General features: G+C 38.8%; 16 protein-coding genes and 2 non-coding genes across 32 annotated transcripts; 11 read left to right on the plus strand and 7 right to left on the minus strand.

The window, feature by feature from the left end:
- The first annotated feature begins 301 nt into the window (after positions 1-301).
- LOC135608428 (ribosome quality control complex subunit 2-like) lies at positions 302-5017 on the plus strand. The gene is made up of 6 exons (XM_065101301.1): positions 302-604; positions 1110-1166; positions 3741-3997; positions 4272-4400; positions 4521-4583; positions 4714-5017. The coding sequence occupies exons 1-6, from the start codon at positions 379-381 to the stop codon at positions 4783-4785; spliced, it is 804 nt and encodes a 267-aa protein (XP_064957373.1). The 5' UTR covers positions 302-378; the 3' UTR covers positions 4786-5017.
- Positions 5018-5635: 618 nt separating this feature from the next.
- Positions 5636-9995, plus strand: LOC135608429 (ATP synthase subunit beta, mitochondrial). Its single transcript, XM_065101302.1, has 9 exons — positions 5636-6215; positions 6627-6702; positions 6795-6883; positions 6988-7105; positions 7184-7287; positions 7405-7563; positions 7659-7883; positions 7986-8297; positions 9674-9995. The coding sequence occupies exons 1-9, from the start codon at positions 5745-5747 to the stop codon at positions 9785-9787; spliced, it is 1668 nt and encodes a 555-aa protein (XP_064957374.1). The 5' UTR covers positions 5636-5744; the 3' UTR covers positions 9788-9995.
- Positions 9996-14220: 4225 nt separating this feature from the next.
- On the minus strand, positions 14221-14865 carry LOC103980088 (uncharacterized). The gene has a single exon (XM_065101303.1). The coding sequence runs from the start codon at positions 14767-14769 to the stop codon at positions 14236-14238; it is 534 nt and encodes a 177-aa protein (XP_064957375.1). The 5' UTR covers positions 14770-14865; the 3' UTR covers positions 14221-14235.
- Positions 14866-15421: 556 nt separating this feature from the next.
- On the minus strand, positions 15422-20013 carry LOC135608430 (probable ribose-5-phosphate isomerase 2). 3 transcript variants are annotated; one of them, XM_065101304.1, is made up of 2 exons: positions 19202-20013; positions 15422-15820 (listed from the first exon to the last, which is right to left on the minus strand). In XM_065101304.1, exons 1-2 carry the CDS (start codon positions 19986-19988, stop codon positions 15801-15803), a joined length of 807 nt encoding a protein of 268 aa, XP_064957376.1. In that variant the 5' UTR covers positions 19989-20013; the 3' UTR covers positions 15422-15800. The 3 variants fall into 3 exon arrangements, with proteins under 3 accessions (XP_064957376.1, XP_064957377.1, XP_064957378.1); XM_065101305.1 differs by lacking the exon at positions 15422-15820 and adding an exon at positions 17077-17332; XM_065101306.1 differs by lacking the exon at positions 15422-15820 and adding an exon at positions 17077-17337.
- A 2402-nt stretch (positions 20014-22415) lies between these two features.
- Positions 22416-22488, minus strand: TRNAA-UGC (transfer RNA alanine (anticodon UGC)). Its single transcript has one exon. It is a non-coding gene; the product is annotated as a tRNA-Ala (tRNA).
- A 772-nt stretch (positions 22489-23260) lies between these two features.
- TRNAA-UGC (transfer RNA alanine (anticodon UGC)) lies at positions 23261-23333 on the minus strand. Its single transcript has one exon. It is a non-coding gene; the product is annotated as a tRNA-Ala (tRNA).
- Positions 23334-23438: 105 nt separating this feature from the next.
- On the plus strand, positions 23439-31048 carry LOC103979931 (uncharacterized). 3 transcript variants are annotated; one of them, XM_018822750.2, is made up of 14 exons: positions 23439-23652; positions 24315-25041; positions 25120-25154; positions 25253-25331; positions 25455-25533; positions 26354-26446; positions 26532-26692; positions 26796-26852; positions 27620-27779; positions 28036-28249; positions 28366-28479; positions 28607-28729; positions 29618-29669; positions 30604-31048. In XM_018822750.2, exons 2-14 carry the CDS (start codon positions 24454-24456, stop codon positions 30760-30762), a joined length of 1914 nt encoding a protein of 637 aa, XP_018678295.2. In that variant the 5' UTR covers positions 23439-23652; positions 24315-24453; the 3' UTR covers positions 30763-31048. The 3 variants fall into 3 exon arrangements, with proteins under 3 accessions (XP_018678295.2, XP_064957379.1, XP_018678297.2); XM_065101307.1 differs by having other exon boundaries at positions 26366-26446; XM_018822752.2 differs by having other exon boundaries at positions 23439-23648.
- Positions 31049-32483: 1435 nt separating this feature from the next.
- Positions 32484-40659, minus strand: LOC135581220 (AUGMIN subunit 2-like). 2 transcript variants are annotated; one of them, XM_065101309.1, is made up of 7 exons: positions 40052-40659; positions 39918-39953; positions 39698-39826; positions 37823-37927; positions 36938-37006; positions 33897-34010; positions 32484-33104 (listed from the first exon to the last, which is right to left on the minus strand). In XM_065101309.1, the coding sequence occupies exons 1-7, from the start codon at positions 40166-40168 to the stop codon at positions 32784-32786; spliced, it is 891 nt and encodes a 296-aa protein (XP_064957381.1). In that variant the 5' UTR covers positions 40169-40659; the 3' UTR covers positions 32484-32783. The 2 variants fall into 2 exon arrangements, with proteins under 2 accessions (XP_064957381.1, XP_064957382.1); XM_065101310.1 differs by lacking the exon at positions 39918-39953.
- A 4838-nt stretch (positions 40660-45497) lies between these two features.
- On the plus strand, positions 45498-48471 carry LOC135608432 (IQ domain-containing protein IQM2-like). Its single transcript, XM_065101311.1, has 10 exons — positions 45498-45622; positions 45813-46319; positions 46384-46498; positions 46570-46635; positions 46713-46801; positions 46881-46971; positions 47051-47200; positions 47284-47376; positions 47451-47552; positions 47629-48471. The coding sequence occupies exons 1-10, from the start codon at positions 45615-45617 to the stop codon at positions 48229-48231; spliced, it is 1824 nt and encodes a 607-aa protein (XP_064957383.1). The 5' UTR covers positions 45498-45614; the 3' UTR covers positions 48232-48471.
- Positions 48472-48869: 398 nt separating this feature from the next.
- Positions 48870-50153, plus strand: LOC135607639 (pentatricopeptide repeat-containing protein At3g12770-like). Its single transcript, XM_065099594.1, has one exon. The coding sequence runs from the start codon at positions 48870-48872 to the stop codon at positions 50151-50153; it is 1284 nt and encodes a 427-aa protein (XP_064955666.1).
- A 2283-nt stretch (positions 50154-52436) lies between these two features.
- Positions 52437-55507, plus strand: LOC103979928 (vacuolar cation/proton exchanger 1a). The gene is made up of 12 exons (XM_018823833.2): positions 52437-53099; positions 53245-53312; positions 53424-53452; positions 53530-53726; positions 53815-54033; positions 54119-54253; positions 54342-54458; positions 54538-54591; positions 54669-54785; positions 54851-54941; positions 55023-55091; positions 55176-55507. The coding sequence occupies exons 1-11, from the start codon at positions 52806-52808 to the stop codon at positions 55061-55063; spliced, it is 1362 nt and encodes a 453-aa protein (XP_018679378.2). The 5' UTR covers positions 52437-52805; the 3' UTR covers positions 55064-55091; positions 55176-55507.
- A 2954-nt stretch (positions 55508-58461) lies between these two features.
- Positions 58462-66597, plus strand: LOC135608433 (serine/threonine-protein kinase/endoribonuclease IRE1-like). 3 transcript variants are annotated; one of them, XM_065101313.1, is made up of 8 exons: positions 58462-59004; positions 59847-60048; positions 60245-61827; positions 62634-62806; positions 62914-63160; positions 63262-63565; positions 64128-64224; positions 65023-66597. In XM_065101313.1, exons 1-8 carry the CDS (start codon positions 58682-58684, stop codon positions 65046-65048), a joined length of 2955 nt encoding a protein of 984 aa, XP_064957385.1. In that variant the 5' UTR covers positions 58462-58681; the 3' UTR covers positions 65049-66597. The 3 variants fall into 3 exon arrangements, with proteins under 3 accessions (XP_064957385.1, XP_064957384.1, XP_064957386.1); XM_065101314.1 differs by lacking the exon at positions 65023-66597 and having other exon boundaries at positions 58464-58796; positions 58882-59004; positions 64128-64411; XM_065101312.1 differs by lacking the exon at positions 65023-66597 and having other exon boundaries at positions 58463-59004; positions 64128-64411.
- LOC135608435 (BEL1-like homeodomain protein 7) lies at positions 64632-68403 on the minus strand. Of its 2 annotated transcripts, XM_065101318.1 has the most exons (5): positions 68044-68172; positions 67492-67741; positions 66174-66550; positions 66022-66082; positions 64632-65499 (listed from the first exon to the last, which is right to left on the minus strand). In XM_065101318.1, the coding sequence occupies exons 1-5, from the start codon at positions 68052-68054 to the stop codon at positions 65335-65337; spliced, it is 864 nt and encodes a 287-aa protein (XP_064957390.1). In that variant the 5' UTR covers positions 68055-68172; the 3' UTR covers positions 64632-65334. The 2 variants fall into 2 exon arrangements, with proteins under 2 accessions (XP_064957390.1, XP_064957389.1); XM_065101317.1 differs by having other exon boundaries at positions 67492-68403.
- A 2929-nt stretch (positions 68404-71332) lies between these two features.
- LOC103979925 (uncharacterized) lies at positions 71333-79522 on the plus strand. Of its 6 annotated transcripts, none has more exons than XM_009396184.3 (10): positions 71333-71562; positions 71941-72006; positions 72090-72477; positions 72644-72807; positions 74427-74627; positions 74708-75292; positions 75733-75812; positions 76493-76838; positions 77125-77337; positions 79017-79522. In XM_009396184.3, exons 2-10 carry the CDS (start codon positions 71953-71955, stop codon positions 79341-79343), a joined length of 2358 nt encoding a protein of 785 aa, XP_009394459.2. In that variant the 5' UTR covers positions 71333-71562; positions 71941-71952; the 3' UTR covers positions 79344-79522. The 6 variants fall into 6 exon arrangements, with proteins under 6 accessions (XP_009394459.2, XP_018679102.2, XP_018679099.2 ...); XM_018823557.2 differs by having other exon boundaries at positions 72093-72477; XM_018823554.2 differs by having other exon boundaries at positions 71333-71534.
- Positions 79523-84451: 4929 nt separating this feature from the next.
- LOC135608436 (pentatricopeptide repeat-containing protein At5g65560-like) lies at positions 84452-88612 on the plus strand. Its single transcript, XM_065101319.1, has 3 exons — positions 84452-86390; positions 87879-87975; positions 88082-88612. Exon 1 carries the CDS (start codon positions 84582-84584, stop codon positions 86328-86330), a length of 1749 nt encoding a protein of 582 aa, XP_064957391.1. The 5' UTR covers positions 84452-84581; the 3' UTR covers positions 86331-86390; positions 87879-87975; positions 88082-88612.
- Positions 88613-89249: 637 nt separating this feature from the next.
- Positions 89250-99392, plus strand: LOC103979924 (protein NAR1). 2 transcript variants are annotated; one of them, XM_009396183.3, is made up of 11 exons: positions 89251-89499; positions 90797-90879; positions 91879-92032; positions 95469-95631; positions 96118-96244; positions 96806-96983; positions 97081-97130; positions 97367-97538; positions 97626-97752; positions 97841-97932; positions 99014-99392. In XM_009396183.3, the coding sequence occupies exons 1-11, from the start codon at positions 89383-89385 to the stop codon at positions 99164-99166; spliced, it is 1416 nt and encodes a 471-aa protein (XP_009394458.2). In that variant the 5' UTR covers positions 89251-89382; the 3' UTR covers positions 99167-99392. The 2 variants fall into 2 exon arrangements, with proteins under 2 accessions (XP_009394457.2, XP_009394458.2); XM_009396182.3 differs by having other exon boundaries at positions 89250-89499; positions 97367-97752.
- A 1678-nt stretch (positions 99393-101070) lies between these two features.
- Positions 101071-101819, plus strand: LOC103979922 (ethylene-responsive transcription factor 9). Its single transcript, XM_009396180.3, has one exon. The coding sequence runs from the start codon at positions 101181-101183 to the stop codon at positions 101658-101660; it is 480 nt and encodes a 159-aa protein (XP_009394455.2). The 5' UTR covers positions 101071-101180; the 3' UTR covers positions 101661-101819.
- A 1263-nt stretch (positions 101820-103082) lies between these two features.
- LOC103979921 (uncharacterized) lies at positions 103083-116506 on the minus strand. Its single transcript, XM_009396178.3, has 21 exons — positions 116232-116506; positions 116058-116140; positions 114806-114883; positions 113847-113978; positions 113603-113653; positions 113369-113512; positions 113152-113274; positions 112935-113012; positions 111473-111565; positions 111277-111399; positions 109329-109412; positions 107626-107724; positions 107331-107519; positions 106271-106346; positions 105671-105774; positions 105330-105589; positions 104597-104683; positions 104252-104479; positions 103825-103903; positions 103667-103730; positions 103083-103509 (listed from the first exon to the last, which is right to left on the minus strand). The coding sequence occupies exons 1-21, from the start codon at positions 116320-116322 to the stop codon at positions 103364-103366; spliced, it is 2412 nt and encodes an 803-aa protein (XP_009394453.2). The 5' UTR covers positions 116323-116506; the 3' UTR covers positions 103083-103363.
- Positions 116507-122114: the final 5608 nt, after the last annotated feature.

Consider the following 122114-nt stretch of genomic DNA (forward strand, 5'->3'; position numbering starts at 1 on the left):
ATTAAACAAAAATAAAATCGTTCGATAAAAACTCTTAAGATATTTTCGGTAGTGACACACATGATCGAGAGATTCACTTCCATGGCGAGCTGATATTTTATTCCTATTTATATTGACACGATGCGTTTTATCGTTAGTCAACTGTAGGGGATCGAGAGCCACGTGCTAGCGAGATTCGTAGTACACGTGGCAGCCTAGCAAGGTGTGTATGGGCTAACTTGGGTTGGGACGGTGAACGCGATGAAACGGCCTGCTTCCCTTTCCTTGGGGTTCGGCCCAAAACAGATGCAAAGCCGACGAGCTCTATTTCCTCCGCCGACAGACCCGGCGCCTAACCACAGGGCTCTGTTGCTCCTCTTTGTCTCCCCTTCGCGAGCGATGATAAAGCGGCGTTTCTACAGGCAAGAGCGCGGCGACGGGGGCGCCGCCTCCTCCGATTCATCCTCCTCTTCTGATTCCGACGAAGAGTTAGAAGCACAGGAAGAAGATGCGGAGGCCACTGGGGGATCAAAGGACGATGACGACGACTATGAAGAAGAAGAAAAAGAAGAAGAAGAAGCAAGGGAGGAGCGGCAGGAGCATCCGCGTAACTCGCCTTCTTCTGGTTCGAATCTTGTCCCGTGCCCATCTTGTAACCTTTATCCCTTGAAGTAGGGTTTGGAGCTCGCCCGTATTTTGCGAGCTTCGAGATCGTTGCATTTTGTTTTTGCGAATGTATTGTGCTTCTAGTGCATGCAACCTTTGTTCTGTCGTGTCCGGAGATGACGATGTTAATGTGATATCCAACATTTTGTATACGATGCTCCATTGTAGATTTCTTGGAACTCATTTTAACCTGTTTATTCTGGTTATTTACCTTGTGATTTCTTTGGCTTTTTGCAATTGAACCTCTGTCATTTGAAGATCTTGAGCGGCCACCGATTTAGGGTTTCGTCATTAATTAATGTTTTCTGTATTCCTTTTGGTTTTTCTACTAAAATCTCTCTGCTTGTATAACAATTCTACCTTTTGTTATTGTGATCAGCTACTGCTTTTACTTATTTGGAATAATGACTACAAGTATGCCTCACTCTTGTATGTTCTTTTGTCTGCCCTGGGTGTTTGTACAGGTTCTGGATATGAAAGCGAAGAAAGCTCTGGGAATGTGGTAGAAGGAGATTCTTCAGGTATCATTTTATCTTACTTATGATTGCAAGTGTTCTTTTCTGGTGGTGTTCTATGGCTGTGGTGTGTGAATGCAGATCTATACCATACTGCACTATTCTAAATTTTCATTCGTTTTTTTGTTTGTTTGTTGGGATTATTGAATATAACACTTGATTGGTCTTTGAAAAATCACTTCCATTTACATCTTTTCTGTTGGCAAATTACATCCCTGGGAATCAAGTATCATGACCTTGATTAGGAGAGTACGTGATAATGGGGAAAACAACATCTATGTAAATGGAAAAATTAGCTTCCCTGCCGCTAGCAATATAAAGGGTGAGTTTCAGGGGTAAACAAACACTTACAATGACTGGTGTCCATCTATATCTTTCTAAATGCATATTCCAAAAGTTAGGCTTTAGGGACGTCATTTATTTTCCTTCAGTTATCAGTGACCAAGTAACACAAGGTGTCACACCAACATGTCGCACTGCACCAGAAGAATTGTGAGGTTGTCAATGACTGCTTCTCTTTTCAGTTATAGGTCTTGAACATTCCTTTTTTGCTTTTGGTGTCTGAGACCACCTTTCTCCTGATTTACTTGGTGAAATGGTAGATGACGACGATAAGGTATCTCCATTGCCTGGTTTTTGGTGAGAATGGGCCATAGATGTTCATGTCACATCATGTGAAGGGCCATGGGTGAGGGTTATTCATGGGCATCAGTCCGGTGGCCAGCAGGTGCTGGAAGTTGGCCTGGTGTTGGCAATAGTAGAAAAGTTGTATTATGTACTCAACATCACCCTGCATATTCAGCTAATAGAATCCTTCCTAGAACTTTATATGCAAGGGCTTGCATTTGAGATGGTCGATATATGTCTTAGATCACCTCATAGAAGCTTCGGGTAAAGGCACTTAGGTTATTTCTGGTTGTTGGATCTCTTGTACAATGTCCCAGTCATCGAAGCAAATAGTGAGGTCCTATGTATGAGCTTCATGAATTTGTTTTGGTTGCCAGGGATGCTGCTTAACCACTAGGGTCCACCTAGCTTGATGCTCAGTCAGCAATGTTACCTTGCTGTTGTCAATAGATATCAACCAGTAGAAGTCTCAAAACAATTTTATTGATCCTGGCCAGATACTTGGCTATACAAGGATCTCGGTTCTCATATTCTTCTGGGACTTGATTGATGACCGTTGAGAGTTGTTGTGCACTTCAATATTTCAAATCTCAATTTCTTTGGCCGAGCATAGTTTGGTCAAAAAAGCTTTATGCTTGGGCAAGTTCTTAGAGGATTTGTAATTGACGTAAAGGGTGTTCACAAAGTTGTCTGCCTAAAAAGGGAAACATGATGTTCCTACAGATGGCAGGTAATATTATTACGTGGATTGTGGTGATTGTGGCTCTGCAAGAATGAGGATATTACATGGGACGCTAGGTGCATCCTGAGAGAGAGCTACAATACTGCCTCCTTGAGGTCTCAGTTGCCTCTTCATTTATGGCCAATAACGATTGATGCTTTGGATTGGTTGGTCCAGCTGAGCCTAAGGACCGCCAATAATGGTTGATTAATGGCCAAGCTAAGCCTAAGGACTGTGTCATTTTGTATGAGGCTAAGGCCAAATGCTTGGCATAGAAATCCTGGCCAAGGACAGGGTTAGCTATCACAGATGCCCCAAATTGATTTGTTTAGTGTGTGATAACTGTCTATATGCTTAGTGCTAGTTGTCTTGGCACTTGGCCTTGAAGGTCACATCAGTATTCTTTCTTGTTTTTCACTCCAGAAGATAAGTTTTGGGGTGAAAATTTCCCTTGTCTAGTTTATGGTTTACCCAAAGGGTCACCTTTCACGGTACAAGTTATATGGCGGGTAGTATCATTCGTATCTGAACAGTTTATCAGTTACCTTTTAGCGCCAATACTGCAGAAAGTAACACTAAAGTGCATGTCCACTTTGTCTTCATTCTTTATTTTAGTAGGGCATATAGTTGGACTATACTTCATGGTTAGGTGATATTGTTTGTTGTCATAATTGTAAAGACAAGTCTCAGCTATGCATACAGCCTATTCTTGAATAGCTAAGCAATTCAAAGTTGTTCGAAGTTCTAAAAATTGACATATTTTTGAACAAGCTATTCTTTTGTCTGCTGAAATTTTCTTGATTTGTTTTTGTTTTGACGAAATCTTCAGTGTTGTTGGTGGGATTTTTTTAAATAATGGTAATTCTTACTTGGTGATAAGATCTGAGCATGCATAGAACCTATTTTTGAATGTCTAATATACTTGGTGATAAGTGTTGAACTCTCCCAAGCATTCTTAATATACATTTCTATAACTAAGTTCCAGTCGAGAAATTTCATGTGTAGCAGGTGTATTACAAATCGAGTTAAACGCGCCATACACCTCTTCTTCACTTTAAATAATTTTGAGCAGAAATGAATTGTCAACTTATGTTGTTAATGTATATATATATATATATATATATATATATATATATATATTAGTTGCTGACTGCCTCTTCTGCGAAGATTCTGTGCACTCTAATTTTTTATCCTAGTTTTGAAGATGTGTAACTGCTTTTATCTGTGGTTAGGCTTGCTCACCAATGAGGAAAACGATGTCTCTGAAAATGTTGGTGGAAACCCTAAGGATAGTCAGCTAAATGCTGGAGTTAAAGCTAAAGATAGCATGAAGGTCAAAACTGGGAGCAGTTCTATTGATATGAATGATCCTATTCAAGCTGATTTTGCAAATTATATCTTGAAACACAAGTCAGTTTTTAAGTGCCGACTTTGCCCAAGAATTGTCTGCTTAAGTGAAGATACAGTGAAGACACACCTTAAGTCAAAGGTGAGCAAAGTAGAATATTTGTTAGGTGTTGTACAATTGTTCAGTTGAACTCCTTTCATTTTATGCTTAGGGACCTTAAATGTTGAGGCAAGTCATATGGTAGCAAAGTTTTATAGTTTATGTTAGTATCGGATGCTTCTATTGCAATGTTAAACTGTATTTTCAAATTCATTTAATAAAACAAACCTGTCACGCTTTTAGAAACAAACTTGTTTGGATCATGTTTAATATCTTTTTCGGTATATTTTGCATTCGATCTTCTCCTTGTTTGTAGAGGCATGCTCGTTCAAGGAAACTGTTAGGAGAGGGGAGGCTCAGGCTAATGCTTAATAGTGATGGTGAGATCGAAGAAGACCAAGAAACACACTCAGAAAGGCATGCACGAACCATAGCTCTTGCAGAGGTAGTTGAATCTCCAGAAGACCTGTTTTTTGCTGTTTCAACCTTTGGTAGAATAGGACTTTTTCTATAAGGTCTATTTTGTCAGTTGATACAAGTCTCTCATCTGTCTTAAAATATCCAGGAGCTGAATGGTGCCAAAAAGAGGGATTCAGGGCGCCAGCGACAGAGCCGCAGAAGGAAAATGGTAATGTTCTATTTTTATTTATTGCAGGAGTCTTTGATCGGTGCCATACAGACCAAATGATCGAGAGGGACTGTGTTCAATGAATCAGGGCAATTTTGTTGAGTGCTTTGTTTTCGCGCATGTTTTGCAGAGGTTGCGGAACAAGGGGGAAACAGAAAAGCGAATGGATAAGCCAAAGAAACGAAGCAAAACTGAGGATTGAGGAATGTGGCAGACTCCTTGTTGCTGGAGAAGGCTCCTGCCATTTTCCAAGAAGTGAATGCACAGGAACCCAAAGGAATTTTTGTAGCTTATGTTTGTTAAACTTCCTTGAATTTTCCCCTGCCACTTTGCTTATCAAATATTTAGGGTTCGAGGCTTTCAGTTGGTTGGATTTGATACTTTCAGAGATACCCATAAAAAGTAAATGAAAATTTCTCATCATTTGTTTCTCACGCAAATTAGCTAATAATGAGTTGATCCTCATCGACGCCTCGGCTAGCTGCATTGTCATGTAATTTGATGGATTCTTGTCGGACATCAGAGAAATTAAGAATTTTGAATCCATGATAAGAATGTTATGACTTGGTTATAGATAACTTGCACGCAGATGTTTGCACTTTGTTTACTCTCACGAAGAAATTGCTGCATCGATGGTCTGATTTCTCTTAGTTTTTGATACTGAGGGTAGCATTATGAGCTCTGGAGATCCGATTATGATCCTTTCCCATCTCCAAATCTCAGTCGTTCATCTGATAGATTGATTCTTTTTGTCTTGATTTCTCTTTTGGACTACATCCATGTGATTATTTCATCTTAAGCATCCATCTGGGGCAACCAAGGAGATTTGGGCGCGTATGGATGGGTGGTTAAGATGTAGGGAAGCGATGAACGGACGGGTGAGATTTGAGGATGGGAAACCCAATTGGAGGGAATCTTCTCAGTCTAGCCATGTGTGAAATAAAAGATAGGTCTTCACAAAATCAAGAGCCCAAACCCGAACTGAGCGGCCCAATTTTATCGGACTCCGATCCGCATTAGTTACACTTTGGTCAACCTCTTAAGGGTTCAACGTCACTCTCACGCCTGAACTCGTCTTGAGCCCTAGATCGGGGAAAGAGAAAGAGAAATAGCAAGAGCCGCCTCAGATTCTCTCCGTCGTCTCCTCTTCCATTGGCCAGCATGGCCTCCCGACGTCTCCTCTCTTCCCTCCTCCGCTCTTCGGCTCGCCGCTCCCCCGCTCCCAGATCCCCCGCCGCCGCCTGCTCCGCCCCACGGGCCCCCATGCGCCCTTCCCCGGCTGGTTTCCTCCTCTCCCGCGCCGTTGAGTACGCTACCTCCGCGGCCGCCCCACAGTCCACTCCACCCCCGAGCAAGGCCCCCGCCGGGCCCAGCGGCAAGATCACGGACGAGTTCACCGGCGCCGGCGCGATCGGGAAGGTCTGCCAGGTGATCGGCGCCGTCGTCGACGTCAGGTTCGACGAGGGCCTGCCGCCGATCCTGACGGCTCTGGAGGTGCTCGACAACCAGATCCGTCTGGTCCTCGAGGTGGCGCAGCATCTGGGGGAGAACATGGTGCGGACCATCGCCATGGACGGCACTGAGGGGCTCGTCCGTGGCCAGAGGGTTCTCAACACCGGATCTCCGATCACGGTTTGCCTTCTCCGCGATTATTATCTTTTTGATTGGAATTCTCCTATTCAATAGTAAAGAAAAAAAAAGTCTCTTTTGATGTGTCCACGACGTCTTCTCATGATCGAGAAAGTTGATGGTAATGTTTAACATATGTTATTATTTCGTCGCTAATAGTTCTTAGTTGAAGTTGGAAACTTATACGTAGATAATTTGGAAGGGGATGTGACAGTCAGAGCTGTAAATTGTAATCATGGTTGACTTTTTTTTGCTAGACTTTCTTGAACCTCTCTATTAATTGTTCTCAAGAGATTTTGGAATAAAAAATTCGCTTGTAAAATTTGTACCAAAAAGATTTTGATTGTCGTTTGACAGAATACATATATGATTATTGACTTCTTACACTTTTTTGTGTTTCATTAAATTTTTTAGGTTCCAGTTGGTAGGGCGACTCTTGGGCGCATCATGAACGTCATCGGGGAACCGATTGATGAGAAGGGTGACATAAGTAAGACTGTTATAGTTTGATTTGTGAATCTATAATATTTTTGGATTGTATCACTATTTTATATGATGCTTAATCCTCTCTTTTATAAACAGAAACCAATCACTTTCTTCCCATCCACCGTGAAGCGCCAGCATTTGTTGAACAGGCAACAGAACAGCAGATTCTTGTTACTGGAATTAAGGCACTTATATGCTTTTCTTCTCCATTTAGTTGTAGTGTTCAGTGCATTTTTTATTCGATTCAGGAGATGCCAAAATTCATTGTATATTCTTCTGAAATGAACAGGTTGTAGATCTTCTGGCACCTTATCAGAGGGGTGGGAAGATTGGGCTGTTTGGTGGTGCTGGTGTGGGAAAGACTGTACTCATCATGGAACTGATCAATAATGTTGCAAAGGCTCATGGTTAGACCTATTAAGATCTTACTCGTTTAAGTTTGTACATGTATTGTTTATTGGATTTTGTTATTTTTTGGTCTGCAGGTGGTTTTTCTGTGTTTGCTGGTGTGGGTGAACGTACTCGTGAGGGTAATGACTTGTACAGGGAAATGATTGAGAGTGGTGTCATCAAGCTTGGAGACAAACAGGTACATGCTTGAGGGTTTCTTTTATGTCTTTTTATGTAAATTTTATTTCACAATCTTTTTCTGCCCTTACTCAAGTTACTCAAGCATGTAGTTTTTGATCAATGGCTTGCACTTCAGGGTGAGAGCAAATGTGCTCTTGTTTATGGTCAAATGAATGAGCCCCCTGGTGCCCGTGCACGTGTTGGGTTGACTGGCCTAACAGTTGCTGAACACTTTCGAGATGCTGAAGGACAAGATGTGCTTCTCTTTATTGATAACATTTTTCGGTTCACCCAAGTAAGCTTGTGGGAAAATCAATTCAGCATTGTATTTCCTTGCAATATAACTGTTTGTTAGCTGAATAGTTTTCTCATATATGGTAAATTACTCAGGCTAACTCGGAAGTGTCTGCCTTACTTGGTCGTATTCCATCTGCTGTTGGTTATCAACCAACTCTTGCTACTGATCTTGGAGGACTGCAAGAGCGTATTACAACCACAAAGAAGGGTTCCATCACCTCTGTGCAAGCTATCTATGTGCCTGCTGATGATTTGACAGATCCTGCACCTGCAACTACTTTTGCTCATCTTGATGCTACAACTGTGTTGTCACGACAGGTTTGTGTACAAAGTTGTCTTCTATTATTTATTTGTTGGAGTTATTTATGACATTGATAAAACTAAATGTGATTTTCTCAACCTTTGTTTGTTTTTCACTAGATTTCCGAGCTCGGTATATATCCTGCCGTTGACCCTCTTGATTCCACGTCAAGAATGCTTTCTCCACATGTGCTAGGGGAGGAACACTACAACACTGCTCGTGGTGTTCAGAAAGTTCTTCAAAATTATAAGAATCTTCAAGATATTATTGCAATTCTAGGAATGGATGAGCTCAGTGAAGATGATAAGTTGACTGTAGCTCGTGCTCGAAAGATCCAACGATTTTTGAGCCAGCCTTTCCATGTTGCCGAAGTTTTCACTGGTGCACCTGGAAAATATGTTGAATTAAAGGAGAGTGTTAACAGCTTTCAGGTCAGGAATATTCTTCGCCCACAATTTTACGGATTTAAGATATGATCTTATTTTATTAAAATTATGTTGAATGATGTTATATTATATATATGGTCTTTAAAGTTATAAAATGCACACACTGAATTTATCTACCCATTTTATTGTGCAATTTCTCATTAGGTGAGTACAAAACTGTGGAGTAAAAGAAGATGAATGGTGAAAGAGTAAAATTATAGATAACTTGTAGAACAATTTTAGATTTATGTGGGCTTTTGCTAGTTCACAATTTGTGGATTTAGACCGATTTGAAAATTATCATAATTTTTGTAATAATATCTAATCTAGATAGTGCTCTTTTGTTGCCTATGGTGTGTCGACTCAACAATTTGACCCACCGAACTAATCATCACATGACATGACATGAGTTCCAGCATATGGGTTATGAATTTGATGGTTTTCTTGGTTGACTGACTGGTAGAGGAAGAAGAATGTTGAACAATAAGACATATAGAGGAGTAGCGGCAAGAGGATGTTATTGCCTTTTGTCGCCCTTTTGCTGTTGGATGAGAAGGAGGGGTGGGTGGGTGGTGGGGGGTTGGGGGCAGAGGAGGAGAGCTTAGCTGGTGGATACTTGTTCACTGAGCTGTTGCACATGAGGGTGGAGAGGCTGTAGGGGGGTCAAGTGATGACTTCTGGGACTTGGACTGAGATCACATGACTCTTGTATCAGGGGAATTGGACACTACAGAGATCTTTCTTAGACTCCAAGTTAAGACATCCAAATCTCAACTGTCTAATGAAGGAAATAGAGAGAGTAGTAGTAGAAAACAGATGTTATCAGAACTAGTTTAATATGCAATTAAACCTCTTCTTTGTTTCAGAAAGTTAGTCGTCAAGTTTGTGTAACAGGTTATCTAAAATAGTATTAGAACTGAAAATAAATTGTATGTTTCATTACTTGCGGAAGAATCATGATGCCTTCTTAAATATGTAATGGACCTATAGGGAGCTGATGCTTCAATCATATTGAACTTAGTTTTACTGTTGCATATCTCTATCTAAAGTAGTGCTCTTTTTCGTCGCTCTCTTTTTTTTCTGGTTGGAATGGTTAATTTAGAATACACAACTGATCTACAAGTTATAAGCGAAAAATGATTTAGATCATAAAATGTGGCGCATAATCTGGCAGTTCTACAGTCATAGATCTGTTTCTTTTTAAATATGGTGCTCTTCTATTTACAACCTCTAATTTTTTACTTCTGGTTGTGATGGTCAAATTTGATCTCTTGGACTTCCTTGATGTTATGGAAAACACACAAAACTGTAGAATTTGTGTATGCACCATAGATTGTTTGAGTTGTTTGTCATTAATGTGCATTTTGTATCATGATTCCCAGGGAGTTTTGGATGGAAAATATGATGACCTACCTGAGCAGTCATTTTACATGGTTGGAGGCATCGAGGAAGTCATTGCTAAAGCTGAGAAGATTGCAAAGGAGTCTGCTGCTTGATTCAAACTCATCTCCTGCTTTAATAATGAGAGGGATGCTACCAATGCTACCTGCATCCAATTAAAGTTCCATTTTCTTACATCATTAGTTTCTCTGTTCATGATTTGTTACTGCTGACTGGGGTTGGTTTTGTAGAAGAGCTGGAATTCTCTGAGGATGTTTTTGGCCCAATAAGTTAATGTGTTGATCCCTATCTTTCTTGCCTTAAGCTACATGCATTTCAACCTGTAGCCAAATTGTGTTCTTGGCTTTATTTTTTTCTTGCTTTCTTTTTCTTGACAGTGCGAACAATGTTTCTCTTTTCATGGAGGCATTATTTTTAATCGAGGAAGAGAGTTTTAAAAGGTAGAAAAAAAATTATTATCATTGTTATTTTTAACTATCTTTCTTGTTAAAAATTAGATAAATGCATCACAAGATTTTGTCATCGAAATGATATATGTGAAAAATAACCTGGTTGAAATATTAATAAAAAAAATCATATTATAATATAATATATTATCAAATCATATTAATGCCATAGATAAAGTTTATCAGATGAAGCATTCGGTCCCCTTAATGTGATCAATAAAATATTGATGATAAAAGGTTCAATGTATCGGTAGAAAGACTGTGAATTTGAACGCCTTTATTGAGGGCTTAGGGCGAAACCGTAATAATAGCGAACGGTCCGGGCTGATACCAAACACCGCTCCCTACAAGTACTTGCCCCATTCTCGAACCCATATCGAGAAGCAGATCTTCCCCTATCAACCGTGCCGTCCATCTCATCGAAGGTGAGGGGAATACATTTCGTGGTTTAACTCGATCTTGTGTTCTTCCGATGGCGTTGTTCTCTGCAATTTTCTTGTTTTCGGTGAGATTGGATCATTAACCAACTGCATCAATTCGCCATCGTCATCTGTTTGTTTGAGCCTCCTGAAGCTTGAATATGGATAAGATCGGTTGGCTAGCATGGATTTTTGTTCATATGTTCGGATCGGCATATTACCATTGCTTTATGTTTAGATATATGTTCTTGCATTATAGATATCCTAGGCCGGGGATAATGGTATCTTATGTTTGGATACCTTTGGCGTGATGCGTGACGATCATATCTGTGGTGTCATTTCTTGTGTGTCTAATGGGCGCTCTGGAAAACGGAGTTCAATCTAGCAATATCTTGATTCGTTGGTTTGATTTCATTCGCAGAACTTGATATGTTGGATATATTTTTATTGGTTAGTTTATTTGTGATTATAGTTGGTTTGATACTCATGTTGAGGGAAGAAGGCGTTGACATCGTCGTTAGCCCAATGTGGTCCTGACCCATATGTATGGGATTGTCTAAGTACCTCCGAGGTGAAAACATTGAGCTTTCGAGATGTCATCAACATGAAAATCGAAGTCGGGAGAGATTTCTCGATCTAGTTTTTCTGATGCCCAAATTAGTAACCCGAAATATATGAATGTGAACGTAAGTGGTCGAAAAAGGTAAGCCCCTTTTCATTATTCATTATGTTGAAGACGAGCTTTTATACCTAATCGTAAAGGGACAAAATATTCCATGAAATATTTACAGGAAGGTAGCCTCTAATCGTCTCTCCTTGGCCTCTTGTCGATGTGGGCGATAAAAAGAGGGGGGGGGGCAGCCCATAACTGTCTATTTTGGACCCTTGCCCATGTGTAGATGGATGGAGGGTGACTCTCGTCTTCTCCTTTCACCTTGGACTCTACGTGGTAGTTACGTGTCGGATGACGATTAACTGATGGTATAATCTCTATCATTTGTCCTCCCCCCGCAAGGGGTTAAAAGTGCAGCGTTTAGTTCATCCGGTATGTTAAACTTATACCTATTTGATCCATTGTCGACCTGATGATATGTTTAGTTCGTCCAGCACGTCTAGTCCATCGTGCTCCTCAAGTTCGTCTGGGATCGCCTTCCCCAACGTTGTTAGTGGTAATCTATTGTTGACCTGTCCCTCGTATCATCAGGGGATGCACATTGGTCTGACAGGGCAAGGTTTTTGGACTTCCATGCCTCAAGTGGGGGCTAGGGGTCGGACTTCCCGACCTCCTCGCTTCGAGCATGAAAGGGAGTACTCCGTTAGCTAATCTTCATCCGACATGTAATTGCCACATGATGTCCAGGGTGGAAGGAGAAGACGAAGGTCACCCTCCACCCGTCTACTCACATGAGCAAGGGTCTAAGGTAGGTGGTTATGAGCTGCCCCTCCCCACTCCCAAATTGTTGCCCACATGAACAAGAGGCCAAGGGGAGGTTGTTAGAGGTTGTCTTCCTGTAAAATATTTCATGAAATATTTTGTCCCTTTATGATTAGGTATACAAGCTCATCTTCAACACAATGAAAGGGGGCTTATCTTTTTTTATCGCTCGCATCCGTACTCATGCATCTTGAGTCACTAACTTGGGTATCGGAGAGACCAGATCAGGAAATCTCTTCCAACCTCGTTCTTCGTGTAGGTGGTATCTCGGGAGCTTGACATTTCCACTTCGAAGACATCTCGGACAACCATGCACATATGGGTCCGAACTATGTCGAGCTGACGAGGACAATGACTTCTTCCCTCAATAACTCTTATAGAAAGTAAATTTAACCTATCCATTTTTGACTTACCCAATTGAATCATGGAGTCCTTTGAGGAAAAATGTCTGCTTGAAAAGTTGATCCACAATATGAATATTCGCTTTTAATATTTATCCTTTGAAAACAGAAAAAAGGAAAACAAAAATCATGCTAGTTAGGTTAGCTTGTTGATTCCATACTATGGATTTGCATTGAGCACCATATGCTCCTCATGGACATTTCTTTTGCTACATCTGTTCAAATGTTTTTTTTCTTTACTAATTGACTCTTAGTTGACTGTGACTTAGTAAGTTGAAAACGCTGAAGCGTCTTTAATGTCTGAGCAAGATTCTCTCTATTTGGGATCAGTCGGACTTGCTGGAGAATATTCTCCTCCGACAAGAAAAAGAGACAGCCTCTATCAAGGAAGGTTTGGCTGCATGCATTACAGGCCTCCTCAGCATCCCACACCAACTCTGGGTTGCTACTTTATGCAGCCTCTTTTAATTGATGAGGCTTCTGTTGGTGTTTGCAAAGCAAAGGATAAGATTGTTGTTTCTGGTGCTTCCTTCCATTGAATAGGCTTAATATCTGTCTTTGCCAATGAATCATCTGACAAAGATGGCTTTGCTGAATATTGGTGCTTCAAACAGTGATGATGCCTTTTATAGGCACAACCTGCTGAAGATGATAACCAACATTGAAGGCCATGGCAATGCCTAAGATGATAACCCACCTGAGCAGAAGAAGGGGGAGCAAAAGACAAGAAGGGAATGAGGACGGCAGAAAAGAATTGATTGAAAGAAGGGGAAGCAGCAGATGAGGAACAGAAGAAGCTGAAGAAGGAATCAGAGAGGAAAGTAGCTGCCTCCACCAAAGATGGAGCCTCAAAGGCCACTGCTGCCAAGAAGAAGGTCGGTTGTGTCTCGGATGAGGATCGATCAACCTCTCCTATTGGCAGTCGAGATGGTGATGCCAGTGCTGCCGCTGATGATGACAACGATGATGTTCAATGGAGGCAGCTCAACAGTGTATCCAGGAACAGCTGAGATGGTTATGCTCTCAAACCAATGAGCCCACCCAGTAAAAGAGAACAGAAAAGGCAAGCAAAGGACTTTAACATCGGCAGTCTGAAACATGATGAGAAAACTGGTACAGGCCAAAATGGTTCTCGAATCAGCAAGCATGACACATTGCTTGCGGAAATTAAGAGCAATCTGAGCAACGTGTCCACTCCCAACCAGCTTCAGACTTTTTTGGGTTCTCTCACTGGGTCTCCACAGGGGGTTATGACCGTCCTCTTTGAAGCACTCTTTGAGGGAGCGGGGAAAGGCTTTGTTGCTGCTGCTGCTGTGCAAAGTGAATAGTCCCAAGCTCCATCTGCTTCATGCTGTAGAAGGTGGATGTTCTGACCAAAGAGACGATAATGAAGTGGTATGAGGAAGGTGCCGCAAGTGGCAAGAGCTCTCAGGTATTCACATATGTGAAGCCATTCGTGGATTGGCTTTATTACTACCATCGTAGCTCATAAGTAGCTCCGTTGGAATCTGAATGTTTCCGAATTCTGTGATTGTTGCTTGTAATTTTATTCCTCTGAACAAATCACATGAAATTAATTTGAACTTGAAAAGACCAAACATCATAGATCACAAATCCATTTACAATTAGGTCTACCAACAAAGAATTCTTTTTGCTTTCATCTTTGATTTTATAGTGATTACTCACCATCACATTACATTACAAAGACTATATAAGACTAAGTTCTTAACATTCTCCCCCTTCTATCACTCAAAACACATGAAAAAGAGGCATATATATATATATATATATATATATATATATATATATATATATATATATATATATATATATATATATATATTATCTGGAGCAAATGGGCTCCTCGGCGATGGTCTCCAGAGTTGGTCTCCTTGACCTGCACATGCTCAACCTATATCTGAACTCCCTCATCTCCGCCGCCTCCTCCAACGATGTCCGGGCGGCGTTCTGCTCCGACTCCGGAGGATAACCCTCCGCCACCTCCGTCGATACGTGGGTGGCATCCGGCAAGACCCTGGCGCCGCCGCCCAACTCCCGGCGGACCTCCTTCCGCGCTGCCATCAGCAGCGCCGCCATGTCGGCCGCGGCCACCACCGCGTTCACCCGCTTCATGGGGAACATGGCGTAGACGTGGCCCATCTCCAAGTCCTCGTCCGCCACGAGCGGCGCGAACCGCCGGCCGACGTGCATCGACCGCGAGTCCACGAGGAAGTGCCCCGGCGCGTCAAGCATGAGCTCCGCCGCGTTGGCCGGCCCGTCGATGCGCTGGACCCGGCCGCCGGGGAGGATCACCTTGACCGATCTCGCGTGGCCCCCTGCCGGCCCGGCGAGGGTGCAGGAGACGTAGTTTCCCATTGAAGCCTTGACCCGAAGAGGTCTCAACGATCGCTGCGTGCTGTTAATGGGATGGGAAGAATGAGTTGGTCGCTGGCTCTCGATGAGAGACGGTGACGAAGGGTAGAGGGGGGAGTTTATAGGAACGGCAGATAAAAGCCGAGGAAGATTCCAGTCGGGTGGGCTGAGATGAGTTGCATGGTTAGCTGTCTCCGCGTCGAAGACGGAGATAGAGAGAGAGAGACGTTTACGTGGAAGTTTGAGAGCACGCAGAGAGCAACTTTAGTGCGTGTCCCACACGCAGTCGAAGTTTCTGGTCATTGCCAGCAGAGAACGGTAAGTATTACAATATAATATAATATATTATTATTACAAAAGATTAATAATATTATAATAATGTACTATAAGAAGATAATAAAAAATAAAATGTATATAATCAAAAAGAGAATTTGACAGCTGGAAATGAGTAATATATGGGAAATTTCTAACTCTTTGTGGATATTTTCCATTTTGTAGTGTACATCATAATTAGCATTCACAAATTGGACATTTTGGTTTTATGATAAAATATATATAAAGAAATTTGATGATCACAACAACAAAAAGGAACGAAAGAGATGACTGTAATGGAAAGGAATAATCAGCAAAAGAGAAAGAAAAATGATAGTAAAGATTAATAAAGAAAGGATGGAAATCATTCAATGTTCAAAGAAGAAATTTTGATCATGTCAAATGGGATGAGTATTACCTGATCAAAATGCTCAATATATCACAGCAGAACATCTCTCTCTCTCTCTCTCTCTCTCTCTCTCTCTCTTGTGTTGTATTCAGAGAAGAATGACTTGTGAGGAAGTGACCCAAAGAAAAAGAAAACACAAAGGGAGTTGACTTTGGAAAACCATGGCCTTTAAATGCTAAGAAAAGTCAGCAGGTACACACTTGACTTGCATTGGCCACGAATCACTTCATTGCTTTGGCTTGCACGGAATTGCCAGTTTTGAGGTGTAAGATAAAGTCTCAGACATCGAGCACAATGAACACAAGGCTTTAATTTAAGGAGAATAGTTGACATCTGCATCAGCCAATGAAGTGATACAGCTAAGAAAATGTTGATCTTTGAGTAACCCTCAAAATGAGTTGACATTACAGAAATTTATTGTATATGTCAGTCAAAATCATTCTCCCAAATGATGTATTAGTATCATATTGCAGTTTTATACTGGAAAGCCTCTAAGCTACAACATTTACATATATTTTTGTATCACTAAATTTAACATGTCAACATCAAAATATGCTTTAGGAAAAATTTAGATACCACAAAATAACATATTCCAATGAATCAGATCAAATGCAGATGTTTCTGAAGCCCTCATACAACTAATCATGTTAGATACAACAACTGCCCACCCCCCCCCCCCACCTTCCTTTTTTTTATCTTCAAGATTTGAAGCAACTAGTAATCACTAGGTAAAAGTATAATAATCAAAAGTTGAATCAGTCATTTATAAGAAAAACTCAGTTCATTGGGTTATTGTGTGTGTTTATATATAATATAGATAGGGTGATTGTATGGAAAAATACTCTTTTTTGAGTTTTTTTTTTTGCAGATGGTACCCCTTTTCAAGATTTCCAAACCATCACCCCATTTTTCTAAAATCCCAAAAAGTACCTCTCAAAAGCTGTTCAAAGTATTTTTCCATTCAAATCCATAAAATTTTGCCTTCAACTGTTTACAGTATTTTATAAATTATTTTTTTAATTCATAACAAACATTGTATAGTGTTTTTATTTCAAAAACACTGTATAGTGTTTTAAAAATAAAACACTATATAATATTTTGTGGATAAAAACTAACCCACAAAACACTGTAAATAGTTGACAAAAAAAATGGATTTGGATGAAAAAATAATAACTTTTTAAAGGATATTTTTGGAATATTAGAAATAAGGGGGTGATGATTTAAGAATTTTGAAAAGGGATACTATCAGAGAAAAACCCAAAAAGAAGATATTTTAGCAAACAATCACCTTATAATATTCTCTTCTCCTTTCTCTTTCCTCTCTTCTTTCTTCCTTGGAACATATTCTTTCTTCTCCTTCCAGTTCTCTTTTCCCTTCCTCATCTCTTCTCCTCTGCCATCTCTTCTTTTTTTTCTCTGTTTCTTCTTCACTCCCTTGCTATAATTCAGAAATGCCAGTTTCAAAAGAAACAAGAAACTGTAGTGCATGCAAAAGCACATAACTTCAGTACAACATAAATCTGGGCACCATAAAAGTGGAAGTTGTTCATATCAGAGGTGAAAAGAAATATCAAAAGAACATACTGAACTTCATACAAACCATGAAAGTGGAAGTTGTTATCTTTCAAATCTTCACAAATTCCATCCGAAGAATGAAGAAGAAAAGTACATAAAAGCATTTAGAGCAAGTATAAAACAACACCAGTCATATCCATACATGATTAGCCACAAGTAACACTGTATCATAGATGATCTACCAGGGCAAAACCCAGTGTCGATGTCAGGCACACTACGCTGGAGGAGAACTCCAAACAACCCATTAGAGGAAGAAGATTTAGTAACAGTCTATTCTAGCAAAAAAAAGTAGTTGCTGGTCAGGACACTGTGGAATTGATATTGAATTGTTTATAACCATCATGAGCACATCCTTAATAGGTCTGAAACTTATTGCTAATGTAACAAAATACCTAAATGCACATTGAACTTAATGGCACTCTAAATCCAAGATTTAAATCAGACATTATAATTTAAGAAGCTTTTAGATGGAATGACATTAATGAAAAACTTAGGAGGATATAGAGGTGAAACCAAACAGATTCAAATCAGACATAAGCTTAAGCTTTGCAACTATAAGAAGAAAAGAAGAATTTTGCAGCTATATCATCTATATAAGCTTAGGCTTTTAGATGGAATGATATTGATGGAAAACTTAGGAGGATATAGAGGTGAAACCAAACAGATTCAAATCAGACATAGGCTTAAGCTTTGCAACTATAAGAAGAAAAGAAGAATTTTGCAGCTATATCATATATACAAGCTTAGGCTTTTAGATGGAATGGCATTGATGGAAAACTGAGGAGGATATAGAGGTGAAACCAAACAGATTCAAATCGCACATAGGCTTAAGCTCTGCAACTATAAGAAGAAAAGAAGAATTTTGCAGCTATATCATCTATACAGGCTTAAGCTTTTAGATGGAATGATATTGATGGAAAATTTACAGAGATATAGAGATGAAAATAAACAGATTCAAGCAGACAATTTAATTACTTCATACATAACAAAAGAAGAATTTTGCAGCTATATCATCTATCCAGGCTTAAGCTTTTAGATGGAATGATATTGATGGAAAATTGAAGGAGATATAGAGATGAAACTAAACAGATTCAAGCAGACAATTTAATTACTTCATACATAACAAAAGAATTTTGGAGATATATCAACTATACAGGCTTAAGCTTTTAGATGGAATGATATTGATGGAAGATTTAAGGAGACACAGAGATGAAACTAAACAGATTCAAGCAGACAATTTAATTACTTCAAACATAACAAAGAAGAATTTTGCAGCTATATCATCTATCCAGGCTTAAGCTTTTAGATGGAATGATATTGATGGAAAATTTAAGGAGATATAGAGATGAAACTAAACAGATTCAAGCAGACAATTTAATTAATTCATACATATCAAAAGAAGAATTTTGCAGCTATATCATCTATATGGGCTTAAGCTTTTAGATGGAATGATATTGATGGAGAATTTAAGGAAATATAGAGATGAAACTAAACAGATTCAAGCAGACAATTTAATTACTTCAAACATAACAAAAGAAGAATTTTGCAGATATATCATCTATACAGGCTTAAGCCTTTAGATGGATTGATATTGATGGAAAATTGAAGGAGATATAGAGATGAAACTAAACAGATTCAAACAGACAATTTAATTACTTCATACATAACAAAAGAAGAATTTTGCAGATATATCATCTATACAGGCTCAAGCATTTAGATGGACTGATATCGATGGAAAATTTAAGGAGATATAGAGATGAAACTAAACAGATTCAAGCAGACAATTTAATTACTTCATACATAACAAAAGAAGAATTTTGCAGCTATATCATTTATACAGGCTTAAGCTTTTAGATGGAATGATATTGATGGAAATTTTAAGGAGATATAGAGATGAAACTAAACAGATTCAAGCAGACAATTTAATTACTGCATACATAACAAAAGAAGAATTTTGCGACAAGATCTTATCAATTTTGACCATGTAACTCATGGAGAGAATTCATATGTCTAATATCTGCCCTGCAGAAACTTACATAGTAGTAGTAGGACTCATGATGGGAGGAAGAAAAAAATGTAGATATAAAGTCAACATATATAATTAGACTACCCAAAAATCATTTACTTGTTCTCACATACCATTAACCTTCGCAGCCTTGTCGACCACCACCACCCCATCCTTCCTGGCTATGATCACGGACGATGCCAATCCGAGGAACATCCCGTGCTCGATCACCCCGGTGATCCTAAGGATCTCGTCACTGATCAGATTTAGATCCCCATGGATCCCATCCTCGAAGAACAGATCCACGATATAGTTCTTGTTATCCGTCACGAAAGGTTCCGATTTGGACTCGCTTTCGTCGAACGCGCTGGCTTTGGCGTTCGTGGCGGCGGTCCTGAGCTTGATGTTGAAGCCGGGCACGCCATCGAAGAGGGTCCGGAGGCGGCGGAGGGTGAGGGACCAGCCGAAGGGGATGACCTCAACGGGAACGGCGAGGCCGCTGGCTCCGAGGCGGGGGACGAGCTTGGACTCGTCGACGATGACGACGAAGCGGCGGCTGGCGCCCTCAACCATCTTCTCGCGGAGGAGGGACCCGCCGCGGCCCTTGACGAGGTTGAGGGCCGGATCGACCTCGTCGGCGCCGTCGATGGATAGGTCGACGACCGGGTGGGTGTTGAGGTCGGTGAGGGGGATGCCGGCGGCCGCGGCGCTGGCGGCGGCCCACTCGGAGGTGGGGATGCCCACGACGTCGCGGAGGTGGCCAGTACGGAGGAGGGCGCCGATGCGGTCGAGGGCGTGCACGGCGGTGGATCCGGTGCCGAGGCCGAGAACCATGCCGGAGCGCACCAGTTCCACGGCGCGGTGGGCGGCGACTCGCTTCAGCTCGTCCTGGGACGGGCCGCCGCCTTGGGGTGCCAACATGAATGATCGGTTGCACAATTGAGGTTTAGGCGTTTCTTTTGCAATTAAAGAAAGAATTTGGAATAAATTGATTTTCAAAAATTATAAAAGAATTTTTATTAATTATTATTATTATTTATTTAAAATAATAACACAAAATATGCTACTCTAACCAATTCGTTCATAAATTTTTAGGTAATTTATCCCCAAAAAAAACTTTTTGATAGAGTTTTATCACACCCCATATTTAATTTTTATTGAGAGTACTTTAAAAAAAAATCATACTAATACTTTAAAAAAAAATCACACTAGTAGTCGGATCGAACGACGGACCGGTTCGATTCAATTGAGTTCTTGATCCAGATCAAATTGATTTTAGTTGGATCCTTGTGATTATGTCTGTTTGATTATTGATCGAATGAATTAAGGATTTTTTAAGGACTTACACTCACAAGCTACATTGAACTGGTGTAACCTTAGTGTAGGCGACGATGAACTCCTTTCCTCTCTAGCGATTGCACTCGACTCTGCTCTTCGGCTTTATCATCGACGAAAGTACTCGACTCCTATTTTCTCTCACTTTGTCAATGTCAATTATAGGCGACAAAATCCTCTCTCCTATGCTTCAACTTATCTTCTTTTCCACTTGGATTCTTTCCCCTTTCGATTCATTGGTGTCGATTTCTCTTCATCAAGAGCCTTGATGACTATGCTCCGGCATTGTCCCTCTCTATGATTTAATGATTAAATTGTGAAGATGCAAATCAATATGCTATTTTTAGGGTATTTCAATTGATATGATATTGATTCAATTATAAAGATGCAAATTGTGGATTCATAAATCACGAACACTTCATGTTTGTTATATATCTTCCCCTCTTATTGATATAATTTTAATTCAATTGTTAAGATACAATTGTGGATATCAAATTGAGTAATTTTTAAAGCATTTCAAATATGTAATGGGGTTGTATTTTTTAGGGCTTAAGGTGATGAGAAGACCTATAATAAGAGCACTTCAATTTTGTTGTTTGTCACCTTGTTATTGTCTTTTTACATGATATTTTGAAGTAATTATGATTTCTACTCTTAGAATTGAAGTGCTCATGATGTTTGATAAAAATTATAATGCATTAATCTAATTATTACATAAGATGGAAGAAGCTTTTAGGTTATCTTTTAGGTTATCTTTACCATATTCCTGAAATAGATTTGATTTTATTTTTTTTTTAGTTTGGCATATTGCTTGATTGGAAAATAATGGCGCTGAACTCACATGTTAGGTTTTGTGATATATTTATGGTTGAATTCATCTTTCCTTTTTATCCTCTAAACTTGAGATTTAATACTCTTTATTTATAATATTTAATTTTATATATAAATAGAATGATGTCATTAAGTAGATCTCTTCATCAATGAAATGCTTTCTATATATAAAGTCACCTATTCCTCATTCATCACCCCATCCTTTGTCAACCCTTCTTTATTATCCCGTCCTTCCTTGGCTATGACGTCACCATCATCACAATATAAAATTAATGATCATAGTTATATTCATCATTTTTAAGTATTTTGTTTGTGGACCATTAAGAGCATGACTATGATATCTATTTCTTTTAGATTGTGTCATCCATATATTCTTTAAGATGATATTATTTTATCACATAGTAAATATTCTTAACATCATCACAATAACAACCATCAATGAAAAGGTAGCGATGATCTTCTACCCCATTAGCGATGGTGACTATGATCACCGAGGCTCAACAGTAAAGCGAGGTCAACCTCCTACCTAACAACGTTGATTACGACCACCGATACTTAATGCGAAGACGATAGTGACCCTTAGTCGTTAGTGATGATCATCATGATCACTGCAACTGAATGGGAAGGCAACGATTATGGTTCGTTCTAATACTAGGTTATGTCGACAAATGCTAATAAAGTTCCTGTTAATGATGGCAATGACGATGGCCACCACGATGGCGATCGTGACCAATAATAAGAAGGTCGACGATGACCTACTTCTTTGACGTTCTTATTGCGAATGAGATATGACCAGATAATTTGGAAGAAAAATAGACACAATCTAAGCTTCAATTAGATCAAATCAAATATTTATATATATTTTTAATCGATTTCAATCGATTCATATTAAACAAATTGATTTAGACAAAAAAAAACCCTCCAATCAAATAGGATAAACAGTATTTAACTATCATTTTTATATTTTATAGAGGGTCTTTGAAAAAAAAAAAACCATGCTAAAGACCAAATAAGAGATCACCATTTGATAAAATCTCATTGTTGATTTTTTCTTTTTAGTAAAATGCCTTCGATTTTTTATTATGTGATTGTTCGTGTTTTTCGAATACCAAATATAATTTGTTTTTCAACAAAATAGAAAAGGAAAAATAGAAAAGGTAATTATCTAATATCGATAAAAAATGGAGATGCAGGGGATCGAACCCTGTACCTCTCGCATGCAAAGCGAGCGCTCTACCATTTGAGCTACATCCCCTTTGTGTAAACGAACAAAATATATTTTATATAATATTTTATATAACAGTAATTTATATAGTCATAATTAACTTATATGGAAGTACTTAAATTATTATTTTTATGTGTGAACCCAAAGATATTTAAATCACTCATTCCTCGTTCGTGACCCTCTCCTCTGTCACCCCTTGTTCATCATTCCATGCTTCCTTGGCTACGACGTCGCCTCCACTATAATATATAATATATAGTTATTTTATCATATAGTAGATATTCTTAAGATCCCCGATGATCGTCACCAACGGAAAGGCAACAACAACCTTCTACCCTATTGGCAATGGTGACCATGATCATCAAGGCTTAGCAAGAAGCCAAGGGTGACCTCCTACTCGATGACATTGATTACGACTATCAATGCTTAGCGGGAAGGCGATAGTAATCCCTTAATCGTTAGCAACGATCATCATGATCATCGTAACCTAACGGGAAGGCAACAACTATGATTCGTTCGAACGATAAATTAGGTCAACTAACGCTTACAAAATTTCAATTTAGCGATAACGATGATGATGACGACCATAAGATTGATCACAACTAGTGACAAGAACATCAACAACTACTTCTTTGATAAAAACAAAATAAGGGAGCATCATTTGATAAAATCTCATTGTTGGTTTTTTTTTTTGTAAAATACGTTAGATTTTTTATTATATGATTGTATGTGTTTTTCTAATACTAAATTATTTTTTTTTTTCAACTAAAATATAAAAAGTAATTTTCTAATGTGGATGAAATGGAGATGCAGGGTATCGAACCCTGTACCTCTCGCATGCAAAGCGAGCGCTCTACCATTTGAGCTACATCCCCTTTGTGTAATCAGACAAAATACATTTATATGATGCATAGTTTTAGGCCACAGTCCACCAACGACCGACGAAGCACGGCTCATAGAAATGGTTTCTTGTGTTCGGTACATTACCGTCCTATTCCGTGCACCGCTTCCTTCGAGCCGGAGAAATCCCAATCTCCAAAGCCCTCCCAAATTCCTTCACAAACAATTAGTACGCTCTCCGGCTACAACAGCGACACGCCAATCCGTTGCCATCGACGCCGCCTTATCCGCACAAGAGAGAGACTCGAAGGCTCCCCTCGTCTCCGCTCTCGCCGCCGCCGCCTCGCGAAGTGAGTATGTAACGATGATTCCCGTTCCTCCGACCTCCCCCTCCTCGGATCTTTTCTTCCCACGGTGAGGTTGTCCATGGGGAAATGGACGCCAAGAAGGATCTCGGTTGTTTTATCTAGGGTTTTTGCCCGGGTGTCTGGTTCCACTTCCTATATATAATTGCGATGGAATCTTCGATCTCTTGATTTCCTCAACTGTTGATTCGTCGGTTATAATTGCAATTTTCCGGTCTCATTAATTTTCTATTAGGCGTAAGTTTTAAGCGTTCTTTGGCTTCGAGGGTTTGTTCCACATTCTGGGAATTGTTCTGCGAGTTTCTTTATTTCAGGTGGTTGGAGAAGTAGAACTGTAACTATGCAAGAAACTCGCGTGGTCACTAAGCAAGCGTTCAATATTGCATCTTTTAGGGAATATTTTCTTTTTTCTTTGTTGTAGCGCTCACTATTACATCAGTGTGGATATTCTGTATTGTACGGTTTCGAATGAGTTTGGTGCTACGTGATCGCAATTAAGACAGGTGTCAACTGCGAATAGTCTTTTTCAGTTGTTCTCCAAAATTTCTGGCATTTCTTGATTCAATATATGGATAATTGGACCATGTTCTATTGGATGCTTTGCAGTTTGTGTTTTGATAGTCTTCATTGATTGATTTCTCTCTCTTGCAGGTTTGCAATCGGAAAAAGCAGGGATCTTTACTTGACTGGCTTGCGATATCTTGCAAATTCTTATGCTTTTCCTTAGATAATGATCTTTTAGGTCATAGATAGCCATATATCGGTTTGATTTCCAAGGGAACTCCAGGCCATGGACAACTTGTACAAACAACCTTTACCTCCTGGAGTTGATCCATCATCATCCGCTGCTACACCAAATACACCAGCTCCTTGTTATCCTCCACCCTCCATGTACAATTGTGAGGGGCACTCGAACAGTTCAGCGGGTCTTTTCCCTGTTAGGCCCTCTAGTATATCTTTTCCTTCTCAAAACTTTCACCACTCACAACCCTTTTTCTACAATGCACCTGGTCCTGCTTCTCTTGCTCAAAGTGTACCGGCACAAACTTGTTTTAGTTCTTCACTTGCCTCTTCAGAACCTCATGCTGAAAACAAACATAGCCAGATTTCACCGGAAGTTTCTCAAGATTGCAGGAGCTCCACTATTTCTACATCTAATCAATTTAGTCAAAGTTTACCAGAGTTGACAAAGCAGAGTCCTGGTGCAGAGTCACAAGTCAGAGATGTAAATTTGGCACATCATGGAGTAGATGCGGTAGATAATCACTCTGTGCCATCCAGTGCCTCTAAAACCGTTGAACAGGTTCCATTAAATATGTATGGCGAAGGTTCCAGAAATATTGAAACTGCTGCTCAGCAAGCTGTATTGCTTGAACAAGTATGGTGTCCTAACCCTCTGATTCAATTTAATATCTGTTTTTTGTGGTATTCAGTATTGTTAATTTGTCATAACCAGGAAATCGTTACCCAACAAGTTATACAAAATCAGAGGTCAGCCTTTGTTCTTCTCCTATTACTTGTTGCTAGATGCTTTGTGTTAGTAGGGAGTGCTGCGAAAAAAGTAATTATAATTTGATTTCTAACAACAGACAAGCAAGAGGCACAACTGAACCTTTGGAAGATAGTAAAGACATACTTTCTGGGCGATATGATCCCAACTCATTAAAGGTTGGTGATTTGCATCTCATGCCTTTTCAGAATATTTTAAAGCTAAAATTGCGGGCTGTAGATCATTTATATTCTTGGAAGTTCTATATTGTAAATTTTAGTCACTTCCTTTGTTTGAATTAGGAGCATTTGTTGAAGATGACCACTGTTCACCGTGCTGAAATGGCCAATAAGCGTGGAAAGTTGGTCCCTCATGACAATGGTTGGTCAAACATTTAAAAACATGTTTGATGATATTTGAAGTTTCTTATTATCTTAAGTTCATCAATTTTTTAGACTATAGATGGTTTATTGAAACTTAGCACTCGACAATAGAAAACTCAGAATCCTTGTGATTTTTACACATTACATTAGTGCAATACATCGATCTTTGCATTTTGTTTTTGAAGTTTGAAATGGAGATAAGCTCAAGTTATTTTGAAATGGAAATTTGTGGTTGACCTTCTGGTCTTGAGGTGAGAAAAGTAAAAGACTGCTTAAGATCATAGCTTATGAAATTGAGAAATACTGAAATTTTATTGGAGTGGTTGGTCTTTTTCCTTGGATATCTATTGTACACTAGTTTCTTCACAGTATCCTTGGATTAAAGATTTTCATGTTGTCATAACTTTGATGGTTCAAATGTTATACTCATTCCATTGTTCGACATCCATCATCATTCAAGCAAGACAGGATATAAATGGAACTTATTTGATCCAAAGCAAACATGCTGGGTGATATGATGGGCACATTCCAACCTGGCAATCCTTGAATCTTCTCTTTTCTCTTTGTACCAGGAAGCAAGAAATACATAAGGAAGAAAAGAAATTGAACATCACAATTTTCTGCAAATCACATACAGAGAGATTGATTGCATCAGAGTGTTTCTAATCCATCATTACATATGCCACAAAATAAAAACCTCAGTGTTCTTCTATTTTAGAAGTTCAATATGACATGCTCTCCATTAGTTATCATTTTCGTTTGCTTGGCAAAAAATGATCTTCTTCTGTATTGCTAATATATTATATTGAGCCTTCCAGCTGTTATCTCAGGCAATGTAGAAATTGGTAATGGCTATGGTGTACCAGGCGGCGGTGCTTATTATGCTGCAATGTCCTTTTCTGTTCAATCCAGTGAGATTCTTTACTTTGATATATTTTTCCTTTAAAGTGAATAACTTTCTGAATGAAAAAAATTAACTAGCAACTGCCACATCAGGAAAAACAAGAGATGAGACTCTTAGTGCGAACTCCACAAAAGAGGATTCAGAACCGGAGGTTGCTCGAAAAGGTTTACCTGAATATTTGAAGAAGAGATTACAAGCAAGGGGAATTCTTAAAGATGACAAAGCTGATGATAATTCCACAACAACTGAGAATGCATGTCCTAATTTCAATTAGTATACTCTTAAGACATAAAGAGTAATCTATTTGTATGATTTTGCTAGTTGTGATGAATGATTCAATATTCACCGTGTTACAGAATTTGGAGCATCACCATCTTCAAGCCAAAAGCATCTCTGTTTTGCCTGTTGGTTGGGTAAGCATATACGTTGGACGGTTGGAGTGCAATGCTACTTCTGATCAATTTTCACATTTGTTTATTGTTTCATAAAGCTGACTCATTGTGATTGTATAAGTTTTCATAGTTGTGTTCCTGTGCCTTAGCCAGATTGATCAAGGCCATGATAATTTATGTCGTAACAAAAGAATTTCAGATATTAACTTATGAATTTCCTTCCATGCAAAAGACTACTGCAAGATAAGTGCTAGAAATTTATGAGAACACAATTTTTGATGTTGCACTTTTACTGCAAGATAAGTGCTAGAGATATATGAAAACACAATTTTTGATTTTGCACTTATAAGATATTCTATTAAGCTGAGCCAGTTTACTGTCATTCCTTTGCATAAACAAATGAATCTCTGTATAAAAACTCTATAATATTTAGTAGATCTAAAATAATAAATAGACACAGTCACTTGTAAAATTTAACACCTCATAAATGTATTTAAATGGAAACCTTGATCTTGCATTTGGTGCGGAAATCAGTTTAATTTGAGTTGTTGCACTTATATAAAAAATGGTTTGTGTGGCATATATGGAAGTAGTATTTCTTTGTTGTCTTCAACTTTTGTTGCAACCTACTCTATGTTATCAGTGACTAAATATTACCTTTTTATCTTAAGGAAGTATATGATTTGCTAAACAGCTGTTGGCCTTTTCATTCTTAAGATCTTCTACGAATTAGGTCATGGTAAATAACATCCAAATATTTAATACCGATTTCTTCTTGTTATTTTTAGGTTGAGGCTAAGGACCCAGCTACTGGATCTTCATATTTCTACAATGAAAAGACTGGAGAGAGCCAATGGGAGCATCCTAGTGCAAATGGTAGTTGTAAACTTGACTCGTTCCGGCCACCTTTGCCAGAGGATTGGGTGGAGGCCACTGATGATTCTACAGGCATGCAAAAAAAACCTTGTTTAGTTCCAATGAGATGATAGGAACGCTATACAGCTTATGGATATGTAATTTTCACCATACAATAAGTTTTTCTTTTGATTTTCAACTTAATTTGTACTTATTGTGGTGTCTATGCAAATTATCTCAGCTTTGATTTATAATATTATATTTTTACATTGACTTTCAAAATTTTATTTTGCTTTGCATATTGTGTTTTGCTCAAGTACCTAACTTATGGACTTGTTAATTGCAATAGGACAAACATACTACTACAACAGAAAGACATGCATCTCGCAGTGGGAGCAGCCTATTTCAAGTAGCCATGTCAGTTCATCAATGAGTGAAAGCATTGCTACTGAACATGAATCTTCCAGAACTGGTGACTTAAATCATTTGACGAAATGTATGGGATGTGGTGGATGGGGACTTGGTGTAGTTCAACCTTGGGGCTATTGCAATCACTGCACACGGTATTCTTCACAATTGTGCTTAGTATTGATCTCTAGAATGCTTATTTCTGGTTTCTTTCTTAGGCCATATCGGCTTGAGCATGTATCTTATATAACAAAATTCTGTTTTGTTACAGGGTTTATAATCTTCCTTTTCAACAATATTCATTACCTTGTTTACAGAGCCAGCAACAGGGAAAAAATGAAGCTAGCTCAAAAAAAAAGTTAGAAAAAGCAGATTCAAAAAAGAGGTATCTTAATTTCTCACCATACAAACACCCTCAGTTGCTTGATGTTTACAGCTGAACAAGCAAGATTGGTCTGTACACATGTGAAAGTTGTTTGCCTGTGGCACTATTTAGTCAATTGCCCATGCAGGTCAAGCAGGCCTCCACTTGGAAAGAGTAATAGAAGAGATCACAAAAAACGAGCTTTCTCTGAGGATGATGATTTGGACCCAATGGATCCTAGCTCTTATTCAGACGCTCCACGCGGCGGATGGTATGTTTCATGATCCTTAATGAAAACATGTATTCTTCCTTAGTAGGGGGTAGATGAGCAGCATTGGATTGGATTGTTGTCATTTTAGTTGCTTTTCTCCTTGATCAGGCAAACTTCTTCAGTAAGCTACTGAGATATTTGGTATTTCTACATCTGCCACTTTTGTTTTTTCTTTACTATGTGTAGTTATTGGATTGGTTTTTGGAATAGCTACTTTTCATTTTGGAATAAGAAAAGTCATTTGAACTATGGCTTAGGATGATTCATATTTTTAGAGCTAGTGAGGAGATAGAAGACTACCTCATTGAATAGGAATAGTCTCATGAAAGTGGAACAGTGTTCTTTGTGCATAGAGCTGCTGCTGGACAGCCGTAAAAGGCAAATTCAAGTGGTTCACAAATTTAAAATGAAGATATGGTGGCATGTCACCTTAATGTCCAGACAATACAATTTCTCTTAATGTCTAGACAATTCAATAAGGAAAATTAAAAAAGGAAAACAGAATTGAACAGTGGATGTACATGTCACCTTGTCAAATTTCCTTTTCATATCATTTCTCTTTGTCCTTATTGGTCTTGCTTAATACGGCATGCTTCTTCTGCCTCTGTGCAATCACATAAAACCTTCTTATTCAGAATGCCAAGCTTCACAATGTGTTTTTCTTTTCTGAATCACACTGGCTTTATAGTTGGAAATTTCCTACTATGTTCAAGAGATGGACCCTTGGGTTTCCTGTTTCAGATATGCGAGTTGTCTACACTCTACAGAACTTTCATCCTTACCATCTTCACAATTATTGTCTTTTCTGCAATTTTCTCTTGGTTAAATTAGTTGTGTGATGGAATTTTGATTGGTCAATAGTATCTGATCAGTTTTTTGGTTGTACAGGGTCGTAGGCCTTAAAGGGGTGCAACCACGAGCAGCAGATACGACTGCCACTGTAAGTTTTCCTTCATTAACATGTCCATCCTACATGTGGCGTGTTATATTCTCCTTAGTCACCTTCAGTGCCAATGAATTTAATTGTTACTTTAAGTGGGATATCGCAAATCAACATTACCATTTTCACGATAATATGGAAGTATGATTAATGATTTTGATACTGTGCAATTGATGATAGGGGAAAAAAATCAAATCAGCAATGTTTTTGTGATCCATGATGATCTACCACACCTACTGGTAAGGTAGCAACACGATAGGAGACCCTAAGAACATGAGTCTTATGAAAATGGTTCTCTCTACATCTGCATGGTACATCTATAAAGGGGAATTATTCGAGCATATAGCATATCTGTTCATCCGTAAATGATTTCCAAGAAAGAAAATATTCTAGGTGAATTCCAGTAACTACCATGACGTGTGAATTGTCATGTTAAAATACCAGTGAACTACTGTTACACAATTACTTGGGGACAATTACCTCTAATATCCAATGATATATGACAGCTATCTTGTATTATACAACATTTATAATTGTCATTTGTTTATAATTATGATCAACTATGAGATACAACTGTAATATGCTTGGTAATTATACTCATGAATTTATATTCTTATCTGGGATAATCATAATTGTTTTCTGTGTTTTCCTAGTATTGCAATCATGCTGGAAACTATATTCAGTTAAAGTTTACCCAAGAAGATTAGTAAGAGTTAAACATCTTATTTACCGAAAATGCCTGTGGTGTTGCCGGCACATGGAAGGATTTAGTACTCTGCAAAATCTTCTTAATATTAGTGGGAGGTTTCTACGATAATGGATTATTTTGTTTGTAAATGTTATGATACAACCTAGTCGCATTTGTATTCCATGACCACAGGATTTGTGTCTAAAGAAGACGATTCTTATGTTGGCTTTTGTTCTTGCACTGCAGGGTCCTCTCTTCCAGCAGCGCCCCTATCCTTCTCCTGGTGCTGTCCTGCGGAAGAATGCTGAAATAGCTGCGCTGAGCAAGAAGCAGGGTTCTCATAATCGCATGACACCCATCTCTAAGAGAGGGGATGGAAGTGATGGACTCGGTGATGCAGATTGAGCTTCCTGTGCTGGGCCTCCGCCAGCTTATTGATATACCAAAGGCACGAAGAAGAATGTTACTTGAAAGAGAGAGAAAGCGCACGGTAAATTCCAGACAGCCATATCTAATCCGCAAATCCTGGTCTTGCACCACTTTCTAGTGCGCACGTAAGGGGCTTGTAAATGGATTTAGAAAGGATGCATTTTATGGGTTCCCATCGAGACCGCCTTTTTTTTTTTTCTTTCTTTTTGGATTCAATTTATATTACAAGTATGAATGCAAGTACGAAAAATATTTCTATTGAGACATCCTTTAGTACATTATTATTATGATTATTAGTACATTGTTGAGTCTCGAACATCTTACCCATCACTTAACATAATAAAAAAAATTAATAGATCTTTAATGTAGAAATTATGTTTTATCGATTGTAGTTATAAGTCCATAGATTCGAGTTAATTATATATTAGTTAGATCTCTTTAGTATCTTGGTATTTAGATTTAAAAAAATTATAATATAATCTTTATAATTATATAAGTGAAATATTTAATTTTATTTATCCTAATATCATTAGTTTTATCGACGTAAACATGAAAATAATAGGTAAAAAGATAATTTTAATATTTTAGTTATGTTTTCAATGATAGTGGATAATGGCTTTGTTGGGGGTTACGGGTGGGTGTTGTGAACGAGAAGGGAGAGCAACGATAAGAGATGAGATAAAGGGAGAGGATGATGTAGATGATGCTTTGCATTTGCTTCGGTGTTGCTTGGCAACTACGTCGATGTTGCTCGGTAATTGTGTCGGTGTCAACATATGTAAAGTGGTGAAAGGACCATTCGACATTTGACATATGCATCAACATCGATGCAAATGTATAACAACGTCGCTCTGCATCTGAGTGACGTCGACGCAGTTGTAAAGCGACGAAAGGGTCATTCAACATTTGCATCAATGCCAATGCAGATGTCGAGCGATCCTTTCGTCGCTCTACATCTCTGTTAGTGTCAATGCAGAGGCTGAGCAACCCTTTCGTCGCTTTGCATCTGCGTTAACGCAGTTACCGAGTGATATTGACATAGATGTAGAGTGATGACATCTACGCCTTTCTCTTCCTTCTCTCCCTTTGTCTTATCTCTCATTGTCGCTCTCTTTCCTCATTCACAATCACTCGCAACCATCAAATGATATCATTGTCTGTTACCATCGAAAATGTAACAAAAATATTGAAACCATCTCTTTACCTATCATTTTTATGCTTCCATCGATAAATCCAACAACATTAAAACAAATGAAACCAAAGGTTTTACTTTTATAATTATAGATTTTTAAAAAAAATTACTACAAGGAGTAGTCTGTAATTAGCCACAACAGATTCATATAATTTATTTTTCAAGATTATAACTGCACAAACTTCAATCCATCTCTAGGAATTTAATTACAGATCATACAACCATACTAACAAAAAATAACACGATTAATTTGACTAAATTGCCAACCATAGCATTAAAAAAGCGAAGTTGCTGAAAGTTTGTAAACTGCAGACAAAAGAACAGACACGAGAGAACTCATGAAATGAAACGAGATTTACATAACCAGGAGCAGGGGCTAAAAGCTCCACAACTGTATCAATTGCTAGTTGATACAAGAGAATCGACAGCCTATTTTCTGGTTGAACAACAAACACATACAATTCCAGATTGTTTAGTTTTAAGCACAAATCATGACATTTAGACGTAAAGCAATCTGACATGGCACAAGAATGGCTAATATATAGTACCATACAAATCGTCACTCAAAGGATAGTTCCAATATGGTTAGTTTGAGAAAAACCCACATGAAAACTATATTGACTACATTACACGGATCGACTATAACATAAAAGTAAGAGCAATTGCGTCCTACTACTAGATAACTTGGTAGGATGTAAAATCGACATCTTCTCGGGTTACTTGATTTGTCTGCTGATCTTACAAGTTCTTCCTTTTCTTCAATGAATCTTCAATCAGTCCAGCACAAAAATAGGAAAGCCACAACTCACAGGCCCTTCTTGACTGGGGATGGCCAAGACAACCTCCTTTGACCAATATCATCTGTCGCCTCCATTGGATGGCCCTCTGCATTTTGTTGCCTCCAACCGTCAACCATCGAATCATCTGAGCTTGTCATGCCTTCTCTCCAATGGGGAGGCGTAACATACTTGGAATCCCCTCCTGAAGAGTCACTAGGTGTTGTTGGCAAGGAAGAGTTACTGACACGAAACTGTTGCAGGGTTGCAAATGAATCCCTCATAGCAGACATGGCTTCGAAGAACCGGGTGCATGATGCCAGGGCAGCAGGAATAGGACGCAACATTTCCTTCAGAAACAGTGACAAAATCTCAACCACCATAACAATGGGCCAAAAAAATGGTGCACAGATTTCACAAAGCAGAATGTGGTTAAAACAACATGGCACCCAGCATAAGTTAAAACCTAAGTGAATGATCAACCTAATGATCTAATTTAAATTTCACATAAGAGTCCTTGCATCACCCAGAACTTGATGAAATATAGAACTCTCTTTAAGATAATTTGGCCAAGATATGCATATCTAAATTTGTCCAAAACATCGAATGACATCAAGGTGGAACATCGATGCCACCCGGTCTAACGTGGCATTGTGCCTTTGCATTACTTTGCTGCCTAATTTTGCTCACACCACATGATAAGTTTTCATCCAAACAGGGCCCAAACCAATCAAAGCTGCCTGTTTCAACCAATTTAGATTGAAGCATAAGGTTTCAGTTGTCATTTCTCATGAGCTACATCTCTTGGCTTATTTAGATTGCTGGTCACTTCCATTGGTCCAAACAGACAAATTGATCTGACATAATTAGACATCAAGAGACTCCTTACAAGAAATTAAAATGAATAATTTAATTTAAGGACAGCCATATAAATTAGACCCAATCATGTATGCTGCAGACTTTATGGAAATGGCACGATTATAAATGTGTGAACAAGAATTAATTGATGCTGCAATACATCATTAAGTCAGTTAAGTAAGCCGATATTTAAGTGATATGAGAAACCTTTCCATATAATTGAAAGCAAGCAATTAGTGAATGCCAATCACTGAAGTGTACACAAAATGACACATTTAACATACCCCCCATACTGTAGGTGATTCTTTGAAATTCTGGCACCACTGGAAATCACCAACTGCTGCTGTCAGAGCTCCATAATCACTAGCAGCCTTCAGCAATAACTCTGAGAATTGTTTCTGGAAGATATGCAAGGATTAGGGACTTTTAATGATTTATAATGGCTACAAACTAATCTTTCCTGCAAAAGACAATGTTTCCCTACTTAGATTGTGGATTTTAGAACAATGATTCCATCAAAATAAATGGTCTTACTGTGGGATACAAAATGATGCATCGGTTATATTTGATCTCAGTAAAGTCGGATCTGTGATATCAGCTTGTTAATAAGAAAAAAGAGCTTATGGGTAGTAAGCACATGCCAACAGGTTAACCTGGTACATTCACATATAGCTTCCATGCTTTTCTGTATCATGCTGATCATGGGGAAGAAAAATTTTCATGCATGGGGCATTGCAGGCCTGGTAAATGGATGGGCATTAAGATATGCTTTTAAATTCATTTCATTATGAAGTATATATATAAAAAAAAATCAAAGTTTTTCTTAAAGTAGTACATATTATTACCAAATAAGCATGGAGAATACAAAATTGCACTACTTCGTAAATTTACTTTTTAGTTTGTGACGAATTTAAAGAGCTGGTATTACATATAAAGCATATTTTCAAATAGTAATAGTACCTTAGTTTTAAAATCCAGTTTATTAATCGATTCATAATAAATTATCATACGATAATAGACCTTAGTTTTAGATCATACAGCAAATGACATGATAAAGAGTCCAGACCCTATTTTTATATTTATTCAGTAAGAGATGACATAGCAAAAACAAATCTATCCATGAAAGAGAGTTCAAATTCCTTCATTTTTAGATATACAGCTAGTAAAATGCATCGAGCTTACATTAAGTCACTTACAAGACAATTAAGAGTACATTAGTAGACCTTAGTGAAGAAAGAAAAAGAAAATACATGTCAACAATAACCACAACAGGATACCTCACAGAAGTATTAGATGTCCCAAACCACTTGAGCTAACTAGTCGACTTAAGTGGTGCACACATATCTAATCATAATGTTCATATGTTTGTAGGTATTATTCATAATATTGTTTGTTAATGTCAAATTAAAACTAAGACTAATTGTTGAATCTCGGATTTTGATGATGAAGTCAATTGTCATTTGTTGTCTAATCTATGTGTTGAGATAAGTGTGCAGGATTAACTACGATGAAAGTAAGACACGCAGCAGGAGTTGCGCCGGAGTGATGACAATGATCACGTTGGGAGTTCGAGAGCTCGACGGAAGCTCGGACAGTCGTCGGAGGTTCTGCGGGAACAAATCTGAGAAGTCCAGAAGCTTGCCAAAGAAGCTCGTCGGAACTTGCCAAGTGGATCGTCGCAAGTCCAGGAGTTTGCCGGAAGTCCGCAGGAGGATCACCGGGGGTTCATCGGATGATCGACGGAAGTTCGCCGGAAACTCGTCGAAAGATGCGATTGACGCACCGGAGCAAGCTACAGAAATTGTCTTAGGATTTATCGTAGTTAGCACAATGATTAAGTTGGTAATGGGAGGTGATCCCATTGGCTTAATCTTGGGGCAATTGGGCCCCTGAAAGACCCAATTTGGGCCGAATGGATCTACCCATTCGGACCCTGATCACTGTAGGAGGTGCAACCGCCTGGGCTCAGTCTCCGAGCGAGACTGGACGGTGCAACCTCTCCTGACAAGAGGTGGCACCGCCTGAGCTCAAGTTTCGAGCTCTGCCAGGCGGTGCAACCGCCCCAGTCAGGAGGTGCAACCGCCTGAGCTCGGTCTTCGAGCTCTGGCAGAGAGGTGCAACCGCCCCTGACAGAGGTGGCACCGCCCAGAGGCTCAGTCTTCGAGCTCTGCCAGGCGGTGCAACCGCCCCAGTCAGGAGGTGCAACCGCCTGATCCCGGAATTCCAGGAATTGACAGTTTTGAGCTCCAAATTTGAATTGGGTTGGGGCCTATAAATACCCCACTCATTCAGCACTGAAAGGAAGAACTTACACTCGAAATCTTGACATCTTTCTGTGATTCTTAGAGCTCAAAACTGTTGTAAAGACCAAAAGTTCTCCTCCTTCTGTTCTTCAAAGTTTGAGTTGTAAAGAGAGGAGAGAAAACTTCTGTAAGGGTTGTCTCCTAAACCCGTCAAAAGGAGTGAATCTGTAAAAGGGTGGTTGGCCTTCGCCTATTGAAGGAAGGCCTCTAGTTGACGTCGGTGACCTCGTCGGTGGAGGAAGCCAAAAGTGGAGTAGGTCAAGATTGACCGAACCACTCTAAATCTGGTTTGCATTTCCTTTGAGCATTTTACCTTCACTGCAAACTTCTCAATAGCTTACTGCCTTCTACGATTTTACGAACGAGTTTCTAAGTTCAGAATTTTCCAAATCTGCGTTTAGACGTAAATCGGCTTTTCTCGTACGATCATCATATTTCAGTTTACGTTTACGTTTTGATTTCAATCATAACTGTTTACTGCCTTCTGTGATCTTATGAATAAGTTTCTAAGTTCAGAACTTTCTAAATCTGCGTTTAGACGTAAATCGGCGTTTATCGTATGAACGTCGTATTTTAGTTTGTGCTTGTATTCTGCTTTCCATCATAAACTGCAAACTGCCTTCGTAGATCTACTTTAACGTCATCTCGCTTAATCTTAAGTTAAAGTAATCTTAGAATCGGCTTTCACATCGAAATCGTTTTTATCGAACGAACGCAGCTTTCGTTTTAATCGCTGAAAATTTTCCGCTGCACTAATTCACCCCCCCCCTCTTAGTGCTCTTGATCCTAACACTAATTGCAACACTCCTCCAAAATTTAACCATGATACAGATATAGCAGACCTAGTTGGTTTCTCTATAATTGCTATATGCAGAATTTTTATTAGGCACAAGAGAATGAAATCACCATGACGTCAAAATGTTTATTGTCAGAAGCAAACATAATTAGTGCTTATGTGCATGTAAAACACTGTCCAAAATGACAACTTGATTATAAACATGCCTGTATACTAAGATTTTCACCTGATATTCAGCTTCCACAGGAATGCAGTCTAAAGAATATGGTTGCTGCAATCTTGCAATGATCCGATCCTGAGCAAATAAAAGTGCTATCATCAAATGAGGTACAGCGTGAAAACATATGTCAAACATATACTAAATACACACTCATCAGATGCTTAGAATAGACATGATAGGGTGGTGGCCGTCAGCTTAAGGCAAGACAAACCCTCAAAATTTCCAACCATGGTAATCTCTCAAGTGGTAAGAGCAATTGGGAAAATAGGGAGACAACAGGCTCCGCAAAATCTATCTTGTACTTATCCTTCTTTTTTAAAATAAAGACATAAAACAATGCAACCAAAGTGTACATAAAAAATGGGTGTACATCTTTCACTGGTGGCCATCAGCATAAGTCAAGACAAACCCTCAAATTTTCCAATCATGGTAATCTCTCAAGTGGTAAGAGCAAATGGACAAATAGGGAGACAACCGGCTCTGCAAAATCTATCTTGTACTTATCCTTCTTTTTAAAATAAAAACTGACATAAAACATTGCAACTGAACTGTACATAAAAAATGGGTGTACATCTTTCACTGAGACTGAGATTTTACAACACATCTACAGTCAAAGAACTCAAATGTCAGGAAAAGATGGTCACCTTCCACAAGTTTGCAGCTGGTTATAAAAGATTCCAACAATAAGCAGACAGAAACCAGAAACTGTAAGAAAAAACACAAACAAAGGCCTCACACAGAGGTGAAAATAAGAAAAATCAAGTGCAGAAAAGATATGCAGCTTTGTTTGGATATATTTGATAACCTAAAACATCTGCACATGTAATTCTATGTAGTAATTAGAATGAAGAAATATGCTTAAGTTTATAGTTTTTTTTCCCAATTCCATACCTTGTTCTGAATGACATCTTTCAAAATAGCAGTAATTCTGGCCAAAGACTCACATTTCTTTTCCATTTCACTAACATGGGTTAGATGAGCAACATTCTTATCATCCTGAAGAAATAAAAATATAAAAAAGAATAACTTGATGAATAATTGTGAATGGCCTCAAAATATAAGCAATAAACAAAGACAAATTAATTGTATCACATGTTTATAATCCAAAGGAAGAAAATATGTACTGATAATTTTCTTTGTTTCTGGTAAATATTTATTATAATGTTCACTCAAATATTAACTTCCAACAACAAGCATTCCAGGGATTTAAATGGGACCAGCAATTCTACAGGAGAGGTTAAAGTCAGTGACATGGCATGTGTAGGTAACACCATGGAAATGGCACATTATGGCTGAGTATACCTTATCATAGTGGACCCATGACAGCAATGGCCCAGATGTTCATGCCAATTCATGGAAATTTTAATGATTCCACATAGCAGACTGAAGACAACAGCATGTCGCATGAGAGTAATTTTATCACTCCATGTTTGACATAATTTATGATTGGCTGTCAACCTATTGGCAACCCTCTAATTGTGGTTCCTAATTCAAGTTGAGGAAAGTTTCAGCAAGAGAGGAAGCATAAAAGGTTTGTTAGCAATTTGGAACATTCTTATTTGGAGCAACTTCAACAAAATGTTAGACGAAAGAAGAGTAAAAAAATCAGTCTTATAATTTTATAAGAAGCAATGAACATCTCAATGGATGAATAAACTCATGCAATGTGCATCTCAATGGATGAATAAACTCGTGCAATGTGCATCTCAATATATGAATAAACTGATGAGTCTATAGATCATTGTTACCTCAGTCAATGCTGCCACAAAAGGATCTGTTAGTAAGTCCACAAAACAAGATGAAATAAATCGGAGGTGCCAGGAGAGGTATATGAAGAACTTGTGAAGATTTTGGTAGAAACTATAGAAAAGAAATTGGTGCCCCTTGAATTTGCCAACAAAACTGCCCGTAACAGAACTCAATAACATGAACAGATCCATGAACCTGAACCAGTGTAGCAAATTACAGGCATTCTTATAGAATGCTAGAGTTCCTACTTTATATCTATTCTAAAATCTAAATATCCAATATTTCATACATTCTATTTTGTTCCAGTTTACATCTAAAAGAGCTTTATAATGCAAATCAGTAGCTAAAAACTTGAAGTATCTTAAAGGTATTTTAAGATGCCTCTCATACATGTCTAGCAGAACACACTCAAGTGTCATAGGCATTCACATTCTCTTGATGTCATGAAGTGAATCTACTTCTGATTATACAACTGACCATTTCAAAAAGAATTTAATAAAAATGACTATTTGAAAATTTAGTGCTACATAATGGCATGCAGTTAGTTATGAAAGTATGTGTGAATATATATTTTTTCTGCTATTAAATTTAAGTATGTTGCAGCAAAATCACACAACAAAGACTCTTGTGTGGATCTTTATTTCTGAAAGCACTAGATGACTAGTGGCCACTGTATGTTCACTAGGATGTACAGAATCTTCAAATTTTTAAACACTGAAACATTGAGTAACCCACCTCGCTTAAAACAAAAGATTATAAGACCAACATATGTGCATGAAGAGATCTCGCTAAATAATATCAAAAAATTTAAGTAAATTATTATAATTGTTTAAACATCCTTATATATTTGTGCTACATGTTATGATTTGTGATAATATTTATCGTCATTTTAGCAGTTGAAGTATGAAAGAAGAATAACAATAACAAAACGACTTGGAAATACATGATGGTAGTTAAAAAGATGAATCGCACTCAAGAGTTCAAAGAAAATGTATATGGAAGCATCTGCTTTTTCACCTTTCGTCCTTGAAGTTCCACTTGCAAATTGGCTATATTTCTCTGTACAGTAGTAAGCTCTCTCAAAACCCTTATCAAGTCATCTCCTTTATCCGCAGCAATGGAATTTGACAAGCCCTGTTGATCATCCTGCAAGTGTTCACAGGATTTGCGTGATGAATTGACCATATAAGTGGCTAAACCATTCAGCAAAACAAATACATCCTAAAAAATTGTATACCCTTTGAAAGAAACCCAATTCTTGAGGATCGAAGTACTTCGATCATGAGGAAACTGGACGAATTGAATATGAAGTCGAAAACAGAAGATTTAATGGATTCAAGAAAAATTAAGGGCAAAGCGAAGATTTATGACCTGGACAGGAGGGATGGGGAAGCCGAGATCGGAAGCGATGGCGAGGGCTTCGGCCATGCCGCCAAGCCGCCTGGGGGCCTTCTTCCCCGCGCCTCCCGTGTCGCTCGACACCGACATTTCGGCGATCCGATCCCGATCTCCTGAGGAGGGGGAGGAAGAGGAGGGTGGAGAGGGAGTTGTTGGGGTATGGGGAGGGGGGTTGCTGTAAATTGGGAGGGGAGAAAGGAGCTATCCGAGGAGAAGGAGGAGGAGGAGACGGGGTAGTCGGGGTATCGGAGGTGGGTTGCTGTAGATGGGGTGGTTGTCGGTCGGGAAGGGAAGACGGAGGAGGGAGGAGGAAGGAGAGGGCGCTGTCAGGGTTCGGGAGCAGGGAAGGGAGCTATCAGGAATGAGGAGGAGGCTGTCGGGGAAGCTCGGGAGGATCCCAGTAATATAAATGATGGTAAATCAAATGAAGCAGACCTTAATGATCGGAAGAGATGGGGAAGTGGGATGGAGAGGTGGTGGTGAAGGTGGCACGCGGGGGAGCCGGTGAAGGGAGAGGAGGCAGTGAGTGACTTAGGGTTTCTTTTCACCGCCGTCGAACGGCGACGAGTCGGGCTTCACCACCTATTAACGGGTCGGATGGATCGCCCTCGAGAATTAAACACACCGAAGCCTGACCCGAATCCGACCCATTAGCGGGTTAGGCGTTAGAAATCGACCCGTGAGCTTGTCGGGTCGAATCTTTTATTCCGATTCCACGCTCTTACACAAATATCAAATAATTATTAGTAATTTTGAAAGAAAACCTCTAATCCCTTTATTATACTCTATTGCTGATAAAAGTTTTTAGGTTTCAGTTATATATATATATATATATATATATATATATATATATATATATATATATATATATATATATATATATATATATATATATATATATATATATGAGAAATTTAAAATAGATAAATTTCTTGAAAAAAATCTAGTAAGTTTCAAAATTTTCAGTTGAGTGCCCAAACTTAAAAAATTAGCGCTTGATCAAATAAAATATCATTTTACTCATTCCTCCATCGAACCCACTCATTGTCATCCACCTGCATTATCTCTTGAAAAAAATCTCATAAGTTTCAAAATTTCCCGTTGAGTGCCTCAACTTGAAAAATTAACCCATGGCCACATAAAAATATCATTTTACTCATTCCTCCATCGAACCCTCTCGTTGCCTCCCACCTGCATTACCTCTTGAAAAAAATCTCATAAGTTCCAAAATTTCCCGTTGAGTGCCTCAACTTAAAAATTTAGCCCTTGGCCACATAAAAATATCATTTTACTCATTCCTCCATCGAACCCTCTCGTTGCCTCCCATCTGCATTACCTCTTGAAAAAAATCTAGTAAGTTCTAAAATTTCCTGTTGAGTGCCCCAACTTGAAAAATTAGCCCTTGGCCACATAAAAATATCATTTTACTCATTCCTCCATCATACCCACTCGTTACCTCCCATTTGCATTGCCTCCTCATCCTCTTTGTGTTGCCTTCACCATCGCTCCTATATCTTCATTAGACGCACGAGCGTTGTGGGCATGGGCATCAATGCCAATCCTTGTTACCCTCGTTAGACCCTAAGGGCATTATGCTCTCGAAGTAAGTAGTCGATGGGACTAGCCTTCTTGTGAAGACATAGACAGTAAGGAAAGAGAGGGGAGTAGTCAGCGAGGCCAACTCGCTCACGAATGTGTAAACAACCAGAGAAGGGGATGGAGCTGTCAATAGAGCTAACTCGTGCATGGTGGCGTAGAGGTGACCAACGAGGCCAATCTACAGGAGAGAGGCGATCGACACGATCGACGGTGATGGTTGATACAAGTAGGATGGTAATTTAAAAATATATATATACTTGATAAAAATTTCTTAAAATTGGGACACTGTATGAAAAAAAGAATTTCCTATATAACACTCTTAACTTTGAGAAATTTTCATTGAGTATTTTTTTTGAAGTCAACGACTAACGCACTATACTGATCATCGCCCTTTGCTTTGTCAATCTTCCCTCTCTAGTGCCTGAGAAGAGTGAATTTGAAGTCATATATAAACTGTGAAGAGTGAAAGGTCAGAAGCCAAGTGCTTGCTTTAACTTGAATTGCTTAAACATCAAGATTTAGTATCCAAGCCAATGCTCAATGATGGACTTTGATACTCCTTCGCATCGTCATGATTTAGCAAGCATCATTAATTTTACTGTACCCACTAAATGCAGTTGCCCTATCGTATGATCACTACATTAGATTCTCATTAAACAATTTTCTGCTTTTTTGCAGAGAGCCACTTGGATTTGGGCTTGTCCAATTTGTTGATCCTGCTGATGCAGCTGAAGCTAAGTATCATATGGATGGGCAGATCCTTCTTGGCAGGGAACTGACTGTTTTTGTTTGCAGAGAAGAACAGAAAAAAACCATTCAAGATAATTTTTGTGTTTTGTTGGTAAAATTCTTCAGATTTGTTGATCTTGAAAGTTGTAATTTGCTTTCTCCTTGACAGGTCGGCTACGCCCCGAGAGAGAAGGGAGCACAGAGAGAGGTCATATTCCCAGTTTTCTGCAGGCAGCAGGTCGAGGACTCCGGAGGATCATCACCCACGAAGAGAGAGGCTTGGTAGTCATTCCCTTCATGTTTTCTCAAGCTTCCAACCCTTGACTTGATCTGCACCACCACTGCAAAGCGTCAGACTTAAGGTCCTATTTCGTATTACATGATGTATGTCTGTGGCGTCACTGAGAGAATGGGATAGGTGTTTCCTTTCATTTAAATGCATGGAGTTGTAGTTGGATCCATCTTTAATGGCCACCCATCATTTATTTAGGAGGAGTTATGCGGCACAGTCAGTCCGTCAAAAGATTGCAGTCGTTTGCTGTTGTGTTCTCTTCTTCTGCATCAAACAACCGACGCTTCTCCAGCTGTGGGACGCTTCTCTCTGGGGATCTCCGCTGTCTTCTTCTTCTTCTTCCTCTTAAAGGCTGCAGGAACGACGATGACAAACGAACGAACATGAAAACGATTGGCTGCATGAAAAAGCTGATCCTTATCTTTCACCGTCGGTTGCCTTCGGTTTCCAGTTGACCCAGATGCCTCGTCGCTGCTCTCGACGTGCGGTGCAAACGGTTCTCATGCTTTGACTTTTCCTTGGTCAACCAGTTCAGCATTGACTTCAACAATGTCAACGCCACGTAACCATTGACTTCATGCATCCTTCGTCCAAGGCACCTGAGAAAACAAAGATAAAAGTCGAAGCAATATTAGTAATTCTATTATCGTAAATAAAAAAATATTTTTATCGATTAAGCATTATTCATCAAGATGTTAAAGAAGTAAACTTATCAAAATTTACTCCCTCCATGAAACGAAAATAAAAGAGTGGATCAGATTCTCACTAATATGAGATCTATAGAGGATCGAAGATTATAATATCTAACACATGACACATTTGTAAGGAATTCTTCGAGATTGTAACTTTTATTCTGAGGATCTCAATCCAAAAAAAAAAGGAATCTTCTGGTAATTAGAATTAAGCAAGTTGATGATGATGATGATATAGATGATGCCATAATCCAACAGTAAATTGGATTACCAACTCATTTATTTAGTTTTCTGTTGTAGATGTTCTACCCACTATGAATAAATGCTGGGTTGGAGTTCATTATTGTCATGTAAAATTTTATAAGAATTTGCAAAGATAAAAAAAAAGGTAAACCATCAAATCAAATTGGATAGTATAATTTACATTAGTATTTGTAATATTTTGATTTCTTAATTACAGCCACATCGAATTTGGATAAAAAAGCTCATGAAAATTTTTAACAGGTCTAGTGATAATAATTAAAAAAAAAAATTATATGAGAAGCTTTACAAATGGCTTTAAGCCCAAGTTTGAATTTAAGTTGAACTCAAGAAAATATTTTTTATTCACTACTTTGAATTTATGTTTTATATTTTTCTGTATCGGGGTATTTTTTCTAATAATTCATAAATATGTGTTATTATTTTACGGTCATATATATATATATATATATATATATATATATATATATATATATATATATATATATATATATATATATATATATATATATATATATATATATATATATATATACCTAGTGATTTCTCTAGGTATATATATATATTGTGATTTCTGTATCGAGGTATTTTTTTTCTATATTGATGTATTTTTTCTAATAATTCATAAATATGTGTTATTATTTTACGGTCATATATATATATATATATATATATATATATATATATATATATATATATCTAGTGATTTATCTAGAAAAAGCTCTCAGGGTTTTATAGTTTAAATTTTTTTTATTTAGTGCTCCTATTTTTTATAATACCCATAATACCTTTTATCGTCTTGCTCTCATCATCACGTGAGTTGTTATATATATCTATGTGTGAATATGTGCTTACTCTTCTCTATTTTTTTTTTTTCTTTGTCATCTCCCATCATTCACAAAATGATTATATGTAGTCTCATCATCCATGACCTTTTTTTTTCATTCCAATAAAGTCATTTCCCATCATTCTCTAGTGTCGTGGATATCGATAATTTTTCTTCATATTTTATTTCAAAATCCATATGATCTTGTCGATAAAAACTAAGGACAATTATGAGATAAGAGTGCTTAGGATATAGGTGGTAGAAATGATGAGCAATGGAGGCAGTAGGTGATGAGCGACACTTATAGGAGTAGTTGGCATTAGAAGGCTTAATGGGGGTGGAGATACAGTCCTATGCGGAAGGGTCTCGTGGTGTGACATAGGCGATCATACATATATAATGTAATGAAGCCTCATGACAAGATAAGACGCGAGACATTACAAATATTATACTAAATAAAAGGTATTAAATAAATAAAAAATAAAACTGTTTCAAAGAAAAGTCTAATAAGAGGGATTTTTCAGACAAATCGTCCTGTTTTTATAAGCTCTGCACATGAAAATAAAATAAAATGAAACAAACCGAAGAAGGTTATATTTTGGTCTTCTTCAAATTGACTATACTCTCTCCACGTGTAGAACACGTGGCTTGTTAATTTGGAGGCCCCCACCTTCTCTCTTCACCTTCTTTGGGCGCGCCGTCTCGGATTAGAAGACTAATGGCGAAAACAACTCCCCTTAGCACCTCACATTGGTAGCAACCCAAACAATCCCTCTTCTTTCTCCCTACCACTCCTCCCCTGTCATCACCTCCCCCTTCACCTCTTTTTCCTCCTCCTCCTCCTCCTCCTCCTCTCTCCCTCACTTCATCCCTCCACCACCTCTCTCTCTCTCTTGTCCCCACAACCTGTTGTGTGATACCGAAGGCAGAGGAGGCCAACGTGAGGCTTATCTTCCCAACGTGAGGCTTATCTTCTCACCTTGTTGTAATCCTTGTATGTTTGCTTGTCTTCTCTCTGCAACTTCATTGAGTTTGAGTTGGACGCAATGTGGATCTTATAATGTTGCTATCACCGTGTCCGTTCTCTCTGCAACTTTCTTACTAATATGTGCTTCTTCTGATGAATAGAAAGAACATATGGATGGGTTTGTGATATTTGTTTGATACAATTTGCTGTTCTTTTCAATCTAAGTACTTTTGGGACTCTGATTTTGTTTGTTCCTTGTGATGGATGCCAAACCAAAATGATCGCTCTCATGTGGTTTGAAGTTGAGGAATCAAATGGTTATGGCAGCAAAAACTGCTTTTTGATTGTGTTTTTGTTCTTCTTTGCAGGCTGAGATCTAAATCTCGTTACTGTCATCAAAAGCTTTGTCCATTCACAAGAAACATGAGATATCTGAAGTCAAGAGCTCTTCCATCTCACGTTCACATTCATAGCTATGATTCTATTAATGATACCTTGGAAGTGCTCATCAAGAAATCCATCAGTTTCCGTGACGTTGTGAAGTCGAAACAGAGATCCATCAGCTTCGATGGCAGAGACCCCGAGGCTGCCATCCTCCAGGCTTTTGGCCCCGGAAACCTGCTGATCAAAGGATCTGTGAGCTTTAATGGCAGATTTTTGGAGACAAAAGCCTCGGTAAAGAGTCCTAAACCTACCAATTCTGCTAATCCCAGAAGTTTCAGGTGTAGTCCTTTGAAGAAGAGATCTCTGGAGTCAACATTGGTTGGACCTGACAGCCCGAAGCATGACGCAGCCTTGAAGCTACAGAAGGTCTACAGAAGCTTTCGGACAAGAAGACAGCTTGCGGACTGCGCCGTCCTTGTAGAGCAGCGTTGGTATGAACTATTACCATTCATCAACTTAGATTTGGGAATCTAAATCTAAGTTCTGTGTGTTTAGGTGGAAGTTGCTGGATTTTGCGTTGCTCAGGCGAAGTTCTGTCTCCTTCTTCGAAATCGAGAAGCCCGAATCAGCAGTCTCTCGATGGTCCAGAGCGAGAACCCGAGCTGCTAAGGTCTATTCTACTGTTCACTACAAACACATTCCAAGTGTTCGACGTTATGCTTGGCATTGGTTGCGTTGCAGGTTGGGAAAGGCTTGTCCAAGGACGAGAAAGCTCAGAAACTTGCTTTGCAGCATTGGCTTGAGGCGGTGCGTTCTCGCAGATCGAGTAACATTGTTCTGAATCCTTTTGCTCGTATGTGTATGACTTTGATCCAAATATACAGATTGACCCTCGCCATCGATATGGTCACAATCTCCAATTCTACTACAACTGTTGGCTTCAATGCAAGAGCTTGCAGCCCTTCTTCTACTGGTTAGTAGTCGTCCGAGTCCCATATCTCAAGTTCATCGATCAGAATACATGGGCTTAAACCATTGCTTTGGATTGTTAGGCTCGACGTCGGAGAAGGCAAGGAGGTGAATCTCGAAGAGCAGTGCACTCGATCGAAGCTTCAACAGCAGTGCATCAAGTATCTTGGCCCTGTAAGCTCTGTGTTCGACATCCCCCTGGGACATGAAATGGTTGCGGAGACTCATTTGAACGAACTCTCTTGACTTGCAGACAGAACGGGAGGCATTTGAAGTCGTAATTGAGGATGGAAAGTTGATGTACAGGCAGAGCAGGCAACCCCTGCACACATCCGACGATGGTTCGAAGGATGTCAAGTGGATCTTTGTGTTGAGCACATCAAAGAATTTGTATGTTGCTCAGGTGAAATCGCTTGTCACGTTGTTTGATGTTGTCTCTCTAGTGCTTGATGTTGATTGCCTGATGCCATGAACTGTGTGCTGCAGAAGAGGAAAGGCACATTTCAGCACTCCAGTTTTCTTGCTGGAGGAGCTACTTCTGCTGCTGGCCAATTAGTAGTGGTAAATGGAGATCTAAAGGTAAAAGATCACTTAGAACAGTGCATGTTTCTCTTAAAACTGTGTATAATTATGCAGTTTAATTGAACTTTCAGGCTGTGTGGCCTCATAGCGGTCACTACCGCCCGACGGAAGAAAACTTCCAGGAATTCATGAGCTATCTTGAGGAAAACAATGTCGATCTTACTTATGTTAAGGTGAGCCACTTCGGACTCCACATCAACAGTTCATGAATGAGTAATCTTGATCTTATCTTTGTGTTCTTTCAAGCAGAAAAGTCCAACAGGAGAGGAGGAAGACGAAGTCTATGGGCCCGAAACCATTAGTTTCATTGGAACGGACATCTCTTCAGCCGAGGAAGTGAACAGTAGCAGTTATCTTTCTGATCTAAAACTCGGAGGAGGAGGAGAAGAGGCAAAAGGATCCGTTGACATGCAGCAAAGCTGCAAGCTTCACAAGCAGATGAGTGTCAACGATCACGAAGAGAACGAAGAAGAGTCATCGAACTCCAATGAGCAATACATCTTCCGGAAGAAGAATCTGTTTGCGGAGGAGGAAGGAGAGGACGTACAAGTTTTTGTGCCATCGGAGCTGATACTTCGAAGGATCAACTCGAAGAAGGGAATCGAGTCGTATCAGCTGGGGAAGCAGCTTTCGTGCAGGTGGACGACTGGCGCAGGGCCTCGAATTGGGTGCGTGCGAGACTACCCATGGGAGCTTCAGTTCCGTGCTTTGAAGCAGGTGAACTTGTCAACGACAAGGTTCGGGACTGTCAAGTGCTTCACTCCTACTACCAAGGACACGACTTTGACGAAGAAACTGCAGCACCAACCACGAAGACCTGCCAACGTTCGGAGAAGAAACCAATCTCTTTAAATAAATAAATATATATATATATATATATATATATATATATATATATATATGTATATGTATGTATGTATGTATGTATGTATGAGTGTTTAATTTATTTGTTTTGTAGATCTTGTAGAGGGAAAAAAAAAAAATCAAATCTGGACTCCGAAGTTTTAATGGAGGAAAAAAAACTTCGAAGGGAGAATACATGTTATCTCCGATATTATTATAGTCGTAGAGAATGTAATCAAGCAAGAAACTAAGTTTAAATGATGAATTTTTTTTTTTTATGAGGGATTTTTTTTCTCGAGTTTTTTTTTATTTTTATATAATAATTTTCACTTGTTTTTAGAATTTTAAAGTCGGTAATATATTTTTCTTTGCAAAAAAAAAAATCAATTTTTTTGGATGGACTTACAAAAATCATTATAAGAATAAAATGATTCTAAAATCATAATCGATTTTTTTAAAAGAAATGTATCTATTTTTTTATGGATATACAAAAATTGTTTGATAACAATAATAAAGTAGTAAAAATCTTATTATTTGTAATCAACAGCTTTAGTAACTTAATCAGTTTCTATTTGCCATCTCGCGGAATCATTCTCCGCCACGAGAACACGAGGGCGAAGGGGCGGCTCTCCGTCATCCCCGCTCCAATGGCGGCCGTGATCGCCTCAGCGCCGCCGCAGCCACTCCCCAAGAACCCCCACCCTGCCCCTGTTCTCGGCCGCCTCCCTGCTCGCATCCGCCGGTCTCAAGACCGCCCCCACAACCGCCGCCGCACCCTCCACTCCGCCCCTGCCGAGTGGCCGCTCGATCAGCGGATCCGGGAGTCGCTGGCCATCCTCGACCTCATGGAAGCCCAGTCCATCTCCCCCGATCCGGAACTCCTCGCCGCCCTTCTCAAGAGCTGCGCCGATGCCGGCACGCTCCGCCTCGGCCGCGTCGTCCACGACAAGGCTACCCAGGCCGGCCTCCAGTCCCACCCCCTGGTCGCCAACACCTTGGTTCTCCTCTACGGCAGGTGCGGCCAACTCGGTCTCGCTCGTCGCCTGTTCGACGAAATGACCGCTCGGAATGTCGTCTCTTGGACCACCATCATTTCCGTGTACCACCACGCCGGCTCCCCTCACGACGCGCTCGACTTGTATCGCTCTATGCTTATGGATGGAGGAGTACGGCCGAACGTCTTTACTTTCACGATCGCTCTGAATTGCTGCGCCAGCGTGGAAGACTTGGACTTGGGTGTTAGAATCCATGAAGACATTGTGAAGGATGGATGTGATGGTGATGAGTTCATCATCGTCGCACTGATTGACATGTATGCCAAGTGCGGACGCGTGAGTCATGCTCGCGAGGTGTTCGACCGTGTGACCAACCCATCGGTCGAGGCTTGCACAGCTATGATTGAAGGGTACAATGGCAACGGCGAGGCAAAGAAGGCAATGGATGTCATGAGGAGGATGTTCCGAACTGGGCTGAGCAGTGAGGCCGCTAATAAATTGGGGTTTGCATCGATGATCAGGTCATGCGCCATGGAGTTGGCTCTGAGACAGGGGCAGGAGATCCACGCACGCATCATCAAGTTTGGGCATCAACCGGGTTCAAAAGCTCTAAGCACATTGGCTGATTTGTATGAAAGTAGTGATAGAATGATTGCGGCCAAGCATGTTTTCGACTGTTTGGTAGTGAAAGATCTCGATTTGTGGGCGAGAATGATTTCTGGATTTGCGAGGAATGAACAATACGTCGATGCTTTGAAGCTTTACGTCGAAATGGTAGCTCAGGATGCCAGATTGAATCCTCAAATCATGTCTTTGGCCATCAAGGCATGCATAGGGATGTCAGGCCTCGAGGAAGGGAAACAAATGCATGGTATACTGGTCAAAGTGAGTCACTTGTTGGATGAGTCCGTTATGAAACAGCTCAGAAGCTACTGAAGAATAATTGAATTTGTTTCTACATTTAGGTTTTGTTGAAGGGAAAGCTGAATGTTTTTGGTTGTATTGGATCTAACAACTCTATCTTTGACAAGTATACACAAGTGTTCCCCTTCTTGGCTCTGAATGTTCTATGATTAGATGTTTCTTATGTACATGTGAACTTCTTAAACATTTGTTTGTAAATTTAGGTTTTGTTGAAGGGAAAACTGAATGTTTTTGGCTGTATTGGATCTAACAACTCTATCTTTGACAAGTAGACACAAGTGTTCCTTTTCTTGGCTCTGAATGATCTATGATTAGATGTTTCTTATGAACATGTGAACTTCTTGAACATTTGTTTGTACATTTAGGTTTTGTTGAAGGGAAAGCTGAATGTGTTTGGTTGTCTTGGATCTAACAACTCTATCTTTGACAAGTATATACATGTGTTCCTCTTCTTGTCTCTGAATGATTTATGATTAGATGTTTCTTAGGTACACGTGAACTTCTTCAACAATTGTGACTTCACAATGTTCAGCAATACCTTACAATGTACATTGTGACTTTTTCAATGAATGATCTGTGATTAGATGCTTCTTATGTACATATGAACTTCTTGAACAATTGTGACTAATGCGTTTGTATCATAAATCTTTGTGGTGACATAATTAAGGTCATTGTCCAAAATACAGATCGTCTTGAGGGAAAGGTTTCTCGAGTTGTAGCCCAAAGAACTACTTAATTACATTGTTTTCGTCCAAAAAGGCGAACAAAAGAATGCAGATCATTTTCTGAATTTTTCATGGATGAGTTTTTCCATCGACTAACACCTCTTTAATCAACATTTTTACGAAGGATTTGGAATAAACTGAACTTGCTCAATAAGATAAATAATTGAGGAATTTATGATATTCATTTTCAAACCCAGATAGACCAGAGTTTATTGTTCTTATGGAGAGAAGGGCCGCAGTGACTCCAAACTTGGCCAATTAACATCTACAGAAATCCTTGCCACAAAAATACAATCTACTGATAATTGTATGTATGAAGACTATCAAGCCACACTGTGTGGTTGTAGGAATCCACCACCAGCCTCGAGCGGAAGCAGACAAATTAGTTGAATGAGAGGATGAGCTTCTCCATGCATACTTACATCCTCACCTTGAAATGGATCTTGAGATCTCATGAGAGGTTGTCAACCATAGTTGGGATTCTTCCTCATCTTGAAAGCTGCTATCGGTGTCTTATACTGCTTGTTCTATGATTGATGGTTGATAGAGGTTGAGAGAGAAATTATAATCTTTGAACTATGTCCTCTATAGATACATTGTTTAGTTCTTAGAAATCTTGTTAATTTACTGATGAGAGAATAGGGCCTAAGATAAGTTGTTTCTCCTATAAAAAATATCACATAAGGAATTATTTTATAATATAATTTTTTTTTAGTGATCAATATTTATAATTCAATTAGTTTTATTATATAAAGGGTCATATAATCTAACAATCCCCTCTCGGACGTTGATGAACTCGGTGGTTTCACTTCGAGCTAATCATCCTCTCACGTCCACACTCACGTTCATGCACAGTTACTCAAAGCGCCCCGCCGCAGTTCAATCCTGAGGTAGGATAGCCATGAGGAAGCTTCCTCCAAGCTTCCACCATCACTGTCAGCAGAGGTATACAATGGAGGAGATTATTTTCGGCATGTGTCCTCTTCCCTGACGTAAACCAGACACGAAGAACGACACAATTGAGAGAGAGAGAGAGAGAGAGAGAGAGAGAGATGCGTGTCAATCTCACAGTTCATTTTCAGTCTTTCTTCATCAGCAGAACTGCTTTTTGTATGGTTGTGGAGGAAGGTTCACAGAAGCTTCACTCTGCCGCTACATGGTAGAGGAGAGTCCTAATCATCCTTCTCAGCTTATAGATGGTTTAATGGCCAAAATATGCACAATTTTGCATGTGAATTTAGTGGATCAGATTGGATGCAATCATGCTCGAACGAGAAAGCTGGACATCGTAAGAATTAAACGAGTCGGATAATATATATTAGATTTGACTCACAATATAGTACATGTCGATGTTGACGTATTTGACTTTGAATGTGAAATCAATGCTTTTATTTGGTCTTTCAGTGTAATGTGTTTTGAATGAATGTCATTTTTTCTCAAGTCATGACTATTAGATTAAAATATTTCCTTTACCAAATACAAATTCTTGAAACCTATCATAACAAGTCAGCTCCAAAAATTGTGTTTTTTTCAGTATTTTGCAGTAAAAGAAACTATCTGAAATTGTTCTTATTATTTAACATCATATGTTTTATAGTTCTTAATTACTCTGAGTTTTAGCAACCAAACACACAGACACACACTCTCTCTCTTGGTAGAAGCCTCTCTCTCTGGCATTAACACAAACAGAAGAAACGCATAACTTCGGGCGAGCCATCGCCACAGAATTCTTGTTTTTTGTCTGATTACAATTCATTGTCTCACGATAACTATCTGCAATGATAGCCCACGAAGCTTCCTGGAACCTGATCGCACCCGATTATGAGCTATATTTTCGTGTATTTTTACTTGTTTTTGTTTTATAGAGGCTGAGAGTTTGCTGTATGAGACACGGGCTGATAACGCTTGCAGAAGTTGCACTGCGGACAACGTAGCAGCCATGGCATCGACGGGGTACGAGGCAGCGAGGCGCCTCGAGGCAGGCAACCCCAAAGGCGGCTCCGGCAGCCGCACCGCGCACGGCCACGGCCACGGCCACGGCCGCACCGCGCACAACATGTCCTCGTCGTCGCTGCGCAAGAAGTCGGACCTATCGTTGTTGTCGAAGGTCCGCTGCGGCCTCCTCAGGACCATCCTCACCAACCTGCAGGAGATCTTCCTCGGCACCAAGCTCTTCATCCTCTTCCCCGCCGTCCCCCTCGCCATCGCCGCCAACTACCTCCATTTTGGACGCGTAATTGCCCTCTTCCTCAGCTTACGCCATCATCATCATCATCATCATCATCATCAATGGCTGGTTATCTAGCTTGCATGAGAAGTATCATTGCATGAAATGTCTACCGTACATTAACGACAGCTCATTTCACCTTTGGAAACAGGCCTGGTTGTTTGCTTTGAGTCTGCTTGCCCTCACCCCTCTTGCCGAGCGTGTCAGCTTCCTCACAGAGTAAGTTCATCGTCATCTTCTTCTCATTTCTGTGTCTTGCATCAGTATAAATGCAACATTAATTTGATCCTTTTTCTCTGTTTCTTTCTCGATCGGGCTTTGGAATCACAGGCAAATCGCATATTACACCGGTCCTACTGGTACGTATGCGCACATGAAATCTCCTTCGACTCGAAGCAATTCAAGCAATGTGCCATCAATTCCTGTTGTGCTGCAGTTGGTGGGCTGCTGAACGCAACCTGTGGCAACGCCACGGAGCTGATCATAGCTCTATTTGCGTTGCACCGTGGGAAGATCGAGGTGGTGAAGTGCTCCTTGGTTGGATCTATCCTATCCAACCTACTGCTTGTTCTTGGATCCTCCCTCTTCCTTGGAGGCATCGCCAACCTGCACAAGGAACAGTCCTTCGATCGAGTAAGTACCGAAGTGGAGGCCATACCACGTTGCTGCCATCTCCTGCGTCCTTCTCACCATGTGCTCCGCCTTCTGCTGCATCTCGCAGAAGCAAGCTGATGTGAACACTGGTCTTCTGCTGCTGGGTGCGCTTTGCCACATCTTGTTGTTGGCGTTCGATCACGCTGTCAGCTCCGGCGAGCAAGCAGCGGACGCGGCTCCGAGATTGTGGCTGTCGAGGGCGTGCAGCATCGTCATGCTCCTCGCCTACGTTGCTTACCTTTTCTTCCAGCTGAAGACCCACCGCCAACTCTACGAGTCGGAAGAGGTGAGAGTTCATACACCCAACGACACTCACTCCGTTTCAACCGAAGCCGAATGGGTTAGAGATGGTGTTCTCTTCGGATGAACAGGAGGAAGACGATGACAACGACGATGCGGTAGCTCAAGACGAGGCAGTCATCGGATTCCCGAGCGCATTGGCTTGGCTGCTGGGCATGACGGCTGTGATTGCCATACTGTCTGAGTACGTTGTTGCAACCATTGAGGTACTTTTCGATCCCATATCCATCCTTAGAACATCTAAAGTGACCTACTCAAGAATCAAAGTGATCATGTCGTGTCTCATATCTTCAGGCTGCTTCGGATTCCTGGGGGATCTCTGTCAGTTTCATCAGCATTATCTTGCTCCCAATAGTTGGCAACGCAGCAGAGCATGCTGGTGCCATCATTTTTGCCTTCAAGAACAAGCTGGTACATGCAACTCAACCTCAACATACCTCCGCACTCTTCTACCCATGGAGATCATGTCTATAACCCTGAAATGTTGCAGGATATCACTCTTGGTGTTTCACTTGGATCAGCAACCCAGATCTCCATGTTTGTGGTAAGATTTCACAGTCCAAGTTCCTTCCCTTACATGGAATATAAATGATCCCTGACAAGACCTTTGGCCTGGTTTAGGTTCCATTAAGTGTGATTGTAGCCTGGACAATGGGAATCAAGATGGATCTTGATCTTGAACTGCTGGAAACTGGCTCACTCATCATGGCAATACTGATAACAGCCTTCACATTACAGGTATCCTTCTGTGGATTACTTACACTCTGAGATCATAATGAGTCTGAGTTCATTGCATTCCTCAGGATGGCACTTCACACTACTTGAAAGGACTTGTACCCCTCCTTTGTTACCTGGCAATTGGTGCATGCTTCTTTGTGTCCAAATCACCAGCAAGTGAGTATGAATCGAGCAATAGCTCATCGTTTAGGCAACACTTAAAGCATGGATTTGGACTAAAACTCGAACATATGGCAGATCGAATACATGATATAAATGCTGGTGTTCTGACCACATAAACTGGAGTTACTGTGGCCTAGTTAACAGGCAAGCTCACTCTGCTTACATGCATTATCTGTTTCGATTTCTTGTTCGAATACTGATGTACATTAATCTCAACGATGCTTGCAGTATGATCTGTAAACGAAAAGTTGAAGCTGAACAAGAATTGGCATGTCAAAAAAGGGGGGGGAAATCTCAAGAAAGTCACAGATCTGTTGGCTTACTCAGGAGGAACCTTTTCATGCTGAAGAGAAGAGTGGGAAATGGCTGATAAGTAGGAGGATGGCACCAACTTTTCCATGAAAGCTTGTTGAAGAACATGGAAAATGGAAGACCATATGCTATTGAGTTTGTAGCTATATGAACTGTAAATATTTTTCTTCTTTGCATATTTCCTGTTGTCCATTGCCTTTGTTATTTTCATTTGATGTTACAATGAGTGAATAGATGTTCAGATCTCATGATATAGCAACACACTGATGATCTGTTTGGCATTTTCTTATAAACTAAAGCCTCCCACACAAAGCATCAACAAAAATGGATGCCAATATGCTTTCAATTGTATCTCAAGGGTCATGGAATTCTCCTAGCTTAGCTTAGACCATCTTTTGCATGAGCAATGTTTTGAGAAGTCCTCAGTAATGCATTAAGTTATGAGAACCCTCATTAATCATAAGTGTTGGGCTTTGATATTCTAACATTAACCTAAACTTATTGCTACTTTAGACAGGATTTGCTGATACTTCATTACAGAGACTTGTCAACAATGATGCTTTTGTTTGCTTGTGTAAGAATGTTAACACAGTGCAAATTATAAGGAGCAAATCAACTCTATGCTTACTAGATTTTGAAGGGTTCAGAGACTCATCATCTGAAAGTGGCAGCAATAAAGGTTTCATGAAAATTCATTAGTTCTAATTGACTAATCTTTTCTTTGTCCTCATTTTTTTTTTACTTATTTCCTTGCCATGATCATATGCAAAACAACTAACTTGATAAATCAGAACTTCTTTATCTTAAACCTTAAATCTACAGAGAGTACACACAGTAAGTTATTGCTCTTTGGTGGTACAGACTTCTGTACCTCCTGGAACAGCAACAAATGACCAACAAAGGAAGAGGAGAGAGAGAGTCAAAAATAAATTTTTAATAAATCTTATCAAATTCTTTGGATAATTTACTAAGAAAATACCCACTTTATGGGCTTTTACCTGAAGCTTCTTATTTTTCAGAACTCACATGAAAAAACCTCAATCTGGTTAAATGCTCAAAAGGTTTTTGAACCAATTACCAGATTAGATTTCAATTATCTCTAAAATAATCAAAAAAATAGAAAAATAAATAAAGTAACTATTTATGCTATCCTTTTCTTTGACCATGAAAGTTTGAGGTAAGTTGGACAAACTTCCTTGTAAATAAACTGCATTGCACTTGGATTTGTATAATCAAGAAAAAATTGGGTTAATTGGACTATAAAAACTGCTAAAATCAATAAAAAATTAAAAATATAATTAAGAAACTATTTATATCTTATTTTCAGAATTGAGTTGGATAAACTTTATAATATTATAATCATAAATGAAATGCATTGCACTCTAATGCAGAATCAAGTGCAATATAATTTATTTATGAATTAACTTACTTAGTCTTTGAACATAGTAGTCAAATGTAGCAGTAGGTAATAATAATAATAATTTTTTATTATTAATAATTTTTATTATACTTCATTTATAGGTATAATAAAATAATATTTTAAATAAAAAAAATATTTTTTTATTCTCATATTTATTTCAAGCATCTGTTAATTAAGATCAGAATCCCATTTACATATTTGGATAGTAAAATTAGATCGGAGAGAAATCAATGCCTATCATTTTTTTTCTTATCATTTTTAATTTACACTACAAGGAGGGAGATCAAATATAACCACCAATCCAACAAAGCACCCAGCCATTTTAGATATTCTTAAAACATCTCCCTCATCATCTTTTATCGTTGGCTGCAACATATCGAATAGCACCGCTCCATGCATCCGTCGCCCCCCTCTCTCTACACTTCCTCCCACGGTGATGCTGTGTTATTCCTCCATGGCTTGGCTCCTTATGAAACCTCCACCAGTTGCATTAGTAGTAGAAGAAAACTATCTCCACCAACCATTTTGTTCATCGTCGGAGAGCTCCGACAAAGTACCCAGCCGTTTTAGATACGCGTAAAACATCCCTCTTTGCATCTCTTGTCACCACTTGAAACAGATCGAATGGCATTGCTCCACGCGTTTATCACCCGTTTCCTTCACCACCCCCCCTCCAAAAACTCCACCCACCTCCACCACTCTGACAAAGCATCTAACTATTTCAAATACGCGTAGAACATCCCCCTTTACATCTCTTATCGCCCCCTGTAACATATTAAATGACACCGCTTCACGCATTCGTCACCCCGTCCCTTCTCCACACCCTCCCCTCCCCTCCTCTCCTTCGAAAACCTCACCCACCTCCATCGCTTCTACAAAACACCCATTTCAGATGTTAATAAAACATCCCCTCTGCATCTTTTGTCATCAATTGTAATAGATCGAATGACACCGCTCCCCACATCAAAGGAGGATACAAGTGTCAATTTAGAGTCAATCAAAACTGAAATGTTAGATGCCAACTTTTTTTTACTGATGGAAGCCGTTGATATCATTTGTCCCCTTTGTAAGACAATCATTCATCCCCAAGAATTAACTGCAATTGCTACATAACACCCAAAGCGAAAAGATGGTATATATCACACCCTGTTATTTTTCATTGTAACGATTGAAGTAATATCCTTAATTTAATTAATATTATTTAAAATTATATAAAAATATTAATAATTATCAAAATATATACTTTTCTAAAAATAATAATTTTTTCTTATAAATATTCCCATAATATCTACATGCATCATTTTATCATTATTGATTAATTATTTTAAAAATGTAAAACTTAAAAAAAATTAAAACTGCATGTATATCCATATCAATATAACTATTACGAAGGTTGTCTTTTATTTTTTAAAAATCTTTTTTATTCAATCATTGCATAACATAGTATTTGAGGTTTATAAAATTTGAACTTGGGCACGTTACGCCTTAATTATCGGAATATTGTCTACTTAGATATGCAAAGGTTATTTGTAATATTAATATTTTTAACATAATCATTTTCAAATAAAAGGTAAACTTAAATTAAAAAAGAAATAATTTAAATTTTAATGCTGACTTTGGAGGGACGTTATAAAGCGGGTTAAAATGACAGTTCGTTAAAAACGAAAAGTAACGATTTAGAGACGTATCGTTATATTCTTCAAAATGTCCGATATGTTAATACGGAAGAAATCGTTATATTCGTCAACGAGCGCGTCCCATCGTTTTCTGCACAGACGAACGGGTATGGGCGTCTCATTTTGTCTTCTTTTCCTACGCATTGAGCCGACAGGGAAGAGGCGGCGGAGGAAGAGGAAAGGGGAGCGAGAAGGGCAACTCCTTGTTTCCTTGCCCCCATTCCACCGCTTCGACCTAGTGGGATTCGCCTTATCTCGATCCATCCCCGACCAATTTAGTCGCTCCCCTAAACCAGCCCCCACTTCCCCTCCTCTCCCTCCATTCGATGCTCCCATCCGCGCGCTCCGTCGCTTTCTTCGCCGTGCTCCTGCTAGGGTTGCTCGTCTCCGACGTGTTGACGCCCGTGGTGCTTGATCCGTCGGCGGAGAGCGAATCTTGGGGTACCGCAGCTGCCGCCGCTGCTTCTGCTTCCCCTCTTCCTTCTCCTCCTACTCATTTGCTTTCTCTTCCTGCTCCGCCTACTAGCGAGATCTTCGTGGAAGAAAAATGGACCGACCGGCCATTGTCGGGGGATTTGGTACCGGTCGAGGAGTCTCCTCCTTTTGTCCCGGATCCCAAATCGGCGTTGCTATTGAATTCGGCTGAAAGGTAAGCAATTGGATTTTGGATTGGTTCAAGCAAGATCAGGGTTTTCTGCCATCCCTCGTGTGTTTTTGATTGGTTGTATTTGTTAAAGATCCAACTTTTTTAAGTTCAAGACACAAATTTGAAGATAGTTCTCGTGAATTTTGACTCTCTCCTTTTGAAATTCAACATTACTCGCAGCTTAGTAGAGGCTAGCTGCTGTAACAATGACAATTTGCTAGCTGTGATAGGCGTTCTTTTAAGCATGTCGACTTGTGTGAATATGTGTTCAAAGTAGCAGTAGCTTGATTATGGTAATTCCTGAAATTCTCATGTGGCTTGATGGAACATTTTTTAACTGGCATTCACACACTAAGAACCATTGGCTTTCTGATATTTCCTATATTAGCTGATGGAAACAGTTGATGGTGCTGTATTGCATCTTTTTTAACTTTTTCATCAGTTGTTAGATGAATGCATAGGTATACCTTCAAGTGGGTGGAACTAAGACTAGGTGTTTTCATGTTTGTTTAGTGGATCTATGAATCTGCTTTTTCAACTTCAAGCTTAAAAGTCTTTCTTTTCAGGTAGACAGTGACCGTGTGATATGTATTTGTGCTGTTTTAGGAACAAATTGATCTGGTTATTTAACAACTACTAATTCAACATGCCAAAGCTTTTTCTGACATACATGACATGACATTGTTGGTACAAGCAATAACTTTTTGTATATGTTTGAAATATCGTGTTTTTTATGCGAATTCTTTTGGTTGTTTAAACCTATTTATATGTGTGCTCTTTGGGATACTTACATATATGTTGCTGTGTTTTGATTTTTGTTTTTGTTTCTTATTGTGTTGCATCAGTAAGGAGGGCAGATTCTTCCTCGCTTTGCCAAATGGTACCATCTATTTCATGAATCAATCTACAAAACCTCAGTGGAAGCTTTTGATAGGTCAGCCACTTTCATATTCATGGAGATCTCCTTCAAATGATGATCCTGATTATATTGTGTTTTCTGATAGCAATGGGGAACTTTATGAATATAGCAAGGATGTTGGCATAAGGGTACGCTCGTGAATGTCTCTGTGTTTTTTGTTATGTTTATAATATCTAGCATGTGCTTTTCGTGTGGAGATGGTGACACATTAAAAAAGCAAACGATTGGGAGATGGCATGGGGGGCTGCTGGTCCTTTTCCCATTGTATATACTATATAGTATAGACCAATAACATTGCTACTATTATTCTTTTTCATGTTGTAGAAACATAACCGGACAGTGGAGGAATATGTCCAGAGAGCACCTGTGGTTGAAGGATCAGTTATCACCACTGGGACAAAGACATCAACATTTTATGTTGTTGATGCTGATAGTGGGGAGTTAATTTATCATGATAATGAGCCTTTTAGTTTGCCAACTGTTGGGGTTCCCATGGCTAAAGAACAGTCAATTGCATCCAAGCTAGAGTCTGGCAATGCTACTTATATTACCATTATAAGAACAGATTATTTTCTGAATAGTTATGATATAAATAATCATTTATGGAGTGTGATGATTTCTCGTATCAGTGCTCATAATGTTGGCCCCGGACTGACAAATACCATGTATGATGAAATGGAAATATCATCGGTGTCCGGAAGAAATATTCCTGTCTACTTTACTGGAGAGACTGATCAACTACCTAAACACAAGGCTATGCTCCCTCCCTCATTTTCTGAACCAAATACTGGGATGTGGTCTGGACAAGACTATGAGCAATCTTATGAATGCGAATCAGCCAGTAACTGTTCCTTAGGAATTGTCACAACTTCCAATATGGACCATGACCAGATAGTGGAGAGACTAAACGATGAACATATTTCTTTAGGTGGATCACGAGGCTTGCCTACTTCCCCAAATGGATGTTCACTGGGAAATTGCATTTCTGCTAGGCCAAAATTTCCTACGGCATATTCTAGTTTTGTAAACTCAAGACAGAGACCTAGAGGTCCCATCAACTGGCTTTATCACGAACAAGAGTGTTCTAATACATCACAGAACTCATTGGATGATTCAAATAATTGTTCAATCGACGGACATTCTCATGTTCAGCAAGGCCGTGGCTTGTCAATGCAATCTATTTATGGTCATAGTTGGCTATTTATTCTCTCTGTGCCTATATTTGCGTTTTGCTATTTTGGGTTGAGAAAGCTGTTCAAGCATGATAAAAAATATAATGATTTGAAGGAAAAGCAATCTGTCATTCCTAAGAAGAGGAAATCTCGGAAGTCTGGAAACTTGAAAAATGCTACCATCAGTGTTAGTCAGGAGAGACATACTTTATCCGTGAAAGAGAATGCTGAAACCAATGGGCATAATCAAATTCAGGTCAATGGAAGTTATTCATTCATACCTGATGGTGATAGTGATGGGCGTTGGGTTGGAAGACTTTTTGTTACAAATATTAAAATTGGTCACGGGAGCAATGGTACAGTCGTCTTTGAAGGATATTATGGTGGTCGTCCAGTTGCTGTAAAACGGCTTCTTCGTGCACATCATGATGTTGCCTTTAAAGAGATTCAGAATCTTATTGCATCTGATCGACACCCAAATATTGTTCGGTGGTATGGAGTAGAACAAGATTTGGATTTTGTGTATATCTCACTGGAGCGTTGTATTTGCAGCCTAAGTGACCTAATATGCATATGCTCAGATTCTTCTTCACATTCAGTATCTGTGGAAAATGAAACTTCAAACTCTGTGATTGAAGACAAAGTTCAATTAGGCTTGGCAGAAGGTATCAGAAAGGATGTTAATTTGTGGAGATCAAATGGGCTTCCTTCAAGGCAACTCTTAAAGATAATGAGGTGCGGGTTTGTCCTTTCCCTTGTATGTCTCTTCACTGTAGATTTTGTGTTGCTCTGTTACTTCTTTGTCTCCTTGTATATATATTTGAGTCAATATTTTTTTATAAACAGCTTATAGGTCATCTTTTATCTTACTTGTTGGCATTGGGTGTTTACTGAACAGTGAAGAATTACCCATTTAGCAGCCATTGTTTCCTTAAGAATATAAGACAATGACAATTTAAGTCTCATTTGATTGAATTTAGCGATTTGGTTTTTTCTTAGAAGTAGCTTCTTGATTGCAATATTATTTTCTTTCACAAAAGAAAACTTCAAAATACATCAGAACCAGCTCTGTACAACAGATGATGGCGAAGTTGGGAAGAAATTATATGTATATTCATTAGTGACACAGTTTCTCAAGCACAAGAAAACTTTGTACAACAGAGGATGACATATGTTTCTATACAAAATCAAGAGTGATATAGTTTCTTAAACAGAATAAAAACCTAAAGTTCATAGTATTGACTGGAAAACAGTGGCTGTCAAATTAGCAAAAAATTTACAGTTAATACAATAATTACAGTGAAAAGCCTCATCTAAGTAATCCAATTTGTTGTTGTTGTTCCTGTTGTTGTTGTGTATCATAGGAACCTTTGACATGTCTACTTTAAGGCAATAGCATTTGCTTCTTTTCCTCAAGTTGCTTGTGTTGTCTATTTATTTTGGAAATTGGCTATGCTAATTTGCAAATTTTGGTAGCTATTGATCTTTTGTGATACTGTGGATCTATTGTTTTTAAAACTTTAATTGTATTTGTTTTACAGAGATGTAGTTTCTGGCCTTGCACATCTACATGAACTTGGAATCATACACCGGGATCTAAAGCCTCAAAATGTGCTAATAAGCAATGACAGATATCTTAATGCCAAACTTTCTGATATGGGTATTAGCAAACGCCTACTTGAAGACATGTCTTCATTGAGCCGTAATGCTACTGGTTAGTGCACAATGAGAACTTTATATCTCTGGTATCTGACAATTGTGCTTATTCTTTTACTATCCTTAGAAATGGACCAAGTTCAAGCATGTTTTAATTTACTATAGGATATGGTAGCTCTGGTTGGCAAGCACCTGAACAACTTCTTCATGGGCGTCAAACACGAGCTGTGGATTTGTTCAGTTTGGGTTGCATACTATTCTTTTGTATTACCAAGGGAAAACATCCATTTGGCAATCATTTTGAAAGGGATGCAAACATTATTAACAATCGCATGGACCTCTTCTTGGTGGATCATATACCAGAAGCTGAACATTTACTTTGTCAACTGTTACAGCCTGACCCAAAGATGAGGCAAGCAGACTTTCTTTCACAATTTCCATAGTTACATTGCAGTCATTCCCTCTGCTTATTTTTTCTGATTTGCTAAGTACATGCTTCTTGTGTATCATCAGGCTGAATGCAGTAGAAGTATTGTGTCACCCTCTTTTTTGGAGTTCTGAGGCACGACTTTCATTTTTACGAGATGTAAGCGATCGGGTTGAATTAGAAGACAGAGAAAATGAATCGGAGCTGCTAAAATCGTTAGAAAATAGTGCGCCAAATGCATTTGGTGGGAAATGGGATGATAAGTTAGATGTTGCATTCATTACAGACATGGGTCGGTACAGAAAATATCGTTTTGATTCCATACGTGACCTTCTACGAGTAATAAGAAATAAGTTTAATCATTACCGGGAACTTCCAAAAGAACTCCAGGTAGCCTCTTCCATCCTTTTATTTGAGTATATTCATCTTACATTCTTGTGATCAATTAGCTCTGTGTGTAACTTGGTTCAGGTAATTTCTTTGTTGTAGATATTTGTAGTTATATTATCACTTTGTTGAACCAATCAATAAGAAAGTGTGCTTCTTGCTTCAGAATGTGGTGGGAGTTTAGGTACCGAAATACGAATGCTGAACATATTATTTGGTTTCCAATACTTTTCCATTTTGTCTGATCATCATCATTTTTTTCCAAAGGAGCATTTTTCACTTCAACTTCAACTGTATGAAAAAGAACTTGAATTGGATATACTTGTTGGGTTTGTTTACTTTTACCTCTTTTTTTTGGCTTGGATCTCAAATAAAATATTGTTCATCATCCCATTATTCTCTTTACTTCGTATACTAAATTTAATGCTCGTGCCATACTGATCCACTTGTTAATGCTGATTAACTAGTTGAGGGTGTTTCATGTGTTGTGTTGTGTGCTTTGTGAATTGAGCAGTACTTGCAAGGGTATTTGTTCTTTATGCTGAAGTATTTCCAACGGCTGCAGGAAACTCTTGGACCTGTTCCTCAAGGATTTGATATGTACTTTGCAAGTCGATTCCCAAAGCTCCTAATTGAAGTCTACAAAGTGGTTTACCGATTCTGTAAGGAAGAGGATTCCCTTAGCAAGTATTTCCAAAGTAGCAGCCTTTTGTAGATTCAAAATGCTTGTTTTGTACTTCTTGGATGCAATAACTAAACCCTAGTATATTATCCTAAAAAGGTTGTATCTACTATGTTTATAATCCAAATCCTGCTTAATTCATTGCAAATTGTGATTCACATTTGGAATTGAGAGGTTCAGAAACCTCTGTTCAGTGATCTTCCTGCACTTCCTTGCCTTTTTGTTGTTTGGATCTCATGTTGGTTGAGTGCTAGTATTCAATGAAAAGCTGAAATGTTGTGTGCCATGAAATATTCATTATAATATACAGTGCTACCAAATAACATGACATACTGTAACCTGATTGAAAGCGGGTGAAGTGGTATGAGTCAGGAGACATCATTGCAATGAAGGATCACAATTCTTCCAGTTGTTATTGCAATCGAACTTTCTTACAATCATAGTGATCAGATGGAAGGCCTTTGAAGCCATTCAATCAATATACACCACATTGACCTAAATCAAATTTTTTTTTTTTTGCTGTAGGTTATTCTAAAATGATTCTATGTTTACAACATGCTACTCCATAATTCCAACACCTCCTGTGCTCCATTACCATGCTAAACTCACTTTCTCTTGTAAGATTGCAAGCAATGCCTAGAAAGCATCTTGCAACAAATTATTCTGGTTCAGAGAAGTCTGCTGGCAACAATAGCTGAAGCAGATGAATTCAAGCAACAAAATCATGCAACACCTGTTAATCCAAATTGGTGCTCATATTCGATTGCATCTTTTGCAGCTTGCACCGCGAGAAGGCTCTGTTGATTGTCTGATACAGGAAAGCCAACATCACAGTGCTGCAGCCCGAGTGTGAGAGACCCCTCACTGTTTTGACCTAACTCAGCCATCTGATACACCAAAAACCCGTCTGTGCCAGCTAGAGCATCTTGTAAAAGCTGGAATCTTGTCCAATCGATGGATATGAATCTTGTGTAGTTGTTCCATCTCGGAAAGCAGCAGCTGATGTGGCCACATTCATGGTTGGGATGGTTTTGGGTCTTCAGGAGTCACTTATCAGGATCGTTTCGCATCTTCCAGTTGCGGGGTTCTGCTAGTCTTCATGGTCTTCAGAGGGTTGGATGTCTTCATTCAGTTTGGGTGGATTTGATAAGGAAGAGTTTGAGTCAATCTCGGTATCTCCAAACTCTTCTTTGTACATGTTTTCGATCATAGGCTTCCAAAGACGAACTCGTGCATTTATGAACCAGTTTGAAACCTGAATGAAAGTGAGTCCAGATGAGGAAATGTGATGGATAATCTTAAAATATATGCAACTGATTGCTCAGTTTCTCAGTTGCAGATTGACATGAGCTAGGAATTAATTCATTGGGAGGTCCAACTTGAATCAGGAACAACCCTTTTTTGATGTCCATACATTTACTAATCATCAACATCGAACGACAAAGAATAGGATAAGTTACCATTTCACTATCAATCCTCAAGCAGAAAGATGGTTGTTCATCAGGAAGCATGTAGAAACAAATCCTTTGCCGTAGAAGGATCAAGAGGTAAAAATGTGGACATGAGATGATATAAAACGTGAAAGAGAGAAAAACATGAGAAAAGGACAGTAAACGGAGTCGCAACAAAGATATTTCAGGTGAAAAAAAGACAGTAGTTCTGCCTTTCCGGTTAAGCAATATATGCTTCTGATATCAATAGCATCAAAAGAGAGCAAAATCCAAACAAAACCATGCCTCACAACAGATCCAAAGTCAATCAAGAATAAGAAGTTTACCTGACTTCTCGTCAAGCCTGTCTGTCTTGCAAGTACCAGCTTCTCAGAATCCTTTGGGTAACTGGCAAAAATGTATCACAGCATTGTGTTAAGAGTGAAGAATCATTGTACTCAAAAGAACCAGGTGGAAAAGAAATGTTGTTGGAGCTTACGGATGAAGGAAGTGCTCAAACAGCCACGCGCGGAGAATAGAGACAGATGACTCGGGCAAACCCCTCTGTGGCCTCCAAGAATGCTGTTGCATCAGACCATATTGATGCAAGGTTCTCTGATGCCGTAACTGCTGATCTATGTATCTAAGGCGAGATAACCCACTACTGCTACCACTTAAATCCTCCGGTTCACCAAGACTTTTCCTGGTAGCTTGAATTTGGCCACTGATGGCATCTCTCACGCAGCGGAAATGCCGTGAAATAGTTTGAAGAGCAAGTACAGTGTATGGTTTAGTAGCCCCACAACCAGCTATTGCATCAAACCATGACACTATTATCTGCATCTGATGGTAATACTGTGCATACCTTCTATCAACCTAAAATTAAAAGGTTAACTGAAGATGAAAGACAATGAATCTGTTCTCAGGTCACATTACAAAATCACAAGAGCATCACATTGATAGAGTCGACTGCATAAAAGTGATTATTGGCATTATTCCACTCACCAGAACTAAGCCGCTTTAGAAAATTTTGTTTAGGCACATCTTAGGCATATAATATTTCAGATATGGAGAAAAAATAATATGATCATAGGAGTCCCTTCCATAGTGTTGTATAGAGTGTAGTTCTCATGGTAAAATTTGTGCCAGTTATTTTCAAGTTCCTTTTTAATATTCAAAAATATACAAAATTGAAAGTTTCTAATTACAAGGAGTACAAATTTAGGTTTGCAAACAATGTCACTTGCGACACTACCTCACGGCTCAGGTAAAAATCTGTTGTCTACTTTAAGGTAAGAAGGTAATACAAGAAGCTTTTTCAAATCATGGTAAAGTTTGTCAGTTATCTGCAAGTTCGTTCTTGAAATAAAAGAAAGATATTTGCAAGTTTCTAAACATATTGTGGTCAAGAACAAATATTGCTAGGAAGCATATGTTATAACCAATCAAGTGGCAAAGGAAGCTACCTCTTCTGCAAATTCTCAAACTGCACTCTGGACAGAGATGTTATTTCTGAAAGTCTGTCATATAACATGCTTCTAAAATCTAATAACTTAATCAGTGTTTTTTCCTTTTGACTGAAAACATATAACCATTTATTTGTACTTATGTCTTCCCATTTATTTAAAGATAATCTACTAATGGTAGATACAACTAAGAAAACTTTATTTTTACAATGTATTGGTGATTGGAAACACATCAAATCGAGTCATGCCAACCAACATTTATTTTTTTAGTTATCCTAAAATGAAATTAAAAGTCTCATAATAAAAATGATATCATTAAGAAAAAAGAAAAGGAAAGGCAAAGTTATATACCTCATCCAACATTTGCAGAAGATTTGAGACCTTGTTTTGAAGATCCTCCTTTTCAGAAGCTGAGAGCTCACTTGAACAATTAGCTACAGCCTCTTGAGGGTTTGAAGCCATCACTTCACTTTTTGATCCCGTGTTAGCATCCTTATTTGTCATGGCACCAGCAGAAGCATAGAGACTTTGGCTTCTATCTGTTTTTGGCCTCAAAGCCTTCCGGACATTGACAACTTCATCAAGTAATTCTTGTGCTGGCCTGAGATATTTAGAATTTGGAATCAAGCTTGTAAGACTTGAAAGTTCATTTGGGGAGACGTTGCCATGCATGCTTTTGTTTTGAAAGCTTTCTTCCCTTAGTGGCCCAACAGTTCCAGATGTAAACTGATGTGAATCAATGAAAGAGATATCTAAGCTTGTAGGATGGTACTGAATTGAAGGAACTGGCATTTGTGTGCTAAGGCTAAGTGATAACGCTTGATTTTGCATGGTTGAAACATTTGAATGCTGCAAAGACAAGCTTTGCCCATTTATGATGCCCAGCTGTGTCTGCAGACTCACCTGATGATCATCAGGATGAATTAGAACATCTGCACCATTTATGGAACCTTCCACCGAATGCATAAATAACATCTCATTTCTTCCATCTTTCCAAGTATCATGAGCATGGTCTCCATGAAGTGAAGTTACCTCATTGGAATTCCCAACAGCCATGCCTTGTGAAATGATGGTAGTGGTGACAGGAAGCTCATTGCGATTCTGCTGAGTTTGAGTGCTACCAGCTAATGCATCAGCATACGAGCCAGAATTTGAAAAGCTAAGGTACATCATGTTTCCAGGAACTGGTGATTCAGAATGTAAAGCATGCGCTGGATTCCTCGGAGAAAGATTTAGAGAGGTTTCACTTTGGTTGTTAGACATAAAAAAGAATGTAGACAATTTTCTCTTGCTTGGTTTTAAACATGGCAAGATCTGCAGACATGGCAGGATGATGGATCATTGCGATATTTTGGCTATAATATAATAACTGACTTATTTCCAGGAATATGGATGAACTCAGACACAGAAAGCTCAAGTCCCTTATGAGGAAATGAATAATTCTGCAATAGTCAGGAATACAGGTCAAGATTAACTTATAAATCAGAAAAACTTAATATCATTCAGATGCAAACACAAAGTATAGTTAATGAATAACAAATGACCAGAAACAGCTATAGCAGAGCAGCGCTAAAACAAATATGATAAGATGGTGGCATTCTGAATTGAAATACGTCTTAACACCAATAAAACCAAACAACTAAGGTGCAACAAAAGTCTAAGCAAAGATATTTCTAAATGTACTGATCGTGTATGTCTGTGTCTTTCAGTTTTGTTTATGCTTTGTACATGTTGAGGACTTCCCATTTTGGTTGGCTTTTGTGACCGTTTCAAGCCTACAAGCGCATATTGTGTGTAATCATCGCAAAGAGACAAAGATCATCTAAGAAGCCATTTTGGGAGTTTCTTAGCTTCACAGAGTGGTGCCGTTTCAACCGGCACAACACCCAGGAGTTATCCAGGTGACACATGGTTGGATGAGCCTTTCGGATAATGTCTAAAATTGGTTTGCTGTCCTGTTCCGTAGCAATGTCATGTGGGCACTTTTGACCGTAGTGGACTATCTTGGACTCTTTGTTGCATAACCATTCAGAACTCGCGAAGTTTACATTTGTAATTTACATTGCCTATCAAGTGTTTGCTGAAATGACTTCTTGTGGATCTCAAGTTAAATGCTTCCTCTAACCAGTCTTCTCTTTTATAGGTCCTTAAGGGACCATAAAAGGTTTTGAGGAGGTTGACATTTGTGAATAGACACACAAAGATGCCGCACAACTTAGACAAAACCAGTTAAGTCCATACACATTAATACTTCCTTAACCTATACTGCCCATGAAATTGAAACTAATGTACAGTGAGGATTCATTTGCATAAAATCTGGATTGAAGCATCCAAATTAAACAAGCTATAGAAGGAATGGAGACAAAAAATGGACAAATAGAAAGGATAAACAAATGTAGCCTAGGCTATCTTCTAGTTCACAGATCATGGATTACACAATTCATCAATCAATCAGGACAAACAATCAACCGAACTGTGTGTTTTTCTTCTCTTTTTCTTTTTAATGCTACATGCGTGCCTAATATCCAAAGCTCAAGCAACTAACAAACTTATATTATATGAAGCCAGCTTTAGTTTCCTACCTCTTTGAATAACAAGCATAATTAATTTCTACCGGCAGACACAGAAAGAAAGAACCCAAAATGGAGTTTGGTCCAGATATCCCAAGAACAACATAGAACCCCAGATACACCCTTATAATCCAAAACACACCACCCGAAACTCCGTACTCCACAATCGAGCCAACCAACTAGAAATCTCAAATTGCATAATTCTTGAAGCCAAAGATCAAATCTTGGAAAAGGGGGCGACAAGAGCGTGACAAGACCCATCGATCCAAGAAGAAGCAACATGGTACCCAAGAACAACAGAATCAACTTAAAAGAATCGGGCAGTATAACATCTCGAACCCACCATCCAAAATTATCAGACTAAAAATTAGATGGAGAGCCAGAGACAGGAGAGCCAGAGGGAGACAGGCAGGATGGAGAAGAACTAATATGGTTGTACTGGATGTTGATACGAAGAACCAAGCATGATGACACTGACTACACAGAGAGTTACATATGTATTTGATGGAAGAAGAATGATTTGGATAGAGAGAGAGAGAGAAAAAAAAAGGGGGACACAAGAAAAGCCAAATCCTATACCTGAGGGATAAGAGTTGGGGGGAGGGCAGCTGCTGCTGCTGCTACCGCCTGCGCCTCGTGGGGAGCAGGAAAGCAGCCGATTCGGGAACAAATCGATCCCAAGGTCTCAATTCAAAATGCACAAAGTTCCCCTCTTTGCCTTCCTCCCTGTTTTATATGCGTATTTAATACTCTCTCACCTCCTTCCATTGCTACTATCGAGATCGACAACCAGTTTTTAAACCCTTTCTCCTCCCTCCCTCTCTCTCTCTCTCTCTCTCTCTGGCTCTCATATCAAATTCCCATCATCCGACTCCCAAAATTCCATCGTCACGTGATTGTACTTCTATCTCTGCAGTCACGGCCTTCTAAAAGGCAGCTATGATAGATGACAATTCTTTCTCTCTCTTCCCTGCCACTTCTTCTATCTATCCTTCTTGGGAGTCGGTGATGACAATCGTTAAGGCGTTCTATCTCCTGACAACCTGTTGGTAGACCTAAACCTCCTCTTAAATCTCTCAAAACACCATCTTTTCCACCATTTCACTCTGATCTCTTCTTTTTCTCCTTCCTAAGACGCGACCATTCCAGAATCCAAGCCACATAAATCACCAAAAACCTGCCTTTTTTCCTGATCATCTCCCTCGAGCAACTTGGCGTGTGAAGACCTGGCGAAGAATAATGACGCCATTAAGTTGATCTGTAACCTTGTCTTGGTCCCCCTCCGTGGCCTGTGTGTGCTGTGGCATGTGCTGATGACAATCCACACTTCCCCCCTTCCTCTTCCCCTTCCATTCCTTCCCTCAAGAACATGAATTGCAGTACGGTGAGTGCAGTCCCGGCAACAGATCAACATCTCTCGTCCTCATAAGACTCGATTCAAACCAGTAATGGTCCGGCGAGACATTTCTCCGGCCAAGTAAATGCCATACGGATGAGGAGTGAGACAAATCAGGCCCTGGTCGGCCCAGGCGCTCACCTGGCCCAATTTAAGGCCTAATTGAAATTGACTCGGCTTGAGTTGAACCCAAATATAACAATGGGTTCCGCCAAGCCACGTCCCACACCCGACCCAACCCCGCGCCACGAGCCGGCTGCCGAGAGAACCCCATTCACGATGGCTCCGCTCTCGTCGCCGTCGTCGCTTCTTCTTCAGTGACGCGTCCCCGGCTCCTCTTCATCTGCGGCCATAGCTCCTAGACGCCTCCTCTTCAGCGATATTTCCGTCGCTCCTCCACACGTCCGTGTAGAAGGCGGCCCTCAGCGGTACCCGTCCTCTCTCTCTCTCTCGGCGGTGCGCCTCCCGCCTCTCTTTCCCGTTTGCTATCGCTCTTCCTCTTTCTCTCCCTCCTCCTCCTCCTCCGCCGTGCTTCTTCCCCCTCTCCTTCCCTCTTGTTGTCTCTCTCCCTTCTCGTATCGGAACGGCGTTGCCCTAATCACCATCTTCCTCGTCACTCCTCTTTAACGTTGCTATTGTCCAATTCCGGAGAGCTCGACACCGGTCCTCCTCGTTCCGCGCCGGTCACTGCACCCCCATAGGCTCCCAAGCTGGAGAGCACAGCATTTATATGCACCTCTCTCTCTCTCTCTCTCTCTCAGATCTCATTGTTTTAGTTGATGAAAATCGTAACTTTGGCCTAACTATTTTTAATGGTCATCTAATTGTTTGCAGCTGCACGAAACAATGTTTTCTGGCGTCAAATTTGTACCCAGGGATCAGCTCCTTTCATCATCAGCAGTAACCCTCTTACCTTTCTTATTTTTCACCTGTTCTTTTCTTGTCCATTTGATTGCTTGCTTGAAGTTTCGATCTGTTGATAGAAGAAACCCCATTCGGACTCGGATGGATCTGGAGGGGAAGAGAAGAAGTATTCTAGCACCATCAAGAAGTCTAAGACGAAGAAGAGAAGTAAACGAGACGGTGGTGATGCCTCTTCGGAAGATGATGTTCACAAAATGATCTCTAGAAGAGGGAAACGAGTGAAGAACAAGAACAAGAAGAATAAAAGGAGTAAGAAGCACCATAGCTCCTATGATGATGATGATGACGGTGAAGGTGATGATAGTACTCTAAGAACTTCAGATAGCGAGTCTTTGGACGGCAAGGAGGTCAAACGAAGTAAAAGTCGGAGGAAGAGGAGAAGAAGAAGACAGGAATTGTCAGAGGATGACTATTCTTCATCGTCCGATGAGTATGCAGAGAAGAAAGGTAAAATGAAGCATCAGCGACTCAAAAATATTAGGGAAAGACGAGATGCGAAAGATCTGCATTCTAGTAAATTTTTTTGGTTTCTGCTATGACTATGTTTGTAATAAGTAGAGTAAGGATTATAATTGGATATTGTAGTTATTGTTACTAAATCCTTTTTTGTCAGTAGAGGATAGTGATGATGATGGTAGAGACTTACTTCCCCAGAATGACAAAGAGCTTGCGAGGAAGGAGTTGGGATTAGACTGGATGCTGAGACCGGCGAGCAGGATGACAGAGAATAGTCGTGCAGAAGTGGAGGAAGAAACCGAGGAACATAAAACTGTTGAGGTACTTTCAGTTCCTCTCAGGAATACTTTGTAATTGTTCATTCACTGTTGTACAATTTGAAAAACAGTGCATACAATACTTGCTTGATGTTCAGTTTGGCGTTTCATAACTTCCTGGATATTTGTTTAGATATCTGTTGTGGCTAAGCACTCTCCAGAACTTTTGAATAAATCAACAAAATATAGATGCTTCATGCTGCAATCAGCAACCATAGCACTCTTTGATAGCATTAACTAACTATTATAACAGTCATCTCATATATTAACCAAATCCATAGGTTTTAGTTGTTGTTTTGTGTTTTCAGCATAATGGGAGGGATTTAATGAATTGAAGATAAAACTAGGTTTTATGGACCAGAATTGGCCAGAAAAATGATTGGGAGCCACTGACTAGCAATTCCAGTCTGTTCCAGGAAAATATTGGTTTCAAGTTGAGAAAGATGCCTAAATAACTTAAGTAAACTAAGACTCTTAATCTATTTAGCATCAAGTAAAGGAAACAATCTGAAGGCTTACTGTCTTGCTTCTATTTTGTGTGAGTTCATAGTCCAGCTGAACTTTGTGATCATGAGAGCTTCTACAATATATAGGTGCTTGAAACATATTATTCAGCAGCTAATATGAGCCCACAGAAAGTCCTCCTAAAATATATCGTCCATTGTGACCTTGGCTACAAATAGTTTTTGAAAGAAATTATTCAGCAGCTAATTGAAACGTATTATTCAGCAGCTAGCCCCCCCGATGTTCAGATAAAGAAATTAAAACAGATCTTTCTTACATTGGACCAGATCTGAGTACTTAAACCCAATAAAAAGCCCTTAGAGCGGAAAAATTATTAAGACCATGGATTTAGGTTTATTGAGCTCGATTGTTGCTCAGAGCTGTACCAGTAAACCTTGGATGAGTGAAATACTTAAGTGCTCAGATAACAGATGAGATTCTGTAGCAATCCAGTGTATCCTTTTAAATTAAACACATATATCAAATCTGGATTCTAGTAGGAAACTAAATTGGACAAGCGAAATAGATAAAAACACAGATATGGAGATTCTGTATCAATGCTTTGTGTGTTGGTATACTATACACTCATATGTCAAATCTAGATGCTATTAAGAAACTACATTGGTTAAGAAATATCTGTTACATATTTATATTTAATGAACTGAAGCAATGAGGTCATTAAAATTAAGAAGATTGTTTTCAAATTTGTGAAGTTAAGTTTGGATGTATCTTGCTTCCGTGTGTCTTATGAGAATGGAAAATTGGAGCATTTTCTATTAGTGAAGAAGTATCATTAAAATAAGTATATTTTTTCCTTTCCATTCGAGAATTGATGGTTACTTGTGTATATTTGTTAGACAACTAGCAGATGGGTAAAGCTTTTTTTGATGTTTAAGTCCAAACCAACAATTTTGGAGTATATAATGCTAGCTTTGAGGATTCATTGACACAATTTTTTTTTCTGAAAATGCTATTATGATATTCTGAATGATTAATTTCTTCACTTTCTTTCCATTTATGCTTGCCTTGCAGTTATTGATTATTGATTTAACATCACTTCTCTTCATGAGTTTATGAAACTTTAGTCGATTGACTTTTCTAATTATTCTTGTCTAACAGGTGACGAGAACAAATCCAAAGGAATTGAATCCATATCTGAAAGATAACGGCAGTGGGTATCCAGATGATGCATCTATTTCGGAGGCTAGTGACAGACTTTTCTCTTCTTCAGTTGTTGGTGATGGTGGAGCAAGCTGGAGATTGAAAGCCTTGAAGCGTGCGAAAGAGCAGGCAGCTCGTGAAGGACGAAAACTTGATGAGGTGTATATGCTTGTGATGTAAGCAGTATGTATACAGTATACTCTGGAACTTACGGTATACCTTTCTATTTCATCATACAGGTTGTTGAAGAACGATGGGGCTCATTGGGCCAGTTGACTGCAACTGTGGTAGCTCATAGAGCTGCCCCGGCTCGTGCTCATCTGCGTGCAATAAATGACAGAAAGAGGGGGCCAATGGAATTGTCTGAAGTGGCCCCATCTGATGAAACTAAAGAAGGCATTCAAGAGGTGCGCAGTGGAGGCCGTGACTACTTACGTGATGTTTCTTCTCAAATTCCTCAGATGAGAAAACCTAGACATGATGACTTGTCCTGGAAAAGGAATAAAGGTCGTAACATGTCTATGGAGGATAAATCCCTAATTTCTTCAGCAATATCCAGCTTAAATAGATTTGCAAATGATGGGAACTTTATGGATAATATTGCTCGGTTTCAAAGTAAAGATGATGGCATTTCAAATAGCTCTTCTGGTGCAAGTCCAAAGGCGAGCAGCAATTGCATGGAGAAGAGATTGCACACTCCGAGAGACAGAGGTCCTGATGAAGAAGCCTCAGCCCAGAAACAAGTACAGAGTGCAAATCAATTAGCAGCTAAGGTGTTGCAGCTTCGTATGAAAGGAAAGCATGATGAGGCTGAGAAACTTTCGGTGAGACACTGCTTGATGCATATTCTTGTTGCCTAAATGTGGTTCCTACAATGATATAGCTGGCATTGTTATTTAATGGCCACATATGAACTTATAACTAGTAGCTTTAGTTATCTCACATATAAAGGTCATTTTCTGCTGCTTCAACTTCAAATTGTTCATCCAAATTATAATCACATATTAAACTTTTGAATTTATTAAATCTTGCCTCTAATGCAATTGGTCACTTTCTTCTATTATAACTGTGAATAAGGCCAGTGGGGCATCTATTATTTTGTGTAGTTATTGCCATCCTATTGTTTGGGTGGACATTGCTTTGTTTACAAAAACAAATCAGATGGACTAAATGTTTATATCTCACTTGCAATAGCTCATTAGATTTATTGAGAGAACTTGCAACACAATTTTCTGCTTTAACTAGAATCTTTACTATTTACCAGAAAGAAATGGAGGCCATGGTTGACAAACCAGATGCTGGCACCCAATCAGTTAGAGTGGAAACAGAGGGAAGCACAAGCAGGTAAGGATGATATACCTGTTTGATAACTAAGTGTTAACTGTTTCTACATTGATTGTCTTGTTACATTTGTCCTTGTGTTTTTTCCTTCTCTAGTCTTGAAAAAGTAAAAGAAGTAATAGGCTAATTCTTCTTTGTTCTTCAGCTTATCATGTTCAACTTGTCTGCCCAAGATACAGAATTGCATGGTTTTGATTTTGACCATCTTAAAAAAAATCAAGTATTTCTCCTTGCATTTGCATTTTATATTTTATGCTGATGGGTTTTTGGCAACAAGTTTATTTTGGATTTTTTTTGGCCTTGCTTTCTTTCCTGGTATATCTGATGTTTTCTTTATCTACTTTGTCAACTTATATTTCTGTCTTTATTGGTATATGTCTCAAAACCTGTGCATGCTTTCTTGCTATTAGCATGTCTGAACTTTGTAAGAACTAAAAATCCAAGATAAAAGAATATTTCACACATAACAGGATCATTCAAACTTTAGAAATTAGAAGATTGCAAAGCGTTTCCAATTAGTTTATTTTGTAAGATGGTGATTTTCTTACTCTTGTGTGTGTGTGTGTGTGTGTGTGTGTGTGTGTTTATATATATATATATATATATATATATATATATATATATAACACATTTTGGAAGGGAAGTGTCACTTATTGATATTTTTTCCATTTGGTTTGTTGTAGATATATCAGGAAGCAGATGTCTAGGGAACATAAGAGGAGAGAAGATGATGCTGATTTGCATCTTGCAAAGACAATAACGCAGAACAAACAGTATAGTTTGGGTGAAGATGAGGAGTATGGTTTTGATGTTGCTCCTAGCAGAAAACGTAACAAGAAGAAAGAGGAGATGCCTGCTGAAAGAAGTATATCAAGACGACTCTTAACTCAACAAGAGCGCTGTCAATTTTGTTTTGAAAATCCATCAAGACCAAAACATCTTGTTGTGTCAATTGCAAATTTTACATACTTGATGCTGCCTCAGTGGCAACCTGTCGTTGAAGGCCATTGCTGCATTTTACCAATGCAGGTGTGAGATTTGGTATTACCCTTTTTACTGTTTTATAAGTTTGGTTTTTTATGTCATAATTTATGAAAGTTACAGTCATTGCCAAGATCACATGGATGCTGTTGTTAGCATGTCATGTGCCTTCTGGAGTGTGTGCTTTCTTGATTAAGTATATGGTTGTTGATGATTCTTGCTTCCTTAGTAATAGCAATCCTGTATTGCCTATTCCTTTATCATGATTTTTCTTATTATTTGAATCAGTGATGGTTATACTTGTCATATTGAGACATTTTTCAACTCTATACAGCATGAAGCTGCAACAAGATCTGTTGATAAAAATGTTTGGGAGGAGATCCGCAACTTCAAGAAGTGCTTGTTGAAGATGTTTGCTAGAGATGATAAGGATGTCGTGTTTCTTGAAACTGTTGTAGGGTTGGCAAAGCAGCGTCGTCACTGTTTACTTGAATGCATTCCTATACCCCATTTGCTCGCCAGTCAAGCACCTATGTATTTTAGAAAGGTATATACTTATGATTTGAAGGTGTTTTGTCGAAATCTGTCTTGTTAAATTAGTATTCTTTATTATTGAATTCCTGACTACCTTTCCTTCAATAGTGCTAGATCTGATTAATCTTTTTGCAAAGTCAAACAGTGATTACAATCTATCTCTCTTATTCTTCATCTGGCACAGCATTGCACGACTTTGTATGTGCAACATCTGTTGTTTGATGCCATTAGAATGTCATAGTACATTGAATGCTTGTTCTTTTGTTCCATCTTCTTTCATGCATTTGATCGACTAATTTTTCTTTTTCAAATTTTTCCTTTGTTGTTTTAGATTTCATTTCTGATTTTTATTCCTAGGCATTTCTTGCCCTTCATGGCTGTTTCTTTGATGATCCACTTGAAAGTAATATCTGTCCTGTTCTACTAGTTTTATAGGAAAATATTTTTAAGGATTGTACATTTATTTCTTGATTTACAAGTTAGATGATGTAGAACCATGTGTAGAAAGGAGGTAAGTTGATACTTCGGTGTTACAAGTGAAGGAAATAATTTAATACAGAAAACTGAGTTATGATGAATTATGAGGTTAGAGCTGGAAGCAAGAAAATGGATCCTACACCATGTGTAGCAAATACACTTGGCCAGGGGGGAAATTTACATAGGTGAACATCATTTATAGTACCTTGTATTGCTCTTAATTTGAATCTAGAAAATTGTACTAGCTAGATCTATATATATATATATATATATATAATGTCAACTTGGTGATATGTATGTGTAGTTGGTTGTGGTCTACAAATCCTGGGAAGTATTTGACTAGCATTGGGTGTCTGGCAGTGATTATAGAAGAAAGTAATGATTTTGAAGTGTCTATGCTTTGGAGGGTACTAATTAATTTTGTCATCAGCAGAAAGCATGTAAGCACTAGATCAAATGAGTGTGCATATTGATAATGCTTCGAAACCAGTTTTTTATGCGTGGATGATGCCAAGTGAACTTCTGCATTCTTGTGTCTTTTTAAATTCTTGTTCTGGGTGCCAAGGAAAAGTGAATGAGTAGTGGCTTTAAATTTGATTGGAGAAGGTCCAAGAAAGGCTTATATTATTAGGTGTGTGTTGCCACTTTCATGGTAGTTGACACAGATTTTGCCTTGAATTGTAAGGAACTTATTTGCTTGGATATATTTTTATGTGCATTTCTATGATGCTGGTAAATAGGTAGGTTTCATTGTGATTTATTTTCTAGAAGACCACAAAGATGTTAGTTTAACATGTGCTTTACATAGTTCTCGCTATCGGTCCAGTGTGGTCATTACATTGCTGTGGTACACCACACTAATTCTAATTGTAACAACAAACTTTAGATTTATTTGAATCTTTAGTATCATCATTAAAGCCAAGTAGAAGCTAGACGATCTTGGCCTGTTTTATGACTAAAGGGTTATAATGGAACTGATCCTGGCGGAGTAAGAGCAGGGGTTGACTACAACTTTTCTTTGCTGTTGGAAGCTATTAGTAGGCTGATAAGCAACAAGTGTATCAAGGTAAACATATTCGATATAAGACATCATATTCAACAAACAAATTGAATTGGTAGATGCACTTTATGAAGTCCTTGAAGATATATCTCTAACACCTCCCTTTCGGTAACCATGTTTATGAGTTCCTTACAAATAAGTTTGTTCTATTCCAGGCAATTGAAGAAGCTGAGGAAGAGTGGGGCCAGCATGACATGAAGAAGGTCATCCCAACAAGTGGGAATCTGCGGCAAGTGATTCCTGAAAATTTTTCTTATTTCCATGTGGAATTTGGCCTCGACAAGGGGTTCGTTCACGTGATCGACAAAGACAGTAATTTCAACAGTGGCTTTGGTTTGAATGTCATCAGAGGCTTACTACGCCTTCCAGAGGAAGACATGTACCGACGCCGAAGGCATGAACCAATGGAGAAGCAAAATCAGGCAGTCGCTAATTTTGCACGGGAGTGGGAACACTTCGATTGGACAAGAGACCTTGATTAAATGAAGATGAGTGAATCTTTTAGTCACCTGTAGCTTGAAATATGAAGTATAACATGTATGTTTTAGATCAAAATTATATCAGAACATGTATTTTCTTTCATCAATTAGTTTTCTGCTGAGGAAAGTAATTTACGATCTTTTAGCAATTTATATTCTGATTGGACAAGAATTTTATGACACTAAGTATTGCATGGTGCTGGAAGCTCTGTTCCCAGTAGCTGTTATGTTAAAACTCTGCTTGGTCCAAGTTTGTATTAGGCAAGATTCTGCAAAACCATAAACAAAAAAAAAAAGGGTGGTGTTTGCAAACAATTCAATGATGGTGCTTTAATAGAGGGTCTGTAGCTGGAAATGTCCTTTTCTAGGAGTTCCTCTCAGCAGTTCTTGTCCTAAAAAGATTTTGCCTACAGCTCTGTCAAGGTTCAGTGGAAATATGGAAGATAGCATCATGTTCTTCATCTAAGAATGGTTTCTTTGTGGTCTTCTCTTAGCTCTTCCTTCTGCCACACTTCCTTTGACTCATCTCCCAATGCATTTAAAATATATTGAGCTCAGAGTTCTATTATTAACTTGGTGATGTATGTATATGGTGTTTAGGTTGTGTGGGTCATCAACATTTCTCTGTGATCTATGAATGTATGAATCTATGAGCCAAGGCAGATCTTTGCTGCTTGCTTCACATTCTTCAGCTATCATTTCTTGTTTAGCTTACACACCAACTGAATGCTCTGTTCCTCCCAACTTCTACCTGATATGAAACTTTGTTGAGATTTTCCAAACATAAAGTTTGATTCAAGAAATTAATACTAATTTTCATTCATCATCAATTTTGATCCATCTAATTTGCAAAAGTGGATCTTACACTACTACGAATTCACTGTACATTAACTTCTGTTTTGTCAAACTATCCTCCATTTCTTCTTTCCATGATCCAAGTGCTTTCTGAGATAGTAACAGTTGCCATTATCTTGGGAGACCTCTTCAGGTGCCTGCAATAATAACAGAAAAAATAGTGTCATAATGATCTCTTGAGCATGCATTCCTTCAATCGATCAAAATCACATCTTTGATGGCAGGCATCAGAATCCCATCACTCTCTACTCTTCAGTCTCACCAGAATACTCCTCCTTACCAAAAGAGCAGTATAGAACATGGACATTGGAAATATAGGACACTGGCAGCATCCATGGCAATCTCTTCCAGGTAACTCCCAAGTGACAGGTCCATGAGATGAGGGGAATGAAGCCTTGTCCGAATCCATTCATGTCGACAAGGCAAGAATTGAGGTGCTGTTCTGTGTTGCAGTGGCTTCGACCCAGACAACATTCCCCTCAGCTGCCATGAGACAAGGTAATAGAAGAAAGCTGAAACCTCATTGCTAGATTAGGTGGATAGTGTGGTGAAAAAGATGACATGAAACTTCTGCTCATGATCTAACACAGCAATTTACTGTGCAAACTGTACTGTTAGATGCTAAGCTTGCATGCTGTGGCTACAAAGGAATCAACATGAGGCTCAGCAAGCCATGATTACTTCTCCATTTCAGGGGCAGAGAAGCTTCATAAGCATAAAACCATTGTTTTGTTTCCTACCATAGGCATTTGAGAAAAGGGAGACGGCTCCAAGCTGTGTTTCTGTGCTTGAAGGTGGCAGTTCCTGCCATGAAGACCTTGTGGTTGATAGGAGACAAAAGAAATGGTGAAGAGGTGAAGAAGAAGGCAACAAGTTTGTCAGGTTGGTGAGATCTCATGATGAAGCTAATGTTTCAACATGAGAAAGAAAACACAAGAACACATGTTGTTCTCTTATTTGTATTAATTAGCATTTAATAGGGGCAACATTTGCAGACTTGACATGTAGATGTCAACCTAGCAGAAAAAGACAAGATAAATCCATTGGATCTCTCATGTCAGAATATATATATATATATATATATATATATATATTATTTTTCTAGTTACGAACGATCATAGATTCGAATTTTGTTGGCAGTACAATTGTGCGTCGAAATGATCGAATTGACTTTCACGTAAATATGATCTTAATTTGCAAGATGGAGTGCGGAGGTTGTATTGTTATGGAAATCAAGTCTAATAATTAAGGGGTAATTATAAATTAATATTTCGGTTCATATACTTAAAAAATAACATTAAAATGTTTACACTTACTAACTAAAAGGATTAATCTCAATTCTCCTTACCTCATCAATTTTGATGTGAATGAAAAAGATAAAAAAATAATTTCATAAACGGTAGATTATTGATGGTATCAAAGGTGCACCCCCGAATCTCTTTTTTGAATGCCACCCTTGCGCACTGGCCTCGCATCATCTTCTTCTCATACCATATCTCACATCACAATAAGTAAATGTTACACCAATACAACAGAGTGTAGGAGATACCTCGCACCTCGCGCTGTCACATTGTCTCCGACATGCACGACATGATCGGTGAGATCGAGAACCGCTCTGCACACCTCCTCGCCATAAGTCATGTTCCTTTTTCTCCTCACACGTCATCGATCTCATGTGCCACCAGTGTCATCGGCCTTGTACGTCGACATGCACGACATGTTGTCGGTGGTCTACCGTCCGCATGGGAGGAAAGTAGAAGTTTATATAAAATTATTTTTTTATTTTTTTTATTTACGATAAAATTAACGAAATATAATCAAATATTTTATTTTTATAAATATAGGGATCCAAATACTATTTTTTAAAGTACGAGGATCGATATAATTTTATTTTTATAAAATTATTTTTTTTTATTTTTTTATTTACGATAAAATTAACGAAATATAATCAAATATTTTGTTTTTATAAATATAGGGATCCAAATACTATTTTTTAAAGTACGAGCCTCGTTGACTCATTTATTCAGAGAAAAATAAGAATAAGTCCACACGCAGAAATGTCAAAGAAATCCCAAAGCAGGTTTCTTGAGGAACAAGACCGACATGCCCATCACGTGGACTGCACCGGACGAGGTCAACCGCTGTGTGTCCAAACCATGGCCGAGTTGGAAGCTGGAAAGAAGAAGCCGCGTAATTGAAGTCCATCGCCGGGGAAAACTCTTTTCTCTGACTCGGACTCGTTCGTCACTCGCTGCTCTTATAACCCATGGCTTCTCCATCCCTTGCATCCCAACACCCCTCCGCAGAGCAGCAACTTCTTCTTCTTTCTTCATCTTCTTCTTGTTGTTGTTGGTGTAACAACATCCTCCTCCTCCTCCTCCTCTTCTTCCCCTCCGCAGAGCAGCAACTTCTTCTTCTTCTTTCTTCATCTTCTTCTTCTTCTTGTTGGTGTAACAACATCCTCCTCCTCCTCCTCATCTTCGTCCCCTCCGCAGAGCAGCAACTTCTTCTTCTTCTTCTTCTTCTTCTTCTTCTTCTTCTTCTTCTTTCTTCTTCTTCTTGTTGTTGTTGTTGGTGTAACAGCACCCTCCTCCTCCTCCTCCTCATCTTCTTCCCCTCCACAGAGCAGCAACTTCTTCTTCTTCTTCTTCTTTCTTCATCTTCTTCTTGTTGTTGTTGGTGTAACAACATCCACCTCCTCCTCCTCCTCATCATCATCTTCTTCTACAGCAAGATGGCTCAGCTCGTTAGAGTGTTGTTGGTTGTCGCCCTGGTGTTGTCATGCATGCATCTTCTCGTGGCGGGGAGGCCTCTGGGCGGGGACTGGTGGCCGGAGAACATCAAGATCTTTCTACAGTCGCTGCCACAGGGATCGGTGCCTCCCTCGTCGCAGTCCGGCTGCACCAGCAACCCTAACAACCATGGTGGTATTTGCCACTCTTCTCCATGAAATTAAAAGAGAGGACTCTTTTGTATGTTGAGACATCCGATTGGTTTATGTATTCATTTAATATAATAAAAAATAGAAAAAAAAATTATGTATACGATATAAAATTAATGTAATATTTGTTTTTTTTTCTCTAAGTCAAGAAGAAAAAAGGGCAGTATATACAAATGAGATGTACAGTATGCTCTGACATCATAAAAATGATTTTAATTGGGAAACCATTAATCTTAAAAGCTTAAACTTTTGATATTATTGTAAAATAATAATAATATTTTATTCGATGCCACCTAAATAAGGCTATAATTTAAGTTAATTTTGGATATTATATGATTTAAATAAATCTAACTAAACCCATGAATTATATTGTTCAGGTACGATGGGTTAATTGGTCTATCAACTTCGTTTGTCTAAACTACACTAATAGTTTAAGTTGAAGTTAATAGTAATACACTAATTAGATCCTTATAAGTTAATCTTAATATAATATAAATTAGGATATTAACTTATTGATTGAGATAGAAATGAAGATCAATTAAAGAACTAAGATTATATATATTAAACTAAGATTATAACACCTTGTTAGTATTCGCTCGTTTACATATCAGTCAACATAAACCATCCCACCAAGTCCACATTCTCTTTGGTCAATTAATTGGTCAAAGGAACCCATTTGGAAGAAGTCCACTCTATTCTCACACTAGTCAAAATCAAGACTTTTATTTCTTATCTCACACTAATTTATTATCATCAAACTAATGTCTTAAGCGTAAAACTTTATTTGATGAGATCTTGAATTGGCATATCAATGCTTTAGGCATATAAAAATTATTTATTTCGAACCTTTAATTTTTAATAAATATGTCTAATATGGTGTGAAAATATATTAGATAAGTATATCTGATACACTACCATCGAATTTTATTGTGAAAATTTATTGGATGAAATTTTAAATCATCAACCTTTTGTAAGTAAATTTGGTATAGTATTTGATCAATATTTTATATATAAAAATATGTTGAATAAGATTTTAAAATTTTAAAGTGCATCTAATATATTATCATTAAATTAATATTTTAAATAAAATTTTTTTGGATGAGGTCTCGAATCTTTAATTTTTATTATCTCACATGAAAATAATTTTTTTGAAAAGTATAATGTTTATAAAGTAATTAATGAATATATCAAAGAATGTGATTTTAAAATGTTATTTCGAAAAATTTGAAGGGTCAAAACTCTTTGAGAAATAAAAAAATAATGAATATTTAATGAGGACCGAGTTAATGATAGCATAAACTCGGAGGCTGAGCCGCGTCCGACTCGGATATGGCTCGCGTTTGGGACGGGTGAAGAGCCCTCGTCTGCCTCTTCTCCAAATCCGTGGTGCAGCAGCCGCCACCGCCGCCGCCTTCCTTGCCCTTCCCGTTCCTCAAACCCGCTCCATGGATTGCCCTCCAGCTTCCCCTCGAGGCCCAGCACCATCACCCCTCTCTTGCATGCCCTCGCTCCCTCTTCCTCTTCTTCCCTTCTCCCCGCTCGCTCAATCACTCCTTCGCCGTCTCCCCGCCCACATCCGCATGATGTCGTCGCAAGAATCCTCAAGAAATGATCTTTTCCGAAGCTTCGTTGAGCTCGTCAAGCGCTTTCCCGGGAATGCTTCTTGTTCTTCCCCTCCTTCTCCTGCTGCTCATGCTCTGGAAATCGGCGCTGGGTCTCGCTGGCCCCACCCCTTCGAATACGCCGCCATGATCGAGGCCTACGGTCGGACAAGCGACGCCGACGAGGCCCTCCGCCTCCTCCGCGAGATGAAGGATTCCCCTTGCCGCCCCGACGTCGTATGCTACACCGCCGTCGTCGACAGCCTGGCTAGCTCGGGACGCGCCTCCGAGGCCCTGGAGGTCTTCGAGGAGATGGTGTCGTCCGACGTCGCCCCGGACACCGCCGCTTTCACGGTGCTGGTCAAGCTGTACGCTTGCTGCTTGATGCAGTTTGACGCCGCCTACGAGGTCGTCCGGTGGATGGTGACGTGCGGCTGCGCGCCCGACGTGGTCACGTACTCCACGCTCATCGCCGGGTTGTGCTGGGCCGGGAGGGTCGAGGAGGCGTTGGGCGTCCTGGACCAGATGCTGGAGGAAGAATGCCGGCCAAACGTCTATACTTACACTCCGATAGTTCATGCGTACTGCAGCCGCGGCAGGGTAGAAGAAGCGAAGCGATTACTGAACACCATGGAGGTTGTCGGATGCCCTCCCAACGCTGTCGCCTACAACGTTTTGATAGAAGCCCTTTGCAAGACTGGGGCCTTCAAAGAGGTCGAGAAGCTCATAAAAGAGAGTTCTTTCAAGGGTTGGGAGCCTGATACGATCACATACAGTATATTTATGGATGGCCTCTGTAAACTGGGGAGAACTGACAAGTCATTTGAGCAATTAGAAGTAATGCGTGAGAAAGGATTGTGTCCCAATGCTGTGACTTTGAATATCCTTCTTGATGGCCTCTGTCGCAGTTCGAAGGCTTGGGAGGCTAAATGCCTGTTGGAGCAGAGTGCCAAATTGGAGTGGAATCCTAGTGTTGTTAACTACAACACTGTGATGAGTAGACTTTCTGACGTTGGGAGATGGCCTGCTGTTCTCAAGCTGTTTGCTGATATGCATAAGAAGGGCATTTCTGCTAACAGTTGGACATGTAGCATTGTGATTCACAGCCTTTCTAAAGCAGGGAAGCTTCGTTTAGCAGAGTCCATCTTTGATAGCAAAGGCTTTGTTGCTAATGTAATGAGTTATACTACTCTTATTCATTATTGCTATTTGTCAGGCAGGATACATGATGTTCATCTTTTATATCACAAAATGACAGAGGAGAACATCGCTCCAAGTTGGATAACCTATTGTGTAATGATTAGTTGTCTCTGTAGAGAAAAAAGATATTTGGAGGCTATTGGTTGTTTCTATCGATCCCTTAGGGATGGATACTCACCAGATCTAGTAGCACATTTGATGTATGAGCTGGTCAGTGGTGGAAAACTGAAGGAAATTCTAAATCTATTAGAATGGATATCTAGACAGGGAACGATTGTAGATGTGTGTATATTTCAGAGGTTGATCAAGGCATTTTGTAGGGCTGGTTCTTGTAAAAGTGCAAAAATATACGATGTCTGTTATATACTTGACAGAATGCTTCAGATCAGATAAATGTTCTCAACATGTTGCATCTGCTCAACATTAACGGTGGGGACTATTTACCTACAAAAGGTGACCTTATTTTCTTTTAGTTCATTTGCATTTTTTTTCTTTTCGTACAGATCTTGTTCTTTTTTTTTTGTAAATTTTTTAATGTTAACTAGCTTAGTTGTATGCCTCTTATAAGCATAATATGTCTTTGATATGTATATATGTTTGTTGAAACCTTCTCTTTTGCATTTTTTTACGGGTTAGTGACCATCAAAATGAAAATGAAACTTAACAGTATAAAGTGATCATATTCATACATGAGAGATACATCAACTTAACTGTGATTGAGCATATGCGCACCTATCATGGTTGAGTCGGGACATGTCTTGCTTGGCTTGCGATTAATTTCAAGCTGTGTTTCATAGTTCAGATTTATTTGGTTGACATCAAGGTCAGCTCAAGTTGTTTGTGAATGGCTTTGTTCCATTAGCAGATACCAACACTCGTGCACTGAATCATACTGCTCGTTTCTATCTGTGTTATTTCTGTTCTCATCTTATAGTTTATATGAGGCCTGCCACTTTCGAAGTTTTAGACTGTTAGCAATAATGTAGTCTACTTCTTAAACCTATTTTTTCATCATTCATGAGTAGAACATTGGCACTCTACTAAGCGTTAGAGAACTAACTGTTAGACCAGTTGTTTCTAGGAACTGAATTTAGGATTCTTAGCAACTGTTTTCAGTGAGAACTAGTGGATTTAGTGGTGTCTTTAGTTCATAAGACTTAAAATAATGTTAAAGAACGGTACACAGAACTGACCAGACTGGTACTTACTAGCCAAATTTTTAGATCCAGCCAAGCACCATTTTGAAACCATAAGCTCAGTACCACTTGATATATATCTTTTTCAGTGAAATCAGGTAGTACATATCGAATAGTGCTCTCCCAGTATCTCAGAATCTTAGCGGTTCATTTGATTGCCGAAATCAGTATAGACCAATATTTATAAACTTCGGTTAAAGAATATACCAAGTTTAGCAAGTCCCTCCTTGATCTTATTGTCTTACAAGTTGAAACTTTGCACAGATGCCTCAAATTTGCTTAATCTTTCTTCCTAATTGATGAAGCTTTGCATAGATTTCTGTAGCATGCTATTTTGTTTATTAGTAATATAAGTGTCAAAGCATGAGGAACCCATGGTTTTGAATCTTTTGATTCAACTGATCTATCGTTGATGCGGTCCTGCTTGATTTTATTGAACAAGTGAAATCTGTCTCTTTATGCTTTTTCAACTTTGACTTGATTTCATATGAACTTAGAAAAACTAGTTACCTTGAAGTTAGCAAGGTCATCTCTGTCCAGCATAGACTTGCAAATCAAGTCTATTCAGGGACTGGCTTACCCATGTAACTTGCATCACAACAGTGCATATGCATGTATCATTTCCAATGTTGCATCAGTTCTCGATGATGAAAACTGTTGTAAGCATCGCTACTCTGGTTTTTACATTCAAAGTAGAAAGTGTTTCTTGCGTGGTATCTGATATATGTTTTATTAACTTTTGTAGGTTGTAAGGGATTACGGAATTTGGGGATCATGGCCCTGTTCAGATCCAGCGGATGAAATTAATCCACCAATTTACCCTGGTCACCCAGGTCCTCCAAGTGAGTTCCATAAATTGTATAATTGCTGTTATTTCTTGATTCAGTTCAGCCTCAAAATTTGCACATCAAGGTTTCATTTAAATGCAATTGCTTAATCTTGGAGTAGGATCATCACAAAAGGCCTTCCGTGAAGCCATTGGCGGACTTGCAGATGAGATGGATGGTGGCAAGCAAAATGCTTTTGTTGTCAACCTTGATCTTCCTAGTGTTCCTTATCGATAAAACTCGAAAGTTTAGGCTTCGGCTGCCAGATGGAATTCCTGATCAAATGCAATACCTATGCACCTCAACGAAGAGATGAGGAACAATTCGGTTTACATTAGTTTGAAAGGTTCAGAAGCTATTGGAAGCTAATGCTTTAGATCATTCACAAAAAGCCTAAAACCATGCAGTCATGCATTCACCTGCAAGATGATGATCATGAATCTTGCCAAGTGATATTTGAAGACTCTGATACTGCCTTCATCCTGTAACCATTGACACAGCCAGTGATGCCAGATCGAGTAGGTTATGCATGGGTGCATAGTTGTGTAACATTAACATTTGCCTGCTCGTAGTCTATGGACACAAGAACAGCTGAAGCAACTCTTTACCTGTACCCATGTGTGCTTATACCTTTTGTTCTATGTTTCTACACCATGCAGAACCTTATCTTCTATGTATGATTTGTGGATTAACTTGTCATCTTGCCTTTTTTACTTGTGACAACTCTGTGCTGCCTTTCTAGTTGTGATTAAAATTATAGCAAATATTAATATCCGCTGCATAATTCTTTTAAAATGTTCTTCATGAGAAATGAAACACAGAGAGATAAAAGAGAATTGGCATGTCTTAGGGTTCCTAATTGCAACTGATAAGAAAAGTATTTTTTCAAATTATATTATTATATTTAATGTCAGTGTCGAGACATTCGATTGATTAGTAATTATATAAGTAATAAATCTAATGTTTGGGTTCATATGAGAACATATATTCTATTTAATAAAATAAATATTTATTTAATAAAAAAAATAGAGCACCTAAATTTGTCTGTTGTGTGACGTATCCTTATCGTTACGTTAGTGGTGTCTTCGGCGCCGGGCAGGCGTGGGAGATCTTCGTGTCTGCATTCGCGACAGGAGTTGGAGGCAACGGTGACCTAATGGAGTGTGATCGCCACGCGGTGGCGGTAACCCCTATCGCATTGCTGGTCTCTCTCAAGGGCCAGGGTCTGTTTTATCAGTGAAATCCGACCGTCCAATCTCCTATATATTTATACGACCGCCTTAGAGCGACTTCGAATTATATACTCTGTTTGTTGCCGATCTCCTGGGGTCCCGCCAGTTCCCAATTCGGGATCGAATTCCTTTGCGTCCTCTTTCCTTTCGTCGTCGATCCGTCGATTGATCGCGGATTCCTGCGGCCGAGATGTCGGAGAAGTTCTCGCCGGCGCTGCGCCTCGCGGATCTCAACGATTTCATCGCGCCGTCGCAGGACTGCATCGTCTCGCTCAAGGCCATCAAGTCCAAGCACGACAAAGCCGAGGTATCCCCTCCTTCCTTCTTGGGGGTCGGGAGATTCATCGAATTGGTTACAAATGAATTATTATTCCTGTTCTTTATCTTTGATTTCTCCTTTCTTTCTTGATGCTATGTATCTATCTATGTGGAAGGTGGGTTGTGGTTTTTCGCTTGTGATCGATATCCTTTGCTTTCGAGAGTCAGGAAACTCTTCTTAGAAGGGATTTGTTTTAAAGAGCACGCCCGCTGGATTGGTGGAAATAAAAGAATTTTGCGATGTTTTTACTTCTGGTTGAATGGTAAAATCGATAAAATTAGGGTCCGAATTGGGACATTTTATCGGACGGGGATGGGACGAATTTGTAGATAGACCCACCTCAAAACAATTGGGGTTCATACTACTGTATTGTAATAATGGCCTTGAGGAGAAAGAGAAGGGAGTAGACTGTTTGGCGTCTAAGCCAGCTCAAAACAAGAACCGACATCCCCTTTTGGGACCCCAGATCCATGGTTTGCGCACACCATGTGGATGTGTCTGGGAAACCCTCTACGGTGTTTGGCCAGGGTTGACAGATTTAAAGCTATTTATGAGTTATTTGGACTTCTTATTGTAAGATCAATAATAGAATTTATATAGGATTCTTGGGCAATAGTAACCATATGTGTGTGTGTGTGTGTTGTGCGTGTGTATGTAACTTGATAGAAGGTTCCTTGCCCTGTTTTCAGATTGAATTTCTTATTTTCTGCAAAAGATTAAAAAATATTAATTAATTTGAGCCCTCTTTTGTTCTTCCTTGGGAATCTTTTGTCCTCCTCAAATTGGAGAATTTGATAGGAGTGTCATATCTATTACAAATTTTATTTTGTTCCATTAAAAACAATCTATCTACCTTAATAATCCATAAGATTGATTGTCAGATAAGCTAAAACTATATGCATATATATGCATGTTTTTTTTTCCTTACCGTACAACAAGCTTAATGGTGGATAAATGTTGCTTTTCCACTGTGCTAGTATTTGTGAATGTGATACAAAAAATGCAATCAATATCTTTGTCGGTAGTTAATCTTTTCTTACCTTGGCCTTCTATGAGACCCCATCATCAAGTTAGAATCAGAAAAATGTTCTACTACAAAGTTTTCCTAAGTGTTTTATCTTTCGATATTGAAATCATTTTGAAAACAAAGCAAAGTTCTAGAAAATTTCGTGTCAACATGGACGACTAACACTTCATACAATACAATGCCGATGCTTACTAGTTCTTCATCTATATCCTTTTATTTTATTTTTTATTTAGTTTTTGTTTGCCTTCTTGTTTGCAGAACCAGGAAAAGGTCAGATCACCTAGCCAACCATTGCAGACAGAAGCTGTTAAAATTTCTCTAAAGGACTGTCTGGCATGCAGGTACTAGTATTGCAATCATTTTAAATATGATATCATTATCGCCTGATGTGTTGCAGGAACAAAAGAAAGCAACATGACACACAAATACTTCTCTTTTTAGTCATTATATGATCCGTCTCATTTTGTTTTGTTCAGTTAATCAGTCAGAAACAAGGTTCTGGTTGATTTTTCTTTTCAAGTGCTTCAATAAAAAAAATATAAATATAAGAGAAACTAAAAATATGAAGAGGACAAACACTAGATACCCACCATGAGTCATGTTGTATAGTCTAGTTCCTTAAGGTGGACTAATAACACTGGAAAAAGCTAAAACAGCTGATGGGAAAACCATGGTCATCAGCTGGAGCTCCACCTCATCGATTATGTTCAAGTATGTTGATCACAAGCACGGAATACGTTGAGGGTCATGCAGTTTCTTACAACCATAGACATAATCATTGAAGATCATGCAGTTTAAACCATGTACTTCATCTTGTCAATGCCATATCGTAAGGTGATCATCTAATAAGGGTTCAAATGAGTACATAAACAACTAGACATACCTGATGGATTGTGGCAAGAAAGCATTTCAAGAATACACTATGCTGAAGGATATTTGTTAAATAAGAACAATTTATATAATTTCTCATTTCATGGATAAAATGTTTTGGATATAGTTTCTGCTGCTTAAAGAAAACTAAATATTTGGGATTCAATTTTCTCATCATGCTTGTGAACTTATTGTGGAATAGTAGGAATATAGGATTATCATTGCTTCCAATAGATGCCATGTAGACCAAGAAGCTTAGTATAAGTCCGATTTATGATGAATAAGAATGGTACTTATAATTTTAATTCTCAGTATTCTGAGAATTTTCTTCTTAAGGTTTTGTTCTTGAATTATGTTTATTACAGTTTGAATTAACAATTCCAAATTCTTGTAAGTAATCATAAGTTCATCATGTAGAATAGCAGTGGTTTATTGTTTTTTCTTACTTCATAATTCATATTATTTTTCAGTGGTTGCATAACTTCTGCCGAGACCATTATGCTTGAGAAGCAAAGTCTGGATGAATTTTTAGCTCACATCAATTATGGGGATACTGTTGTTGTTTCCATCTCCCCCCAATCAAGAGCATCATTAGCAGCTTATTTTGATCTCTCTCCATCCCAGGTGCTGATATTATTCAATGCATTTATTCTTCATTTATTCTCCAGGCATCTATAGAGTAGTGAGTGATACTTTGAGTCAGGGTTCTAAATACTGATCTAATACTGGTTTCTATGTTTTGTTGGACAAGTATGGTGGTAATATACTGGACTATATACCAAACTATACTAGTTGGTATTGTTAAAAAATAAAAAAAATTGATACCAACTGATATTTGAAACCATGCTTTGAGTATCTTTTTTCTTTACTCTTAACATCTAAATTTATGCTTCAGATATGCCAAGAAGGGGCCAATCTAAGTACAAGAATTAGTGTCAGTAAACTGCATTCTTGAGATTTTTAGGCTAATCCTTAGCCCAAGTTGCTCACAATCACTTTTTACCTCTTTAATCTGCCCGATCCTGCACATTAAAAAAATAAAGCATATTGATATAATTAATGTGCTCTTTCCATTTAGAAAAGTAATATTAACAAAGTCCCTTATGTACTTCACTTAGAATATGGATGTTTAATTTGTTGCATCTCCACAGGACTTGAATTTTATTGCATTTCAGCAAGCATGTCATTGCATTTCTTGTCCTTTTATATCTGCGTTTCTTTCTTTGCAAGTCTGTCTGGAGCATAATTAAAGAATTAAAAAGACTCTTAGTGGAGAAATGCACTTCCTGTATTTGTATTATATATTTTTTGAGAACTAGAAATCTCAAATTTTAACTGTGCCTACAGCTATGGTCTTGTTCTCTCATTCACTTCTTTGTGTTAGAGATGTTAGATTAGCTACCATTTCAGCATGGAGTTCTCCTACAGTTTTTCTCTTAGTGCTGACCTACTTTTATTGGTTTTGTAATCTCACTCTAGAATCTTTGTCAAATATATATATTTTTTCTTTTATTGCTTTTTTACATGTAAGAGAGGTTGACAAATGGAGACACACATTTACTGGTTTGTTCTTCTTATTGAAGAGCAATTTGAGAGCTAATTACAAATTACCTCTTGTAGTTAGCTATCTTTAGCATTTTGGTCTCTACACTTAAAAAAGTTATATTGGCATCCATATAGTTACGAAAGTAAAACATTTAACCCTGTTTTTCTTGATGTCGTTGACTTTACTGACGGAAGATACCGTATGTGTTGTCATGTGCAGAAATGACACTAAAAGGGGGATAAAAAGATAACTTTGTTATCCTCATTGTCCAAAAGATACTAATTTCACATAATGATAACTTATGTGAAAACTTTGGTATCCTCCGCTTCATCCTCCCCTTTGACACCATGGTCACCAGACTACCATACGTGGCCTACACGGTGCTACGCAACGCCTTTGGGACTACCACCACGGGTGCTTGGGGTGTCCATCTTCGACACCTGCTACAACCTTCTCGGGTACCAGAGCGTGTGTGTGTGCTGATGATGTCATTCTACTTCGTCGGTGACACGATACTGACGTTTCCTGCTCGGAACTTTTTGATTCCAGTGGACAACATGGCTTTGTCCAAAGCTTTTGGCCCTCTCGTTGCTTTCAGGGATTCCTCCCTTTGTTCAGTGCCACCACTCCTTGCCCCTCTTGGTGGGCCTCTCGCCCATGGAGGCAACCTAGAGGAGGAGCATGAACTAGACTCGTCAATGACAAAAAGGTAACAACCGATCGAGTTACTCCATGTTTAGTTAAAGGCATCAACACCAAGATGGCATCATCACATCCACTGCTTGGGCCCTCCTGCAAACTTGTAGCTTTTATTCAAGCAAGAGAACCATATAGAGTAACATGAGATGGTTTAGTTCCTCTTGTAGTTGCAGAGTCTGCAAGAACTAATTAGCTCTGCTTTCTCCACTTACTGCTTCGAAGCCACTCAATATATACATTATATTGTGGCCTGCGTTCATGCAAGATAATATACTACGTAGTCTCCACTTTTCATATCTATAGCTTATAGAAGTACTTGGCAAGTGTTGGGTCCGAAGCCGACAAATCCATTGGCAGCATCAAAGGTTATCTGAATCCCCTCTTGTCGGATGTTGCCCATGATGGAGAGGGCCGACGTGGATGGTGCAAATGCGAAGCAGAACATCACCATGTCGTCCACCGAAATCAAAAAGTTTTGGGCGGGAAGCGTCAATATCGTGTCGTCGACGAAGTAGAACGACGTCGTCGGCACACGCACACTTTGGTACCCGAGAAGGTTGTAGCAGGTGTCGAAGATAGACACCTCGGGCGCTCGTGGTAGGCCCACGGTGGCTACCCAAAGGCATCGCACAGCGCTGCATAGGCCATGTCTGGTAGTCTGGTGATCGCGATGTCAAAGAGGAGGACGAAGTCGGAGGGAGCATAGCGAAGTTTTCACATAAGTTACCCATGTGAAATTAATATCCTTTGGACGGTGAGAATAGCAAAATTACCTTTTTTATCCCTCTTTTTACCATCTTTGCACGTGGTAGCACGTGCGTAATCTTTTGTCAGTAGAGTTGACAGCGTGAGAAGAAACGGTGTCAAATGTTTTACTTTTAAAACTATAGGGATGCCAATATAGCTTTTTAAAGTGTAGATACCGCGATGCTAAAGATAGCTAACTATAGGAGGTAATCTATAATTAGCTCGCGAGCTTAAAGACTTGATCTATGTTGCATTTCTAATGTGCCATATTTTGTTTGGGCTTAAACTGAAGAGGAAATGAGAGCAAACTTTATCTTGTTGTCGTTCTGGAGTTAGGGCTTCTACATCCCTGATTTTTGTAGCATTTCTGTTTTGTATGTCTGTTTTGGTGCTGCAAGATCATGCTTACATTTTATTTAATCTTGTTATTATTTTTTGGAAAGTGTTAAATCCTTTGACAAGAAAATGTTTTTCTTATTTGAAGAAGACTAAAGTATTAATATCAAAAAAGTGGATGCAAATTGTAAATGCTCCAAATTCTTCATGGGCTTTAGTTTCTTCTTTTTTATTTGATCCCTGAACATGAAGAAGAAGGGGGCACTACCAGGGACAACAGCCTGCCTTACATTGAATGCTTTATTTTGTGAAATTATACTGAGAAATGAAGGATATAGATAGCGAGTCTTTTTTCCTTTCTTTTGTTTTCTTTATCAATCTTGATAAGTTTATAATATATGTAGGCACAAATTTTCTTATTACTGGTGAGGAACTTGAGGCTTTTGTCTAGCATCTCCTTGATGTGGACTTTGTCCTCCATCATTATTATGTTTTTTTTAAAGAAGAAAACTGCTTACCTGGTCAAATAGATCCTGCATTGTGTTTGTACCTGTCTTCTTTATTAACCAGCAGCTGTACTGCATGTGATTTATTCTAGTGAACATTTACTCAAGGATATTACATCATCTTCTCTTAAAAATCAGGTCATATTTCCCTTTTCTTCTATGTGGCAGTGGCATGTCTCTTTCATTTGTGATATACAGGCATATGTAATTCTTTATGTGATTTCAGGTTCTCAGGAAAGTAACCACTTTGTTCAAATCTTTGGGAGCAAAAGCTGTTTACGATACTAGTTGCAGTCGAGATTTGTCTCTCATCGAGTCATGTAATGAGTTTATATCGCGGTACCAACAGCATGGACAAAGTTTCCCCATGCTTTCATCTGCCTGTCCAGGTAAATTCTACATAAAGATACTTGTCATGAACAATTATGAACTGAACACTCATATCATGTTAGTCAAACTTCTTTATTTCGTTGTATGTTGTATTCTTGGATACAATGTGTTGTGACTTGATTTTTATTCATAATTTGTGCAAGACCTTAATTCTATAGCTCCAAATGTTATGCTATCTTTTAAACCAAAATTTGGGAAATACAAATTTAAATATTGTGAAATTTCTTTTACAATCTAATTTTTTTGTATCTATGTTAGAACAGGATTGCTATTTTACAGAGAATTAATATTGTGAAAATTTTGCATTTATTCTAGAATATAACTATAACATCTGTTTTTTTTCTTTATTTTGTGAATAGTTGTGTAAGACTACAGCGTCATAGCAGGATAAAGCCAGTTATGCTCTCTGCTATTACATTATATTACTGTTGAGGTTGCTATTCTTAATGTTTGTTGCATATATGTTAAATAATTTTTTAATACAGGTTGGATCTGCTATGCTGAAAAGACACTTGGATCATACATCTTGCCATATATTTCACATGTGAAGAGCCCACAACAAACTATTGGAGCTGCTATCAAGCATCACATTGTGCAAAAATTTGGCCTTAAGTAAGCTTTTCTTTTATGTGCTCATATGACAATCAACATGCTTATACATGAAACTTCAAGTTGTTGTAAATGGAACTTTTTCTTTTTGTGAAATATCTAGAGTTTGTTAATTGGAGGGAAATAGATCCACCTTATTTGCTGCATGATTTAAGTTCAACTATGGAATAATCCACCAATTATTTTATTTGAGCTTGGTGTTTTATGTGTTAGAGGAAGTTGGGCATGCATTTCTTGATTGGCAATCAGTCGCTTAGAAGAGTATAATTTCTGATTGATACACAGCATATTTGAACTTATAAGTTATAAAGACTTGCTTTTTCACTTTATTCAATTATCCTCATGCCCTTTCAACAAAGTGCAATCATCTTTTTTATCTGGTAAAAAATTGCTATATCTTATAAGAACCTATTTTACTTTGCACCTTATCCAACTACATCGACTCCATGAGAATGTTTCATGGAAGCTTGTTCATGTTAAAATGTTATCTGACTTTATGTTAATGAAATCTTTCTTGGCTACACATACTAAGATATCATTCAACTATTTATGAATGTCCTGTAGGCTGGATAATGTCTACCATGTCACAGTGATGCCTTGTTATGATAAAAAACTTGAAGCTGCCAGGGATGATTTTTCCTTTCCAATAGATGAGGGAGAAAATGGTCGACCCAACTCAGTCATGAGGATACCAGAGGTGGATTCAGTTTTGACAACCGGAGAAGTTTTAGACTTGATACAGGTTGGAATACTCCTCTGTATCATCACATATTAATTATCTATTTTTTTTCATCTAATCAGTCATTGAGGTTCTTATAACCTTTTACATACAACTGCAGTCAAAATCTATTGATTTCAAGGCTTTGAAAGAAGCTCCTCTAGATAGCATGTAAGAATCCTATCCTTTCTCATTGCTCTTGATGCTCATTATTGTTCTTGAATGTGTAAAATACTCATGGATGTGTGTGCATCTAATACCTTTATGTGGCTTTTGAAGACTGAGCTAACCTGATTGGGCATATTTTTCACTAGTGACATGTTTTAGTCTCAATATTAAATGTATGAATGGTTATTATTTTCATATCAGCTTGGTAGATGCTATTAGTGTACCATTATGTGCATCAGGTTAACCAATGTTGATAAAAAAGGGCATCTTTTTGGGGTCTCTGGTGGTTCTGGAGGATATGCAGAGACAGTATTTTGCCATGCTGCTAAAAAACTATTTGGAAGAGAAATTCAAAGACCAATTGAGTTCATACATATCCGCAATTCAGATTTTCGAGAAGTGACATTAGAGGTATGTTTTAAGCTCTCTCTCCTTCTAACTTGTTTTAATTTTATGAAAGCTTGCATTTGTAATATTCTATTATATGTTATTCTTCAGGTGGATGGCAAAACAGTCTTGAAATTTGCACTTTGTTATGGATTTCGAAATCTGCAGAACATTGTAAGGAAAATTAAAATGGGAAAGTGTGACTATCATTTTATTGAGGTTATGGCATGTCCTTCAGGTATGCTCCATTTGGTGTTAGCTGGAGATTTTTGCTCAAGTGAAAAATTGATTGACAGGCTTAACCATGTGTAATTTCTCATTATCAGGCTGTTTGAATGGGGGAGGTCAAATAAAACCAAGGACTGGTCAGTCTACCAAAGATCTTATCCAGCAATTAGAAATTTTGTATATGCAAGATGTGAGTTCTCTCGTGAATATCTTTTATGATTTTGAACGATGTACACTTTTTATCATGATATGACAAGGCTAGAATGATTTGCACGTGTTATTAGGACATTTTTGCATCTTGTTTCCTCATCTTAGAAAATTTTGTTTATATGTTTTATGCAGTCCCAATTATATCAATATTTCCTCATAACATTGACATGCCAGCATAGTACATGTTATTCGGTACAGTCCTGTGCCAAGTGATACAAACTAAGCACGATGAAAAGGAGTGTTTCTCTGGAACCATTAATCAGCATCCTTGCACCACCTCAGTGATATACAATGTTGCTAAAGGACAACATTGTATGTCACAGAAAATATGCAATTGGTTTCGTGAGGATCAAAGTATAATGCATTTAAATGACATTATTTATCATCTTATCATGTCATATATCTTGTCCATCTTGATTCAATCTTTTACTAAGGATTTATTCCCAGGAGTTTACGTCTAAATATGACTCTTAGACTCTGACAAAATATGGTCTAAAGTTTATGTCTAATATGGTCTTAAATTCATTCAGCTCGAGGAATTCTGCAGGATTATGCTCATAGAATTAAAATTTGATCAGTACATTGTATCATATATGAATTCAGGTAAGATCAAACTGTGTTTTAGAATGTTATTGTGCCTCTCTCAACTTTACATGTATACTCTGGACTGACACCTGATCCTTGTCTTAATGTGTCTTGGTCCGATGTCTGGTCTTTAAAAACCTTGATGACATTGGTGTAAAGGCCAAAGCTATGTAGTTTTAGCTCGTTAGTCAGAAGACATTTGTGACATCACATGCAATCGGTACTAAGCATGTATTTCTTTAGGTCCTCCACTGACTTCAACTTCTGTGGCTTGATGATAGTTTTCACTCATTTCCCCAGAACTCTTGAAAGAAAGTCTTTTAATATCAATTGTGCTGTTGGCCAACCTACTGAGAAGCAGAGTAATTGGAATTCTGTTTAAATGTGTCTACATAATCTCACATATCTTGAAAAGCCTGCAAGTTGTTGAGGTGCTATGCTTCATTTATGACATAATTCCTTGTTCACTGACACAGGTAGAACTTGCAGACCCATTTGATAATCCAGTTGTGCAGAGATTGTATGATGAGTGGCTCGGACAACCTGGTTCCGAGAAGGCGAAAAGGTTCTTGCACACGGAATATCATCCATTGGTGAAAAGTACTGCTTCTCAGCTGCACAATTGGTGATATCTCCCTATATTTTTATGGGTTCTTCTTACTACACTTACTGTGCATCACATGTTGAGCCGTAAATTAATTTAGTTCTGATTAAAATTATAATGTTTGCATACTTGTAAAATGATCTTCTGTAATGTAGTGTGTTCTTTTTTGTAAAATATGCTTCTAAAGAAGCTTCTTGTTAAACTGAAGCATGTTCCACACGCAATTTTGATCTTTCATTATGTTTGCGCTACACGGGTGTACATTTACAGAGAGTCCCTTCCCAGGGATTCTGCAATTTGTTTCCATATTCATAGCTGGGTTCATGTCCTACTTGCGTAATTAGCTATTCATATTATTTTGTTCCTTGCACAAGTTGGCAGGTAGGTAAACCTAAGAATGATTCTCTCATTGATGCAAGATGAACAGGAACATGGTGATAGATCACGTTTTCTTCGCTTGCTAATTTGGCTGCCGCAGCAACTTTCCTGTTCGGTTCATATCTTCTCCAAGTAGTAATGCAGGAGAAAGTTGAGGTAGCTCTTTGCGTCTCTGAGTCCTCTTTCTCTTCTTTCTAGTCGAATGATACACTAGATTAACGACTTACAAAAAGAGTCGCTGGTCAACCTTTTGGTGAAACCAGCAACAGGCTCGCAGTCTTCTCAATTACCTACAGATAAGGGTCATCATTTCTACCCGGCGTGAGCGGTCTTATCTGACGTCCTTGTTGACTTTTTCTTGCCTGGTTGAAAAATTGATGCCAACTAAACCAAAAGTTCCATGCAAATTTTTTTCTAAAATTAATTTTTAAGACATAAAATTCGAGAAAGATATTACGCTCTAATTTTCCCACAAGTAAAAGAAAGAAAGAAAAATTTTAGGACAACTCCCCCATCGATGTCGGGATTCATAGAAGAGACGCAATCTCGGTACGACGCAACCCAAAAAAAACCCACATGTTGTTTTGCAGCTAAAAATGACGGTCAACGACCTAAAATTCCGAAAAGGACATAGGCAGAGCGGCGGGACCACGATATTGGCACACGAGACACGTGTCTTGATCTCCATGTCTCTAATTACTTGTTTCATCCGCCGGCGCCGTCGGATCCGCCCTTTCTGCCCACAAAGACAGTGCATTCTTAATTACTCTCCCAACACGCACTACCCCGCTTCCGTCACACGTAATAAGAAGCACCCACTCACCCCTACCAGTCTACTTACTAACTACTTACCATCTCACTTACCAGCCCTGTAGCCATGCAGGCCGAGACCCGATGGAGCCCGCCTCAACATTCCTCCAATCAAGAGTCAGGTAACGCCCCACGCACGAAACTTCGATGGAGCAGGAAACCGTTTACGTCCTCATTTCCCTTTCGCCCCGTCGCCCACGTATGTATATAAGTCAACTTATTAACTTCTTACCCCATGAGGTACCCGCCACGGAGACCGGGACCAGGGGTGGAGCCCGTCTGAGCATTCCTCCAATAACGAGACAGGTAACTGTCTGAACGCAGTACCGAGGGGCCGGCGAGCGTTTTCTCAATACATTTCCCTTTCGCCCCGTCTCCCGCACCCGCGTGGGGCCCCACCCGCCGTACGGCGAAACCCGCCATCTCGATCTTTCCGCGGGTGGTTTCTTCGCCGCTCGTGGCCGTCACGTAGGCAGGACGGGGGCGAGGGGGGTGTTTCCGTCAAGCCGCACACCGCATCGAGGTTATCCGAACACGTGTGGCACCCCACGTCGCCAGCCGTCCGTTGGGCCTTGGACGGCTCTGCCCCGTTCCTTTTCTCTCCGTGATTCCCGTGGATTGGTGGGGGCACCGGATCAAACAGTGGCGCCGCGGGGGAATCACCGCCGTCCATTCAATGCGCGCATATTGATGGCGACCATAGAAACAAAGCTCGATAGTAAATGGCGAAATAAATCGAAATTATATCGAATACCTGTCGGGCGGAACCAAGACCGACTTCCCGGCTATAAATACGCTGCCCGGCCTCCCTCGCTTCGCCTCAAAGTCTTCTTTGTGCTCGTCTTCTGGCGATGGCGGCGGCGGCGCAGGGAGGAGGAGGAGGGAGGGAAGCGCACTTCCGGGGCGTGAGGAAGCGGCCGTGGGGGCGGTTCGCGGCGGAGATCCGGGACCCTTGGAAGAAGACCCGCAAGTGGCTGGGCACCTTCGACACGGCTGAGGAGGCGGCGCGGGCCTACGACGAGGCCGCGCGCAGCCTCCGCGGCCCCAAGGCGAAGACCAACTTCGGCTGCCCGGGCGACCTCGGAGTCCCGCCCTCGGCGGCGCAGGTCAGCTGGGGAGCGGTGACGCGCTGGCGATCGGCCGCGGATCTGTCCATGGGGCATACGCCGGCGGCGGCGGGCGGCGGATCGGGGTACGCAGGGTACCGACTCGAGGTGGTTGAGGCGGCGGCGAGGGAGGAACAGGAGAGGAAGTCCGTGGCAGCGGCGGAGGCGGGGAAGGAGAAGCCGCCCTTCTCGTTTGATCTTAATCTCCCCGCTCCTTTTTTCTGAGTCAGATCGGACGGCCCACATCGCTCCATCGCTTTCCCACTCTCCCTCCTTTTATGCCGCGCCGGTTTTTATTGCTCGCTTTTCTTTAAAGCCGACTCGGCTTTGTTGTACAGTCTCTTATCAACTGAGTTGGATCAGCGAGTTAGCTGGTCACTGGAATCGCCGGGTCGACTCGTCCCTCCGTGGTGGGTGACGCGCGTGTTGAGTCGTTAGTGGCCGACAGCTTCTTTCCAATCCAATTGACGGAAAACCCACCGAGCCTACACGATAATTACTCCAATACCGGATTTCGTGCTACGGCTCGCGCTTTGCGTGGCGTGTGGAGGCTGTTCTTGTCATTTCGTCATAATGCCGTTGTATTTACGCTAACGCCCTCTTCTTGCCCCTATTCTTGAAATGGGAACAAACCGGCGGCCGGCAGCTCTCGCACGCACGCACGCGTCGAGCCCACGAGGGCGGCCGTCGCCGAGTACGAAGCGACGGAAGGTAGCATAAAAAACGCATGGCAAAAGTGGGTCCCCCGCCATACCGCCTTCTCCATCACGACGTCGGAGAAATATATATATATGGGATTTTATACAAAGGGCGAAACGGAAAGCGGCCGCCTGCGACACGCGCCGTATAAGGCCGCGGCGAAGTTGGTGCGGTGGGGCCAGTCTGCGGGGCGGTTTCTATGGAGGCGGCAAGAGGAGCGGCCGGGGCCCGCCAGCTTCTCCCAAAAGTCTCTCCTTTTCCGTCAGTTAAGCCGGGAAAACGTTGACCGGACCGCGGCACTCGACGAGCACCGAGCCTTGGCGCGTGTGACGCGGCGATTCATTTTTATCTTCTTCGGACATCAATTTTATGGGCTTTTTTCCATAATAATAATGATAAAACAAACAAATATGGAAGAAAAGACGGCACCGTGGCGCGCAGGAAAATTCCCGACAGCGGAAGGCGAGACAGACAGCCACGCAGATGGAGCGGCGATAGGTCCGAGGAGTGGCCTGTGGCTCGTCGCCACGTGTGGTGTAAAATTGAATAAGCGAGAAGTGATCACGTGGGGGCGTTCTACCACGCCGCACGCGTCATTACCTCCGCCGCTGTGGTAGCGATTTCATAGGGAGGGCGGCATCTTAGGTAAAGGAGACATCAAATCGGCTTACGTGTCGCGTATTGGTTGGTGGGAGGAATGACGCCAATTTGGTGTCCGCTTTAATGAGCAGTGGAGTTGGGAACGCTCTCGAGGGAAGATGGCCCCACGTTTACCTCTTCGGCTTCCTTTCGTGGGCGTAGAAAGCGTGCCTCTCGGCGATTCCGTTCCAAGCCTTACATCACAAGCTTTTCAACTTCTGGGGATAAAAGTTAGTTTTGCAAGAGAAGCCCCGTTTCACGTCAGTGCTTTAGTTGACTCAAGACGCAAAAGATTACGATACAGATTCATAAAAAAATGTGGGAGAACTATAATATTATCACAAGCATTAGTTCTCTTGGTATTCCATCCATATGGTTATCAAGAACACATTCCAACTCATAATCACAAGTCAAAACCTTTGCCTCATAAACCGACACGCCGTGTCGGAAATGGGCGAGCACTATATGAATAAAAGATGAAGGCCAAAATAATACATTGGTGTAATACAGTATAATTTCTATGCAGAGTCTAATTCTGTAGAAGACATTCGAACCAGAGCTTCACTCCCAACAACAGGCATGTTGCGTCTCTACGCTGAAACCATGCCACTTTGAGAGATGGTGTCACACGACCGATAGCATTGTTCCGGCCACTTGGGGTAAGCACGTTTGTACAAGCTCATGCATACAGTGTCATGCTGCTGAATGACACCATTGAAAACACACTTCAGAGCCCCTGAAGAACACAAAGAACACCATGATTCCCTCGACCCAAAAAAACAAAACATATTACTGGCAGGCAAAGCAGTTAGGGTACGGACAGTGAGTATTTATCAATCGAATAAAATTGAAGTTTGATTGGATATGAGTAGCACTACAAAACATATACGTACCATGAGTACCAACAGGTTCTTTGATGCGACCACGGCGACCACATTTGGTCCATATCTCCACTGGCTGCATACACAGAGAGAATAAAGTGCATCAGAACATGATCCATCGTGGATATTACTTTTAGCACCTTGTCAACAGTTCTAACTGCAGCACTTGCCTTGAACCATCTAACATCACCGGGAGTGTGAAACATGTACCGCACAATGGCTTTCGATTTTGATACTCTCTGTGGGTAACTGCATCAAAAAAGCTTCCGGTTCAAACTATTTTGAAACAAAGATGAAAAGGAAGCACAATGCTATTATGTATGGATCTGAGGAACAATGCCACTAGAACATTGCTCGCTGCTGAAGCTCATGGATTCATGACTTCGGACCACAATAGTTCTTTGAGAAGTTGTTGGATAACCAACTATTTAACAGAGGTTTTATCCTGGATTTGGTACATAGGACTTTGTTAAGACACAACATCATGGATATTTAACTCTCATAGCATATATCCATATATATAATTATCACTCATACATGTAGATCTACAAATTAAAGTTACCATGTGAAGAAAAACAGAGCTTAAGATAAATTTACCCAGTTAAAATGATTTTCTTCAGAATTATCCTATCAGGATCCACACATTTTAGTGAACCAATGGCAGCAAGAGCAGGAGGTTCTCCATGCTGAGTCTTCAGGACAATCAATGGCAAGGGAGGGAAACTGATAGGGGCATAAACAGATGCCACTGAAAAACGCCCCGGATGTAGAAATCTCTCCATCTTATGCTTATCACAGTTTAAGTCGTCAGAAGAAAATAATGGCCTGCAAAAAGACCATTTTGAGGATTCTTCAAATTCAGACCAGAATCTTAAGATTAATGACAAGATCTGCATGGAGTGGGAGAACCTAAAATTATATCCAAAGAATTCAGGAGTTTACCTTGCAAAAAACTGACGGAACCCCATATGGAAACTGAACATCTCCTTGGATTTAATAGGAGCATCATATGAGTCATGTTTCTTTATGCTGTAAAACAGGAAAAAAGACATTGTAAATGCTGTTTGAAATTCAAACTTTACATCACATAAGAGGTTTTTCAGCAAGACTGATGAAGCAACAATGTAATCCATGCATATCAAAGAGCGGATATAGTCTAACATTCTGAATATAGCTTACATGTCTTCTTGCTTCTTAACTTCCAGCACGTAAACAGAACTTAGGAGGATTGCATTTCGGTTGCATGATAAACGAATGCAATGATACAGATGAAATGTTCCAGCTATTAAGTTGAGATCCCCCATCATACATAACTTTAGAATCTTCTATTAAGCCTTCTACATTTCTACTTGTCTCCAAAAGCAGGCATCATTTTCATGGTTTACATTAATAAAACAATTAAACATGAAATGTCAAGCATGGAATTTAATTTTTGTGATGATTGTTGCATCATACAGATGAAATGACACTCTCGGTGATCATGAATTTGTGATGTAAGAACAATTAGCAGCGATTTTCAAGGTAAGTTGACCCACAAGGATCTATGGGATTAACAAAATTAAATCCAAATCACATATTTAAGGACAACAATCAAAATCAACTTCCTACACACTACCACAATCAAATATATTTCCAACCAAGTCTGGAAAATTGAAATTTTCATACAATGAATTACCTGAAGTGCAGGACAGACATCTTTGATTCATGTTGCAAAAGCCCACACGCTATGACAGGTGACTTTTTTGATGGTTGACATAGCCTGGTAGCAAGATCCAATGGCACATGCTTTAAGTGGAGTCTTACGTAGGATCCTACTGGAGCACAGTCATCCATGCTCCCTTCATCTATATCAAGAACCTTTGCAAGGGCATTCTTTTGTGTTCTAGCAAAATTGTCGAAAGCAAAAATTCTAGCATATTCAGGTGGCAATGACTCCTGTCAATGACAATAACAAAGACAATGCATATAAGAGATAGATAAATAAATATACTTCAAAAATTAAGATAGAATACTCACTTTAGGATCCCATGAAGATGTACGGAAAGACTTCAGTCCTCTGTATCTGGCAAAACGCTTTTTAGCTGGAACATCGATTGGTGTTTCCACTTCATCAGGAAATTCTGTGAACAAATGAAGTAATTTGGAACATCAAAAACGTGTGCACCCAAAAATCTTCAGATATTTTACTGATACAAGAAAGGATAAACAATTTCAGGTTTCTGTTAATCTGTCTAGAATTTAATCTATGCATCAACAAAAAGTTACGAAAAAAATTGTAGTAGGAAATTGAAGGCTTGAACTATGTTGTTACCGGCCAATAGATGAAGTGAAAATGTGCAAACTTCATTAAATCATTTAGCAGGTAAGCACGAAACAGATTCAACTCATACCATATGTTTGGGCATCCTCTTTACCATCACATATTCATTATTCATATTTTTCAACAAAACCATTTCTGGTCGATACATGTTTAAGATGCTAAAATCAGACAAAAGGTTTACCATAGAATATCTGAATTCTGTTGTGAACAGAACAAATAAATTTTAATGTTGAGTTTGTTTACTTTGTAACACATATCATACCAAACAAAATAAAAGCATGACAGTAAATAAATACCTTGATCATCAGCATTTGCTTCCTTAATTTTTTTAATCTCTGCCTCAATCTGCTCCTTTGTCAAGCTTTCCTCATCCTGAAACATGTAAGTAAATTCCCCTGACATTATGTACCAATAATAAAACCCAAAGAAATGCACTATCATTAATTTACATAAAGAATATATGCTAAAAACTAGAAAGTTATATAAAAATATAAATTTATAAGAATATGCACATGAATAATAAGAAAGAGAACTGAAACCCAGATGATCCACATGAGCACCATGCATAAAGTTTTCAGTAAAGCTACAACAAAGCATCATATAGCAAGCAAGGGGAAATATGATAATTAATATGAAATATCAATTTATTTTGCATAAAACTAAATGTGCATGACTGCCAATAGCTGCAGCTCAAGTTTCGAACAAAACACATATTAAACTGTCTTTAGTTTGCTAATTCGGTCAATTTACTTCCGGCTCAGTTATAGCCAGTTTTCATGACTCTAGAAATGTTTGCTAATTCGGTCAATTTACTTCCTGCTCAGTTATAGCCAGTTTTCATTACTCTAGAAATGTTAAGTTTCAGCTGGATTGCCTAAAAGACTTTTTTTAACTCTGTTTGACTTCTTGAGCTGCTAATGCTCAGCTGAAGGAAATAAGATCAGCCTTCTTGAAACAGTTATTGAAATGTAACACCATTGAAACTTAACCATAAGTAAAAGGCTGAAGCTGCCAGACCAAATATGTTCATCACAGACAATCTCATACCTTTTTCTGCAAACTTTCAACTAAAAGATAACAAAAACATGTTAAAAGTATGGTTTTGTTATCTCAAGTATCATGCAAAATCATATCAAGCAATACACACTAAACATCAACTATCCAGTCCCTTACATGTTTTTTGTTCTATTTTTCCTTTTACCCCACATCATTTTAACTTGGAAATCCATAGATGCTACCAAATACTAATATGTGGACAGGAATTCAAAGGATATGATGCAATCTAAAATGATGTGGAATATGATAATTATCATACTGTATCAACTTTCCCAGAACAGCAATAACATGAAAACTCACAGCCATCTCGGTATCAGCCTCAGTTCTATCATCAAAATTTTCGCTGATGAGTTGACATTCATCAACATCTGAATTATCAGAACCATCCTGTGTCGTTTGATCTTTCTGTACATCCAATAACATGCCATCACTCTCCTCATCACTATTGTCTGAATCCTCATCATCTGTATCCTCTAAAATCCAAGCAGCCTGCAAACCATGACAAGAAAGAAGTGCATGATAAAGCTTTCCAGCCTTCACTTGTACAAGGAAAAGACAGCAAACAGATATATGAAAACTCAGGTGTTGAAGAAACCTGGTAATCTGAGGTGCCTTGAGGAAGTTTCTTCCTAATCAACTTCTGCTCTTTGTTATTTATATCAGCTTCAGCAATCTCTGCCTCGGTCGGCCATGTCTATTTAACATAAACAAGTCAGCAATTACCCTAAAGAAGCAACTGTTACAAAATAAGAACTAAATGCAATAGGATGACACAATGTTCTGCATTACCTATGAAATTTAACTGTATAACTATAATATTCCAATTCCTTACTCTAGTTGCAGTCAAAAAAATTTGCATGACTAGCGCCAAATGATAAAAGTTATTCTTTGCAAGAAGAAGATTATTGGCTGCTACATCATGAGAAGTTGAACTGGCTTCTAATTAATATTAGTTATCCAAGCACCAAACGCGTATGTGATAATCGATATGGCCGAACATAGGGGTGGCATGTAGAGAGTGGAGCCGAGATGGCATGTCAAGGTTTGTATTTTCTGCAATGTTCTTCATGGATTTCCTCTCTTTTACATATATGGTTAAAAAGAAGAATACTAGACGCCTAAGTGCTTAAGTACAAGGCCAAAGAATCACAAATTCATGACTAGTGTTTGGCATAACATCACCGTGTTCACATATTAGGGAGGTTTCTATTTAAGAGAAACTACAGATATAAATTCACCATGAATGAAGCAGAACATAAAATCATAATTCCATGAAAACACAGATTTTAACATACTCTTGTTTACAGAAACCCAAAAATGCATATTGCATATAACAGCACTTTTACATCTAATATTGAGTGAAATGTGAAGCTTACTCATGCATCAAGATGCTAGATCTAAAAGCATTGACTAAGTGAAACATTTCGCATGTTACAAGTTTATGCAAATGGGAGGCTCACATAGAAAACTAATGTTTAAACTTTAAAGTCAAAAAGAGAATGGATGATTCTGTATGGACAAACCTCGGCCAACATAAGTAATTCACATTTCTCTGCTAAACCTGAGGCAGCACCTACCACTACTACAGGCTGTCAGAAACTGGTACACTAAGGCATACTGTGGGCCACACCACCATGCCATGCAGATCCAAAAGACTCATGTGGTGCCATGTAAACCTTGATCTCTTGAAAAGATAAAGTTGACACCATTTATTGGAGGATATATTTCGTGTTCACAATGAAGAACGAAAAATATTACCAACTTCAGCTACAAAAAAGATAAATTGATTTACTATGGGGAAACCTACCATCAACCTGAAGTTGCAACTGTACATGCTGTCAGCACATGCCATGCTGACAACCACAGTGTGAAAAGAACAAAAGAGAGAACAAGAAATGAAGAAATGAAAATTACTCATCGCGGGCTTAGGAAGGGCTATCCATCCAGTATAGCCATCAAAAGACCAAAAACAACTTTACCAAAGACATCAGCATTGCAAGCTCATGCCATGAATTATACAAGATAAGCAAAATTAACAGTAAGGTACAACAGTTTATGACTCAAAACTTTCCTACCAACTAGTAAATAAATGAGACGTGGTCACATGATAAAAAATGGAACAGAAGTGCATCATAAGGCAATGGAATAACGAAATAATGGCAACCTTTCCATGCATTAGTGCCAACAAAATTCAGCAAATATGTATAGATCTTGATTTATAATCTTAAAAAAAAAAAAGCAATTAAGTGTAAAAAAGCATCTATAAGTTCACCAGCAAAAAGTGAACTTAAACCTAACCTGTTCGCCTGCAAGAGGGTCGGGTACATTTTCAACAACCAAAGGTTCCTGCTTCATAGGATCTGGAAGTAGGGTCCGAATGACCTGAAAATTATCTCAAGCAAAAAGTCCAGTTAAAAGTAGTTCGCATAACATGAGGACAAAAGAAAATTAAAAAAAATGCATTCCATGGATAGAGCCAAGAGACAGGTAAGCAACATATAAGCTGGAATAAAAGTTCTTCAGAAAATAAAAGTAGGTGAGAATTCAGATGTTTGCCACAAAATCAATTCAAACTCCTCTAAATGCATACTTATATATATTTTCAGGTGGCATACTCTATAATACATTTGACAACATGAATCACTAATAAAATTATCCTATAAAAGAATTTACCAAAAAATGGATAATATTTAGATTCATCTCCAAAACAAGGGAATAAATGAACTTATGAAACTACAGAAACTAATAAAGTTCACATATGAAAGAACAAGATAAATCCCATATATGTTCCAAATAAAGAAATGTATCCAGTACAGTAATAGACAGTCCTATACTATTCCGCTAGGTAAATAAAAAAGAAGTCATCCATATTTAAAACTAAATGCTTGGTCAAACCGGTAAATTCCGAGTGCGGTCTGACCAATATACAATGTCAAGTGTAGTTTCAAGCTGAATTGTAATTTTATCAGCATTTTCAAATGAATTTTCGTCATTATTTCTGGTCTTATTATAGAAGTTCTAGTATCTATATTTTGAGTTGGATTCTTATTTATAAATCCCCTTTAGGTAATAAGTTGTTGTAAAAATTTTTAAGCGACTAGGAATTTTAAATGAAAGAAAATGCATCTTTAAGTAGGATCTTAAATGTTATGAGTTTGTTACTTTTGGAAATAATGTTGATCTCTGAATCTTGTAAGAATAGTAAGGTTAGCCATACTAAAAAAATTTAACAATGTTTACTAAGTTGAAGACAATATTGTTATAAATGATTTTTCCTCTACTCGGATTATGAGGACACGATCCACACGTGAAACAAGTTTGATGTGAGAAAACGCCCTAGGCATAACTCCCAGGAACCAGACTAACTTCCACTTGTTCCATGCAAACTTCTGCCTATTCATCTGATTACTTATTTTGATACCTTGTTTCATATCTTGAATTGATTTATTATAATTCATCTTTCTATTTATTGCCTACAACTCCAGCAACCTTATTCCTGCATCATAATGCATCATCAAAGATCCTACCCTTTATCTTTATCCTACATCACCTGCAATGTTTTTCACAGTGAGCTCCCGAAAGCTTGTCAGATATCATTGGACCATTCAGCTGTCCCATTCACTTGAAGCCTCAGTCTATCAGCACCATTCTCATTAAAGCAGCAAATACTCTTGCTACATTTTATACTGAGCCAACAAGATGTACATATATTGTGCAAAATCCCATATTCAAGCCTTTGTACTGACAGATGCTGCTATAATATTTTAAGTAATACATACAAAGTAATCATTGGGTTCATAATCATTCACATCTTGTCAGAGAACTAAAGCATAATAGAAATACAGGAAAAAAATTAGAGTATCATATCCTCGAAGTCACTCAACGGAATGTTCAAACCAGAAAAGGACAATGCTTGTAAACTAACTTAATTTCAGCTAATGTTGACTCTAAAAAACAACAATTAATGCCACTGTTACATGTAAGATGATTATCAACTAAAATTATCTTAGAAAAGTAAACTAATTGGGCATCGAACCACTTTCTTAGAGCAAACTAAGTCACAGAAAATCTATTTGCTGCTCCAACTATTTGAATTCAAAATAACCACTACAAATCACATTTTCTATATAAAGAACTTCGATGGTTTAACAAAGCTAATATGAGACCTTTTATGATCAACTTAAAGCATAAACAAGATCTCATCATATGCGCTTACTTCTCGAAAAGAGAAACGCAAGTTTAGTACCTGGAAATCACGCATATCATCTGCATCCATTGAGTTAGAACTTTTCCTTTCACTCATAGGGCATTGATCCTTCAGGACATCTATCCTTCCTAACTGAAAATCCCCTGCTCCTGAAACATGAACCTAGATTGAAAGAGCATTATAAAGACAGGCACTAAAACAAAAGAATTGAAAGATGCCCATGAATAACACTCACAAGTTGATTCACGGAAACACTGTGGGCACGCACATAACCCGAAAGAAGGAAGGAACAAGTTCCAGGATTGCTTTCATCAGGTTCCAAACTTGCCTGATACAAGTTAATTAATTGAGCATTAGACATAAATACACTGTGTATCACAAAAGAACATCAGATTGTCCTGTTAAAATAACAGCATTCAAGATGTCAGCAAAGTCCAAACAAATTTGGCCAAATAAAACATCTAAGGGCTAAAAATCATGATAAAACAGTCCAGATAACAAAGTATTTTGCCAAACAACAAAAGAAGTGCAACTAAAAGTACAATGCACAGAATGAGATCTAAGATAGAACTGGAGTATACATTTGATCTATTTTGTAGGGAGAAATAAGTTTAAAAAGAAAACCCTTTTCCTTGTCAATTCCATATGAAAAATTTTGTCAATCTGCTAATGGACCAAAGTACCAAGCATGTGCTCAGCACCTCCTCTATGTCCTTGCTGTGCATGATCGCCTGTCCTTGCTCCAGTGTGATAGACAAGGCACAGACAAATGCCAACCAGCATCCACCTATTATGTACCATAATTGGTAATGACAAATAACAAGGCATGTGCATGCATACCATAGCATGCTACAAAACAATATGTCAACCACAGAAAGAACATGGCATTTTATCCTTAATAACTTCAACGACCAATATAATCTAGGTCAACTGATTAGTGAAACAAAAGTGCATCATAATGCAGAGTGGAGCATTTCAAAATCATGATCAGTGAAAATCAGATCCACAGAAAATTAATCTAAAGGCAGGGAAAAAAACAAACACGCAATGCATGAAGTGTGCATTTGTTCAAATATTGAAAGCAATGAACTTGAAAACAAGAAAAAATTTATCCCTAGTGCTGATAAGCTGATAAATTCTGATAATTTTGATCTGGAACACAGAATTATTATGAATGCATAATGATAAATAAAGGGGCGATACATAATTGGGCATATAAAATAGCTTATCAGAAATTTTAAAGCAAAATTTCATGTTAGACATCAAGACAGTCCTTTGAATTTTTTATATATCAATATCTACATACTAGATCTTAGATACATAATTGGGCATATAAAATAGTTTAATCAGAAATTTTAAAGTAAAATTTCATGTTAGACATCAAGACAGTCCTTTGAATTTTTTATATATCAATCTCTACATATTAGTTCTTAGATTACCCTCCATGGACTTATTTGCAAATTCTTGTCTCTGGTATGAATCTCGACATTACCCTTAAAGCAATGATGGTCACTTCACTACCCTTCTAAGCTACCTATATCCATTTGCAGGTCCTTCTATCGCTAGGATTGGATAAAAATTACATTCCATTCTCAAGCTAGCTACTCCTCAAGGTAGAAAATACAAATTCTAATTGACCAATATTAGTTGATCATTAAATCAATACAATAACAAAATTATGCATTCATAGGCCCTACCTCTTGAGACATAAGATAAGGTCGTTGATTCCTCCAATGAGGACATGAAAGGCTTTGCTCCTTGAAAAGCCACATGAACTGCAAGACAAGGAAAATATACAAATTGTGATTTATGTAATAGTCCAGACTAGAGAAACCAAAAAATATGGCACCATGTAACTCTTTTGGACTTATCCCATCAGAATTAGTTTTTAGCCAATCATTACAGCAGCATTACCTTGTGCAAGTCCTCCTTAGAATCTGCTGGATAGAATTTACAATCTTCAGGCAACTCAGAAGCAAGATGAGAAATGCATATTTTTTTCAATTCTTGCTTTCTTTTCATGTCCATAGGAAGATCCTGATGGTAAATTCAAGTATTCAAACATCATATCACAAGTTATTATAAGCGAGAAATTTGTTTGCATGAACAATTAGTACAACTAAATACTTGCCCGAATTAAGACAGCAGTACTAGGTAAACCAATGGCTCTGAAGATGGAAAGACACTGTTCCCCAAATGGATCTATTAAACTACTAGTTTCATATCCATCATATAATGACTTAGCTGAAACTACAAATGCAATCAGATCTGCAACCTGTTTCAGAAAATATCTTGGATGAGGTAAAAAAAATTGCAAAGTGCTAGACAATAATAGTCCATCTAGATGCCTACAGAAATGAGCTACCTTTGCCATCTCCATGCATGACAATAAATCTCCATGTGGTGCTTCCAAGACCTTCATTCATTATATCATGTTTCAGAAATATATTTCATATAATTCGTAGCTTAGAAATAAAGAAACCAAAAGAAATATGGCACAACAAAATGGACTTTCATACTGCATAGAAGTTGAAATTTTCAGGTAGAATGACAAGATCACAGATAACCATAGGAAGACAGTACAGAGAGTTTATAAAAGAGGAACAAACCGTCAGTCGAAATTTGTAGGTTGGGAAAGCAACTGTATTCGAGAAAGGTTTTGTATCTTCTTCTGATGACAATGTTAAGAGATCTGTTGCGACTTTAACCAGATTTGTAGATGAGGAAAGGTCAAAAAGGACCTGCCACCAACAACAAAAAAAATAGATTAACTTCAAAGGTCATGCCTAAACTTCTCTAGAAAAGGCAAAATTGCATAATATATACTTCCAAAAGTTGGTATATTTTGTATTTGCCCCTTTTAAATTTAAGGGTGCGCACATGCGCATGTGCACACACACACACACAAGCTCAAAAATTTTCATACATGTCATTGCAGTTAGCAATTAGCATAATAATGTTGAAGATCAAATTGGCATCAATACGCTCTTAAAAATGTTGGGATATATCAGTCAAATAATTGGTAAAAAAAGCATGCTGGGTACTTTTTTTTTTTTCCAAATCAGTGTAAAATTATAATTTTTGAAGGGATATATATATATATATATATATATATATATATATATATATATATGAAACATTACTAATTTGGAGGGGCAAATATGTTCTTTCCCAACTTTGAAAGGATAGATATGTAAAACCACCTAAAGAAAGTATAAACTCTAAAGTTATGAGTACATGCAACAAAAGAGAAAGCAACATGCATTTGAAGAAATAAAAGAAAGTGTTTGGAGTATTTAGTCACAGAAACTTTCCAATCAAACCAACAATTGAGTTTGTGAAAAAGTAAACTATTTTAAATACCTCAAAAACCCAATATGACACTTCCACTCAGTGATTAACCAGTATATAGATCCAAAATTTGCAAAAAGAGCACAGTGCTGCACTGATTGAATAACTACAGTTCTCAAACTTAGCAATTTCTTTGACAGAAAAAATGATAGTCCAAATAATCAAACGGAACATTTATGACAGAAAATGAATATAATACAAATCACGGATTACTCACAACAACCCGAGGAGGACTAGTTGATCCAGTTGACGCTCTTTTCTCCTTTAGTAAAGCAGCCCTTTTCTGATTGCGGATCTACAAAATTCCATATGGAAAAGAAAGAAATAGTGATACGCAATCCCAACATAAATGAATTATGACTTTTCCAACACAGCAAACATAATCATGAAATTTCCAACCATCAATGGCAAATGGAATATAACTTGAAAAGTTGTGCTGATTTACAGTAGAAAAGAATTTGTTTGTCACAAAACAAAAGTAAAATTTCCGCTTAATTCCTGAGATTAGTGAAATCAACTTAGCATACGAATACTGCAAGTCAGAAGCTTAATGAATGCTCTGAATCATACATGTACAACAACTACTTAACCGTTGCTAAAGAGTCAATCGTAAACGGCATCAGAAAAAGGAAAAGTTGGTCAAATTGTACCAGTAGTGAGCAGAAAAACAAGCACAAACAAGAGACGAGGGCATAATGGGTAGCAAAGAAGAAAAGTTGGAAAATAAAAGGAGGAAAATAAGAGGTCAATGTTAAAATCAAGGGAAGTAGAATGGAATTAAAAAAATGGCATCCCTAGATTTCTTTATATACATAAGCCACTATCTCTATGCCTCATTGTCACCCATAACTGCACAATATTGTTAATAAATGCTTAATCTGAACAAAATCTCCACCCTCGTTATCTATTAGAAGATCTACCTCAAGACACAGTCTACGTGACATCAAAACAGAACTGTAGGAGTTTCTACGTGTAGCACATATATCATAGTACTATATATTTTTTTGGTGCTAGAACCAGCTAATATTTATGAAACCCAGTAGCTAGTGGAAATTATATCTAGGACACTAAGCGTTTACTACAAGAAATATTCACCATTCTTAATTTTTCTGTCACTAACCTTATTAAACACCTTATGAATTCATTTAAACATCTCCATTTATTTTTGGGTAGATGCATCTAATTTCGGATGAAGAGCATAAAAGGATTTACTTTGCTATAGAATCACAACACCGAGACATGGCCAACAATTTGTTCTACACTAGAATTTGCATAAATTTCAAACATTTCCCCTATCTTAACAAGACTTCTGTTTGTTATACTAAAGAAACCCATTTTCTTGATTTACTCCACTGAAATTGCAATAATAGTACAGCAACTGGAGGAAAAAGAACTTGCACATTGCAGAAGGATTCCCAAATACGCTCGAAAGCAACGATAACAATGTTATAGTTCTCAGTCATGCATACCGTTTTGCTGCGCTGGATCCGAGCAGCACGGGCGCCCTTCACGGCGGCACGGTGGGAGTCCGGCTTCGCAATTCGACTCTTATCTGAATATCCAAAGAAGAATCAACATACAGAAAACCAGAACTGCTAGGAAGAGTCAAATCCTCCGATTCCTGATAGAGAAGGCAGTCTCACCGGTGCGCGAGGTCCTGTGAATCTGGCGAGAAGCTTTGGAGGCGAAGCGGCTCTTATGGGCCTTGTTCACCTGCGTCCGAGCGCCCCCCATGGAGGCCGAGGAGGTGACGAGACGCGGAGAAGAGATCCCGAGGGGGAGGCCAAGCCGCTCGTTCGAACGACACTTCGAGGAGTTGGGAGGGACGCCAGTACGAGCGCGAGAAACCCTAGCGGCTCAAAACCCCAGCAGAAGAAGCAACGGCGGGCGCGGGCAGCACGCGACGGCTGTGATTTGATCCGATACGGGGGAAGTGAATCCCGCGATGTATATATATACCCTGCCGATCGGATTCGGATCTTCTCTTGCGAATAACGGACGTCCGATATGAAGGCAAGTGTTCACACGTGGTGGAAATTCCGTTTGTTTGACACCAAGAAATAATTTCCAATTATTCTTTAAAAAAATAAGAATTGAAGTTTATGAAAACAGTTTAATAGATACAGAAAATATTCTAATTATCAAAGTTGCATATATTTTTATTTTCCTATTTTATGCAAATCAAAATAAAAAAATTCTCTAATAAATATTTATTGCTTACTGAATTTGGTACACAACATAGCAGCACTGCTATACTTGGAATTGTGTGATGCATTTGATGGTAAATTTGTATGTAATGTATTGATGTTACTTGGACATTTATATTAGTCAAATACATAGTAAATAATCGATAAATGTCTTGATTATTTTGATTTCTGGTAGATTAAAATATACAAGAATTCATGATTTTTTTTTCTAACAAAGAATAAACGATGAAGACGAGATTCGAATATCTTTGATGAACTATCGATAATAAAATTATTTGAGAAAAATGAAACAAATGTCATAAAAAAAATAGCATCAACATTGAATGAATGACATTTTTAGCAAGCTATATATATATATATATCAAATGTCAATGGTGCTTGTGGGAATTTAGCAATGCCACAGGTCAACCCAAGTCCAAAGGGTGTCTTTTTGGACCCTTCTATGGATAACATGATTGACCCAAACAAGCTGCATGGTCTACAATGCTGATGCTGCAGAAATCAATTCGATTCACTGCTTTTAATCCAAAAAACAAAATTTGTCCTAAATTGCTGATTCTGTTCCACATTTATGAAAACGTTTTCCAGGAAAATTGGAGGCGAATATAACAGAAATAAATAAAATAAGTATCTGATATTTAGAAATATTTGGTAATGCTGTATTTATTTCGGTCGAAGTCTTATTTCAGATGTTATTTGGTTGTTTTTGTTTTGTTTTGTTTTTCTGATTTCAGTGAGGGGAGAATAAACTGAAAACAAAAATCTCTGTTTCTTGTTTCCGGAAACACCAAAAACAGAAGCAATTCCGGAGGAGGATGGCTTTATGGCCGCAACCCCTCTTCCATACAACAAAACACGCACGCCAATACTTCTGGCATATGAATCAAACATCTATTTCCACCCTCGGCTTCTCTGCTGCTCCAAATCTTGCATCCCCTTTGGCTTCCTCCTCCGATCCCCTCACGCGGTTCCAATCCTATTAGGATCTCCAAAATCTCGTCTTTCTCCTGCACCGATTTTTACCAAGTCTTCCAATCCCGAGAAACTGGTTCCAAATGAGAATTCGAGCCTCAAAGACTCCACCTTTGAGCTCCATTCCCGATCCCAATCCCGTTCCGTTCAATGATTGTTCGAGTCGTTGTGAAGGTCTCGATCTCTTGGTGATGGCAGTTATTGAAGTCTTTGGAGACAGAGCTTTGGAGATGGAGCACAATGGAAGCAATGGAGTCGGGGAGGAGGAAGGAAAGCGAGAGGGAATTGGGAAGAGGAAGGAGGAGCTGGATGGCGGAGTTGAAGCTGGTCCGAGGGGGAAGCGGGGGAAGAGGCAATTGGCAATGCCTTCTAGGTTCCAGGATTCGGTGCTGCAGCCGTGGAAGAGGCGCACCCGGCGGCGACTGGGTGGGGCGAAACTATCAGGTTGAGTGGAAAGGTTGGGTTTTGATTACTGCCTTTTTGCTTCTGGGGCATCGAATTGATCTTTTTTTCATGTTCAAGTTCTGTAGAGATCGAAAATACGTTCAGCAGTAATCTGAATCATGTATCAGCTTTCTATCGCTATAGTTAAATTTCAGGAAGAATGATATGAGTTCGTTCATAGTTTCAGATTGATTCGTCCTCAGATTTAATTCCAAGATTGTTTCCTGTTGTTATTTGCACATTTTCACGTCGCTGGAACGTGGAATGGGGATCTCGTTGTTCTATTTTTTGTCTAGGCTCATTAGTTACCGTGATTAGCTTGTTTTAGTCCACGAGTTGAATTTCTAATTCAACAATGTGATCTTTTCCCAAAATTGAGTTACTTGATTCCTTTTCTACTTAGCAATAATCCAAACTCTGAAGTATTTTCCAAAAAGTCCCAAAATTTTAATTTCATCTGTAACTTTCTAACCTAATTTTCAGTGCAATCATTAGCACCCAGTTCTTGTATTTTGGATGAACAGATATATACAGGCCTCTAGGTGTTTATAGGACAACATAATGCTTTTGACAATCACTTAAAGTGTGTACAAGCGAGGACATCGGCATGCAGCTATTTGTGGTTTGCATGTTCTACTCCTACTTCTACTTGTTCCAATTAGTCATTCTTGCAGATCAGTTCATTGCCTGATTGCAAAATCAACCACATGAGAATTCATAGTTCTTTTCTTTGATACTGGCCATTAGTTAGTTCGGCACCAGGCAGTCATAATCTTATCTTGATGCATCCTTATGGTTCTTAAGGTTATTAATGATGCCTTCATGAGTTGTCTAATCTAAAAGCTTCACTGTTGTACACAAGTTTTTTTTCTCTCTAATTCTTTTAGAGTAAGCCTGTCATTACTTCCCAAGATATAAGAATGCTTAGATAGAACCTTTCTTTTGGTCTGGCCGTTTTACTTGTAATTTCTTACCAAGGTTGACCGGTGAACTGGTGTCTCAGCTGGTATGTCCTTGTAGTCTTCTCTATCGCTGGTGTACGCGCTTGTGCAGATTGAACATACTGATCCATTTGTAGTTAGACACTGTTGTCATTCTTTCGTGTGCATATTTCTTGTCGGTGCTCTACAGTAAAAGTTAGTCCATCTTCTTGAACCATAGCTTGATGCTTTGGCCTGCAAGTATTGTATTTACTAGAAATAATTCAATCAGGACCGTTCTGTATCATTATAACTTAAGAAATTAATGTTCACAAAGTCAACAAAGCAATGCTTACATTTTACAAAAAAGTGTTATTTAACATTGTTGCATTGGTTAAAATAACTGAGTGTCCACAGATATAAATACCTAACAACTAGAGCTAGAATTTATTGTGATGCTTCCTTGTGGCAATCTTATACTTCATGGTCTCTAGGTCTTATAACTAACTTCTTCCTTAATAGTTTAATGCATTGTTAGAAAATAATTAGCTGGAGAAGCCATATCAACAATGTAAAATATACAGAATAAGCACAATTAGCCATCATCAAATAATTGCTTGGAAGTCATGTACTATGAGTCCCCAGCTGATGCTAGAATTTGTTAGACATCATATAAGAACTCATTGTGGACAATTCAGTGCGCTGATGACTATGAATTTGTGTTTTTCGTAAAAATTATCTAGTTCATGAATATTAGTAGCTGTCACAATTGCCTTTCATGTATATTATTAAGATCTTAAGAATCATGCACTACAAGACAAGCTAATATATCTTACCAGAACAACATGTTATTTACCACAAATAGATCATTTCTCTACTCAGCATATTTATGCCGTTATCTGTGGCAAATTTCCTGAGGAAACTTCCACTTCCATCTAAATTCATCTTTTCTCTAGTATTGTAAACTTTTGCAGATTGCTCTGTATCCAATGGTACTTCTATTTTCTTCTTGTGAATGTCAAGTTTCGTGAAGAATTGATTATTGTATACTAGCAGATTAACTGCTTCTAGTCACATAGTCGTAACTCAAAGTAGAGTTCATGTCACCTTCTTGTTGATTGATGGTCTTTGTACACATACTATGCAACATATTGTTTAATAGGCTTAAAAAGTTATATGACATACATAGATGCATAATCCAATCTTTAATATTAGGCCTGTTCTTTTGACTGATCCTGAACAATTCTGGTCCATTTGCAGTTGTCTCATTCAGCTTTTCATCTATGAATACCTTGAATTAGTCTTCTAGGATATCATCCAGCATTATACATAGGATGAAAAAGTGTCTAGCATCACAAAGTTAACAATGTAGATGGTGCATTTTGATGTGGACAATTTCTCACACGGGAGTGTATATTTTGGCATTGACGATACTGAGAAAAGTTTGATTCTAAGCACTGTCAATATAAAAGAGAAGATGAGCACTACCTATTGCACATGCATCGGTTGATCCTAGGTACCATCAATTATGTGAGTAAACATAAGCACTATAAATGCTACATGTATCCGAGTTTGTAAAGGTATCAAACAAGCTGAGGAAATTGTGTAAGGGTCTATAGATGAGCAGAGTTGTCCTTTATCACTAGAACAGACTTTGGGTATATAGGTCAGTCAGATCCTGTGTTAAATAGCGAGTTAGATTCCACTCACACTTTGATTTGCATTAATAGTGTGTAATCCATACCTTTCAGTTCCAAAAATTGATACAAACATGTTGAGTTTTAAATTGTTTTGATCATAAATCATGCTCAGGGTAGCTCTATACAGGGGAACAACTTCTCATCTATATTTCTTCAAAGGAGCTTCACATTTGACATGATAACACTTGTATCTTTCCTGAAATGTCAGATCCAGTTGAAGTCCATCACTTGGTTCTTTTATAGCCTTAACCTCAGACCATTGGATGCTCCCCATGCCAAGAAGCTAACAGCTTAGTGATGTTTATGAATGTTATGAGTTTTAAACTGATACAGTTGACTTGTTTTCCTTGGACATTTGGTCTGCTTTTTGTTATTGTAACTTTGGTTACAATTAGTGTTTGATCGTTTATATACAGAATGAAGCATTATTACTGCTCAAATATTATAAGTTGAGGGAAGTTTGGTCTTTCATGTTAGCCAATAGTGTTGGTTCTTCTGCCAAACCTGGTAGCTTCCTTGACAAAAGCAAGCTTGGTATGTTGTTGGCCTCCATTCTAGGATCACTACTCAAGGTCAGACCATACTAGCATTAGATAGCAATAGTTGTGAGAGACACATAGTCAGCCAGTAATGGAAATCTCTGTGACGAAGAAGCTCTAGTTGAGATGATTACAGGGGGAGACTTCTCATTTCCTTCAAACCAATGTTGCTGTGTGTTTGCTGCTCACCTACATGAAGTTCTTAAATTGCTTTAAACCCTATAGCAGCAGACTGACTGCAAATTGTGGAGATAAGTGAACATGGATACATGCAAAGTCTTGGTGTAGGATTAGTCAATTCTGTATTGAGCTCTTTTTCATTGGATTCATTTTGATATGAGAATAGTAACCTCACCAAAATGGAAGCAAACAACTAAATGTAGAAATATCATAGCATATCAAGTTATTCAAAGTCAATTGACAACTTAGTTTGTTGAATCATTAAAAACTGACCATTTAACTTATTTTTTTCCAAAAATTAGTTAGTAATATTTGTTTAAGTTTTATTACCAAATGGGAAGACAAAGCACTGGTGGCCACAAGACATTGTCTTGGAACCTACCAAGCCATTCTCAAATAGTACAGGTCAAAAGGCATGGAAGCATCAGCTTTTAAATACTGTGTGTTCTGTATCTATCTGTATCAATTTTCTTGGAAAGCAGTTTGTCTGTGTTATTATTTCACAGAGAGAGAGAGAGAGAGTACTAGTCTGTGTCAGTGTTCTGTTTCCACTTTTAACTATTT

This window comes from Musa acuminata, chromosome BXJ2-3 (assembly GCF_036884655.1).
Source record: "Musa acuminata AAA Group cultivar baxijiao chromosome BXJ2-3, Cavendish_Baxijiao_AAA, whole genome shotgun sequence".
Taxonomy (NCBI): domain Eukaryota; kingdom Viridiplantae; phylum Streptophyta; class Magnoliopsida; order Zingiberales; family Musaceae; genus Musa; species Musa acuminata.

Coding starts and splice junctions, on each gene's coding strand:
- LOC135608430 (XM_065101304.1), bottom strand. CDS start 19,988: ATGTTGGCACCCCAAGGCGGCGGCCCGTCCCAGGACGAGCTGAAGCGA. Junction 15,821..19,201: donor CAAGGCTGCGAAGGTTAATG/GTATGTGAGAAC, acceptor TGGCTGATGCAG/ATGTCAACTATTCTCCTTAA.
- LOC135608436 (XM_065101319.1), top strand. CDS start 84,582: ATGGATTGCCCTCCAGCTTCCCCTCGAGGCCCAGCACCATCACCCCTC.
- LOC103979924 (XM_009396182.3), top strand. CDS start 89,383: ATGTCGGAGAAGTTCTCGCCGGCGCTGCGCCTCGCGGATCTCAACGAT. Junction 92,033..95,468: donor TTGATCTCTCTCCATCCCAG/GTGCTGATATTA, acceptor ATGTGATTTCAG/GTTCTCAGGAAAGTAACCAC. Junction 96,984..97,080: donor AAGTTTTAGACTTGATACAG/GTTGGAATACTC, acceptor ATACAACTGCAG/TCAAAATCTATTGATTTCAA.
- LOC103980088 (XM_065101303.1), bottom strand. CDS start 14,769: ATGGGAAACTACGTCTCCTGCACCCTCGCCGGGCCGGCAGGGGGCCAC.
- LOC135608428 (XM_065101301.1), top strand. CDS start 379: ATGATAAAGCGGCGTTTCTACAGGCAAGAGCGCGGCGACGGGGGCGCC. Junction 3,998..4,271: donor AGACACACCTTAAGTCAAAG/GTGAGCAAAGTA, acceptor CCTTGTTTGTAG/AGGCATGCTCGTTCAAGGAA. Junction 4,401..4,520: donor GAACCATAGCTCTTGCAGAG/GTAGTTGAATCT, acceptor TAAAATATCCAG/GAGCTGAATGGTGCCAAAAA.
- LOC103979922 (XM_009396180.3), top strand. CDS start 101,181: ATGGCGGCGGCGGCGCAGGGAGGAGGAGGAGGGAGGGAAGCGCACTTC.
- LOC103979931 (XM_018822750.2), top strand. CDS start 24,454: ATGGACAACTTGTACAAACAACCTTTACCTCCTGGAGTTGATCCATCA. Junction 25,155..25,252: donor CAAGTTATACAAAATCAGAG/GTCAGCCTTTGT, acceptor TTCTAACAACAG/ACAAGCAAGAGGCACAACTG. Junction 26,853..27,619: donor CTGTTTTGCCTGTTGGTTGG/GTAAGCATATAC, acceptor TGTTATTTTTAG/GTTGAGGCTAAGGACCCAGC.
- LOC135608433 (XM_065101312.1), top strand. CDS start 58,682: ATGCTCCCATCCGCGCGCTCCGTCGCTTTCTTCGCCGTGCTCCTGCTA. Junction 60,049..60,244: donor GCAAGGATGTTGGCATAAGG/GTACGCTCGTGA, acceptor TTCATGTTGTAG/AAACATAACCGGACAGTGGA. Junction 61,828..62,633: donor CAACTCTTAAAGATAATGAG/GTGCGGGTTTGT, acceptor TTTGTTTTACAG/AGATGTAGTTTCTGGCCTTG.
- LOC103979921 (XM_009396178.3), bottom strand. CDS start 116,322: ATGGGGGGCGCTCGGACGCAGGTGAACAAGGCCCATAAGAGCCGCTTC. Junction 111,566..112,934: donor CTTATCTTATGTCTCAAGAG/GTAGGGCCTATG, acceptor AACTTGTATCAG/GCAAGTTTGGAACCTGATGA. Junction 107,520..107,625: donor AAGGCACCTCAGATTACCAG/GTTTCTTCAACA, acceptor CATGGTTTGCAG/GCTGCTTGGATTTTAGAGGA.
- LOC135608432 (XM_065101311.1), top strand. Junction 46,636..46,712: donor TGCAGCATTGGCTTGAGGCG/GTGCGTTCTCGC, acceptor CCAAATATACAG/ATTGACCCTCGCCATCGATA. Junction 47,553..47,628: donor TCGATCTTACTTATGTTAAG/GTGAGCCACTTC, acceptor TCTTTCAAGCAG/AAAAGTCCAACAGGAGAGGA.
- LOC103979925 (XM_009396184.3), top strand. CDS start 71,953: ATGTTTTCTGGCGTCAAATTTGTACCCAGGGATCAGCTCCTTTCATCA. Junction 74,628..74,707: donor AAGGACGAAAACTTGATGAG/GTGTATATGCTT, acceptor TTCATCATACAG/GTTGTTGAAGAACGATGGGG. Junction 75,813..76,492: donor ACAGAGGGAAGCACAAGCAG/GTAAGGATGATA, acceptor GGTTTGTTGTAG/ATATATCAGGAAGCAGATGT.
- LOC135581220 (XM_065101309.1), bottom strand. CDS start 40,168: ATGTCGGTGTCGAGCGACACGGGAGGCGCGGGGAAGAAGGCCCCCAGG. Junction 39,954..40,051: donor TCCCCATCCCTCCTGTCCAG/GTCATAAATCTT, acceptor TCATGATCGAAG/TACTTCGATCCTCAAGAATT. Junction 37,928..39,697: donor TGGAACTTCAAGGACGAAAG/GTGAAAAAGCAG, acceptor TTATTTCTTCAG/GATGATAAGAATGTTGCTCA.
- LOC103979928 (XM_018823833.2), top strand. CDS start 52,806: ATGGCATCGACGGGGTACGAGGCAGCGAGGCGCCTCGAGGCAGGCAAC. Junction 54,034..54,118: donor AACTCTACGAGTCGGAAGAG/GTGAGAGTTCAT, acceptor TCGGATGAACAG/GAGGAAGACGATGACAACGA. Junction 54,459..54,537: donor TTGCCTTCAAGAACAAGCTG/GTACATGCAACT, acceptor GAAATGTTGCAG/GATATCACTCTTGGTGTTTC.
- LOC135608435 (XM_065101317.1), bottom strand. CDS start 68,403: ATGTCTAACAACCAAAGTGAAACCTCTCTAAATCTTTCTCCGAGGAAT. Junction 66,083..66,173: donor TTTGAGCACTTCCTTCATCC/GTAAGCTCCAAC, acceptor CATTTTTGCCAG/TTACCCAAAGGATTCTGAGA. Junction 65,500..66,021: donor CAGGCTTGACGAGAAGTCAG/GTAAACTTCTTA, acceptor ACTTTCATTCAG/GTTTCAAACTGGTTCATAAA.
- LOC135607639 (XM_065099594.1), top strand. CDS start 48,870: ATGGCGGCCGTGATCGCCTCAGCGCCGCCGCAGCCACTCCCCAAGAAC.
- LOC135608429 (XM_065101302.1), top strand. CDS start 5,745: ATGGCCTCCCGACGTCTCCTCTCTTCCCTCCTCCGCTCTTCGGCTCGC. Junction 6,703..6,794: donor TGATGAGAAGGGTGACATAA/GTAAGACTGTTA, acceptor TTTTATAAACAG/AAACCAATCACTTTCTTCCC. Junction 8,298..9,673: donor AGAGTGTTAACAGCTTTCAG/GTCAGGAATATT, acceptor CATGATTCCCAG/GGAGTTTTGGATGGAAAATA.